At 47.6% G+C, this 141,971-nt stretch overlaps 9 protein-coding genes across 9 annotated transcripts; 5 read left to right on the top strand and 4 right to left on the bottom strand.

Moving 5' to 3' along the window:
• The first annotated feature begins 48,724 nt into the window (after positions 1-48,724).
• On the top strand, positions 48,725-57,882 carry LOC128731143 (disheveled-associated activator of morphogenesis 1). The gene is made up of 7 exons (XM_053824242.1): positions 48,725-48,784; positions 54,051-56,159; positions 56,229-56,365; positions 56,452-56,613; positions 56,678-57,238; positions 57,315-57,486; positions 57,553-57,882. The coding sequence occupies exons 1-7, from the start codon at positions 48,740-48,742 to the stop codon at positions 57,880-57,882; spliced, it is 3,516 nt and encodes a 1,171-aa protein (XP_053680217.1). The 5' UTR covers positions 48,725-48,739.
• A 2,256-nt stretch (positions 57,883-60,138) lies between these two features.
• Positions 60,139-62,276, bottom strand: LOC128722194 (poly(A) RNA polymerase, mitochondrial). Its single transcript, XM_053816040.1, has 2 exons — positions 62,141-62,276; positions 60,139-62,071 (listed from the first exon to the last, which is right to left on the bottom strand). The coding sequence occupies exons 1-2, from the start codon at positions 62,274-62,276 to the stop codon at positions 60,288-60,290; spliced, it is 1,920 nt and encodes a 639-aa protein (XP_053672015.1). The 3' UTR covers positions 60,139-60,287.
• A 538-nt stretch (positions 62,277-62,814) lies between these two features.
• On the top strand, positions 62,815-65,256 carry LOC128732206 (ESF1 homolog). Its single transcript, XM_053825377.1, has 2 exons — positions 62,815-63,544; positions 63,607-65,256. The coding sequence occupies exons 1-2, from the start codon at positions 62,843-62,845 to the stop codon at positions 65,185-65,187; spliced, it is 2,283 nt and encodes a 760-aa protein (XP_053681352.1). The 5' UTR covers positions 62,815-62,842; the 3' UTR covers positions 65,188-65,256.
• A 267-nt stretch (positions 65,257-65,523) lies between these two features.
• Positions 65,524-66,742, bottom strand: LOC128720563 (deoxyribonuclease-2-alpha). Its single transcript, XM_053814240.1, has 2 exons — positions 66,618-66,742; positions 65,524-66,544 (listed from the first exon to the last, which is right to left on the bottom strand). The coding sequence occupies exons 1-2, from the start codon at positions 66,740-66,742 to the stop codon at positions 65,524-65,526; spliced, it is 1,146 nt and encodes a 381-aa protein (XP_053670215.1).
• A 660-nt stretch (positions 66,743-67,402) lies between these two features.
• On the bottom strand, positions 67,403-75,001 carry LOC128730629 (mitochondrial proton/calcium exchanger protein). Its single transcript, XM_053823706.1, has 6 exons — positions 74,935-75,001; positions 69,506-71,358; positions 69,179-69,424; positions 69,009-69,113; positions 68,657-68,917; positions 67,403-68,205 (listed from the first exon to the last, which is right to left on the bottom strand). The coding sequence occupies exons 1-6, from the start codon at positions 74,999-75,001 to the stop codon at positions 68,020-68,022; spliced, it is 2,718 nt and encodes a 905-aa protein (XP_053679681.1). The 3' UTR covers positions 67,403-68,019.
• A 1,415-nt stretch (positions 75,002-76,416) lies between these two features.
• On the top strand, positions 76,417-76,999 carry LOC128732143 (U6 snRNA-associated Sm-like protein LSm1). The gene is made up of 3 exons (XM_053825312.1): positions 76,417-76,465; positions 76,534-76,718; positions 76,783-76,999. Exons 1-3 carry the CDS (start codon positions 76,417-76,419, stop codon positions 76,951-76,953), a joined length of 405 nt encoding a protein of 134 aa, XP_053681287.1. The 3' UTR covers positions 76,954-76,999.
• A 604-nt stretch (positions 77,000-77,603) lies between these two features.
• Positions 77,604-81,907, bottom strand: LOC128720551 (uncharacterized). The gene is made up of 6 exons (XM_053814229.1): positions 81,768-81,907; positions 81,531-81,706; positions 80,478-81,466; positions 78,969-80,255; positions 77,956-78,347; positions 77,604-77,865 (listed from the first exon to the last, which is right to left on the bottom strand). Exons 1-6 carry the CDS (start codon positions 81,905-81,907, stop codon positions 77,604-77,606), a joined length of 3,246 nt encoding a protein of 1,081 aa, XP_053670204.1.
• A 1,306-nt stretch (positions 81,908-83,213) lies between these two features.
• On the top strand, positions 83,214-86,762 carry LOC128720757 (exostosin-3). The gene is made up of 2 exons (XM_053814452.1): positions 83,214-85,994; positions 86,658-86,762. Exons 1-2 carry the CDS (start codon positions 83,214-83,216, stop codon positions 86,760-86,762), a joined length of 2,886 nt encoding a protein of 961 aa, XP_053670427.1.
• Positions 86,763-96,673: 9,911 nt separating this feature from the next.
• On the top strand, positions 96,674-135,095 carry LOC128731314 (regulating synaptic membrane exocytosis protein 2). The gene is made up of 21 exons (XM_053824424.1): positions 96,674-96,783; positions 97,714-97,918; positions 99,986-100,105; positions 100,195-100,656; positions 100,748-100,988; positions 113,936-114,744; positions 117,327-117,507; positions 118,028-118,296; positions 118,442-118,579; positions 118,680-118,817; positions 119,971-120,168; positions 122,095-122,229; positions 122,290-122,656; positions 122,732-122,936; positions 123,044-126,525; positions 126,635-126,793; positions 127,301-127,463; positions 131,759-131,945; positions 132,026-132,193; positions 132,269-132,508; positions 134,177-135,095. The coding sequence occupies exons 1-20, from the start codon at positions 96,674-96,676 to the stop codon at positions 132,473-132,475; spliced, it is 7,944 nt and encodes a 2,647-aa protein (XP_053680399.1). The 3' UTR covers positions 132,476-132,508; positions 134,177-135,095.
• The last annotated feature ends 6,876 nt before the right edge of the window (positions 135,096-141,971 follow it).

Below are 141,971 nucleotides of genomic sequence, written 5' to 3'. Positions count from 1 at the left end.
GTGTGGTGTTCCTGCTCCCGATAAGACCCGCTGCATGTTGCCCAGAGCGCATTAAAGCATGTCGGATTTATTTGCCACCATTGACACTGCCCCGAACAAACTGGAATTGTTTGCAACAATCTCAGCGGGATCGGAACATCGCGACTCCGCACTGAGCGTGGCTTGGCCGCAAGGGCAACATTGTCCGAGGGCCAACTTCGATCCTGGACCGGGACGATCCTCGAGGGCAATGTGCGCCCATAAAACCTACGACTTTACGGCAACGCCTACGTCATTCCGGAGGAAACGTTTGAGAACTTAATCCGCACGCGGTCGACGAGTCACGGCACCGGACCGTTGGATGGAAGATTGGTACTGCCTGGCGTTACTGCGCCCTCTGACTCATTTGCGGCCAGGAACTGTGATTGCTTGGTAGCTGATTTTATGAAACCGGGTGGACATTCTACACGCGCCTCTACATCGTCCTGTCTGCTGAACTTCGTCGCTCTACCGGAGGAACGCAGCTAACCGTGCTTGTACAGCGAGTTAACACGCAACAAGATCTTCTTTAAGGGTCTTCTTCGTTCTACGTACCGTTTTTCACCCGGCACGCGTCTCCCAGCAGCCTGGCGACTGGAAGATGCATGAATTTGAGCAGCAAAGAAGCGAAACAGCCCAACAAAATCGTAACGAATTTGAATCCCGTCACGGATCGATTAACGTCCAACGAAGCATGGTCCATGGGGGCTGCTGCTGGTCGGTTTATGGTTCCTCGTTGATTTCGCTGGGGCCGTGGCGGTTTGGCGCCTGCAGCATGAAACCTCAACAAACGAGCGTCTTGTCGACCCGCAACGATCGGTGGGAGCAATTGGTGCAATTTACGATTTATCATCCTAACCGGCAAGGCGGCAAATCGGGACTGGCTCTAATACGCGCTTCCTGCCTGTGCTGCCGGGCGTTGGGCCGATACCAATTGAATGGCTGAGGAAATGGAACAGTGTCGTAGGGGGAATAGATGCGCGATGATCGCCTGAAAGCAAAGCTAACCATGGTGGATTGGATTTTGGAAAACTCCGATTTGATCATAACCATAATTTACGGCCTCTTCTCGCATCCCCAGAAACAATCATCAGAAACACGGGCGGATGTGTGTTTGGGGGGAGAGTGCGAGTCCCTTACGCAACCAGTACACAGATCTATTGTCTTCCCTCCTGGGGTCCTCCCACGCACCGGACCAGCCCACCTACGTTTAATTTGTTTCACTTGCCCCATCGGCGATTAGGCGCGTCTCTCGCGTATAGTCCGTGGCCTGATGGCGCGATGTAACAAGCAGCAATCCGATGCACGATGTGTCGCTGCATTTGCATATTTATTCCTCATGACCCAGAGTGCACGGAGTAGGGTTGCAAGCGATGCACCACCGACGAAATGCAACCAACAACAATCAGCGCACGTCCCACCCTAACGGGCGAGAGATCCGCTTGCGCACTCGCGGGGGCCATTTTCATAAATCTTCATTTTTCAATACGCATTAGTCGGACGGTGGTATCGGGGTCGGTTTTATACCGCGACAACTCTGGGGAATGTTGGGATTGTATTTATACTTTTTTACGTTTTTTCAAGAGAAATAAAAAACGGAACATTTACTGGAAAAGTATTGGTTTTGATACTGAAAGCTGACTCAGCGGCTGATGGATTCGGCCGCCAAGGATACCAGCTGAGCAAATTCGCTCAAACGTCACACTAAGAAGACTGTTCGATCGGATCATTCGAGCGCGTGACGACATTTTTGTCTAATGCTAAACCCTTTATTGGGGCATCTTTAAAAAAGCAGTAAAAAATTAGAAGAATACAAACTGCTAAAAAATGCTAAGAAATAGCTCAGTCTCAGTATGTTTATCAACATTTCTAACCTCACGCTTGTCATCTTCCGTCGGCTAGAGCGGCTGGTTGTCATTCAAACCAGACACCGCAAACATTGTCCCATTTCATTACCACCGAACAACCGTTGAGCGTGTGCTTGAATTTTGTGTCAGATACTTTAATTTCATTGTTTTCTATTTTTTGTCCCCCCTCCCCCACCTTGGTTCCACATCCGTTCCATATCCCCGCGTGGCCCCTGGTGGCACCGATCCGAACACACTTTCGATTTGAGGGCCTCGAATTTGTCCCCGAAAATCGATGAGCTTCGGAGGGCGCGCGTGCGATACGCTTTGGCAAGTAAACACCGCAACCAAGCGGGCGAGAGAAAAGCCGGTGAAAATGGGAAACGGCGCGTCACCAGCGTTTTTGTGTGTCAAAGCAGCCGGAGAAATGTCAACGCAGGCGCACGTGCGCGTGCAAACAACACGTCGTCGGGGCGTCTTGCCCTTGTCTCGTGTCCGTTTACCGGTCTCGGACTACGCCACCGTTTGCGGTTTATTTTGGCTAAACCCACGGCTAATTTGTATGACATTCACGGTCACACGGGGCGCGGTGGAATAAATCAAACTTCGAATCGATCGAACAGACGATCGCCCGGTCCCAGGCCGGACACTTTCGCTGCGGCGGTAAGCCATTAATATTCCCCTTGTCTGCGGCCCTTGTTGGGTCAGACCCGCATACGGGGACTGGAGCTGTTCCGGGAACGGCAAAACCAATCAAACGATGATTTACATCGAGTCCCCGCAATCGATCGTGGCCCATAAGCGATCGTTTTATAGGCCCAAATGGCACGTGATTTTGTCTCTCTCTCTCTCTCACTCTCTCTCTCTCTCTTTCGCGCTCTTTGACTCTTCTGTTAGGGGATGGTTTTGATGGAGCGTAAACCGTGGTTACAAATTATTGCGTTGCTTAGTGTGCTTCCTCTGTTCACCATAAGTGAGGTTAGTGACACGGTGGCCCAGTGCCAGGGTCGTTCGATCGAACGGACCACACCCTTTGCCCATAAATCAGCCATCCTCCGGCCCCTTCCGCCCATTAATTGCTGGTAAAGAAATAAAACAAAAGGATGTCAACGATCGAGAGCGGTGCACGTGTCCATTTTGGGGCTAGCGATTAGCTGATCATGATTTATGTTGAGCGCGCGCCTGTGCACGTCTCTCAAGCCGTGTGCTGATCGTGGTGAAAAGTGGGTTCGATAGAAAATGCAGATCGCACACTTTCCACTTTCCGATGCGTTTTCGGAATCTATGGCTATCGGGTGAGCTATTTCGGCTTTTATGGGTTGCTTTGGGAATTGAGTGTCTTTTGTTTTTTTTTTGTGGGCGAGTTGCCTTTTTTCGTGCTCGAGACCGATTTAATCGATGCGCGATCGAATTCGGCCAATACGATGCCTGATGAATGAGTGGAACTCGAATCAGAAATGGCTCCAGAAATGTCAGGAAGCGAGAAAAAACACAATCTTTGCATAAAATAAATAGTTCATGCCTAAAACAGCACCGAGCGGATATGTTTTGATGTTCATTCCACCGTCAATGGTTATATGAGACCCCGAGCGAACAGAAGCTGACGCTCTCGGGTTTCGCATTTCCTTTTCTTTCGGCGAGCAATCATTAACAGCGCGTTCTGGAGCTAAATATAAGTCACCAGACCATCATAACGTGTCTTATGTTTCGATGACTTCACCAGAACCTAGACCGTAAATGACAAATGCGAGATGAGGGAGAAAACCGAAACCAACCGAGAGAAGGCGCGCAGCTCGACACTGAAAAATCGCGCTACATGAATGACATAAAATTGCGCCCAAACTCACCCTCGAAAAGCGCTCCAGAGCTCCAGCGCCTTCTGCGAGTTCCTCCGTTAGGTATGATTGTCTTTACCCTCAATCCGGACACCCGATCACATCCCTTCCTTGCGCTGGGACTGGCGCCTACGGTGGTCTATGTTTATGCTTCTTTTTACGTGCGGAGCATCAGCGAGTTTATCATATTACAGAGCTCCAAGATTTCCTTGTGCTTGATCTCTCTTTCTCGCTCTGTTCCATCAGACCCGGAGCAGAACACGGCGTGCTAGTTTTACACCATCCATTACCTCGTCTCTTCTGCCTTCGCAGAATGTAGAACGGGAAATCAAAAGTGCACGCTCGATGCGAGCATAATTCCGAAATGTCACGTTCCACTGCAGACCTAGCGGATTGCATCGTTGCACTCAATGCACCCTCTTGCGACCCTTTTCACACCGGAGCCGGTTATCAGCCGGGAAGAGTGCGGTTTGCTGCGATGCAACGCTGCTCACCGATATGATATGCGAATGCATGGGAGAAAGAAAGAATATCAAAAGAACGACCGCAATATGGGTGCATCACGCGCAAAACCCGGGCGGATGATCCCATTGGAACAGATGACGAAACGCTGGGGGTCTGTGGCATATATTTCATTCTTGTTGCGCTGGTTTTTTATCTTCTTTTTTTCCCCCCGTACGGAAAAGAGTTTTGCCCCACGGAAAGGTGAACCATAACGGGGCCGTTCCGGGGTGAAGCACTGTCGCTTTACGGGCAGAAAAATGTGTACCAGGGTCGAGTTTGTGGAGCAGTTTTTTTTAGTTTCTTAAATGAATATTATTCTTGTTACGCGTTTAAGGAAGTTGATATTGTAACTCTATGGTGATCAAGAAATGAAGACATCAAAAGATTGAAAATACCATAGTACAAAGCTTTCCACAAATATTGTCCTACGCTTTGATGCGAAGTAATCGTAATGCTAAAAGCAATTGTTTATGCCTCATTTTCGAGCCACACATTTCCATAAACGTATGCAACTTCAACCGTTCTGCTGCATTTCTTAACCTTCCTATTTCATTTCCTCTGTTTGCAGATAGCAACGATTGCATTGTGCATGAACTGCGCTTTGACCGAATGTCGACGTTTCGTGTAGTCACAAATCAACCGCCAGTTCAGTCGTTTCACAATAATCGCACAAATCAGTATGAGTACGAAGAGTATTTGCACAAAATAAATGTGTCACTGTTTAGTTCTTGCAAAGAAAACAACATCCATTGGTGTTATTTGTTCGTGGATATATCGCACAGTTATATTTTAAATGTTTGAGAAGCTTCTCGGCGATGTAATGTGAAACCTATAACTACTAAGTGAAAAATTTGCAAATTAGAAAATTATATTTAAAAAACATAGCTCTTTACGAAGTGAAACACACTAACGAAACTATAGCATTAAGTTAACCGTGCAGCGTTCGAGAGGATATTTTGACCGGATACCATCAAACACTAGGTAAGTGATGACCGCATGCCTATGAGATGTGATAAAAGAAAAGCAAAACATTGAACGCCGTTCCGCACATACGAATTGATTGATGAATAATTTAACATTCAATGAAACGTTTGAAAAAAAAACATGTGTTAGCTTGCAAAACGTCAGCTGAGAGACGTGTCTCGCAAAAGCCAGGACCGCTCCATCGTTGCGTAAGCAATATCCAATTTCATACTTGAGATTTCATCCTTCTCGATTAGCTATGCGTGTCCGGCATGATTACGAATGCAAGGAAGAGAAAAAGAGAGAGAGAGCGAGAGAAAGAAAGATAATCGTAGAAAATAAACATTATCAATGAATCCGTCCGGCATGCCGATGCTCGAAAGTGCCAAGCATCACGAAAGGCTTGCCGGTGCATATCTTGTCTTGCTTGCAGTATGTGTGTGTGTGTATTTTCACCTTTTCGATCGTGAACCGAGTCACAGGCTAAACAGCGTCTCATACTCTGGCAGTGTTATCTCCACAGCGGAAGGTCCTTGTAGCGAAATGTGTTAAATCATCATCCAGATGAGCGCGCGTGGAATACCCAGCCGACGCTAATGGGCTGGTCGTAAAATTTTGGCGAACACCTTTCCAATCCCACACCGGACATCCTGCTGGCATCGCGGCCGGAGCACCCGTGAGCGGAATGTAGCGTATTATTTATGATTTTCCAATGCCTATTTCGGCCGATGCTGCGGAAGACTGAGAGCGACAGCTCGTTCGTGGTTTTATCTCCTTTTCAACGGAGAGCATATAAATGAACTTTTGCTCTTATTTTAATCCCCCTTGTGCGTTGTTTTTCGGCGGTTCGCGCGTGGAACTGCGATCGGGAAAGGAAATTATTATAATGGCTCCCCAACCTGCCGAAGAAGATGTACGACGGGGAAAGCGATCGCAGATAAGCTTCTCGAGGAGAAATTCTCTCTTTTACTACGGCGATCCGTCTCCGATCGAATTCGAAACCGAAATGATCGTCTCTATCGCCACTTCCGATCGCGCATATATATTTTCTTTTTCTGGGCTGCAAAATATCGAAACAGGATGCTTTCAATTTAAAGCGTGATGGAGTTATTTATGATACAGATTGACAAAAAAAGGCCATTCCACTGCACGAACCAATCGAAGGGGGATTTTTTTCTCCCATTTATCTCTGTCTACTTTTTTCACTTGTCCCGACAGGTCCTTTGTTGGTACGCAAGCGTGTGCATTACATTTGGTTCGTTTGCGTACCGGCCAAGCGAAAGGACACGGACACGGCGAATTATCATAGAATGCATAGACACCGTCTGCCCGGCAAACGGCGCCTCGTATTTCCTGTCACCGCAAATCAAAAACCCAACGAAAGGAGAGACTCCCTACGGGTTGGCTGGATTTCGGACCAGCAACAGGCACAAAGGACTGACACCCTCGACGGCCGGAAAGGGATCGCGATGGGGGGGGGGGGGGGAGGGGGTTACCACGGAAAAGCGAGTGCGCGGAAAAGGGCGGCTACAGCATTCGTTTCGCGAACTGCCAAACGTCATCTTTACGTAATCTCGCAAATGAGAGAAAGTAGCCTGGACACATACCATTGGGACGTTTCGTACGCCTCATGTGCCACCCGTCCCTCTCCTTTCCTCCTCTTAACCCCACCTTCCACCCACTCCTAACCACCCTGCCAAAAATGTTGTTTCGCGCGGATCAACGCAACGAGCCGATATAAATTCCGAGGGCGCACGGGTTGCACTTAGCGGGCTCAAAAGGAAACCCCGAAAGAGCAAGTGAGAGAACGACTGGCGATGGCAACACCCGGTTGTAGTGGGCTGAGGTTCTCTAGACATTGGGGCAACGTGAAACTCGCCCCAAACCCAAACAGGACTGGACGAACTGGACCACAAACTCCGCAATCGCATCCAGAGAATCAATGCTCCATCGGCGGGCCGGGCCAGGGCTTGGACGGCCCCAATGACATCCATTTATCAAAATATTTACGCGAGAGGGCGCTCGTGCGCGCGCGCGAGCCAACCATTCGCGAAATTGAACCGCGTATCTAACACCCAACCAACGGGCGGATTGAGTCGGCACCCCGCGTGGCTCTCGGGAATGGAAGATCTTTTAAACGATCTGCCAGATTGGGCCCCATCACGAGGGGTTGACAATGACGGACTTGCGGCCAGCCCGCGAAAGAGTGAGAGTCATCGGAATTTGCCCACGCACGCCCAAATGTGAATGAAACAAAAAAAAAGGAGCGAACTAAACCGGCAGGTGGGTTTAGCAGGAACGTTGGGAAGGAATGAAAACAAAACAAAACGATTCCAGGAGGGAAGGGAAGGAGGCAGGAAAACCGGCCAAATGTGGACGAGACTCCCGCCTAACACACACACACAACGGCGCGCACGCAGTCGGTGAGATAACGAATCAGAAGAATTGATTTGAAGCTCGACGGAACGACGGCTCGGAACAGAAAGCGAAAGTCGTCCTCTTGAGGATCGCGATCGCGTAGCACGAGGGCGATGACGCAGCGTGTGAGTGTGCGCCCGTCCCTCGACCATTGCCCTGTGGAGGTGGACGGTTGAAGGGACAACAACAGAAAAATGGACAAGAATGTGTGACCGACGCCACACGGACCCGGGGCGGATGTCGTGATCTTGAGAAATTAAGCGTCTGGAACCGTAGGGATTTATATCCCGGTTGCCGGGTATGGGGGTATATCCTTGTGCTGGGTTGTTTTCGCAAGGAACACAGCATGTGATTGTTGGGCAGCAGGCGAAAGCATGGTTCGCAAAAGGGTCCGGATGCCATCGAAAGCGTTCCCCACGACAAGTGATTGCATTCCTACACTGCTCGCCGAGAGCAACTGTACAGTTCGTTTTGGGGGAATTTTAAATGGCGATATAATATGTAACAGTCAATAATATAATATCCTGCAGTGTATGAATAAATGACAACAATTTCAATCATTAACACTCATAATTGTTTTTATGGTTAATAACTCTTCAGATCGTGGAGAGACTAGAAAGATTTTTGGTATCTAAATTTTGTTGGCTACGTTTTGATGTAATTTACGTGAAAGGTTAGCACGCTGCAAATATAAAATACTATAAATTGGATGACTATTTCGACAATTATAGTTCATTATGTACATTCGCTAGTGGTGATAAATGATTATGCTCTTTCCTTAAAAAAAAACACATACAAAACCTCGGCCGTCTGCATCTTTCGAGAGAGCCTATAGTGTACGGAGGTGTCCCGACCGTCGCTGCACTTGACAGCAGAGAAAACAAAGCCACAAAACAACGGATAAAAACTGCACCCACCGTGGGGAGAAAGTTTTCACAAGTGTGCCCGGTCCGGTATCCAGTGGTCGAAAAATAAAAAACGGGAGAAACAAAACAAAACGAAAAACATGACCAACCAAACCTGACGTTTCGTCACGGTCGGCGGCCGGTGGCATTCCCGTTCCCGACCGGGTGAGTTTCGTTGGCTGCTGCGGGACGGTTCATTGGTTCAACCCTGCATCCCTTGCTGGAACAGGGTGCATCTCATGTGCACTTCGGCGGCCCCACCGGCCCAATCCATCTCGCGGGCGCAGGTGATTATTTGCAATGAGTGTTACGTTTGTTTCCGCTTCCAATTTCACGTCGTCGAACTCGGACGATGGGGAATGCACGAGAAATAATCGTTAAAAGGTGAATTTTTACTCGTGACCGTTGCCATTGTTGGCATTGCTTCGTGTAGTGTTTTTTTTTGTCGTTGTTACCTTGTGTGGGATATTTGTTTTCTTTTCGCTCGGTAGCCGCGTTTGGTCACATGAGAGAAGTCCTAGACATTCCGAGGAGAGCCTGTTTTCAGCGTTTCCTTCTGTACGATGGACATCTAGTGATGGAAGTAATACACGGAGAAGGAACGTAATCGTATTTTCTTCCCATTTGATGAGTTGTCGTGACATTCTCCAATTTATTGATGCCAATTGGAGCTAGTAGTACCCCGTTTATGTGTTTTGATCGTTCACTTTAAGGCTAACGAAAACACACATTCAAATATTAGTCCTTGCTTTCATTTAAGTTCGACAATTTCAATGAAAGTAAAATACATTCACTACAATAACAATTCGTTGGATCGTTAACACGGGTAAAGACAAGCTTCAAAACGAAACAAACTCGCTTACAAGGCCCAGCAACAAGCCAGCATGAGCTCAGTGTGGCAATTTCAACCCACGGGTTTTCTTATCCTACCCTTTACTTCCTCTTCCTGTTGGTAAGTGAATTTCTTCAAAAAATACCATCATCACGTAGTTGGTTTTATTTCTGTAAATTATTCATTTTTTATCACCGTTTCATTTGGCTGGAAAGTTACGGAAGAATATATATATATATATATTTCGTTTTCGCAGCTCGAGCTCGCTCCTGTTGCACCATCAGACGAGCCCGTTTTTGTATATCCCCAACGTGCTTTCCGAATTTGTGGCGAATTGGCTTATCATCCGCGTGAGTGGCGCAGAGAAATTCGCTCAGTTAAGAAAGGAAATTGTCGCTTCCTTTTTGCTAGATCGGAAAGGGCGCACGTTTTGTGATTTCTTCTTGCCGTAATTTTGGAGCAATGAAAAACACTTTCTACTCGTGTGGAGCGCGTTAATCTGCCCAAGATGGATGTGAGGTGATTCCGGATCACATTAAAAACCCTTCGCCTGGCGTGAGCTGATGGTGGTCGAAAGCGACACAAAAGGCTGTCTAAGGGTTGCGTCAAAAGATCCCGAAACCTCCCGACTGCAGCATCCGACAATAGGACGCCCAATAGCACAATGACGACGAGGAAATTGTGTACATCTTCGAATAGCTCAATAGGCTCCATGGCAATCGGCAGTGACACGATCTTAACTGACCGTTTGTTTGGCTGGCTAAGCGGTAAAAACCAAAGATCGGACCTGATAATAACATACCCAGGTGGGTGCTCATTTTGTTTTGCGGAACGAACACTTTAAAGTGCTCGTTTTTGAGGTTCGCTTAATTTAGCCCTTGGGAGACGGTCTATTGTTGCCAGTAGGGTGATTTTATTTTCATGTTGATAATCATCTAATTCGTGCTCGGACTTTTCTAGCATTAGTCAACATTGTTTTGGCGAAAGAAACCCTAGTTTATTATGCATGTGTACTTCACCGGAGGGATTCCCTACCGTCATCTTAAGTAAGTTACATTCCTGATCAGTCTTCTATATTGAGCTCTTTTACACAAATGATTATAGCAGAAGATGAAACGGTTCATACCGAGCCAACTTGAATCGATCGGTTGCATTCTAGATGGAGTTAATGTAACGGCCACATTGCGGCTTTCTCACTCAATTATTCCGAAACCATTTGTTGGCATTTGATCTTATCTTTCTCACGAAGCATGTGATGAAATTAATTATCCCCTGTTGAAAGCCTATGTCGCACCGAGTTCCTTGGCTCCTCACACTTTCCTTCACACCCGATCGTACTTTGACGCAATCGCACATTTGAAGCTCGCCGTGGATCGTAACATGCTGGCAGGGCTGGGAGTTAGCGGTGCATCTGAAGCCCCCGAACCCCAGGAGAAGCACTCAAGGCAAGTGCAGGCGTTAACGAGTTTGTCACCAGATTGTACGCTCGATTCAACCGATGGTGATGCTTATCAGGTCGCCTTCTGACTTCTTCCCGTTACCCTTAGTCATTTCTGCTTCCAGTCACATTTCTCCCTGGTGCGGCAATGTGGAAAGACTTTCCATTTTCTTGGTGTTATTCCATCGCCAGCGTTGCGGTGGGAAACGACATCGTTTCCGAAATATCGCCCGCCCGGTTGGAATATGCTTCTCACGGTCACCGAGTTTTGTTTGGTGCTCGCGAGGCCCTTGGCGGCGGCTGGAAGAAAAAGCCAGCTGCCAATTAGTACCTAGCACAAGCCCAACACGCCGTTCGTTCGATCATAATCAAATTGGTTCTGGTGCGGCGTTACGCGACGCACAGTTTGCGTTCGTTGATCGGGAAGGTGACAAAAGTCGCATGCACGAGATGGGCACGATGTGAGATGCAATCGAATGCACCAAGATCACCTTGAGTGATGGTGTGTGGGGAACAGGAGAATGGTTTATAAGGATTTTTCAATTCAATGCCGGATAACTTAAGTCGATTTATGATACACAAAAGCAAATTTCTTGTGTCACAAATTGAAAACAGAGTACTGAAGCAAGCAACCGAATTTCATTGCGGATTTAAATAGGATCTGCAATTGTTATGGGCAATGCATAATTTATTCGTCATTCAAAAATTAGGAGAAAAGAGTTAATGAAAAAAGTAATTAAGCATGAAATAAAAAAAGCGTTTTAAAAATGCTACTTTCTGCGAAAAAAGCAATTCATGGAAGTGCTTTCAGTGGAGAATCTCAAACAGCTTCTTGCTTTTATCATCTGCGAGTTCCAGCTGGATGTAAACAGCGCTTAAGCATCGCGATCGCTGCTTGAGTACTCTTACTGCTCCAGCACGGGTAACTCGCGATCATCGCGAGAGTGAGCGTCCGTGATCGCAGAGCGGGCCTGATCGCAAAACAACGGAACTCATGAGTGCACCTTGCACACGTGCGGCGTGGTGGTTTCGCGCGGAAACGGCACTTTGGCTTCGCGCGTATGCAACACGGTCCGTGGACAGCATTCGGTTGTTTTCCGTTGCGCTGATCGCACCGCGAGAAGCGCACAGTTCGTTCACAATCTGGTCGTCCTACTGGTCGGGAGTTTTCTATTCGATTTAACGTTTGGAAGGAAAAAACCCTCGAAGGAAAGTGTTGTGTGAAATAAATGTACAACTGTGGAAAGATGTGGAGCTGCGATAAAAATGGCATATTTGTTTACAATTCGTTTCAAATATTACGTGCACCGGCAGTGACGCAATAGCGTTAGAATAAACGAGTTTGAAATCGAGTGTCGAGTGAAAATTTCATACTGGGGAGCGAACTTGGCGTAGCCCGACATTTAGACGGTGCGCCAATAACGCTAAATTTCAAGCCGGCTGGACGGTTTGGCCAATATGGAAGCAAAAGTCAATCAGCACATTTCCGAACACAATTTGCATTGATTTGCGAACGAAGTCGCCCACAGGTAGCTGTCGCGTGTGCATTGGGGCTTCATGAAATTTGAGACGCGGGAAAGAAAGTTCGAACTAATAGCCTACTCACTGTTACGGTGCCCGTGCTATACCCTGTGTGTGCGAGTTCGCAACCGGCCATCGATAGCCACACGGCGAAGGAAAAATACTAAAAAACCTAAGAGAAAAAAAAACACGCTTACATCTACATACAAATCGTATTACACCGGATCGAAACGAAAGTAAAAGTCCGAACCGGAGCTAATCCTCCAGGCGCCTGTGCGTGGTTCGGCCCAAGATAGGACCGGACCTGAAGAGGCCAACCCAAGGACCGATAGGACCGAAAACCGCACCGAAAAAACCGGAATCTTGAGCCGGGCGCGACCGGCTGTTGGTGCGTCTTCGCCACGGCCAAGGAAACCCGTAGACGAACGAAAGCGAACAACAAATCTCAATAAAACACGCGGACCACACCACACGGATCGCGAGCTGTAGAGAATAGGGGCTCGATTTTTTGTGTGGATCCAATGTGTTGTTGTTATCGATAATCGATAGACTTGTCGTCGTCGTCGTCGTTTCAACCGTGAACGTGTTCCTGCCGTTGTTAAGTAACACAAACAGCCGGTCCGGTCTGACCGTGTATCCCGTGCGTGTGGGTTAGGTTTTCATTTTCCACTGTCTATCGCACGCGCCCAGTCTGGAACTGAGACGCTGAAGATCAGAGGGGCACTGTTTGGTCCTGCGCAACATCCAAACAAAAACTATAACCCAAAAAACTCGCTGATTCATGTAACGGTGTTGGGAGCTGGGGAGTGATTTAACAAACGTTAACAACGGCCAGCAAAGGGCTTGATCGCAAGTGCATCAGCCACCTCCTGTCATACGAACCGGAAGCTGTGGTGCGGTTGTGTTCATTAGACCGAGCTGGTTTGCTTGTTTTAATTTTTGATTTGTCTAAGTTGACCCAAGTGTGACGCGGTTGTGTTTAATAATAGCGTTTCGATTCATCCTCGTATCGCAGGAAGCCGTGTAAATGAATGAGACGGAGAGAGTTTTGTGATTAGTGAGCTAAATAATTTTTCGTGATCGTAAGCCCTTTGGTTTTAGGTTAATTCTCTAGAAGTATAAGAATTTGTTACTCGAGCAAAAGGTGTCGGAAACGCACCATCCGTTTCCCCGTTCGTCATGTGCAGCAAAAATAATTTCAACGTTATCATGGAGAAAATAAATACGGTACGTATTGATTGCTTGGGCGTGATTTAGTCATCATATTTACCACGTGTAAAGATCAATTTTTTCTGGTTTTCTATAATACAAAATGTTCAACAAATCAAATAGAACAAATTGATATCGACGTTGCCACATACCGTCACACTGCTTCCTAGGAAAATTAGTCACTTGAAATTGTACATACCTTAGCCGTAGTGTAATAGGCTTATTATTTTACGCTGACGTGTTTAACATCCCTCTTGTTAACGCGTCTGGCTTACCTCATTCCACAGGCAATTGGCAATAATTGCGAAACACACGCCTTTATATGTGAGGCAAGCGATCGGAGCGATCACTTTCCGATGCAGAACAATCCAAAAGTGCATCGATAAGGATCTCCACTGACCTTTGTCTAGTACTGCGAGGCCAAGCCCAGGATCCTGGGTGATCGACATTTAGCAGAGTAACTGTTTGTTTTTCGCTCCATCCTTGCAGCACCTTCTCAAGCACTTGCTCTCGCTAAGGGAGGTGAAAAAAAAAACAAAACCACAAAAAAAGAACAAATCGAACCGAACAAGCGGAAAAAAGGCTGTGGCGTGGTTTGCGATCGACGGATCAACAATCTCCTGTCGCAATTTCGAACCTCCATCACCAAAGGGAGAGGAGGACTCATTCGATTGCCAGCTCAAACCAATTGATGCTGAGTTGCATTGCGCTGCTGACGGATCGGCTCCACAACTGCACCACCATAAGGTCCCTCCAAAGGGTGCACGAGCTCACGTTCTGCGCCCAGCCTCGACTCCCGTAGCCCCAACAGGAGACGGAATTGAACTCGGAGAAAAAAGGGCTTGGCGGATTCAAACCCGTCCCAGAGCCAGCGGGATTCCGGTGGCCCGTTCGCGCCAGAGTGAAACGTCAGTTTGATTGCGTTTCGCGGTTCTATTGCGACTGAGGGTGAAAAGAAATGCCAGTGAATGGTGCTCGTGTTGGAAAGCGGGCGCTTGCGATAGAGCAACACAGGTTGAACACCGGTGGCACGCCAGAATAGGTCGTATTCCACCGCCCTGTGTCGTGGTGAGGGTTAGGTATTGCGCCAAATCGTTGGCCTGATCACCAGCCAAACACCTGTCAAGAGGATCGCGAAAGCCGGTCTAGCATGGCGTGGAAAGATCGTTGCGTTTGCCGCTATTTCAGGCAGCAACCCCCGTTCTGTGCGCGTGTTTTCATTTATTATTTCGCCGGTTCTGCTTGCTGTTAGCTCACGCTTGGTGCTTGGGCGAAAGCGAGAGAGAAAATAAATACCAATGTCTCTTGCTCTCTTTTCGCTCACCAAAAGCCGCAGCTGCCGCAGCTTGCAGATAAGAAATTCTGATATCCCAACCCAAACCTCAACCGGATCTTGTACGCCTCGTGACAGGGGTGGTTTTATGGTGGCTGAATAGCGCAGAGCTCGGATAGGAGGGCTCCCCAAAAACCCACCCCCAGGAGGCTGCTTTTCGGACACCCCGCGAGGGGTGAGTTACAGTTTTATATCGGAGTATTTTTCGGCGCAATTTTGTACCAATGTGTTTTCTTCCACTTGCACCCCAGCCCCAATGGTGGCACTCTAACGGGGAGCAGCGCGTTATTATACGCAACGAGAAAAAGATCCCGCAGGCGATGAAGAAGGCTGCCAAAAGAAGCTCGACCGCAGGAGTGCTGTGAATTAACACCGCGCAGCAGCACCGTTACTAATTTTCGGTTGCGTATTTGTCTTATCATCGGAAGGAGTTGAAAAAGGCACGGTAAGCTTCCATTTCTTTCTCTCTTTCTCACTTGTTTTATATTGAGAGGAGCGAGCCATTCTTCAACCAGTTTTTCCTACCTCATCATCTTGACCTATCTTGCTGCCGCACACCACCAAGAAGTGCCGATTTTCCGCTGCTCTGAACGGTTCGCTGACTCGCCCAGTAATGGAGCCATATTCGTTTACTCATTAGGCGTGAACTACGCGCTCGAGTGCCGCAAGTAGGTGCTTATCCCGCGAAAGGGCCTAAGCTGCCTTCCGTTTGCGACCTAAAGTAGACACATTTTAGGCGATTTCATATTCCTTTTTATGCGCCCCGAAAAACCCCCAGCTCGCTCGCGTAAATGAGCGCCATCATAAGGTGGTGTGGCGAATGAACAGTCAAACGGTACTAATACTCGTTTCTGGAACTGTGTACCTTTACGAATTAACGATTAAAATCAACCCCGCACCGTTCTAAGCCAGCTGGTCGGGGGGTTTGGCGTGAACGGGCGAAAAAGTAGGCCACCTTGAATGCACCTGCCGCATCGGATGGATGGCTCCGGCCATTCCGAATCGCACGCCATGTCGCCTAATAGACGAGACGTTTGCATTTTTGGTTTGCCTAATTTCCTGACCCGCGCGCCGTTCGTTAGCTGCCATCGGCTTAACCGCAAGTAGATATCGCGCTTTGACATGCGGCACTGCGCTTGGTCGCGGTTTCTGGTGGTGCTTCAAGAGAGAAGAAACAAAAATGGCTGCTGAAGCAGGAAGAACTGCTGGGTGCGATGTTGGAGCGTTCTTCCTGAACTAAGTTGCGTACACCCATGCGCGAGTGGTGGCAGAAAATTGTTATCGGAACCGATTCCGGCACCACTCGTAGCTTCACGTCGTGGCGACGGTGGTGGTGCAATTTCCGCAACATCAGCGAAAAAAAAAAACGCGGCAGAAATAATTTCGATTCCACCTCGTGAGGCGGAATTCGCGGTCCAGTAGCCACCGACCGGTGAGGACGACACCGAGCAAAAACCAAATCCAGCTGCGCCGACAAATGATGCCTATTAGTGTACAAGTAAGCGCCACAAATCGCGTTTCCATTTCTCGTACCGATCAGGAAATCAAACCGTTCTCCTCACTCCTGCTTGGGTTTTTTTCCCCCCGATGATCTGTCAACAACCACCAGTGAACAAGACACGCTTTCTTTGGGGTTGTTTTTTCTTTCGTCTGTCTGTACTACACGTTCTCGATGAACGGCCATCGCGCAAGGCTGCCGATTGGAGCGGAACGGCACGCAAAACATCGATCGAAACCCTCACAGGCAGTCCTCGATCGATCGATTGTACAACACGGGCGGAAGGTCGCACTGCAGGGCGGCCCATAAACCTGCAGCAGGTTCGTGATCGGCGGATCGATGGTTTCACGGGGAAATTCATCGGCCTCGCCAGGTGGGCTCGAAATGGAGAGAAATTTTTACGGGCTTTAATTAAAATTGTCAAATCTATTGACATTGAAAAGACGCGGCCGTGCTAATTAATGGCCAGCAGTTTGATTAAATTCGAGCGGTGAAACTGGGGTAGATTTTGAATACGATAACTTCGGGTTTCACGAACACAACACAAACACACACACGAACGATTATTTAAAAGGCAGATTCGAGAACTCTTTTTAGTTTGCTCGCTACTTAGCTAAACGAGCGGAATTATGTGCATCACCGAACCGCCACAAAACAAGATAATAGTTTTCAGATCATTTAAATTGCGCTCAACCTTGCGATTGAGGCTTGGTGAAAACACCTCAAGAAGGCCGCTGGGTGGCATTTTGAGAAACGCGTGACCCATCGTGTATCGGTCCTACCAATTATGCTTGCAGCCTTTGGTCAATCAGACACGCCACCATCGCCGTGGTCCGGTCTCCCGGCATTACCTTGTAATGAAAACGCAAAACAAGCATCATTACCAAGCGCCCAAACAGCCACCATCGATCGTCTCCTCTCACCCAAACAAATAGCGACGAGTAATAGTGGAACAATTACGGGCATTTAGCACCGGATGAGCTTGTTTCGGCGAGGAAAAGCGTTCCATCCATCATCGGAATCGTTTGTTGACGCGCTCGCCCGTTTAAGGGACGGTTGTCGCAGGCGACCCAGCTTGACCTCCCACCTAACCCTAACACCCTGCCAGACCACGATGAGGTTCCACATGCAAGATGGCCGACAAAATTGGTGGTCGCTTGCAATTAAGAGCTCGGTGCAGCGCGTGGCAGGCATCGGAGCGAACGAGAGAGGTCGGGGAGAACTTCCTTGAGAATTTCCTTGGAAGGAAGCGGGCACTCAATTGCGGTTCGAAATTACATCCGACAATTAGAGCGCAAACGGCTTACTTGTGATCGTAAGCCGCCGTGCAGCAAGCGATCGGAACGAGGACTTCCTTTTACTCGTGGAATTGCTATGGGCTCAAGAAGGGAATAAAAAACACAGCCAGCCAGTTGGATGCTTTGGTGGGTTTTGGATGCTGGTCCAGTGCCATTTGCCGTATTGGAATTCGATACCGAACCACCTGCCAAATGGTGATGTGGACAATTAAATTAATTAACAAATTACAAACCATTAGCCGATACCGGTATGGTAAGCTCTTTTGTCGAAATCGAACAAAAAAAAGTCGATCTACAAATTTCGAAACAAGTACATTCCAAAATAATATTCCAGCCCGTGTAAGGTCTGGTTTATTATTGAGTCTAGTATTTAAAATAAGTTTAAGAAATGATAGTAAACCCCGAAAATGAAACCAACCAACCAACGTTCACTTGTTCACGTTCACTTCGTTAAATTCGTCCATCCATGCGAAGGGAACAAACTCATAAAGCTTCTGGCAAACCAACCGAATGGAACTCTAGAATGTAAATTATTACACCGTTCGAGCAGGTTGAAACGTGCCACTTCACTTTCGCGACTCACGATCGTCTCGCGCGGCGATCCCACGGCGATCGGAGGTCAGCACAGAACCGGCGAAAAGCTGGCAAAAACCTCACAAGCGATCGGAATGTGACATTCGCAAAGTCGTTCACCTCGCAAACGTGCCCCAGCTAGACGTGTCAGCGAAATGCGAAGTGCGACAGGTGTGGCCAGCACCAAAATAACGCGAACAAAAAATACGCAAGGTGTCATTTGCACCGGCGGACTCCCAAATAGATGTCGACAGCAGCATCGATAAAAGTGGCTGCGTTCGCGTTTAAGTTTTTCTTTTAACTAGCGACTAGGGGTGTGCTATTACCAACCCCGACCCTGTGGCGCTTGTGGAACGTGAACAGTTCGGCTCATCGTTGCTATGCTGCGAGGCATTATGTTCTTTTTTTTTCGGCTACGATAACATTCACGCGTGTGGACCATGTGGGCCAGCGGGTTCGTCTCGAGCCCTCTGGTATCTGATTACCCCTACGTCAATCATCAACAGCTACCCCGTGACGATCGAGCCCGAGTTGGTCCCTTCACACGTACCACCTCTTTCGGAAAGAGAGCGCCCAACCTCGAGAAGCTGCCCGAAAACATAAATCTAATTACATTACCCAAAACCCAAACGTCGGCTTTCACCTGCCAGAGCGCGGAAAGCATGCCTACAGGCGCAAGAATAATGAGTGGCATCGAAAACAGCCCCCCCAGCTGCCTTCCCAATGCATATAGGGAAATGGAACAAAATCCGTGGCCCCAGTGGCAGCGCGAGGGAGAAGGTTAAAGCCTCATTTTATCCTGCCCGTCGGAAAAGCGAATCGAAATTTTGCGTGAACAAAAGAAAAACTTCAAAATAGATCGGCACACTAATTCCGGTTCCGGGTCGAGCGAGAGGATCAAGGGAGGGTGAGAAAGAGAGAGAGAGAGAGATAGAAAGGGAGGGAGATGAAGAAAAATTAAATAAAACAGGGGCACTAGAGGCGGGTTATTTACGTGCTTCTTTTTTTTTAATTCGCTTTTTGCCCGTACTATTCATGCCTTCAAGGCACCGTTTGGGGGCTCGATTTAACGCACCAGCGGGAGCAGTAGGAGGCGCTCGACCTACCATTCTCGCCTGAAGCATACGGCTGAAGTAGCAAAGCCAAGCAGAAGGAGGATAAGCCCCCGACCGGGAGAAAAACACTGGTGACCCAATTCATTTGTGCTACCGTGGATAAAGATCATTATTTGTAATAATTCCCCGCCTCGAGATGGTTGGGATTTTGCTGGGGCGCGCGCGCGCGTCAGCATGCGTGTTGGGATGAAAAATAGCTCCCGCCGCAAAGAGCCTTAACCGATAGTGGGCCACTTGAACGGTGATAGTGAACCCAAACGAAATTTTGTTGCCAGAGTTCAGGTCAGGTGCGTGTCAGATGCGAGAGGCTATTGACGCAGCGTTCCCGCTAGTTATTTTGCTGGTGGTGTAACGCAATGAAGGTAAAAAGCCCCGAATTGAAGCAGATGCGAGATAGGGCGAGGTTTAAGAAGCCTTGCGTAATTGAATCACATCCACCGTAGTGCGCGCGCGCACGTCGATACGAATCAGACGGCAACGCCCAATCCTTACCCCACAATTAAGCTGGAATCTCGGAGCTCTTCTTCTGCACACGAGCACGTGTTACGAGATGGACATAGACGCAATCCAACTCGTGCACTGGCGTGGTTCTGCATCACACTTTGCCCTGTAATTCTGTTGTTCTTTGGCGCGGGAATTCAGCTGGAACGAGGTGCCAGGAAGCATCAGTAACTCACCTCGATGGGCGAGAGATAAGCAACAGATAGCAGGCGGCGTTGAAGGCACCTTTCAACACCACACATTGTATGCAAAACTGCACGTCTCTAACGGCTGGCTCTCGCATGGTGAAAGAGTGTCTGGTGAAATCCAACCCAAGCGGTGAGTCGTTCTGCCATGACCAGCGGTACGCCTGCGAAACCGATTCTAGACGATCGATAGACTGCAACACGTCTTTGCCAGACGCAGCCTAAGCCCAGCAGGTTCCGAAAGCCCAACCGTGACTTCCTACGCAAGGAGTGTCTCAGGGAGAACCACTTCTATCCAACATCGGTGACTTCAGTACAGACCCGGCGGCTAGACCCGGACGTCATAAATCATAGACGATAACCGCCACCGCAAGGTGAGGAGATCTGGGCAAACATTCTCCCCACGAACTGCACGAGATGCATCCCCATGCAAACTAAACCGCCTTCGTTCATTAGCCACGGCCAAACGGGAACTCCTGCTGGAAGGCTAGCACACAGTGCAACAAATTGAGTCGTTCGTCTCAACCCACGTGCCTGAAACGTGGCCCTTTTTTCCAAACACTTCGCCCACAGCGCCTCTTAACGCACCGGGAAGTGGGCTTGGGTCGAGTGGATAGGTGTTTCTTTTTTCCGCCGCAAGGTGGCGCAATACGCACCAACGTTCACGCGCATTTGTGGGCAAGTTTTATCGGTTTATCGCCTACGAGAAATGGTCATTCGCTTCTGAGCTCGGAACCAGGCAGCATTTATTCTAGCATTACTCTAGTTGATGTATTGGCTAGTGCATCACCCCAGCTGAAATCAAGCTTATAACCTCCGGGTTAACCTTCCCAACGGCTCAAATGTAGCTTTCATCGCATCGTCGCTTCGCTAAAATTAGTGTGCTAAACATTCGGCAAGCGCCAGCCCGTTTATGGCCAAAACCACCAGCGGGTGATTTATATTTAACCGTCAACCGACCCACCAAACCGGGTGAAACCCACCGTCACACCGCAAACAGGGGTTCGACCACGAAGCCTCCGGATAGAAAACGGGGCGCCCACTTTGGGGCGTTTCTAAAACCTTCCGCGAAAGCGAACCGGTGGCTCGTTCGGGTGCTTGAGAGGAAATGTACTTACGATCGTCACATCAATCAAACCGTCGCTCTCTCAGGGTGCGCGTGCGGGCGCGCGACACCACGGAAATCTGCGCCCGCTTTCCACGACATGGTGACAACTGTGAACCTTCATCGCGCCATCTGCGCAGACAGGCAGCGAGAGGAGGCGTTCGAATGCGCTCGTGGGAAGCGCAATTAAAATCGCTAAATTTGACCACCGCTTCTTCGACTTGCCAGACTCCCAGAAGCGGGTGAGTACGCCGAGGCAGCATGAGTAATGAAGTGAAAACTCCGCCCGGTGCGCACCTGTAATAGATGTACTTCTCTACAGCACGTTTCACACCGTTTTTTCGGCGCAGGGTCATCCGTTGTTGTTGTGAGGGCTTTTGCTTGAACACTAATCACCTTCACCTCGAGGGCTCTACAGCCGAAAGAGATCTCGGTAGAGGGGAATGGAGGATCGTTTCCGTTTAATTTCACCTTTTTACAGCATCAGCATCCCTAGCAAACACCGTTGCTTACTTTCTATCTGTTCTCCTGGGGGTTTCTTTTGCAGGTAAGCAAACAAAACACGCTTTTGAAGCTTCACGATGCGTCTGCCTATCGGAATGTAAGTAAATCCTAACCGCTAGATCCGACAGTTCGATGCCTAAATCATCACGATCATCGATCATCTAACGAGGCCCTTATCGGAATGATTTTAAAATGGAGAAAAAAGTGCAAGTTTACTAAATCAACCCAACCAAAAAGTACTACAAAAGCTTCGAACTGGATCGAGGTCATCGGGTTGTTCTCGTTTTCCCGCTTCTATTGATTCCTTGCTGACCTTGTTTGGTGTGGCGGCGGCTTTCTTCGTCAGCCCCCCTTTCGGGAAGGTGGCGGTACCTTTTTCCGACGACGGGAAACCATCGTCCACAGCAAGGTACCGTCTGCATACACAATTTTGAACGCAAATGCAAAAAAAAAACTAATGTCTGATGGATCCCCCAAAAACACCTCACGTTAACAGGGAGACTAAAGTACGAGTGAAACCACAAGCTTCAACGCGAGATCCCGCTAATAACAAACCGATCAATCACCGATCGGGACCCCTTTTTGTGGCCAAAATTTGTGCCGACAAATCGCACGTGTCACACGCACGCGCCTTGGGGAAGTCATCGACGAGTCAGAGATAGAGTAGCGAACACGCGCGAACAAGGAACAATAGAAAAAGTCCGCTTATTTGCTCGATCGCAAGTACGCAATGTTTGCCAACACCATCAGGGCAGGTGTTGATTGTCCCGTTGCTGTGTGTGTGTACCTGTTTCGCCTCCACGTTTACTGAGCTGCGTCCCACGACCGACTCTTGGTAGCAGGCAATTTCGCGGCATGTCACAAAGTCGGACGTAAATTTCCAATTTCCCGTCTCTCCAACGGGGTGACTTCATCCACAACGGTGTTTCTCCTTCAAGCGGCCTGATCGGTTGATCTGCACACGTGGGAAAGTATTGGCGATGGTTCCAGCGCCAAAACTGAGCCCGCGAGCGAAGTCATCGTTTGTAAATTCACCACACGAACGCGAACGTTCGCGGCAACGTGCACATGCTGAGAAAGGGCACAATATTGGGACCATTTCGAACCGGCGAACCGATCTGTGATCTTCATTAGGACGGCACATTTGTGGGTCAAATAGGACGTGCGAAGGCTCACATTGTCGACGGTCATCTTTGTTTAGATCCCGCACAATGTCATCAGACACTATTCAACTCCATCTTGCGGCCCAGTCAGAGGTTTTCTAACAATTCGAAAGTTTGGATGTTGTCAGTCACTTCAGGGTCTAAGCAATTTCTTAAACTTACGCTAGTTTCGAGAGGTAAGAATATGTCACACCCGGCGTCGACGTGTCGCAAATTACTCTCCATGGACAACCTAAAACAAAAGCCACCTTTCGAGAAAGCTACCATTTCGAAAGTCCAATTTTGAGCGCTACGGTTTGCGACAGTAGAACAATAATTGCCTAATTTCGCTGCCGACACAGTCGCCTGATGGTGAATCTAATAAAGGCCGCCATCCGATCAGCTTTGGGCAGTCGTGTTTTGTGTTTCATCATTTCATCACCGACAGGTATTGGTGGCATTGTTTTGTTTCTCCGAACTCCACATTATGTACGACGTGGTGCGGAGAGTGCGATCACTCTTTTCTAATTAAATTTCTATCCACCAACTCCATAAGAGACTCCCAAAATTTGGGCTCTTGAATCGAACATCTCCGCACACACGAACAGGAACAATGGACCTGACGGACTCCTCGGTTCGATGGATTCCGATCCCAGGGACATGCAGATACACGAGATCACAAGATCGGCGGCAGGCGAAAAACCTCCCCGCAGGCAAACGACTGCTGGTGGTCAGTGTGAAGGCCCTGGTTCAAGTCCAAATCCATCGATCGACTCCGGGGGCTTCTTCCGAAAGGAAACCACTGCAATATAGACTGCGTGCAGCGTCTGAAGCGGCTGAATTCCTCGACCACTCGGGGAAGTTGGGACCGATGGTGGATTAATAATTGAACATCACTTCGCGGCTTGGCCGTGAATTTGCTGCGCCACTTCCGAATGCGCACCGGTTCCGTCCGCTTGGGAGGTTAAAAACAATCGGACAAAATGGCGTCACGTACGGAGGTCCCGCGTACTCGGAACTCGTGAGATCGCGATTTGCATTAAGATCGCTCCCATCGGACGCTTTTAGCATCAAGCGATCGCGGGTCGTGCGTGTATGTTTTTTTTGTCGTTGTTGTTGTTTCTACTTTAGTTCGTGTTGAAATGGCTTAAGTGGTCCCTAAAGTGTAGCCATCTCGCCGAACGGTCGGTGTCATTTTGATGGTCACATAAAGCCCACCCCGTGGAGAAGATCTTTTTTTTCGCTGGAGAGGATATGTTTCAGTATTAGCTGCGTGCTTTATTTTTTTTTTTGCCCGTCTGTCAGCTTAAACTTGAGTGCTGCAGTCCTGCTGGGGGGTATGTTTTTACTTTTTGCTCGTTTCCGTTCGTTTAGAGCACGTCACCGGTTACATGTCTTTGCTCGATTACCCAATAAAGCTGTTAGGCCAACCTCAAGAGCGCCGTTGTACAAAGAGATGTATTTGGAATGAGAACATACCTTCAACTCCCCAACTTCTCTCGCCGAGTCACATCTGCCTGACCTCGCCGGGAAAGCTCCGGTGCTGTGTTCATCCGAACATCCACCGACCGGTTAAGGGTGAACTTTCGAAACGTTTAGATTTTGCCCCGCCAGTCGTTGACCTTCTCCGGTGGAATTTCTCCCTCACCGAGATCACCACGGGATGGACCGGCATGTCCCGTTCAACAACTCGGACCACAAACAACCGTGAATGGGCGCCATCTGTGCGCAAATATTTGGCGCCTAGTGCCCCGATCGAAGGCAAGTGGCTTTCCCGGTAGCAGTAGAGATGGACGCAAGACCCTACGAAACCCTGGCACCACACCTACTGTCGCCAACGAAAGCGAAACCGAATGGGGTGAACTGGACCCGGACAACGGCAACGCGCTTGTACCGGAGGTCCGCTACCTTCAACGGTTGCGTTGATTTGCGTGTTCGCACGCGTGTGTGTTTGTGTTGGTTTTGGGATTTTATTTTTAGTTTCCCCCGCAACACGAGGGAACCAGTTTTCCAGAGGGCACAAACCCCCATCGACAACTTCCCGGGGCCGCGCGTGCCGTACGGAAATGTACGGGCGCCTTGTCGCGGCGATCGGAATCGATATCGCGTGTGTTGATTTCCCTCCCCGAACGGCGGCTCTTGTTCGCCGCTGGTATGTTTACCCAGCTTTTTCTGCATCGAATGGCATTCGATAACGGGTAGCTGGGTTGGGATTATGCATCTCGCTTCCATGTACCCTGAGCCTGAGGTTGGTGAACACAACCTTTCAACTTTTTATCGCGCCTAATTGCGATATATTCGCATCTCGCGAAACCAAACCGGGCGAGTTCGCGCGCCGGATAAGCAGCACACGAATGAGGTGCTTTTTTTTCTTTCACTTTCACCCTTCGTACGGGGTCGAGAAAATGTCCATTCCAGTGAACCGCGCTTTGGAAGGTGTCAATTTACCCCCTGACCGGGAGCGCTTTCGGGAACGCTCTTGCTCTGTGGAATGACGCGTCATAAATCGAATTGACACTTGCGTGAAATATTTAATTCGATCGCAGACATCGCACGCGGTAAGTTATCCAATCTGTCTGTTGGTTGGTGAACATCGGTTGAAGGAGTGATATACCGCACGGGGTCAGCCTTTAACTCCAGGTTTTCTAAGCACAGCTGCACCGCTTCCGTTTGCGAGCGCATTTCGAAGATCGAGCCTTCTCTGCGATGCTCTCGACGATGCACAACGGATGGTCTCATCTCAAAAATATCAAAAAAAAAAAAAAGAAACATTTTAGGCCTTCCATCTACTGACACACGTTCCTGGGCACCCGCAGGCAACGAAAGTGAAAGGGTGACTTTTTTTCATTTTCGGGAGTTCCGTGTTTCCTGCAGAGGTGAGCATCTTTTCAAGCGAGCTGGTTTATTTTTCATCTCGTCGTCTTTTGGGCGGCTGATCGGAAACCGAGCGTTCGCTTAATCATGTGGGAACCAGACGCAACAACGCTGATTACCTTGCGCGAAAGGGAACCTTTATCCGGCGGTGATCCGGACCCGTAGGATTTCTCTAATTTAATTAGTGACTCGCGCCTCGCAGTGAACCGCACGCACACGTTCCGCGCGCATTCCCGACCGAAGGGTGTTTTGGAAGATTAATAAAAGGTTACACGCGGCATCGGGCGACGATGGATGAAGGTCATTTGGTGGTTGGTGAGCGCGATCGGGCTGACATTCCTCCGAGGTTCCCAGTGAATGATATCGCCCTACACGAGCCCTTAGCTACGGGACGGACAAACCCTACCGTGAATCACGACCAACGCGGTTTCGATGGAACGAAGCACAACGAGATCCGCCGCTGAAACGGCATCATGCCAGTGCGGTGGTTTCTTTCAATGCTAATCAACACGCCCCTTTGATAGGGAGCCACCAGCCGGGGAAAGTGACCACCGGATGAGAACGGCACCAGAGGATCGTTTAGGTGCTTGAGTTGCTGAGAAATTGGCATTGGGACACCCGCCCGGTGTATCAATTCCGAGCCCGCTCAATGATGGCCAATGTGAGCAGCAGCAGCAGCAGCAACAGTTGTAGAAAGGTGATTGAGTGACCGTGTGCACAATTTTCTCCCGCCAGTGCAACATTGTGCCATGGATACGGCGGCGTGCGCCATATTTCAGTGACGCCGCCAGTGACGGGAGTCCGGCGAAATGGCGAACCTAACGACCTGTGTGATTTGATTGAGTGATACACTTTTCATAATGACCGAGCTGCAAGGGCCCGCTTTGGACGTGAACGGGTGGCCTTTGTCCGCCGCAAGGCGCAGGTGAAAGCCTCTCTCGATCCCGACCCGAAGAAACGCGGGCGTGTGCCTTTCGAAAGGACGTGGATGGGTGCAAAAGTTTCGCGGGTTCGCGAGCAGTTCGCAAGGGCAGCAACATTGTAGCGGACTTTTCGCCGCCTTTCGCGCGTGTGGAAGGCACACGAGTCGAGCTAAATGGCCCTTTTAATTGGTCCGTTTACATCCGGTTTCGTTACGCGATCGCACGCGGGAGATTTTGTGGTCTCGATTGAATTAAATGCACACCGCAGGATAAAAGGCAAGCGAAGGCGGCTTTATTGTGGCAGACAGGGGGTCTATGGGCGTGTAATGAGAGCTAGCCCAATCGTGGGCATCTGTGCCAATAAGGCGAATTTGTTTGACAGAAAAAAAAGTGCATGAGCTGGAAACCTAGAGCTCGCCCCAAAACGGTTCGAATGTTCAATTCAATCTACATGTAAGCGATTTAATTCCGAAGGATGTCGAAGTCGATGGTTTCCCTCCCGAAGGTTCACGCTGAAATGCCACCAAAACAACGTCATTCCAAGTGATTCCTGTTCCCCTTGAATACTGCTGCTGTTCTTCCTTATACAGGCAAAATAGCACACGCGACGAATGCCTCCTTGAGCTCCAACTGGGCTTCATCAACTCCAGCTCCATCGACTCAATGCCGTCAACATTTCGCACCGCACCATTCAGCCGTCCGTCTCGTGGACGAATCCATTTCGCGAATGAACAGCTGCAGTATCTCGCATCTAAAGACGCGGACTACCTGCTGACGGCCAGCGACTCATTACGTGGTGGAGTCGTGCGTTAATTTCTTCCGATCGCGCTCGATCCAACCCTCCGCGCTCTTTGAACCTTCAATCGGGCTGATCTTAATGCGCACTTACTTTCAATTTCACCTGACACCGGCCACAAGGGTCGCTTGTGTAAGATCCGCAAACCGAACCCTGAGAAGACGAGAAAATTCCACAAAGTCTAAAAATCATAGAAAACCATTCTCGAAGGGAGACTTCGCGCGTGATCACTTTCGTGTGCCTGCTCCGGGTTGCTATCGAGAGCTGGAAATTGCGTCAATGGTGGGTCTGATATTGAAGGGATTCATGATTTCCTGAACCGAATCGAATGAGGTTGGTTGGGCGACCCTTTCCAGTCCTCGACGACCTTCAACTCCTACTGCACTGTACGCCTTCGAAGTGGTTTCCTCCGGCTAGCCGCTCAGATTAGCATAGAGAGGTAATTAAACAAATTGCCCACTAACGGGGTGTGTGAAGTAGATCGGTAGATCTACTTCACGCCTGCTCGGGACGAGATCGATCGATGTAGGAAGTATATCGCGCGTGGAATCGATCGCGCACCTCCGTGGGCACTTCTATCGCTCCGTAGACCCATTACGAACGGACCGTTATCGAACGTTTTGATCGACTGCGTGGACGGCTCGGTCCTGTCAGCACGACTCACTACCGGTTGAAGAGAAACCAAAAAAAAAGGTATCACTTTCGGTTTCGACGGCATAGCATCTCCAGAGAGGTGTTCGTCCAAGCGTCCTTGCAGCGATTTGTGTCGACCATGCCATGAAGGATCGTGCTGCAGATCGATGAAAAATTTTGGGATCGTCCCAAAGTCAAAGCCAGCCAGTTTTTTTATGTCAAATTCCGTAGTTTTTTTTCTCGTGTTTCGTGTCTCGTGTGTTTGCCGGCGACATTCGAAGGACTATCGATGTTCTGAATGCCACTGAGATATGTGCAAACGTTTAGCTGGTCATTTAAATAATAATATCACTTTTACCACGCCACGATCCCCACACAGCTTAAGTCATTTTCATGCTAATGAAACAGCAGGTTTACAATTTTTTTTCTCGCACATCATCACCTGCATAATGATAACGATCTCTGCTCAAATGGAGCAACATCGGATTTGGGTTACTAATGGGATCGTATTCTGCAACAATAACGGTTAGTCGCAGCAGCATGTTCAAAGCGGCATGGGCTAAGCTAGCAGAAGAAATGCCTCCAGCTTTTGCAACCTTTTTTTTGGCAGGCGAGTAAGCTGCTCGGAAAAGAAAATCCCCCATGGATTCCTTAAGCCTCCGGTGACGAAAGCCACACATTTCGACAAGCTCAATCTTCCACTCGAGATCTCGGAACGCGAGAAAAGTAGAGCTAGGCAAGCCGCCAGTAATCCGTTTTGTCACGATTTCGCGCCCCTAAAGACGTACACGCTACTCCTGCGCAGGCTTAGCTGAACGAGCCTTAGCTCGCAGTCACGAAACAAGGTGCCGCCACAAGCTCTCACGCCCTGCCCGAGTCTAGCGCCTCCTCCGCATTATAGGATGAATTATGTTCGTCTCGGCACGGAGCAATATTCGACACATTAGCAAGTGCTTCGCTCGCGGAAGGTACTTAGCCCCTTGCGAATGGGACCGAATGGGTTGAAATAATGCCGCACAGATTACGGACGCACCCGAGCTGCTGTAAAGTTCACCGACTGCAGAAAGGGATTTAAAAGTGCAGCAGATCTGCGAACGTTCTCGTCTGTTTGCAATTGCCTTTCGGCGCCTTTCGCTCGATAGTCTCGCTCTTCGCCTGGGCGCGGTAGTAAAAAATAACACCCTTTCTTACACGAGCTTCTGAACATCGGCATCGGATTATTTCACGACCATACACCGACATAACCGGCCCGCGGAGATCATCACTTTCTTCACGAGCATAACGCGTTTTACAACGCGGACCCAAGAGCTCATTAGCGAACTCGACCGCTTCATTATACGCGCATCGGATTCAATAAAAGTGCGAGCCCCCCCCTGTGAGGCCCAATTTTGTCCGTGCTCGCCTAAAGGCGTGTGAGCGAAAAGATAATACCGTCCAAGCGAAATGAGGTCAACCCGGTGGCGCTTTTTTTGTTGATAATAAAATTATGGTCCTCGCACGTGTTTCGGAGGGCTGCATTAGAGTGAAGAGACCCATACGAAGCTCAGCCTCAGATGGCATCAAAAAGACGTCGGGAAAGCAACCATCTGGAATATCACGAACGAAATCGATCATTAATCTGATCACGCTAGCATCGAAGATACCGCGAACGGTTGCCTGTTGTGCAATGGCCGTAAATTATTGCTGAGGGCTTCTCCACAGGCTGCCGGCTCCCGTTCGTCGCAGCGAGTGACATCAATTAACCACAAGCGACGAACCTCCCGCACTGGCGTGAAAGTGTCAGAAGATTCGGCACCCCCGGGTACTACCACCACGAGGGTGATTATCATGGGGTGTCGATTGCGCGAAAATGTACCCCCTGCAAGCCGTACCACCCTCAAACGCGAGCCCTAATCGCGAAATTATCTAATCGAAACGCCCGTAAAACCGGTGGCGCGCGATCGTTGCGCAACGGAAGGTGCCCATCGGGTTACGGGCGAAATTCGGAATTCCTTTACGGGGGTGGGAATGATCGCGATTCTCGGTATTGCGAAATCGGCTCACTGCTTTTAAGCTTGGCAAAACAGTCAAACTTTTTCACACCCGGACCACTAAATGCACCCAAAGTGGTCAGCAATTAGCATTCGTGCCACTGAACTACACGTACGATCGCAATCAACACCTACTCGTCCGTGAGTTGATCGATCACAGTGGCTCACGGCTGCGCTGTGTGGTTGCAAAACACAAAATGGGAGCGCCAAACGGTGCACAGTGAGAAGAACAAGGCTTCTGATCGTGGTAAAACCTTCCCCCCTATCGCCCCAGAAAAGCGTGAGTCTTGCGCGCTCATGCGCTCCCCCGAGAATGCGATCGTCACTTGTCAAAGATCGAACGATGCTTGATCTCTTCTACCGTGCGTCACCCTGCGAACGTTTGAAGGGTGTGGTGCCGCACCTCGACCAAACCGTCAGTGAACAACCTGACGGTCTGTACCTAACCTCGCTCAGGGTCAGCGACGTGTGCGCCTGATTGTGGCGGTAGGAGAAGCAATAACGTAGCGCCACTGTTTATCGACGGGGTGGAGCAACAGTTCAACCCCTTGTATCACCAAACATCACACACCCCTATTGTCGGGTTTTTATCGATTGCGGTAGCTGGGTGGTGCATGAACAAAGCACAAGAAGGTGAGACAGAGTGAGACCCAATCGTGCTCCGAGCGAAAAAGCGAAATGAAGCACAACAACACAACAACAAAAAATCGTAACACCATACAGCGCGCAATTTACACACACCGTTTGTCACGCGGTATGTGCGACTAGGCGGCTCCACCGCCAACTACTCACCCTTTATTTGAGCGTTTGCCGGTGGACGATCGAGCGGCTTTGGAGCTTCCGAGTAATATGAGGTTTCGGGGCAATTAATGCGGAACGATTATGAATCCGTAATCGGCGGAGACAACGCTCGAAGAGTTGAGTGTTCGAGCGGTTCGCGCGTAGGTATTCAGCGCGCTTGGCGTGGAGCATTAGACGGAGAACGTGGTTCGAACTCATTAAGTCGATCGGTTATTTGTTGGTTGGTATATCGATCTAATGGTACGGGGTTTATAACCCGCTATTAGGGAACTGCACCGGCGCGATCTGGTTGCTAATGAATGGTGCGCGTTATTGTTGGCTGCTGACGAACGACGGACGTCATGTTTGGAATTTTAAATGACACACAACGGTTTAACCGGAGAAGTAGAGTATGCAATTACAGGTCGAGAAAAAAACAATCCTTTTCACTTTTGTTCAGTTATTTAGGAAAAGGTTTAAAGTGTCCTGTTACATTAACACTTGATACATTTGTAAGCTTCAGTTTAAACACCTGTAAAATAATAACAATTTGAATTGTTTTGCAGCATATGTGGTTAAAGATTCATAATGGAATTATGGGATCGTTTTCCGATGTACGAAAACTCATCAATACCCCATGAAATTCCCAAGCTGGTATAAAACGCACATAAACATAAATCAATAAATAAACCCAAGCCCACGAAACCGCAATTTCTTTTTGTACCATAAATCTTGCTAAAGCATATTTGTTGATGGTTAAATGCACCTTTCACGGCTGGCAGCATTGTGGGAAAATAAGGTACTGACAAACTAATGATTTTGAGGGCAGTAAATGTCTCGTTTACCGTGAATGGGAACATTCAAAAAACTAAAAACGAACCCGAACAACACATATTCTGGATGCTGAAGCACGTTGTTAGTAACCGCTGAGATGAAATGATGCCGTGTGGTTTGTGAGCTCGTTATGTAAAAGTAGCACCCGATTTACCCATTGGTTACGGTGTGCTGGCCTGCTGGAACTCGTCCCACAGCAACCCATTACTGCCTGACGGGTGATGCAACGAGAGTAATTCGATCCCTAAACCAAACCTCACAGCTACCGGGAGGTACAGGTTATATGAGCCGAGCGTTTCGTTCTCCTTCAAGCAAGCCCTCGTTGAGGGTGCGTTCTACGTAGCTTTAGCTTTTAGCACATTCTAGCGAGCCATTATACAGCTTTGGGGCTTTCCGACAAAGTAAAACAAAACCCCAACAACGTCCGGCGAGTGACTCGTCATCGCGACCGCTCAAGGACGGCCAAGCAACGCAACCGCGACTTCGGAAATCGTTCGCGGACGAGAATCGCGCTTTTTCTCGCATTGTTGTGTGGCCAAAAAATCACTCAAGTGCGAAATGACCCACCAAAAAAGGCGAAAGGAACTCGATGGAGTGTGTGCAATGGAAGTCAGCTGAGCGTGGAAGCTCTCCTCTAGTGGAGCTTAGCTTTTGCGAACCGTTCTACCGTTCTGGAACGAATATAGGTGCCCTACGGTTCCCTTTCATTGTGGGCCAATCGCCATTAGAATAGCGTCATTAGACACACTGCTAGGGTGCATCGGGCAACAGCTGCCGGTGAAGGCGAATGTAGCCGGCCCTGGTGAGGCTTCGTTCTAGTTAAAGGACGGCGTTTGAAGGCCGGCAAAATGCACCAAACCACCTGTTCGAGTTAAATCTGCTCGATCTTCAGTGAGCTAGTGCGATTAATGCCGCATTCTTGAATGGTTTCAGCTTTGCAATTATTTGTAAAATAATGTAACTTGATATATTATGTATCGTAGTATTATATTGCTTTGTATATTTTACGATTGATAATTTTACGTATAATAGTATTATTTATTCAGGCCTGGCCTGGCCGTATTGAGAATTATATAATTGATTCTGGACTGAAAGGCATTTCCTCCCAACAGCCGCTGTTAGCCTTATCCCGGGCTGACTCGGTTAACTTTAAGTATGATAAAAAACGAAATTAAATTCATATTTTAGATTCATTTTTATCGGAATTGCAAATTGATATTCAGTACGTTTATTTCAGTTACAAAATATATATATATGCTTTGATATTAAATAGTCATAATCATACGCTTCAATACGTAATGAAACCACTAGTAGTAGCATAAAAAAAGAAATACGAATATTAAATGATCGGAAAAAGTGTTGCAGAAAGGACGTATTATAGAGCCATTAGCTCTCCTATCTATCCTCTCCCAGCCTCTACAGCAGAAAAAGTAATGCGAGCTTCATTCCTTGCACTTCGCTTCCATCCGGGAACGGAACAAACTTCAGCGATACCGCATTCGATCAGTAAACTGACCGGCAGCCCTCTTTAATGCTTCATTAAAAGCAAATCATTGAATCAAATGATCTCTTCAACACCATTGCCGTGACACGCGATGGCACTGCCAGCCCGGGAGGGAAAATGCCTGAAGGAACAGGCACTCCACCCCTCGATCAAGGAACGGGAGTCATGGAGTGGCTTTTCCTGGCCGCAAGGGAAGTGCACGGGTTCATCCTAAGCGGTCGATTTCTCCCTGCGGTTATACGCGATCCACTCTCTCAACCCCTAGATCGACTGACCACCTGCTGCAAAACGATCGTCAGCTGTGCTAGGGCAGTGATCGATTAAAAGTCGATTTACTACGAAGGGAAGCCGATGAAAATAGGCGCCAGCCATCGATAGAGCCGCCGGGGTTGATGGTCCGAAGGCGTTTTCTTAACGCTTTCCTTCACTTTGATTTCCTCGTTTTATTGCGAGGCCGCGGTTGCGATTATCAAGTGACGTTTCCTTGCAGGAACTACAACGAGGCAGGTATGTAGGAACAGCGCGTTCGGTTTACATGCACGGTTTTTCCTGAGTTGTATAACGTCGGAGTCGGGGTTTATTTTCCCTGTTCGTGTGGATGGTTTTGCGGTTTGGTGAAGTAGTATGAAGCTATAGGCAGCAACTCGAAACAACCTCCGAAGGGACAGGATGATATGATTTTTTTTTGAAAGCATCACACATATTTCACCCCAAGGAGACTCCTTCTCAAACACACAAACTAATAGTTTGTTTATAATTTCTTATTTAACACCGGCTACCCAATGGAAGCTTTCGCCCTGTCTCTCTCTCTCTCTCCTTCCATGGTATTGTGGATAATATCTTATCCGCTAGGCGAATAAATGGAGGCTGTTTCACAATCGTCCTTTCTTTTGGGCCGTACGATTTCTACCGGATGACACTCGAGACGCATCCCATCCTCCCGGGAGGCGTACCAATGGATGGTGATAAATTCCATGCCAGTTTCCCTGCCCAAACATAGCATAACAACACCATTCGCTGATTAGCCGTGAAGACCCCGTCGAGGGAGATCGGGAACAAAACAAAACACGAAACAACGTGCTTTCGTCCAAAGTCTCCCCGAAAAGGGCCGCATAGGGATTCGGGCTTCGAGGGCAGAGAGCGTCCATGCGTGTGCCGCCAGTGTGAAGTAATAAAGTGCGATAAATTATTATCCTTCCACATGGTGACACCTCAGACCGGGGAGATTTTCTTCGGGATCCACTCGAACCCCGTGCTCCGAGATGATCCCTTCACGGTGGTTTCGGATAGTTTCCGCGGAATGGGGAGGGATTTATCTTTCCCTTCCACACACAATCCGACTCACTGGCGCTGAGGAATGTTAAGCTTTACACCACTTGTGACACACTTTTCGCGGGATCTTCCGCGCATTTTTTTTGCGGTTGTTTCCCTCGCGGGACTGGTTTATCGCGCGTTGGACTTGACGGTGCATCTCAGGGAACGCACGCGCGCGCGAATGCTTACGCGAACGCGTTTAGCCGCGTGATCTTGTGCCCGAAACATGATGAAATTAATAGAGCCCCGGCGCTCACACGCAGCAATTACGGCATCGTGCGCGCATCGGCACGCAAGCACGTAGTAGGCGAACGCGCTCACACACACCCACACACACATTGAACGGGGTGGAAAACAAATAGCTGCATCGGATGATTGCCACCTCGCGGGAAAAATCTTCCAACAAAACGCACGCGAGCGATATGCTCGCAAGTGGATTGAAATCAATTCGTTCCCAAACACCTTGCTCTTGCCTGAAAAACGCGCGAGGTTCGCGATGACGATGGTGGCGAGTTTTAGCGTGCCAGTGGCATAATTCAAGCAATTTTTCAAATTTTCAAAGCTTCTGATAATGGCTCCACGACTAATGCAAACCGTGTTAGTGGGCCTAGCTTCGACGCGATCATTCGAGCACGGTCGTTTATAAGCAATGATAGCATCTCATGGTTTCGATGCTTAGCCCAAAACGAGTCTCGGAGAATATCCAGATTTAGGCGGGTGATATTAAATAATCACCACCAAACCTGCCCAGCAACATGTGTCATTTGTCGCGCCGACACCGTCATCGCCCGCAAGCGCCAGGTTGATTCTACAACGACGATGCGCACCATCGATCGTTAGGCGGCGTGACTGAATGACAAATTGAATTGATTGACAAATCGGTTGACCATCGATGTATGCAGTTTGTTGCGTCGTTTGAGATGCGGTTTCGTTTTACGCGTTGTGAATCTTTCTCTTCTTTTTCTCTTGTAATCGCTTAGACGAAAAATGATGCTCCATTGCCCTTAATAATGTGCCCATCGACGCGATTACGGAAGGGTCAGAGTTTGCGTGAAATGAAGCAACGGTATTACGAAAGACTCGAGTGCCACCGAGTAAGCAACGAACCCCGATTTTCTATAATTTTATATGTTTGCTCAACAATTTCATGCATTGTTCCAAATATTACGATGATTCTTACCATACAGTGTGCTTTAATGTTTATTTTCTGGTTCTTTTCATTCCAGGTGAGTTGGTGCATTGCTGTTATTGATAGTTGATATGGATTGAGAGATGAGTATGGGTGACAAAGCTAAGCAGTTTTTGCAACAGCAATATGTCCTGAAGCAATGTTCGTTAACAAAAAAAAAACATCAACATTTTCTAGAGGCTATTAATTGTTATATTAGTACTGCTAGATCATATGGATTGAGAGATGAGTATGGGTGACAAAGCTAAGCAGTTTGTGCAACAGCAATATGTCCTGAAGCAATGTTCGTAAGCAAAAAAAACATCAACATTTTCTAAAGGCTATTAATTGTTATATTAGTACTGCTAGATCTTGTTTGGGGATCAACAAACTAAGCATCAATAGGAGATCCAAAATAGACTCAGCTAAACAGCTCACTTGCTGCTGTGCTAGATGAAAAGTCTTTTCCAAACAAACCCTAAGAGCATTCGGGCTTAGAGAAAGTAAAAGTTCAACCAACCGCTTCCCATGTGCGATCGAACGGCTGCAGGTGAAACGCAGCCTCTCTCGCAAGAAGGAGGATCTTGAAACGGCTCACGCAGAGATTAGGTAAATTAATTACTGCTTTAATTAATTGGTATGTTAAAAATTTATGACATGCCACTCTAAACTCTCGAAGGGCGGGGCGCCAGCCATGATTAGTTTCCACGCATGCATGCGTCGCTGGAGGGACGAATGGACATGTTTCATTTTGTGCGTAGAAGTGGTTTATAGCCTGCTACGAGCGTTCAAACCATGGCGAATTCTGACATTTTTCTCTACGCGTTAGTTCCTCAATAGGCTTCAGTGTTGCAAGCAGTGCCTTTGCTCTCTATTTTGACCATAATTCCATCGCTCGCAACTACACCAGAAACAGTCTCGTCCTGAAGCAAGAAAAAAAGCCCAGCTAAGCAGTGAAGCCGAAGCTCGGTCAACATTTTACCGCCAAAGGGGCACAAACGACACAGAGTGACGCCGTGTAAAGCTTCAAGGGGGCTTTCTTTTGCCAAGTGCCGACAGCCAGAAGGGAAACCAAGCCATTCATCACTTCCATTAGGAAATAGGGGAGAAAAACGATTCGCAATTCCTATTCCGTTGCGCTATCTTTCTGGCGGATGGTTTGCATTTCTCTCGCCCCACGGAAGATTCGATATGCCGAGGCCCCACAAAACCGGATACAGAAATGGAGAGGCAAAAGATCGACGAAAAAAATCCTATCCATCTACACCGCACCGCTAGAGGTCATCATCATCATCATTTCCCTCTCGATGGCTCAGCCTTCGGTGATTGATGGTTCGTTTTTTTTTTGCTCGTCCAAGCCATAATACTCCTTCTTCATCGAACTGGTGATGTACTAAAGAGGCGCGCTCCACCATCGGTGCATTTGCATCTGTGCATCGCAAAGTTTTAGTAACAGATTTAGCCGCTCCAAGGCGTGCAATAAAAAGCACCCAATCTCCAGCCCCGTTGGTGCTTGAAGTAAATGCAATTATCGCGATGCAATGCTTACCAACCCAAGCCTTGTGCATTGTCATCATGGCCAACGGATCGAAAGTTCGTTCAACCGATCCGAGCCGGTACTGGCACTATTCGATTAACATGACGATGTACGATATGCGCCTGCGAGAAGCGCATCGTCCGGAGGCTTTCCACCGAAGAATCTCCCTTCGCACGATGGAACCTGACAGCTGAAGGTGATCGGAACGCAAATTCGATACGATCGCACCGGATCGGGGTAAAAGAGATGCAATCCATGGGGGTGGCAGGATTGACGGATTTAGTGCCACATCCATAAAATCCAATTCCCCCCGGGAGGCAGGGTCGTTAGATGGCATTGATTCGATGTCGTTCTTCATTTTTCAACACTGTTATCTTGCCCGATCAGCCGATCGACAAACGATTGAGAAGTTTCATTGCAACAGGCCGCCAATTCATGTCTTGAGTTGAGAAACTCGTTGTGTTAAGAAAAAAACACGTTACGAAACCTGATAGGAAGTCATGAGTTTATAAAATATATGTATAAAAACATGAAGAAAAGAGCTCGCAAGGAAATGGTCTTACAACCCCAATACAACATGTTTTGAAAGGCTTTTAACAGCTCAATCAGAAAAGGGGAAAAAACTTTTTTCTACGAAGCTTTCGAACCATTCCACCACTAGATTCCATACACTAATGGGCCTTCGAATCGCCATCGGAATCAATGCAAAAATCGCCTCTCGATGTCAAAGGTTTTTTTCGCGTGCAGTTGAGTTTTTGCTGCCATACAAAGTAAAAAGCTGCAAATTGATCAGCGACCGTGCACGCGCCCGCGCCGCTCAGTCCGTTCGGGAAACATGGCGAACAAATGTTTGCAATTTTTCGTTCATCTAATTACTACCCAGTGCACTTGCAGCAGTGGCAAATGCAATGCCCGACCCGGTAACGAGCCGAATGTTTCTATCAGTGTTTCGCTAAAATGTTCAGCGGCGTAATGGGTCTTGGTTGCGCCGAATCAACGACCGACCAACGACAAGCAGAGTAGGCACTGAATGTGGCTATTGTCGGTGAGAGTTTTCTGTAGGGTTAGGCGTACATATTCAAATTATGACACCGCATTATGAGCAGCGCTTACCTTAAACGCCCCGCTCGCCAAGCACTGGCACATGTTTGGGATGTTTTCGAAAACATTTTCCGCCAGCTTTTGCTCGCAACGACAACAGGTGCCATTGCTTGGCATTCCCTAGTGGCTGGTTGTTGGCATTATATCACGAGATTCCCGCAAACCCGCTAATGAAGTCTCCCGAGCGAGCAGCCCACATAATACGCACCCGGCGGTAATAGGTCAAAAATTGCCCATCGTTTAAGCGAACGCGTCGAGTGCCGCCATGTGGAGAAAAAATGCCGAAAAATATTGCAATTCCAAACGGCAAACAAGCGCGCATGTTTCCTGCTTTCTGCCACCCGGTTTCTTGGGTTGGTGAGCTCAATCAGACATAAGTGGGGTGAAAGAGTAACACATCGAACTCCGGTTAGCGGTGCGCACTTGTAACAAACGACTTCAACGGGCGGCCAGCGACGAACCTTACCGCCTTCCGAGAGAGTCAAGCCAGATTAGCCGGCCATGGTTTCGCGGTTGTGAAGCGCGACGCGCATGGACAGTCGATTGCCGCATCGCCACTCGAATGCCACCGAAAATTAATGGCCAGTCAGTTTTGGACCGACCACCGAAACTCGCCATTCTTGTCGCTCAATTAGCGTGCACACGTGTGCGCGTCCATGTGACGATATGATCACACGCGGGCTGGTTCGGTTGCGTATTCTTGCGGCCTAAACCCCGGGGCCGGTAATGAACGGTTAAGATGCGTCCCACCACCTTAAGCTCCCAACTTCTGGTGTCGATTTGTTTGTGGAGAAGGAAGCCACCGTACGTTACGCAAAATGCGTTCAATAGCTGTCTTGAGGCATAATTCTAGCTCGCCGAAGTGCCGAAGGTGATTTTGTCCTCTCACAAATACCCGTCTGTGTGGAACCTCCCCACTGTGGAAGGGTACGCGGCAAAGGACCGATCTATACGCTCGGACGCGGTGATTTATGAACCATTCCTTGGCGAGCGTACTATGGTTCATTTGTTTTTTGTATTAACAAGCAGACAGGGCTGCGGTGGGTTGTGTTTCGTCATATTATTCAACAAAAAACACAAGCAATCAATCCTTCAGCAATATTCATTTTTTTATCTAGCATCGCACGATCGACGATATGTGCTCGATTGTTCAGCTTCGAGAGTAGGAAAAACTAATACAAAAACAGTATATTTTTCATTTTTACAACAGACAACAAAGCCATAAACAAAACCAACTACTGGGAACCTTCTTATTTAGCTTCTTAGTAAGGCCGTAAAAAGTAACGCGCAATGAAGTAGTTTTATTTTGAAACAATCGAAATCATCACCAGCGATTATGAATTCTAATCAGTCTTGCGAGCTGCGAGCTCGTTGTTGTTGTTTACGGCTTTACGAAACCGTCCCCGCCCCGGCATATGCAAACGGGCAAGCTAAAATAGAAAGCTTTCATGGAGGGCCCTCCCACTGCCACAAGCGAAGGGCCGAGAGCCATTGCAATTAATCACTAATCACTACATGGCGCGCTAGAGAGCCTGAGCGAGCGCCAACGAGCGTCTTAATTACTGCATTCATCTTCATTACACTCTCGCCGCTCGGCTGAGCCATTGAGCCTTGGTTGAGCCCCCAAAATCTCCGAGCCCACGTAAAGCACCATACGCCCTCACATCGGCTGAGGAAAATACTTCACGAGGTGCTGCTTTTCTCCCAATGTCTGCGCCTATTGTCTGTGATCGATTTTATTACTACTGACCCAGAATACCTACGCGATGCCGTTGACACGTTCATCGTCCACAAACATACTGGATCCGGTTGCGCTAGCGCATAAATGGGGATGCGCCCGATTTGCGCACACAGAACACGTACTAAGTGCGCCTATTTACATACGGAAAGGTGCGCGGCATCCGTTCGGACCAATTCGTACCAACATTCCACCGGAGCCATTGCGCTTTCGTCGCCCACTTAGTCCGATGATTCAGATCAGAAAGCCAAGCTGGTCCAACACATTTGTGTACGTGCCTGGACGAAGAGTGAAAGTAATTATTCTCGGACCATGCTGCCGGAGAGAAAACGGAAGCCCGACCAACGCCCGATACCACCGAGAGCTAGTCGGTAAAAGTGATGGTGACTTTCGCCCAAAAACGGAATCGCACGTATCAGGATCGATCGTGGAGTGAACCCCCTTTTTTGGGAACGCTTTTAGGCTTCCCGTTCTACTTACGAGCCCTTTTACGATGTAAAAGTTGCCCAAAAGGCAGGATATGGTTTTACGCGTGAAAGGATTAAAGTAGAGCAGGTCACGTGCACCTTTACGCGTATGTTTCAGGTGCAGTTTCGTTCGCCATTGTTGAAGAGAGTAATCATGCTAAACAGGCACTTAACAGGGGATAATATATTGCGATCGTTTTTCTCAATGACGAACAATTTCATCATCTATTGAAAGAAGAAATCAAACCTCGGGTGGTATCCTTCTGCTGACTCTTACGGGCGTTCGACCGAAACAAATAAAGGGACCACCCTTGGTCTGGCTCCAAGAGACAGCGCAAATGATATATAAATCAAACTACCATCCCACCATGCGACCCACGATCTGTACAAGTGCGTTGCAGTGCATCAGTTAAATAGAGGCGTCTGCCCCAAGCACACAGTTGGTGGCGAAACAAATTAAACTTCAGTATCCCGTGGTACTTATAGCCCATTTCCCTAGCGGAGGACCCTCGAGAAGCCAACATCTTTTACTGGCACGTAGCAAAGGGAGGGGTGCGCCAACCCAACGCGAACTCTTAATTACGCCATATTTATGAGTGGTTTCGCTGTCACGAGGATTTAATGCAACGATTTATTGCAATATTGACGCGGAACAGAGTTACGCCGGGGAGTTTGCTAACTTTCTCAATACTGAGACGGGAGAACGTGAATGCACATCTCGCCGGATTGACCATGTCCTAGGAATGATGAATGAAGGCATCATAATTGTGAAGCTAAATGTCATAAATCAAAATAAAAACTAGCGGCATCTATTCACCAAGAATCAACATAACAAATGAAGGTGCAGTGTCTGAACAATTTAACCCGATGAGAACGATCCAATCGAAACGGTGTCCTACAGAAATGTTTATCCTCAGTTTAAATCTTGTAACGTGACTCTGCGGCAACTCAAAGGAGTTGTTAAAAGACATCAAAAACAACCATTGCCGTTCTGTCAGTTTGTTTGTTCCATTGTCAGCCTTATTGTTTCGTTTTGTAGGCCACGACGGAGGCTTCTAATTGAGCCGGCTACAGAGTAGTACGTTACACAGTTCAAATTTGGATTAATTTAATTTCCAATACCTCCCCCGTGAAACGCCACTTTTGCTTTCCCACGCCCTCGGTGCACGGAGCGTCTTCTGCACCATTGGCCTCCCCTATTATGTGCAGATTGGCAAAGCCACATTTTCATCACCACCGGTCTTCATTGCACTTGTTGGGTGTTTTTCCGGCGCTTCTCGAACAAAACGATTGCCACCCAAAAAAAAAGCCGATTCGATTAGCGCATCGACGTTTCGCCACCGTCACATCGCTTGCGTAGACCGGCAGCAGGAAAGGACTAAACGTTTTGGTTTAGGATGGCAGCAAATAAATAAATACGAAACGCATCATTGCCACGGTCTCCCCCTGAAAGATTCAACGGTACGCTCCGAAATCGTAGTCGCGTTCGAGTGTTTACGATTAATTTCACCGTTCGATGGGGTCTTAATTGGGTGGCATCGTGTTCGCACCAAGCGCATCCCCCAGCTGGTCTTTCCTTCCTATTTGTTGTGCCATCTTGTTCACGGTTTCGCAGGTTGGTGAGAATTGAGACGAGCCGCAACGCAAACACTTGCGATGCCGATGGCGAAAGAATTCATCGACGGATCGATCCGAGGCGAATGCGAGCGATCGAGTGTTCCCACCCCTAATGAGGAAGGTGTGCAAATTGCAATTCTTTCTCCGGCTCGCTCGACTGCTGGGAGACACGGAACAGAAAGTTCAACACTGGACCATTTAACGTTGGCTAATACTTTTCTTGGTGTGAACTGAAAGCCAAATGGAATCACACTCGATAGGTCCATTCACAACATCACACGGCCTATTTAAGGCGTAGTACTCGAGATAATTAAATAAAGCATCGAGAAAGTTTGGGCGCGATGCAAAAATGAAAATAATCGCATATTTTGCACACAGAGCATGTACGGCAAGGTGGTTTCTTAGCGGAACACGGCCAAGGTACCGCATTCCGAACGGTAGCAAAAGTGAGGGAGCGCAAAAAAAGCGGGAAATACCAGCCCCTGCTGACGATTGTTTACGTAACGGAAAGAATAATCGTACCGTTTGGCGGGGTTTCTTCGAGCGTTGCAAAAAAACACCTCCCCACTAGTTGAGATATCGCGAAACGAACGGCAATCAGTAGGAAATGTCAAAAAATTAATTTCACACGTCGAGTGAAATGCGAAAGCCTGCCCAATGGGTCAGCTCTCTTGCTGAAGGACCTCAAACCGTGCGCTTTCCGAAGTAATCAAAACATACACCGTAATTTAACGCAAAGAAACGGTTATAGAGGAGCTCGGCCATCATCTAGTTACCATTGCATTAGCTTAGAAACCGGTAGCAGGAGGCAGGTTGGGAAACAAAAAAAGTGCATTTATATCTAATTTATATTTATTAAACAACCATTCAGTTGACACGTGATATGCTAAACGTGGCTTAAATCAACCCTTACATATTCTGCTCACCAGCAATTGGGAATAAAGTAGCGCAAAAACTATGTATTGTGCAACAAGCTTAAGTAAAAATTATAAGAAATTATTAAAAACACTTTTACAAGACATCAAACATTTTCCCAACAGGGTCAGATAAATTACAGCTCTAATAATAGATTATCTATTCCTCAACGAAAGCATTTATCTAAGCTCTAAGTGTGCCCCTACCGCTACACGTCATGCACGCCCACCCGTCTAATAGCAGCAGCCCCTGAGTTGGGCTGACTGGAGAAACCGAATGGCCAGGAAAATGCCAACGTCCAGGTGCGAGTGGCATTTCATGGTTCCGGAAGCCAGTGCCGCGTTCACACCGTGTCTAATTGAATCAAACAGCTCGCTACCCGTTCGCATTCTCGTCGCTTTTTTTTGCGTCATCGGTCGTTTCTCGCGCAAATCGATTTGAATGGAATCAAAACACCCGCCCCACGAGCGCTCATGAAAGCGAGAGAGAAAAAGGTACGCGTCCTTAGGGTGCGTATATAAATTAAATAAAATATCATAACTCGCCGCTCGGCCTACGGTAAATGATGGTGTTACATAAGCGACCTTTCCAGAACCGACACCGCCAGAGGATGGCCAAGCACTTTCCGTTCAATCGAGGAAAGCAAACGCCGCGAATCTTAACGCGCAACACACTTTAACGTGTTCGCTGAGAGTGCTGCCCAAAGCATGGTGTATTGATCGTGTCGAGCAGCTTCATAGAGCAACGAAAAGGAACCACAGCTTCCGGCGCCTCCGGGCATTTGCATGCCCACCGACCGTTGGGATAGGTTTGATACTATTTTTACTCCCGTCGTCGTTGCTTGCTGACACACCAAAACCAGCATGCACTTGCCGGGTGATGCATTTAATTGGCGCCATTACGATACGGCGCAGCGAATCGAGCGAAGGTTTGTGGCCCGTTGCGCCACCCTTTTCGACTACGAAGGAGACTTCAACGACACAGGCGGGAAACCTCGAACGGGCCTGCCAGTTGGGGCGATTAATCGATTACACGCCACGCTCGCGATAACCGGCGCAAAGCAGGTACCCATGGTGGGTGAAAACGCACCCACACCCACCGGCTGGGCCGCTCGCCCCGGGACCGATAATAGGAAAATTACTTCCTGCATCACCGGAGCCACGAGTGCCTAACCGGGTGACCGTTGGAAATGAATTACCGCACCCTTGCGCGAACGGGTTGCGTTGCGTAAACATTTAAATCGAGCTCGAGCTGGTTTCCGTTGATAGGTTCGGTGGCAACCGAGCGCCCTTCTTTGGGTTGCTTATTTGGCAATCGTGTGTAAATTGGATGGGACAAAAAAACAATAACTCACTTTTTCTAACGTTGTATAAACCTATTGGACGGTGCCGAATGTTTCGCTCATTAGCAACGCGTCATCCTTCAAGGCTAGCGATGTTCAATTACGTTTCAAGAAATGCATGTTCTTTCTTTCAATTTCATCTACCGAGTGAGCGCAATTCACGGCCAAGGTTGCAAAATTAGGGGCAGCATCATAATTGCCGCTGAAGCTTTCACTCGCCCCCGCGAACTCGAGAGTGACGGAAATTCGGCCCCACACGAAAGGTCGACGAGAACGTCACGCGCGTGCCATACACAAGGCCCATGTATGCTCATGTGGCAGCAATCGACCGCGAACGGTGGTTTCGTTTCGTTCAAACAAATGAACGAAGCGACAAAACGATACCCCCATCGGCTTCATTGGGACTTTCTACGAGAAGCGAAAGGTTAAACCAACTGCCAACGAATCCAACAAAAATCCCCAGACCCGGGGAGAGATCGGTACGGACCGGGTGACTTTCGCTTTCGACAACCTGCCTGCCCAGAACGCGAACACCCTTCGTGGAAAGAGCCGCGGGAACCGCGAACCTGCAATCGTCGATGGGCGAAACGCGAAACAACATAACAAAAAATAAACAACACACCGGGACGCGTTTGGCGTTCGAAATGGAAAGTGCTAATTTTTGCCGCAGCTTTTGCGTACGAGACAACAGAAAATCCGCACACTCATCGCAAGGGGGTGTGGCATAATTTGTGTGAGTGTGCATGTGTTTTTGTGTGCCTTTTGCGCCCTGCAGGGACGAAGCGAGCCAAAGCGACAAGTGTGCGGCACATTACCTCATGCGGAGGCTGAAGCGATCGCCGAGGAGGTCAACCAGGCCCGGTTAAACTGCCTATGATTAACGGTTTAACGCTGGTGCCCGTCCGTCAATATGCTGGACGCGGAAGGCGCAGATAGGGAGGCAGGATCCTTACGAAGGCATGATTGAATTTATTGGTTTTAATCACAGGTTTGCCGGTGGACCAAACCGGCCTAATGAACAGGCGTTTTGCAAACAAATGGTGAAAGTTTTGGACTCCTCTTACGTTGGGTACGTAGCGTAGAAGCGATGGTATTAACATTTCACCCGAAAAGAGTCCCTTGTAATCATCACAATGCTGTCTAATAAATGAGCTAGACAGAAGACGGCGTGTTCAGAAGAAATCCATGAAGCATTCTATCGAAAACAACTCCATTCCACATGCAATCTCACTGTTATGGCGCTTCGCTAAACTTGAACTTGTTTGTCCAACGTCTCTCAGCGACTTTACAACGCAACAGATACCTTATCTAAATGATACCGCATTCACGGAGTACTTGTCCAGATAACAGCGTCTCATCGTTCAAACAATTCACCTGCTCTATAATGCTCTTCGCTGGCGTACCTCTTCTATTTTTCATCCCGTGAGATCTCGACGGTCGGAGGTGTTTGCTCTATCCACCGACATGCCTGCACAACGGAACACAGTCCGGAAAGGTGCTTTTGTCTTATGAAAACCACCAACTTGACTTTGGGAGCGAGAAAGCTCCCTCGCCGGGTTCGGAAGCTGCCAAGTGGCTCATTTTCCCCGACTTTCCCCAATCAAAGGCGCTGTTTGCACAGTGTACCTCCGTGAACACCTACGTGACGTTTATGTAGGCAATCGGGTCAACCTCGGGGTGCTCTTTGTGGTTGACAAACGGCGTTGCATTCCACGCCATTCGATGCAGCTTGTCGTGCAGGGTCGAATGTGCCCGTGACCAGCGTACGGTACCGGTACGTGTTCGAGGACTCACGAGTCAACCTGTGTGAAGGTCAATGACGATCATCACCGGCGGACTTGCAAGGGGTGCGCCGTCAGGATCCACCGCAAAGGACACCGACTGTGGCTGCTGTAGTTGCGGACCTTGTCCAGTCGAGAACACACATCATGTTAGAGTGGTCGAATGATTAATGAAGGCATTCCCGCTCGAACATAGGCTGCACAATCTATTCTTCGACAACTACTACCGCGTTAATCGCCACTCCGCGATCGATCATATCTGCATCGCTAATGGGCTCCTTATTCAGCGCGTGCGCTCCGGGTTCTGAAACAAACCGCCGCCCTGCATTCGATCGGTGAACAATGTCCTGCGGCGACGGCAGCGGTCTGATATTTTTTACATGCAAATTCCCCTCCGGAAGAGCTTCGGTGAGGACGAGGGCACTTAGTCACTACACGATCTAGCTCTGGGAGGCTGGAAGACTAACGAGCACAACCAATTAGGGAACTATGTCCATTTACCGCTGACAGGTGTGTTTTCATTCATCCATTACGGCACGATTACGCGACAGTCGGTGTTGGAGTTTGGTGAAGAGTTTGTTTAAATTGAGTTCGAACAGGAGCGAGCATCGTGTATAAACGATTATATTCACTCCCTCTGTTCTTAGGGCGGCACAAATAAACTTGAAATTAACCACAGGAATTCGCGTGAACTAGAACCAGATTTCAATTTCCGTCCGCTGCCGAGAACGCTCCTCTGGAGTGATTTCTCGCATTCCAACGATTACTGCGAACGCCGAATTTGCGTTCGTTTTCGGACGCTTCCACTTAACTTCCCACCCCAATGTTGGGCGTTCGTTACATCACCGCAACCCCTCGACATAGCGCCGTAAAAGAGTACACGCGCGTAATCCTGCGCGCACATAAAAACCTAGGTTGATGGGAGAAAGAGCAAACACACACGCCTGCACACATGAAATCATCCCAAACGAACCTCTCCGAGGGCTGGTGGCTGGGACTGGGCTGAAGAAAATCGACGAAAATAAAACAATGATGTGATTTCCGAACGTGGTTCCGCCGATTCAGCGACAGTCAATACTTTTCGACACTTGACCAGACAGAGATGGCACTAAAAAGCGACTCAAAATTCCCACCGATCGTTCGACAATGTGTGCTTTCTTCGCGGGGTGCGCTTTTGTGCATGTGGGGTTCCACGCGTGTGCAGAAAAAAAAATCACAAAGATGTCGAAGAGCAACACAAACAAAACGTTACGCGACAGGTCCCGCGGTCCCGGGCGGAGGTCAACGCCGGTGACCTGCCAACGCAAGAGAGAGAGAGAGCCCTTTTGTTCACACCCGCGTGCCCCATCGATGTCATTTTGTTCACATCTCCGTTTTGTTTTCTTTTTGTATTTTGTTTTTTTTTTCGCGATCCTATTACCAGGACTCCGCCCGCCAACCTCATCGACCCTACGGCACACACCTTTACATCACTCAAATTACTGTCAAACGATTGATTTTGAGCAGCGAAAGTGGTCACCAGGCTTGGGCGCAGCAAATGAATTTCCTCTCAACTAGCCGCAGCGACAAAGCCTAAAAAAATGCTTTTTAATAAAAATTTTAGACACGAAATACACACACTCGCACGCACGCAACGTGCACAGTGTGCCCGGCGGGCTTACAGCGATCGCCTGTTGCCACTAGCGATCGCGAGGGCAAGCATACACATAATTAATGGGCCATTTGACCGCAGGCTAAGATTCGCACGATGCGATTCCCGTCAGCGATGGGGAATGTGAATTTTCTCCCGTAGCCAGCTGAGACGGAAGTAGCGGATTTGACATCCATTTGAGCATGTCCAACCGCACCGAGGAGTCAGCCAGTGCGGTTGGGGCCAAACGCCTCCTCGGTATGCTGCTTGCTTCTATTTTTTTATGCTCATATTTCATCTCGACTCTTTTGGCGCACCGCACCGATGTGGCGCGGTCAAATTGAGCTTAGAAAGGTGGAGATAATTCGCGGTTCCAAAAAAGAAAGAAAAAAAAACAAGCCAAAGAAAGCGAGGTGGGGCAGACTAAAGGATTACCAAGGATTATGCAAACACATGTCTCACAAATCGTTAAGTGTTCCTTTTCGGCGTGACAGCCCGACACACGCCGCTTAAAGTGGCGTCTTTTCGTTTTCGGAGGGTCGTTGCAGTCGATTCGTTTTCATATTTTTCAAACATTTTTGACCCACCGCTTCTGCCCATACTCTCTTTCTCGTTCTCTTCCTCTCAATCAACATCCACTGATCCATTGATTTATTCACTCGTGCGCACTCACCGCAACTAATCGGCGTGTTATCTGCTTGCCTCTTCCAGGGTATACCGACGTGCCCGATTAACTTGGCCACGCTGCGAACGCGGCTGCCCGATCTCGGCAACTGGAGCCTGCCCCACATATGCAAGGAAGCGGTCACGAACAGCGGCACGACACCGGAGGGCGCCTCCGGTAACTACAGCAGCAACATCACCGCCTCAGCCGACGCTTTCTATCAGCCGGCTGCACCGGGTTCACTGCACACGGGATCGGCCAACGGAACGGCCGTCACCGTACAGCCGACGGCCCAGCAACACTACCACCAGACGAATCTGCACAAGCACTACAAAGCGCACAAGAAGATGCCGGCCTTTCGCGGGCGCCGGGGCTGGTGCGGGTGTCTACAGGTAAGCAAGGGCCAGGGACCCTTATCAAACGCTCCATCGGAGGTGATTTTTTTTCCAACGAAGCGACGATTATATGGGTGTTATTTTCCTGTGAGGGCTTTTTTGTTTGCTATGCACCGTGCAACGCGATAAATAATGTTGCTTTGTTGGTGCAGTAACAAGCGCACACAAATGTCGCATATCTTGTATCGGTTAATGGGCGTTTAACGGTGGCGATTCTTACGCCAATCAAATAAATTCCTGTCCCGATCTCGTGGGCTACGGATCGAGCTGTTTACTTGCCAGACCGTGCCACTACTTTGCTTACAATGTTTGCCTACAGCAGTTATAGGATTCACTTTTTCATCCTATCGCCCTTGTTTGTTTTTACCCATTAAAGTAAAGACAAACTATTTACAAGCCGATTGGAAGAAAAAATCACTTTCGATCGTGGGGTTCGTCGCTTAATGCCGCACGAGGGCGCGCAGTCTTTTGTATCGATTTCGGGTGATGATTTATTCGCTCGCTGCGTGTTCCCATACAACTACATTCAGAGGTCCGTATCGTGGTGAAAATAATGTTACGTTACCCCTTCCGGCACCACCGGGTGGCAGAAATCGAATCTAATTCGATTACGCTTCCAAACCACCAATTGTATCGACACTCGTAGCCGCAACCCACCGCGACTGATCGGTTAAATCATCGATCGGATTGAATAAAATGCTTCCAATTTATCGCCGGACATATGGCCCTCTCCTTCCTTCGGTCCATTTCACTCGGCCGAAGCCGGACCTGGAACCGTGGCTCCTGTGGCGATCGCGCGACTCAGCCCTGAGCTTTGGAAATTCGATCACTCGATCAAGTTGCCGTTCCGTAATCGCGGGGTTGCTTCGTCGGTTCGATGCGTCGTGCCGGTTGTCCCTCGTCGGGAGAAGTCCTGCGTGCTGCTACCTGTCGATTCCTTAACCGATCATTTATCAACGCTACACGCCGCTCGCCACGAATCCGCGCGGATGTAAACGCGTCCGGTGAGCGTTGGCTTCCCGCAAGCCGAATTCCGCGGGCACTTCCGTATCGTAGCAGGGGCAATAGGAACGGGATCATGGGCGTTGGAAATATGGGGAAAATTTTGAATTTCGATACGATCTGACCGGTTTGTGTGCGCTCGTTCACATTTCGCGTTCGGTTTCACTCTCGATTTATCATCGATCGATAGGGGCAATTTATCATGATACTGCGGCTCGCGATATGTGAGTGCTCTGGCTCGATCGGTGACTTATCATACGCTAGCTAGTGGTACGCGTAAATGTGACCAGTCGCTCGTAGTTCGACACTTCCTCGTTCGGTTTAGGTCACTTGTTGCTTCCCGCATAGGGTGCGTTTCGAAAATAACCTAGCTACGAGCTCGTGCGTTAGGAAAGTTCCGTCCTACGAAAATCTCTCACCACTCCAGCGGCGCTGCGAATGATTTATGAAACGATTTTAATCGCGCTGGAACGCAATGTTACTTTCTTCGTAAGGCTAGCGCAGGGACGAACACTTTCAGCGTATGGCGATAGACCATACGGGATGATAAGATAAACGGGTGTTTATTGGCAATTAAATGGCCCGCACGTACGTACTCACATCCGGCCATACCGTGCAGAGCGTCCCTCAGGAGGCAACCGAAAGTATAAAAAGTGCCGTTTGATTTAATCTAAGCTATGCTGAGCTCGCCGGTCATAAAACAAGAGCTTAATGTAATGGCATGATAAATGGGTACGCACGCCGTGTACGATAAGTAGTGAGCGATTTTGATGATCGAATGAATGTACTGCCACAACGGCTTCCTGCGTGATCGTAATCGCTACCGATATGCTGAACTAAATGCCTAAGGACACGCGCTAATGTCAAGTTTATTATGTTTCCTTGAGCTTCCGGTGAGAGCGAAAAATAAAAATCACACTCTTTTGCGTACATAAATTACGCTCTTTCACGGGGTGGCCATAATGTACAACGAGCCGGCAATTCAAAGGAAAGTTACCTCAACCTTGACGGTTCCATAATCGAAACACGGCTCGCCAACCGCCGACAGCATCGCAAGATATTTTGTAATGTAATTACCATGGCCATTACCATGGCAGCGATCCTTGATCGAGTCCTTGCCTGATAAAGTATGCCAAGAGCGGGCAATTTTATTTTTACCAGCCGCGTACGCAAATTACGTCCAGCATCCCGGTCACCCCGAGTGGCTCATAAATTCCATACATGGTGTAAATCGATCCACCCCGATTCACGGATGACGAAAGGGAAAAGAAAAGCCACCCCTTTTGAGGGATGCTCTCAGGGAGCATTACCGTACCGGGGCGATCAGTTCGACGTCTCTTTGACACTGACATTCGTCACGGTGGGTAATCGGTGTCGTCGACGGTCACGGCCACGCTTGAGTGGGCAATATTTTTGACGAGCTTTATTTTGCAATGCATTCCCGAACAATAAGGAAACCCATCCGCCACGCGATCTCTGACCCATAATTCATCCGACCGAAGGTGTTAAAATCCACATGCCCACATTTAACCGGAGACTTCCGCGCGGGCGAATGAAACGCTCAAGGTTTCAGTACAGCTTAAATCCCTTAGCGTAATTGTTCTTTCCACTTCTAGAGCCCTGTTGTGCCGGGTGAAAGGGTCGATCGTTTCAAAGCCCCATTTGGCTCGGCGTTGGGGAATTATTGACACCATTAAATTGCTATCCGCGAGTGTAGACCATTCCGCGGGCAAAACATTGTGTAATGAGACCTCGATAACGAGCTCAAACCCAGCGGTTTGATTATGCACATGGGTTTAATTTACCTAACGCACCGCAAACCTCAGCATATTAGCGCGCCGATACGTGCTAATGGTAATGAGCTCTTCTCAGCGTCTTGCAACGCTTACCGTCCTGGTGACATAATTCCACCAGGCCACCGGAGTGCCTCGATCGGATTTAATCGGATGCGGTTGAATCGGGCGCGCAAATGCGGTGACGATTCGAGCAAGATAACACCCTTTTGAGACGGCCATCGCTTTACGGATGTTATGCGTGAGTGGAGCGACTTTATTCATGTGTTTATTGCGCGGTGGACCGATAATTGCGCCTCGCAGTAGGAAACATTATCCAGCGCGATCGGTCGGTCGAAAAATGAAGTAGAATATCTGATTAATCGATTATTACCCCGCTCCGATACGGTTGGTTACGATTGTTTCCGCTCGTTTCTAAACATGGCTGGCGCTTTTTGTGGAAGTTTAATGCTGAGAGACTTTGACAGTTATTTGGTTTTTTGGACAGTTATTTGGTTATTAGTGAGGGATATGTTTGGCGTGAAAGGACAGAATAATGCATTGCAAGCATTGTCTTTGCGATTCGGCGAATTCTAAATTCTCTACCTTGACCGAGTTTCATAATACAAATCACCCTTTTTCTTCACCACAGTTTGCCCCATTGTCAATGGTACGGAATAATAAAATGAAAACTAATTCTCGACTCGAATTCAACCCCATCGTGGCCGTAAAGGCGCTAGTCTTTTCGAGGTGCCTAGTAGCCATTTGTTTCAATCACAGTAGCCATCTTTCCTCACTTGTTTCTTTTTTAATCGCTGCAAATCGGTGTCAATGGCGATATCAACGAACGGGGTCTCCCATCTTTCTCCCATCACTGCCCCCCTGCGGTGGCGGCTTGCAAATACGCTAAATCATTTCGCAACGACTCCATCGTGCAGTTTGCGATTGCGTGGGAAGCAAACTATCTCGACCGAAAATCGCAGAGACCCTGATATCGGTCCCTAGCTAATCCGCTTATTCCCACGCCACTCATCGACCTTCGGTGGCCGTCTGGGAGGAGCAGTTCACTTTGATAGCGGAGTTCGGTGATACAGATTTTTGCTCTCACTTAACGGGGCTGCACTTGGCATGCACACTGATCCGATCGCGATAGTATCGCCAACGAACGAAATAGTGGCAACGGATCAATTTCCTGCACTTTTACCCAAGGGGTAAATAAATCTCGACCGAAATTGCGAAAGTACGTAATCATGTCCATAATCTTCACACCGCATTCGGTCAGCAGGGGAAAACCTCGCGTTAATCGATTCGTACATAATTTCATTCGACCTTCCGTTGAACGGCACGAAGCTCAAAGTTCAGTGGCACCGAATATCGAATAATCTCTCTTCGATCGATCTCGACCTTTCCATTTCCCATCCCACAGGAATAGAATTTCACCCCACCCAACCGAGGGAAACGTGCCAACGCTTTCATCAATGCGCCGTTTTCCCTCTTTCTTTTTGCCTCCCTAATCAAGGGGTTCTTTCGATCCGGCCCAATTTCGCGGATCTCTCCCGGATCGCAGCCGGTTGGGGCGAACTAAATTGCTCGTATTGAATAATACCAATCATCGCGAGCGTAGCTGATGGGAAGCGGCTTAAGTGGGAAGCGCGCGTGGTCTATTTGCTTCTTTGGGGCTGAAGCAAGGCTACAACAACAACAACAATAACAAAAACCCTCGCTAATAAATAAGGCTAACAACACATTACGGTTAGGAGAATCAATCGCACGCTGTTTCGCTGCTAGTTGTTACCTAATTTGCATGGTTCGCATTTGCAAAGTACAATGGGGGGGGGGGGGATCAGAGGCCGCTCGAGGGATAGAAAATTGATTAGGAACTAACACCATTGCTAAGCTGCCTAACCCAAATGTTGAATGGAAAATGACTTACCATAATCCGCGTGGGTGGTGTTTTTTCCCGGTGAACTTTGCTCGGCTCCAGGTGTAACATCCATGGCGTTGCTGGTGCACGAATCTTTCGGGATATCTTCGATTGAGTTTTGTTCACATTTGTACACACTCACTCGTAATTTCGTCAATGTTTTAACGAATTATCTTTAACCAGAATAGCTCCTGCGCGATGGCCGTTCTGTTCTTTCCAAGCGATGGATTTAAATCCCCCCTTCGGTGTCAACATTCAGCTGTCAGAAAGCCAGGGGTGCTAAACTAATAAATGCGCTCCATGCACAGATGGCTATGCCGTTTATCCATAACACGAGGAGTTGTGTAGTTTTGATCAAGTTCACTATGTAAAGTACACTTTTGCTAGCTGAAACTGTGGGTCCTATCCGAGCTCGCTGAGCAGGATGAGCATTTTGGAAAAAATCATCAGTTTCGTCGAAAAACTCATCTTTTACATGTTCTTCAAGAACGTTCGTTACGTCAATTTTATGTCCACGGAAACGTTTGCTGTATCCTAACGCACTCCCGATCTGTTCCTCTTCTAGGATGACGAACCACCCGAAATCTGCGTGGTCGAGGGGGTGTTCTCGCTGCAAACACTCACGCCCACCCAACCGATGCCGGCCATCGACGAGCTGGACAGCAAGTTCGCCGAGCTCGTCGAGGAGCTGGACCTAAGCGCACCAAACAAAGCGGCCATGATGGGTCTACCGCCGCAGAAGAAGTGGCAAATCTACTGCTCACGCAAGAGTCCGCTAGACAGTGGTCCCAACGGAGCTGCTCTGCAGACGGTACCGCCATCACCCGAGCACTACATCGAGCGGCTGAAGGACATGGCGGTACAGCTGAAGGCGGCCGCCCCGGATGAATCCCCGATCCACGAGTATGGTCCCAAAATCGAGTCTCAAACGGCGTTGTTCGACGCACTCAAGACGGCCCTGCGTACGTCCGCGCACAGCTTCGTGATCCGGTTCATCGAGCTGCAGGGTCTTCCGGCACTGCTCGAGCTATTGCAGGCCCTCGATATCCGGGTCGCTAATAGTCCGCTCCACACGAGCCTGATAGGATGCATCAAGGCGCTGATGAACAACTCGACAGGCCGGTCACACGTGCTGGCGCATCCAACTGGCATCGATACGATCGCACGCTCACTGGCCGCGGACAACCTGCGAACAAAGATCGCCGCCCTCGAGATCCTGGGCGCGGTTTGTCTTGTGCCGGGTGGCCACAAGAAGGTACTGACCGCGATGCTGCGCTATCAGGAGTACGCGGCCGAGCGAGCCCGATTCCAGGGCATCGTGAATGATCTCGACCGATCGACGGGCGCTTATCGGGATGATGTCAACCTTAAGACGGCAATCATGTCGTTTGTGAACGCCGTACTCAACTACGGCCCCGGTCAGGAGAATCTCGAGTTCCGGTTGCACCTGCGCTACGAGTTCCTGATGCTTGGCATACAGCCCGTCATCGACAAGCTGCGTAAGCATGAGAACGAGACGTTAAACCGCCATCTTGACTTCTTCGAGATGGTACGCAACGAGGACGAGAAGGAGCTGGCACGTAAGTTCGACCACGAACACGTTGATACCAAGAGCGCGTCGGCCATGTTTGATCTGTTGCGGCGTAAATTGAGCCACTCGCCGGCTTATCCACATCTGCTCTCGTTGCTGCAGCACATGCTGCTGTTGCCGCCCCCAACAACGGGTCCGAACGCACAGCACTGGTTGCTGTTCGACCGGGTTGTGCAGCAACTCGTACTGCAGCACGAGGAACGTCCGGCCAGTGATTGTCTCGATCCTGATACTACTTCCGGAGCCGATAAGCGGTCTGAGGACGGTGGCTCATGTGCGTCGGCTTCCCTCAAACGCCAGGATCCTGACGTACAGCCACTCGCAATCGACGTACGGAAGATCGTAAAGCTGCTGGTGAAGGAGGAAGAACTAGTAGCGGCCAGGACGCGGGCGGATGAGCTCGAGCGCGACAACGCAGAGATTGGCGCTCGGTTGGCCAAAAAGGAGCAGGATCTGGACCACCGGACGCAGGAGAAGGAAGACCTCGAAACGTCGTTGGCGCGGATGCGTGAGCGGCTTGAGAAGGAAAGCGCCAACCACTCGCAGGCGGTCCAGCGAGCACTTAGCGCAGAAATGCGTGCCGAAGACCTACAGCATCGGTTCGTCAGTGAGCAGCAAGAACGGCTACGACTCGAGCGGCTCGTCACCGAAGGTAGCATTCCGGATGATCAGAAAGTGGCCGGATTACAGGGTACCACTGGCTGCAATGGACAAACGACAACATCTCCACCACCGCCTCCACCTGCGCCGGGTAAGCTGTTGCCACCACCTCCACCACCCCCGATGATGGGAGGACCTGCAGCACCACCACCACCACCGGCTCCCGGTGGTTTGCCAAAGCTGCCATCGGGCGCGCCCGGTGGAGGTCCACAGGCTCCAGTGGCCCCGAAGGCACCGGAAGCCCCGAAGAAGAACGTACCCCAACCGGCAAACCCGCTCAAGAGCTTCAACTGGTCCAAGTTGCCCGATAGCAAGCTTCAGGGCACGGTGTGGGGCGAGCTAGACGACACCAAGTGGTACAACAGCATCGAGCTCGAATCCATCGATAAGCTGTTCTCAGCCTACCAGAAGAATGGAGTTGCGGTAAGTTAAATGTCACGCATCCCACAGGAAAGGAGGTCGTGTTTCAAAAATCCCGTTTATACTCCCCAGAACGACGGTTCGATCGAGGATCTGAGGCTGATTGGCAAGAATAAGGCGAAGATTTTGTCGGTGATTGATGGGCGCCGGGCGCAGAACTGCACGATCCTGCTGAGCAAGCTCAAGATGACTGACGAGGAGATCTGCAAGTGAGCATCGAAGGTCTAAGGATTCTCTCGGGCGATTGCGTTTCGTACTAACGGCCGCTGGTCTCGTGCTCTCTCCTATTCCACAGAGCGATCCTGTCGATGGACTCGAACGAGCAGCTGCCGATCGATATGGTGGAGCAACTGCTAAAGTTCACGCCCTCAGCCGAAGAACGTGCCCTGCTGGATGAGCACTCCGAGGATATCGATTCTTTGGCCCGTGCCGACCGTTTCCTGTATGAAATCTCGAAGTAAGTATGCTCAATCCCCGACGTTGATGGCTTCGTGCGATTACAAATGTCCTTTTGTTTGCAGGATACCTCACTACGAGCAGCGGTTGCGTAGCCTTCACTACAAGAAGCGGTTCCAGGTGACGGTAAATGATCTGGCGCCACGAATTGCAAGCGTCATGGAGGCCTCTCGTGAAGTGGCGCGATCGCGCAAACTACGCAAACTGCTAGAACTTGTGCTCGCCCTGGGCAACTACATGAACCGGGGCGCACGCGGAAACGCGTCCGGGTTCCGGTTGGCTTCATTGAACCGGCTGGCGGACACAAAATCGAGTGCGGCCAAGGGTACGACGCTGCTGCACTATCTGGTGCAGATCATCGAGAAGAAGTTCAAGGATATCCTGACGCTTGAGGAGGATCTACCGCACGTGAAGGAAGCGTCAAAGGTGTCGCTCGGCGAGATGGACAAGGACATCACGATGCTGCGGGCGGGTTTAGCTGAGGTGAACCGGGAAATCGAGTTCCACCGGAGCAGCGGAGCGGCCCAACCGGGCGACCGGTTCCTGCCGGTGATGCGCGAGTTCCACGCCCAGGCATCCGTGCGCTTCGCCGAGCTGGAGGATCAGTTCCAGGACATGAAAACTAGGTACGTTTTCATGCTTTGTTGCAGCCCACGTTTCGGGAGTCGACTTCTAAACGACGCTCATTAATTTCTGACTCAGGTTCGATCGTGCCATCCGGTTGTTTGGTGAGGACGGATCGGTGGTTCAGCCGGAGGAGTTCTTCGGTATCTTCGACGGGTTTTTGTCAGCACTGATGGAGGCAAAGCAGGATAACGAAAATTTCCGCCGACGTCAGGAAGAGGAAGAAAAGCGTGCCAAGCAAGAGGCCGAGGTAAGCTTCCGACCGTCGCCATTATTCTCGCCATTTTTCATTGAGCTCATTTGCTTCCCGTTGCAGCTGAAAAAACGCACCATCGAGCGTAAGTCCAAGGAGGGTCTGCTCAACTCGGTGGCCGGTAAGCTGGGCCTGAAGTCGAAGCACACGAACGGTAGCAATGGTGGTCCCGTGATGGCTACCGACACCAACAACAAGGGTGAGTTCGACGACCTCATTTCGGCGCTCCGAACGGGTGACGTGTTCGGCGAGGACATGGCCAAGTTCAAGCGGTCGCGCAAGACGCGCCTGGGACCGAATGGTACCAACAACACGTCGCCTCCGCGCAGTCGCAACAGCATCGGGCGCGAGGATAGCCGCGAACGGACCGGTGTAGTCAACCGGCGGCAATAGGTAGCATCTATATCAACCCACCACCCGACGACGATAACGTACAGTTCCCAGCTCCCTTACTTCTCTCCTTACAGGAGATCCTTACACTCCCAGACGTAATACCCAAATTCCAGCATCCCTAAAGTGATCCCTTCCGCTGGTGCGATGCAAAAAATGCAACGCTCCTCCCCGGAACGGCCAGTAGATAAATCAATCTCACGTGACCCTCTTGCGTTCGCCGTAGCGTGTATATTCCTTGTAGTACTATTGTATCGCTTTTGCGAGCGTTGTGTAGCACACTGTAGCACAGGAAGGAAAATTATTCCGCGTTTGATTTAGACACATTTGTGTGGCCAAATTTAAATACGTACCACTAGCGAAGAAACGTTATCATACGAATACGTACTTTTCCTGGGTTTCTTTTCCCACTGATACCCCCTTTCAGGCATGAAAAGTGGTTCAGGTTTTTTCCTTTCCCTCCTCGACGTTCCTTCCGGAGTTTGCTTTCACCCGCACCCGTCCCTTGTTCGGTTGTACAGCGCGTTTAGTTTTAAGTGTAGCTTCGGGTGGCATCGAAGCTAAAAGTCAGGAATAATCAACCCTCAAAGGTCTTCCTTCTTATAGATAGCATATAGCGCTTACGTCTCCTCCCAACAGTCACCGCCTCCAGTTACCCGCCTCGGTTTATCTGAACTAATTTATTTCCAATACTCACACATGCATTCCGCGCTCGCATGATGGTTTTGTGGTCTCAAAAGGCCAATGAACGAAAAATCGCACGCTTCTGTGTGCAGCGTGAGGAGCGTTTAGAGATCAGAACTATTGCACGATGTTTGCGAGTATCACGAGCCTGTACTGATGGTTATGACGGGGGAGTGCAAGAATGCACGCCAAATACAGGATATTACTGTGAAAGCACGGAATTTTGCCACACATTTGAGCTCACCTCTGTGGGGTTTCATTTTTAAGATGTTTTGTACTCTGTAAGGGCAGATGCGAGTCGTCGGATTTCACCGCAAGGCACAAGTAGAAGATTTACAACAACAACAAAAAAAGAAAAGTAGATGGTACATTTTTTGCAATTTTTACATCTTATCCCCAAATTAAAAAAAAAAACACGCGCACCATTTGCATCGTGTAACAATCATTCATTCGATGGTGGCATTCGCCAAGGGGAACAAAAAAAGTCATACAGTAAAGTACTATAATATATAACAAACGGATTTCCGGTGCTCTTCATACGGTAAGATGAATCCTTTCCCACGTTTAAAATGATAGTCCCGTGCTTGTGGCGATCGTGCACGGTTCGGTTTTAAGAAACATGTTTTAATGCGTTGGTAGGCATACTCGCAAGCAAATGCGCGATCTTTAGCAAGTTATGATAGCAATAGCATATATCGGCGAGGATGATAGGCTGATGCAGGACAGTGGAGAGAATACACACATATACATATAGTTCATAGACACATGGCAATGCTGTGGCTCCCGTAGTGTAGCATGCCCGACCATGGGCAGCCGAATGTTTGTTAGGACGAGTTAGGAATAGGCTCCTTGATTTGTTGTTCATCGGTTAGTTTTCATTTTAACTTAGCTTAACGTGGAGGAGCCATCGGCTGGATGTCGCGGTATTGCCCGATAACCGTTCGATCTGCACAAAAGCATGTACATATACCCTAATATCGGTTGATCAGAGTGAATTTAGAGCGTTTAGAGCGGCGGTATATGCGAACACCGACACCCACCAACCGACTTCCGACAACCTAAGTCACCTCAGTCACGTCGTCACTGGGCACTGTTTTGCACGGCAACAATACGAGAAAAAAAAAACAAAATTAGCGCTCTAGATGGCACGGTTCTATTTCCGTTTTGCGCGTGTCTGTGTGTATATCTGTGTTTTAGGTTGCTTGACCATTCAGGCGCGTGTGGCAATGATCTCCTCAAAGCTGGAAAGTAGCTTTACTGAGCGAACCGGGACGGACCTTTGCTGGTCATCAGCATCGCTCGTTCAGCAACCGGAAGCCGCAGTCAAACCAGCCAAAGCCGTTGGCTTTGCGCCCGAACCTGTCGTAATGGAACGTTAGGAGATCGGAAAGATCCGGTGGGCATCAAACCACAAAGCGGAAATAAAGGATCGATGTTGTGAAGCGAACCGGAGGCCCCCATTTGGCGCAGAAGGCCTCTGGGTGTCTCAGCTGCATGTAGTTGACGTTCTTTTTCTAGTGATTTTACGGTGGATCGATCGATGTGCACGTGACACGTTTTCTCGGGACGAAAAATTGTATCGAAATAAAGAAATCAAATATAAACCCAACCGATCGCGTTTGGATTTCCGTTCGTTTGCGGATGTGGACGTCAGGACAGCTACGCCATGATTTTGCTACTCCTCTGTGGAACTTTTTTATTCTTCAGCCGCAAAATAACCCTAATCACCGTCGCTTCGTGTTGCGCTTTAGCTTCACGCCCGTTCCTTCGATAGTGGAGGGTGTCCTTGCGTCCATGCTTCCGCTACGAGCGTCGACGCTGGTCAGCTTGTGTATCTCCGCCTTGGTATCACGCTGTATCGCGGCAATTTGGTTTTTAACGGCCGAATTTCGATATTGGCGTTGATTCAAGGGCGGCTCGTCAGACGGCACCTCATCGAAGATGTCCTTTACGTTCAACATTCGCTTCGTGAAAAACATCTGCGGCGTAATACGCTCGTGCTGTTTCGGACCAAACAGGCTCCCGAGTCCCCAAAGCTCGACTGGGGTCGAAGCTTTAGTGCCGGTTGTGTCCTTCCCGTGCGTTTCCAGCAACCACAGGGCGTTGCGCACCTGCATCCGAAAGAGCTCCGTCTCTTCGAGATTAACGTTCTTGCTCACGTTCAGCATCGTCTCTAGCGGGTTGACGATGTATATCGGACTGTGGTCAGGTTTCAGAATGGTTGACCCAATGTTGAGACTGATCGCACGGTTATTGAAATCGAATTGCGAATAGAACTCGAAAAATTGCACCAACAGTTGCTCCAGCGTAGACTGGTTTTCGCTACGAAACGAGCCGTAGATAAGCGGGTTTTTAAGAAACGCACAGACCCACTCGGGTCCGCCTTCGCCAAAGGCAGCTGTTACGGGAGATGAACCAGTCGGCTGGGAAGCTGCACTTAACTGGATTAGCTTATTGATCGATGGCAGAACTGGGCTGGGTAGTTGCTGTAGGAAATACATGACCAGCATGGTAAGTGAAAAGTTAGTGATCCAGTATCCCGGCGCTTGGTTCGTCAACCCAACTGCCTGTGCCCAACGGCGAATGCAGAAGGTAAGCGGACGAACACGCGCATCCAGCTGTCCAAACAGAAACAAGAGTTCCGACATGTAAACCCCGGCCGTGTTGTTCATCGTAAGGTCAATCTCGAGATCAAGGTGCTCGTGGTGGTACTTTACTATAGGTACGCGTGCCTTAAGTATCCGCCGTACGCTGTTAACACCCGGCAGGAACAATTGCAGAACGTCACCGATCGATTCTAGCTGTCGCTGTACTTGTGTGCGTTCGTTGGGATTCGTTGCTTTCGTGTGGTAAACGAGACGAGAGTTCCGATCTGACGGATCATTCGAGCGAGAATCCAGATCCAGTATAACATCAAGGTCGCATCCCATTCGACCGTATCCGTTAACGGACGAGCCAAACGGATGGGCTACAGCCTGCGGGAACATTCCCTGCAAAGAAGATTCCAACTGACGGACGGCCAGAAATCGTAATCGCTTCCCAAGGTCGTTTAGTTTCGTGGCGCGATGCATTATCGTCACTTGGTCGTCTATGCTTTCTGCTGCGAAAAGCAACCCATTCAGTTCTGCGTCATCGATCGGTTGCGTTCCGTTCACTAGAGCGAGTGAACGCTTTGGTTGATCCTGTGCCACAAGCTTTGGTTTCGGTCCAGTGCGAAACCATAGAAAGATCGATCTCGCACGGACACCGGGTCGCTCGGAACTAAACACCCCGGATTGCATGGCTGCATCCGCCTGATCTGAGCTAGCAAACTCCAGCAGAATATAGTGGCAGTCGTCATCACCGTCCCCGTCCACCCGGTAGTGGTAGGATCTTTCGATTTCACCGAACTGTGAGCAGTACTGGAACAACTCGTTATACGATCGCTCGGAGCTCACTTGGACTAGGATGCTGCGTCTCGCTTCCGCCCGCCTAGCGGAAAGCATCGTGTCAAAAGTTTGTACATTGGCTACAACAAAAAGGAATACAATGCAGTTACTTAGGGGTGCATTTATTACTCACGTTTCTGTTGCTTTACCACTGCAATACCGAACCGGCAAGGATGTGTGTAGAAAACGTTGTCGACCGGAAGACGGCTGAAGCACCCGGTGCATGCGTTCGAGCCCTGCGATCACGCGTTTTACGTGTACCGTTGTGCGGTATATATGCAACATCGTGGAAGCGGTGCTTGTAGCAACCCGAGTCCACCGAGGGACAGACACCGGCGAATTTTTAGCTTATTTAAACCATATAATTACCGAAACAACACTGTTCTTTCTGTTACATGATGTGTGTTTGCTGTCAAAACTCTGTACCCACAAACGTCAACATGGTATAAAGGTTAGGCAGCTTTCGTGCCAAAAAATTGCATAAACTGTAAACGGAACATATGTTTTCAAGTGGTTGAACTTATGTTATATAAAATAAAACAATGATTTACAATTTTAAACAAATTAACAAATTATGCAGTTATTCAAAATGAATGAATCAAATTACAAATAACTTGTATACGACTATTTTCACAGGGTTTTATTTACAACTGCCCGTCTCTAGGCCTGCTGTCAAAAACACCGTACCATGCTGCATTGTTTATCGTAACAAAATCCACTCCGGCTGATACAGTGTTTGCCACATGCACCTAAGTTGTGAAGTGAAATAAACTATCTGTTAGCGATATTTGTGAGCAATGAAAGAAAAAAAGAAACTGAACGGCTCGGTGAGTAAACCGAATGGCGGCAACATGGCACCTGGTGCATCGAAACAATCCTCCGGGGAGCAATCCAGTAATGGCAAAACCCCGGCAATGTGGGACGACGATCGGTTTGCCCATCTCATCAACAACCCGCGCTATCATGGCATGCCAAAAGCGAAGAAGACGGTCAAAATTGATAGCCGATTCAAGGCAATGTTCGATGATGAACGGTTTAGCCAGAAAGCTTCGATGGATAAGTACGGCCGGAAGATCAAGAAATCGGACACGGATATGTTACGGAAGTTTTACCATCTCGATTCCGAAGAAGAAGACGAGGAAGCGGCGCAACGTGAGCGTGAACGGGAAGAACGTGCCCTGGAAGGACGAACCAGAAGTGTTTCCGATTCCGATAGCGACGTTGGGCTTGCGTTGACAGAGGAGGAAAAGAAAACGTCCATTTCGAGCACCGTGAAAAATCGGCTCAAGAACGCTGATGTCGATTTTGCACGTGGTGAGGGCTTGCTACAGTCCGACAGTTCCTCCGACGATGGTTCGGAAGACGACGAAGAGGAGGAAGATGTGTTCATCGAGCACGTCTGGGGGGAGTTGGACGCAGAAGCCGAAAGGACAGACGAATCTACGAAACGATTAGCTGTTTGCCATATGGACTGGGATCGAATACGTGCGGTCGATGTCATGGTTCTACTCAGCTCCTTTTTGCCACCAGGATCGGCCATAAAGAGCGTAACGGTGAGTAAAATCATCGCATGAACATACCTCCACGATATGTGCTAACTTTCGTTCTCTTACAGATCTATCCATCGGAGTATGGAAAGCAACGCATGAAGGAAGAAGAGGAACGTGGACCACAGGAGCTTACCTCACACACGGTCGAAGACTCCGAGGAGGAAGAAGAAGATGACGATGTGCAAAAAGAGCGATTGCGAGAATACCAGATGAACCGGTTGAAGTATTACTATGCGGTCGCGGAGTGTGATTCGGTGGCAACGGCAGACAAAATTTACAAGGAGTGCGACGGCATCGAGTACGAGAGTACGGCGAATAAGCTTGACCTACGGTTCATTCCGGACGACATGGAGTTTGACGAGGAGCCGAAAGACCACTGCACCGAGCTGCCGGAGGTGGGCAAGTACGTGCCTCGAATCTTTGCCACAACGGCACTCCACCAGGCTAAAGTTGAACTGACCTGGGACGAGAACGATCTGGATCGCAAAGAGTTCAACGAGAAGCTGCGAGACGGAAAATGGGCCGATCTTCCGGAATCCGAGCTGAAGAAGTACGTCGTGTGTTCGAGCAGCGACGAGGAAGGCGAAGACAGCGTCAGTCGGAAGTCCAAGCGACCGTTAGTGTTACTGCGGCCTCCCACGAGTAGCAACGAATCGGAGCCAGAAGAGGGAGACGATAGTGGGTCCGATGGGGAGTTAAAAGGTCCTCGCAAGGAGGATATGATTGCGAAGTATAGGGCACTGCTGAACGATATCAAGGAGCAGGAGCAGACGCAAGAGAACGATAACATCGGAATGGAGTTCACGTGGAAGGTTAACGGCAAGGACGACGAAGCACCCAATGGATCGGTGGAAAGTTCGGACGATGAGCGAACAGCGACCAAATCAGAAGATGTGAATCCCTTCGAAAAGATATTGCTTAAGAAAAAGGAGAAAAACAAACGCCGGAAGGAGTTGAAGAAGCGCCGCAAACGAGGGGAACTGGAAGGACCTGACGGAAAAGCCGAAGATGACAGCTCCGAGGATGATGTACCGTACGGGGTGGACCTGAACGATCCGTTCTTTGCCAGTGCGTTCAACGAGAAGGAGTTTGATGTAAGCGGTAAAAAGAAATCCAAGCAGAAGGACCGCGAGGCGATCAAAAAAGCCAAGGAGGAAGAGGAACGTGAAGCGGAAGAGAGTGCCCGCCGGCGGGCGGAGCTGGAACTGATGTTAGACGATGGGCAGGACAATCGTGCACACTTCAACCTCCGCGCTATACAGGAGCGTGAAATCGATCTAAGTACCGTGTCCAAATCGAAGAGACGTCACCTGCTCAAGAAGAGTCGAAAACAGATCGAGGAGGCGCGCTCCAGCAAAGCGGCAGCGGATGATTTCGAGGTCAACGTGGAGGATTCGCGTTTCAGTGCGATCTACTCGAAGGCGGACTATAACATCGATCCGACTAATCCGGCGTTCAAGAAAACGAAGGCGATGGATCGTTTGATCGAGCACAAACTTCGCAAACGGCAACTCGCAGAGAACGATGCACGAGAGGGTAGTGAAACGATACCTAGCGAGGGGCAGGACTCAAAGATGCGACGAAAGGACGTCTCAACGACCTTGCTGGTGAAAAGCATCAAGAGGAAAATTAAAAACAACGCCTAGAGCGAGTTTCAAGAACAAGATCGGTCGGATGCATTGTGATTTGTTAATAGAATAGCCGATTGCAGTGTTTTGCATAAGGCGTTTCAATAAAAGTGTAATAAAGTTGGTAAAACCCAGTATCACGTTTAGCGTTATGTTCTCGCAACCGTTTTGTACATGTTACCAGTAAAAAAGATACTCCTATGAGGTTCCTTATCTACGGGACATGCAAACAGCTCTCTGATGCTAGAAGCTATTTACGCGGGTGGCCGATACACTCAATGCTCTACTGTAGACAATACTTTTATAGATATACTGTAGATATTTGACTACATTTGGTCTTTTCGTTAATTTCCGTCATTTGGGATCGGCCGGTTCGACGCCTTGTTTCGGACAGGCTTCCATTTCATCGATCATACCTCTGTAAAGCGCGGCAAGTTTCTCGGATGCTCTGCAAACACTTCCGCCGCCACGCTGCTTCTGATGCTCCTGTCGGTTGATGTCTCCGACACAAATCCACCCACGGGTCCGTTCGTCATCAGACACTTCGTTAACGGCCCACTTCGAGTGATCCTTCAACGAGGAGAATCGATCCTGTGGACCAACCGTTACCTCGCGAACATTCAACACACTGTGTCTGCGGCCGGTACACTCACTCGGTAGATTGCCGGCTCCATGTTGCCAGGTTTCGACTAGCAAACCCACGTCTAACGAAGGCGCAATCCAATCGGCGTACAGTTCCTTACCGAAGCTGCGACTTTTGGCAAACGTTTCGAAATCGACGCCCGCACGTGATTTGATCGTTTTCTGACTGTAAAATGGTGGCGATTTATCTGCCGGTGCCATACGTGCCACTCGGTCCAGCGTCGGGAAGTGGCCAGCAAGGTCAGCGGGTACGTTGGACGAGTACACGGTCACTTCGTTCATCAGCAGCTGGTGGGCCACGGTTTCCATCTGCGAAGCGTCGAGTGAGACGCACAGGAAGCTTTGTCCGTATAGCATGCCGGTGTGTGGATAGCTATAATCGCTTCCGATAGGTGGAGGAAACTTTGGAACCGAGTGCACCAACCAGAAACCCGTAGTACCATCCGTACTGACCACCCCCTTAGTGTGGCCACGTTCGAAATCGACCGGCCCGTTTGCGGGTTCATCGTTGTACATGATCGTCAAAATGGCGCCCGAATGTTTTCCCGTTGCCAAAGCGATCGTTCTGCCGGGTGCACTGGAGGACTGATTCACGTCATAACGCGCGGAATGCCACTGCAACGGCACACCCGGTGCACCAGCTTCATCCTTGGATGTTACGTACGCGTATCGCAACCCGTTAGATGGGGAATCGCGCTGTGACGATTCCTTCGGAAGTTTATACAGATAGTACCTGCCATTGGAAGTACAAACTAATTAGCAACGAATGCAGTAAGGATGCAACAAATTGCCACCGTCGTGCTTACCAATCCACCGGTTCACCAGATTCTCCACGGCAGCTCAGGGTTTCGTCGCGAGACGGTATTTGTCCGATGGAGCATTTAGCGACAATCGACACGATTAGGAACGTTAAATGAACTTTGGAAATCATTCTACTGCAAGCGTCCATGTACCGATCCCTCCGTTATATATCTTCTTCTTTCTTCCTTTGTAGATAAACGTTTGTCCTTGAAAGCCTACTGTACCGACATTTCTAACGATGAAGGTACGAATGAGAACGAAAAGTTGAACGAAACTGTCTGCTCCGTGTGGAGATTGTTGTTGTTTACTGATAAAAATAATATTTGCAAACATAAAAAATCAGCAACTTTGCTTCATTCGTCTATTTTTTTGTTTTCGTTGATTGATTGTCTTCAAAATAATTAGATTGTTTTTTTTTATAAATCATTGGTCTACAGATATTTCAAGATTTATACAAAAGATTTGAGTATGAAACGATATACGAAGCTGTTGTTCTACAGACAACCCTCTGTCTGTTCTTTCTAGCTAATCTGTGGCATTCAGAATGTCTTCCTCGATGGTTGGCTTTCTGTGGTTGCGAATGCCAGCTCCGCTCTCTTTTATATGGACATTTCCATCAGCGCAATGATCTCCACGTACACGTTTGACTGCACAGATCGATTTACTCGATCGTTGTTTAAATCCTTGAACTATGTTCTAAAATCATACTTCCCATTACAGAGAGTTAGATAATTTTCCCTTCGGATATTTTGACTCGTGCAAATCTGCTCATTCAAATTAATCACATTAGTACATTTAACATTTCTAACGAATTATCCAGTATATTGTACAATAGGCTTATTTATGCGGTCGTTCGTTTATTACACATTAAAGTTGTCGGTTGCGCTTTGTATGCATCCTCTCATCCACAGCACCATTCGTAGTAGGAGATGGCAGCATCGCTACCACTGCACTCTACAGTATCTATTTTCCCATGAAGAATCGTGATTGAATGCACAGTGCGCTATCTATGTATAAAAAAAAGTTCCAACAAAACTAAGAGCGCCTGGAAAACTACACGACCCGATTCGGGCCGGAAATCACCACAACAGTGGACACAACGGGAAAAAAATGAAAGCGGCAGGGAACCATTATTGCAAGGTGTGCATGGAGTATGTTTCACCATTCAATTTTGCGTGTTTGTACAAGTTTGTAAAATCTCGTTCGTGCTCGTCCGTTGACTCGTGCCGTTCCGTATTTTCGCTACCCAGTTCGCTTCGCATCTAAGATAGCGTCGTTTTGAACTCTTCGAATTGGGATGTCACACATTTTTACAATCAAACATAAAGGCCACGTTTGCGCCTGGAGCAAACGCCACCACAGCCAGATGCGGACACGTGGCGTGACCAGCGGACAGAGCGTGCTCCCTTACATCGTTTTGTTCTTAAGTGCAGCAGTGCCCGATTTCGACGCTGTCGATGGAGATACCGCTTCCGTGGCCGTCGTTGCTGTTCCCTCTCCAGCTCCCGCACTGTTAATACTGGCATTTTTCTTACGTTCCTCCACCACCTTCTGCAGGGCGTCCGCATCGATAATGGTCGTACCGTCGGCGAGCTGTCGACGAAAGGGCGTGAAGCAAAGGCAAACGAATGAAAACAGACACTAGTATATCGCTAAAACATGCACAAAATTCACACGCATGCTGGTCAGTAGACGAGGAACGGCTTTGGCTTATGATAATTAATGAAACACAAACGTTGCTCGAAGCCCACGCTAAAGGGCTGCAAATCACATTCTCATGCGGAGAACTAACACGGGACGAGCTCCAAGAGCTTCGATTAGCCGAACGGAGTGTCTCCATGCAACCGACACCATTCGATCAGGGACAGAGGGTCATAGAAAACAGAGGTAGAAGCTATTCAGTTACATTTCATTTCGGAGGAGCTGCGTTGGATGACGAGGACGCTGATGAAGAGGAGGGAGGCCGCGGCGACGATGAAGGTGACGGCGGTGGCGGCGGCGTTGGTAGCTGAGGCATAGTATCAGAACTGACCTGATTGGATGCGACGGGCGATGGGGACGGTGGCGATAGTGGTGGCGGAGCCAGGGAACTCAGATCCGTGGCTTTATCTGTAAGCTCGAGCAACTTTTCCTTCTCTTTTTCCTTCTGCTCTTTTTGCTTTTCTTTGGCTTCCAGGCTCTTGGAAAGCGCCTTCTCGATCTTATCCTCCGCCTCGAGTTCTTCCTCTTTGTCGAGCAGCTCGATCAGCTCGTCCACCTGCTTCGCGTTTAGTTTCACGTTTTCCTTGCCGATTGTTTCGATGACCTAACCACACAAGATCAGCAAAATATTAGTATCAGCACTGAGGATATCTATCTGGCTAATCTCGCAACGATAGTACGCTACAATTGCTTACCTTCAACACATCCTCCACCTTGATCTGACCATCCTGATCGTCATCGATCTTTCCGAGAATTTTCGAAATCTGGTCTAACCGCGAATCGTCGGTAACATTTTTGATCTAGATATAAAAATTAGCACAAATCACATCCAGTTGTCTCAAGTCAGCGATGGCACTTTTCTTACCTTTTTGATGGCAGACATCAGTTCGTCTATCCGCACCAGTTCCTCGTCGGCAGCGGGTGAAATCGGCTGCTCTTCACTTTGTCCAGCCGCATGCACCTGCTCTTTCAGCCGCTTTTCTTTTCGCTCCAGATCGGTCAGTACCGTGTCCATTTTGTTGATCATCGAGTTGACCTTCTTGAACAGCAGCTTCGCAGCTCGCGATTCTTTCACCTGTACTTCCTGCTGATTGCTGGAGGCAGTGACGACCTATACGAGCACACATAGCACAGGAAAACGGTGTTTGAGTTTGTTATTCGTTTCGGGCTTACGAAGCACGTGCTGACTTACCTCATGTAGTTCCTGCACATCCTCCTGGTAATCCGCGATTTCTTCTTTCAGGTCCCGTATTTCTTCCTTCTCCACTAACAACGATTTCTTGGTTTTGCTTAGCGTTCCAAGAGCATCGCCCAGCACCTCCAGATCCTTGCTGGAAAGCTCCTCAACCGTGTGCGGCTGTGGTGGGATCTGATCGAGCACAATCGTCCTAGCAGGTGCAGGAGCAAAAATGACCTCGGGCTGTTCCACAGCTTCGGCTGGCTTGGCGCTGGCTTCCGCAGTCTTGCCATCGGCCATCAGTACGGGAGCTCCATCCACCAGCTCCTGTTGCTCTTTTTGCTCCTTCTGCTTTTCCTTTTCTTCCTCGCGCTCTTCCTTGATTTTGCGCTCCTCTTCCTTGATAACCTCTATCTTTGTCTTATTGTCGATCTTACCCTCACGCTCACCAATGGCCGCCTTCGTCACGGTAGCCACAGAATCGGGCAAGGACGAAATAGTTGCCTTAAGCTTGTCGCTCGTCGTAATGTTCTCGGGCAGCATAAGCGCCCGAGAAAGCAACAGCAACGACGGCGGGACCTTTTCGTTCAGGCTCAAATTGATCCACTCCTGCAGCTGCGTCTTAAGTCGCTCCTCGGAGGCACCGTAGGCTCGCATACCACGCGCCCTGCAAGCTGCCTGAAGCTCGGACAAATTTAACGACTGAATGCCCTCCTTCTGGATCGTGCGATCATCGGCCGCGAGATTGCGAAGCTTAAGTCGAAGCTGGAACCGCAGCAAATTGGACGTTCCGATCGGAGACACTTCGAGCACGCGACATAGCGCCTGCAGCTGTTGGCGGGTCAACGAGTCCAGCGTAATTTCATCCTCAAACAGTTTGGAAAACTTCAGAATCTCCTCGTTGGACATCGTGAAATTCTCCGTCGTTCGGACGCGGGTGAAAAACTCGCTGAAATCCTTGGCAGCCTGCGATCGGTGTTCCTTGTTCTGTACCGCCATGTCGTCGAGTGTCTTCTGCAGGAACTTGGCCATCTCGAGCTTCACCTTCAGGTTCTGTTTGATCTTGTCCTCTCGCTCGGTGGCAGTCTGGAAGGTAGACGGCAGCATGCCCGGGAACAGCTTGATCGCGAGCGGCAACAACAGCTCCATGAAGGGCACGATGATGAACACCGAAAACGGCACCAACCGGAACAGATCCGAGGTCGTCCGGATAAGCAACCGGTGCTCGCGGCGGGTTAGCGTTTTCCCGTTAAGTACGCGCCACAGCAGCTTCCGGCTGATATTGATGTCAATAAATAGCAATCGAAAACCGTGATAGTAGTGCACTAGCTCGGCCCAGATGCGTTGTTGGAGCGTTTTCTTCACCACCGGAGCGGTCGCAACGACGGCCGCCGGAGGAATCTGTGACTGTTGCTCTGCGCTAACCGACGAACTGGGTGGACTCGAAGCAGAGACACTGTCAGTTGGTAATTTCGCCGCAACCGTAGCAGCCGGTGCAGCTCCTCCGGGAACCGCAACATTCCCGGCACCATTGGCTAGCTGCTGCTGCTGTTGTTGTTGTTGCTCCTTTTCCTTCTTCTTCAACGTTTGTACCGTTACTTCTACCTTAGAGGATGGCTGGTCCCGAAGCCAGCTAGTCGTGGAAATGCATCGAATGGTTTGTGGCGTAGCGGTCCGGCTGCTACTCCCAAATCCAACGGCATCGAGCGAAGGCAAACCGCCAGTACGAGCCCCAACTGGTGTCCAGCATCTACTGTTGGGGCCGCTACTGAACATTGTGTGCGGTATAAACAAGCCATCGTACTGTGCACTTATCAGACCAATGGGATGTTTCGATCGGTAACTGGCGAATCTAACCCGGACGTTAGCTGTAACAAAGCAAGACGAAAAATACATCATTAAACATATGATCATCTAAACCGAAGAATCTATTGAGTTGACACCGATGCCGTCAATCATTTCTGCATCCTTAATGAAAAAATCCCCCTACCATCGTCTTACCAAGGTGCACTGGTACGGAAAAATGACCTAGTACGATCATTGCCATCATCGTACGGCTAGTGTTTATAGTACGTATTCGAGAAATCAATCGGCAATGACGAAATGATGCTGCAGCCAATCTTGCGGAACGTGTATAAGTGGCACCTTTGATAACAACCGTGCAATCCACACAAACGCGTACATCAATCTCCCGGGAGTTGTGGGGCCAACAGGTGAAAGTCCGTCTCCCGTTGTTCGCAGGTCGCGTTCGACTTTTGCTACACACAATTTAAAACGTGCCTGATCCTAGTGTTCGATCTTCGAATCAGCGAGCAACTCACACGCTCAATGGACAAATGCCAAAAATAAGGGTTGGACTAGTGGCCACTTTAGCGTGATTTTAGCTACACTTTTCGTTCCCGTCCAGGGACACCAAGCCGCCAAACAAAACAGGACACGACGCCGCGACACACGACGTTCGACTACTGACGGTGGACTTGAGAAACCGAGCGCCGGATACCCATCGGTTCGTCCGTTGCGGACGTGAACCTGGCTTTTAGCGTCGATGACTAGACAGTTGGACGACTGGCGGGCCCGTCTCGGATTCAGAGCGATGATTATATGCTGGTGGTGGTAAATCCTGTACCTAGCCGATCATCGTTTTTATTTATATTCTATTTCCGCGAGTCGGCCTCGCGAGTCGGATTTCTCCCTTTATCTTGGGAACAGTCCTAGCAGACAGGGTAGGGTGAGCTAAATGACATCTTTCATGACTGTTCTGCGACCGTGCACAATGTGATCACATTGATTGCCTTCGAAAGCCTAGCTACCCATTCTGGGAGCAACGTTCTGTACCGCTATGGAGACTAGCAACATCAGCCGCCTTTTAGAGGTGGGTTAAAATTAACCTTGACTATTACTGGGCCGTTATCAACGGTCATTATCAACACACGCTGTGATATCTCCCCGACCGTGTGTCTGGTTTCCATTGCGTGAAATGGTTCGATAACAATGTTCACCTCTCGCAGAAATCCATTTGTTGATCGGTTCACTTCTCCGTCGTCTATCTCAACAGGCGGAAGATGTGACTCACAGAAACAAAAGTGGTTCGATTAGGCGTGTGCGATCGATTATCATATGTCCGGTGTGAATGTATAAAGTAAGCTTTTTTTATATTTGAAAAAAAAAACAATTTTAAACAAACGGTTCCAATTTGCGTCACAACCGGTTGCGGCGGCTACTTCATTCGACTTTGCGGTTACTTTTACCGGCCCATTTCGCTCCACTCGTCGCAGACTTAACGTCGTCGTATACGTCGTTGTCGTGTGAGTATTTAAAAGTACGCATGCGAGCGACGGCCGATTTAAAAAACCAACCACTTAGTATGGAACGTGGCCCACGATGTTCTTTCAACGACATTCTGGGTCACAAGTTCAACGTTCTCCCGTGCCGGGCAGCAGAACGACTGTACCACGATGGGTAGTTTCAACAAGCCAACTCGATCGTACGACGTACAGATAGCAGGAACAACGTGCATCATGCATTAAAAGCCTCCAACGAAGGTCATGGATGATAGTTAGCCAGCACGCTTGCATGGTGCTTGTCTGTTTTTCACCGTGATAAAGGTACGTTCAGAGCCAGTGTACGATGGGATCAACTCAAACTCGATCAGTAGGAACCATCTGGCGATCGTGTGGGGCGACAGAGATGGGACAAACATGCGCTAACAGCGTGCTAGGGGGGAAAACATCCGCTCTCATCCACTTTCGCTTCGAAAACGCTAACAGCTGATCGTGGGCCAACACCGAATGCGAATGTGGTGGTGACGCTTCCGAGCGGCATTTTCCTACGATCGCTTTTGCCGCGATGCTTGTACAAAGGCACGATCGCGAAATCCCCTATTGACCGCGAATGAGGCTAAACATCACGATACCGATGATGGGTGGAAACTGCCTGCGATTGTCTGTGTATGAATGCTGTCCCTTCCTCTCGTTGCTTGATCAATCCCGCAAAGGGCTTGATCGTCCGATGTTTCCGTCGCACACGCGCAGCTACATAGGGGAACAGGTAGTGAAGAAAGTAAAACAAACGCGGGTTTGCTGTAAAGTGGCGAAAATGGAACAAAAACATCAAGCATCATCAGCATTGATGATCGCGACATGAACCCTCGGGATGACGTTTAAAATTTATCGCTATCACGTTTAAATTTTCGAAAGGCGCTGTATTGGTGGCGATGATTGATGCGAAAGGTTTGCTAACATCGATCGTACCATTTTTGGCATATGATCAAGCATTTGTTTCTATTTTGCATATGAACATCAATAAAGATTTGTTTCCGTAATACGAAAATATTATTTAGTTCGAACACGCAGAACGGTAAACCGCACTGAACACGTTGTTGTTATATGATGTTTTGTACATTTTTGTGTTGATTTTTCAGTAACATGTGTTGAACACTCATCCTTCCTAATTTATCGTATAAGCTGAATCGAATCAGAATCGTGTAAGCTGAAGTTTAATAACTATTTAGAAGACATGTCCTGCTATTTACCAACAGACCTGTATAGTCAAAAAACATGGTGTTCTCGTTTTTTATGCTTTCTGTACATGTTTTGCTGGTTTGAGGCAACTTTGCGAATACGGCTATCATTCTATTCGCGCAACATCCACCCCCAGTCCATCTGTTCCGGGTCGAAAACCGGTTTTGGTGCAAATCAATTTTCACCGAGTTTTGTTTTGCGAGAGATTACCTGCTGCTGGTTTTGCTCTCTATCGCCGCATGAATAATCTCGTGCACGAATTTGCCCGTGACGATGGCGCATTACATCATCCTTAGGGGGGAATTGACAAGGAGATTTTTGGTACCACTCAATATGTTCATACGATCCACTGCATATGATGAAACATGTCGATCACGAACATAATTCCGCGATCACACGCGGATTCCCCAACGAAGCAACACGTCTGTTCTAAGCAGTTTGTCTGTTAGAATGATACACGGACTGTGGCGGCACGTGTTAGGAGGACAAAGTTCAGCGCCGTCCCTCTCCCTTGTACGAACGGTAAACTGCTTCGCTAGCTCGAAAAAGGGCCTACGCCAAGAAAAAACGAAATCGAACCTGGCCCCATATGAACTTGACCGACTCTAGCGTCCGGCCCTATCCGTCGCGTGTTGCGTGCGTGTGCAAACTCGAACCCAGTGCCGGTTATTTTCGGTAGCGTCACCCTACACGGTTGATAGAGAAGTATTTCATCAACCACTTGGCGCCCATGATTCGGTCCCAGGCGAGACAGGGCCACCCGAAACCAAAGGGCGCACTTCATGCGCGAAACGTCCACTTTCGATGCGTTGTTTACGTAATAAAACTACGCGAATAAGACTCGGAATGACCATCGCTTCCGAAATGTATTTCTATCTACGTGACGTACCGTTGGCCCGCATAACCCTGGCTATTGGTACTTACAGTGTACGTTCCGGTAGCACCGGTTCATGCTTAACAGCTGACTTTGGTTTCTTAACAGCAGACTCATGATTCACTGTGATTCGTTCAACTTGCCACAGATTTTAAGACGTATTGCACTTCACTTCACGTGTTAGTTTACTATTTGCGCGCGCAATCACCACGATTGCACTACAAAAGCCCCGCGACCGACAAACACGATGTAAATTTAATCTCCGATACGTCGTCGGCACGAATTTTGCAGTGAAGAAAAGATGACTTCACACTGAAGTAATTTTGTTTTCCGAAACGTAATCGAACGTTGCTGCACTGGACGCTCAGTGGAGGCGTTGCCTGTTCGCGACGCCGGTGTTCGCGATCCGTATTTCTGATGATGAAATGTTTTTTCGGGAGACAACGAAGGAAATGCTTTCCATTTCCTCTAAAATAAATAGGGAAAATCTTGCAGACGGGGTAATCTAAAGATTTTGCGTAAATGACAGGTCACTTTTATTGGTGTCAAATATGAGGTTGGCTCGTCGGGTGCTGTCATTTTACGCGTGCGTTGAGAAGAAGATGGGAGCGCGTAAATTTTCTGGCAGTTAAACTAAAGGTTTGAAATTGAATTATGATAACAGTATTGTGTTAATATAAGTTAGTATTAAAATAAAGTAATCTTTTTGAAGTCTGTATCTGACATCATGTAACAGAATCGAACAAAAACGCAAATTTTCTTGTTTGTTTTGCTTAGCAAGTACTGAATGAAAATACGGTCATTTTTAGAAATGGTCAACTCATTAAATTAATGCCGGTAAACGTATATATTTTTAGTTGCGATATTTGTGTATCACTAATTTCGGCTGTTTGACCAACGCATCATTGCTATAAATACTTCCCAGTTTTTGGTCTTTCATGCTTCCTTTGACCACGTGGACGTCTTAAAAATACTCAGTGGTGCCGATAATCCCGGTTGTCCCGATAAGCTGTTGTTCCATCATCCTTTCAGGGATCCGTAACACCATTGTATATCCTTAATTACTGCACCATCCCTTGTTGAATATAGGATAGACCAATTTTTGACTCCGTTTTAAATTGAAAATCTAGTAAATGCCATCTGTATTAAAAAGTTTAATAAGTATACGCATGTTTAATTGTTTGAGTACGATGCAAATAAAGCAATAATAATGATTATAATAATTGCTTATAACATCGGCTTATAAAAAGAGCACTAGTTTTTAAATGGTTCTAATTCGTTTCCAATGATAATATGTAAAAAATATTTCGAATGGAGGAAACTTAAAAGCTCAAACGTCATAACCCAATAATGTTCTTAAACGAGCTAACCTGCTATCCACCAACGATGAAGATAAGTTTGTTTACATCAATCTTCCGGCTATTAAACAACGTTTCTCTTGTTATTTGTATAATAAATCACTCATTTTAAATATTTAAAAACCATATTCTGCACATAAGTGGCGTCGGTGACGATTGCCGAAGTGTCCTACGATGGATAACCCTTTGTTTGGCACCGCGCACATGCTGTATGAGGTAGATAGTAAGTAAACCGGCTATGCCTATGTTGTTCACTATCATCGTATTCTGATTGATGTATTTTGGCTACAGAAAAACTTATGGTACTTCTACACGACGGTAGGACGCTGATCGGTTATCTGCGAAGTGTGGATCAGTTCGCCAACCTGGTGCTTCACCGCACCATCGAGCGGATACACGTTGGGAACGAGTATGGCGACATTCAGCGAGGTGTAGTAATTATCCGCGGCGAAAACGTGGTGCTATTGGGGGAAATTGTAAGCATGCAAGTAACGTACTGGTAGAGATGGCTTATGTAGTTAAGTATTGTGCTCGTTTCAGGACCGTGAAAAGGAAAGCAGTCTTCCTCTGAGGGAAGTCTCCGTCGACGACATCCTAGATGCGCAGCGACGTGAGCAGGAGGCTAGACAGGAAAAGCATCGGCTGGTCGCAAAGGCACTGAAGGAGCGGGGGCTCAACATGAATTCCGAGATGGCTCAGGATGAGTTTTAGTGATGTCTTTTTTGTCAAAATTGACTGCCGAAATGATGATATACTATACTACATGTGGACTTACTTTTTTAATTTTTAAATATCATCTTAAATTGACTTCGCGAGTACGTTGTTTTATTGAAGGTGAATATTGAAACGGTAACACTTTACATTTAACGTAGATAGTCTGTTTTATTTCCGCCCAAGGGATTCTACCTTTAGTTGCTTCAATTGATGCTATGATTAAAAGTCCTTTTATAGTTAGACTTTTTTTTTGCCTGACAACATATACCGCGTCGGCTAGTCTTCGTTGAAGTTTCTGCTGTTATAGTTGCTGGAAACCTATTTGAGTATCATGTCCAAAGTAAAATATGCACTTTGCATACGTGTCCTTATTCATCAAATATAGTATATATCCTTATCTATGTGCCTGCTACCATCAACAGGTGTGTAATACAATTAGTAAGCATAGAGCCTCACTATTTGCTCTGCTGTTGTCCTTATTTAATGCATTCCCTTCATCTAAAAAGATCAGCATTCGGCACATGTACAACGTACGAGAAAAATGAATAAATTTTGATTGACTGTAAATGTTGGTAGAGTAGCCGTTCGTTGCCATTGTACGGCATCAGTGAAAGCGAATCTAGATGTCGAGGAAATCAAATTCCCTCTTACAGTGCCGTCTCGTCTAGCTCTGAGTCTCCACTGGGAAAGTGTTCAACTTTGGTTCCCTTGGCCTTTCGCAGGCTATCCTTGGCAGTTTCTTTGTCTTTCGGTTCGTTGCCGTCCATACAGTACAGCAAACTCTCGCTCATCTTCGATTCGCTGAACCGATCTAATATTTCAGTCGACGATTCAAAATCATCCGACTGGCTTGCGAAAGATAAATCCGCAGGGCTTTCCGGCTTCACACCACGACTGAGCAGGTAATCCCTGTGAGCATGAAAATGATTGACAGAGTAAGAGACAAATAGTGAATTAGTTAAATGATTTTTAGTGTTGTCAGTAAGCATAAACCCTTACCGAAAGGGACTGGCCAATGTGCTGCATTCATGCTCTCCTCCGGTGACACCGGAGCCATCACCGCAACCACCACCTTCACCCAGCGCCATGGAACTGGCGTTAATGTTACCTGCAGCATGGCTTGGAACGGGTGGCAGACCTACTTCATTGCTGATTGGTGGCAGTCCAGTGTCATTGATTAGCTGGGTCAAATTCCGTCCAAACTGCGACGTTGATGGCGTACAGCCGCTAGCGGCCGCGACTCCCACCATTGGTTCGAGTTCCGCCTCTTCGTCTTCTTCCTTCAGGCTGGAAAAACTTGCGCACGTTGTCGACAGTTGCTGTTGGTCGTTCGCGTTCATGGCGGCAAGTAACATAACGGGTTTGCGCGAGCGAGGAGTCATTATCGATTCCTGTAATAACAAAACATGAGTACACCCACCTTCACTGCAAACTATTCTAATTTATGTTTGATAATTATTTTACCGAACGCAATGTGGTGCGTTTCAGAATAATGCTGATTTTAGATGAGATCATTTTTAGACAAAATTTCAAACATAAATATTTAGATGTAATAACGAAATTCTAATTAACAAATGTCCTCATTAGATAACACATTTTAAGCAACCCGTTAACCTTTTTAAAAATAGCACATCACTTTTTTTAAAAGGTTTGATTGTTAGCTCTTTTTTTTCGTTATACAATCGAATTTAAATTTTATTTGATGTTAAACTTAAATTTTATTCGATGTTAAATAGAATTTCGATGATGACTAAATGAAAGCAAATTAGGACATTTAAAAGAAAGAAATTGGATATCCTTAACGATCAATAACCCTCCACCACTATAATAAGCTCATTTCATGCAAGTAATAAGCGACAAACGGTAAGCAACGACGTATTAGAAGCAGAAAAGAGAGGAAATTATAACATTGGACTTCGGACAATGCTTAATGATCATATGACTCAAGCGGTGAACGGCAACTGCATCGGTTCTACTGAGGGCTTGGGAAAATTGGACAACATAAAGCTTACCTGCATTGATTTGGGCATCCTTTGAGTGCTTTTCGTAATGGGAGACATTGAATTGCGGCCATTGATAAGAGCCGATGGTCCAGGCGTGCTTGTCTGATAGCTGGATGTCCAGCACTGGCCAATTGCAGTTGTTACGGGCGGTTCGCTTAACACGTTTTCGAGCGACGACGAAATGGATGATCGCAACGAAGGCAGTCCGTAATCGGTAAAGGCGCTACGTGAAGGATCCCCATTAGTCTTTTTAGCACCTAGACGATTTAACGCCTCACCGGAACGGCTATTTCTTTTGCTCGTTTTGCTGCTGTCGTTACCAAATGGAAAGCGCAAGTTACCCATCGACACACCCTTGATGAGCTTGCTCTTAAAAAAGTTTATATTCATCCTTTGCTTCGTCGAGTTTCCGTTTCCCCCGGATATAGTGGTTTGGGAGCGCTTCTCGGTAGCAGTATCGCTTTTGGTCAATACTTCCCTCAAACGAGGAATAGCATGCTCTGTGAGATGGTGCATATGTTTCCTCAATTGGCCATGCTGCTGGTATCCGATGGCACTGAGATTCGGTTCCGATCGATAACGAGAGCGGGCATCCCCAAGTGATGTACCGTACCGGTCCTCCTCACTATCGCTGAGTATCCTTTCGTCTTCCTCATCATCCACGTCATCTCTAGCACCTGCGACAAGCAACATGCCATCATTTGAAAGCTCCTCGTCGTCGTTCTCGCTCTCACTATCACCGATATCATCATCATCCTGCTCGACAAAGTCCTCATCATCCACTGGTGGCGGTGGCTCGTCGTCTTCCGCAACCACATTGGAGCCAAAGCGCACTACTAGCGCAGGTTTTGTTCGATTTGACTGCTCCATATCGGGGCGTTCATCCAGCCTGCTTCGTTTTCGATCCGAAACGGAATCCATGTCCACTGCTGTGGGACAATGTTGTCCGACAGGCGTTGGGGTTAGATCTCCGGCTGGATCACCAGATGATCTGCGTTTTAATGGTTCCTTTTTCGCAACCTCTAGCCGTTGGGAAGTGTTTCCCTGTTCGCTGGCACTGCACGCACTGCTGCTACTTTCAGTGCTGTTTGTGCGCGATAAGATACCAGCGAGCGGGACTCCACCCGACGAATGGGACGACAGTGAGGATAACGAAGACGCAGACGACGAAACGGAAGAGCAACGCTTCAGAAGCGCCGGTGAACCGGTGCTAGACGGCGAATCGGACGACGAGATGGGACTCTGAAAGAGAACGCGTTGTCTTGGACCGCTACCATAGCTCGTCCCGTTAGGCGTCTGTTAGGAATCGGTTAGAGTCAGTGTAACGTTCGGTTAGCAAGATTAATGGGGATGCAGTAATGTGAGAGAGTGTATACGAAAACGGTGGATGGGTGAATTTTGCACAGGGAAGACACACAGATTTACAGCCAACAAAACAATGCGGTTAGGAAATAGACGGATGGAGGATAAGTAATTTTTTCTACGACTGAACTTCCCACGAAGACGTTCGTTTCCTACCTGACACGCCGTTGGTGTATGGTTGCCACCGTCTGCCACTCGTTTCGGCGTCCGGGACATGATCGATTTGTGGAAAATGTGTCGCTTGATCGAATCGCTTATCGATCGTGGATATTTCATTCCACCACCGCTTCCTACTCCGCCCGAATTTGTGCCGTTTTTCTCGCGCAGCATTAAAACTTGCAGCGGGGTCCCGTAGCCATTTTGGCGGTTGAACTTGCTCACCAGCTTTTTCTTCTTGGAAGATTCTGGCAAACTTTGAATGTGAGCGTACAGCTGCGCCAGGGCCGTGTCCGTGGAGTTCATGATATGCGCTTCGGCGGTTTTCTCTCGATCAACGAACGTGTACACCGTGTTCGCCACCGAGTCCGATGTAGTCGACTCGTTCAGGATGTGCTCAGGTGACATAGTTTTGCGGCGCTTTTGCTCCACAAAGTACGCCCGTATGTCAGTGACGAGCTTCGGCGGAATGTGAAACAGCCGTAGGCCGATTTTGATCATAAAACCAACAATACCGGACATATGCTGGGCGGTCGTGTGCAGTGCCTCCGGTGATTGCTTTCGAGGGCAAATGAGATGGGGCGTAAACAGCGTGGCCAGATTTACCGCCGACATCTTATTCGTCGCTTCATGTTGGATTGTGCGATGCAGCAGATCGATGATGTACCGAAGCAACGTGTTGTTTTCCTCCGGTAAAAGTAGAAACAATAGCTGCAAAACGTTTAATAATCGATCCTCGCCACGAGATGCTTGGGCGTTATCTTTGGGTTGGAAGAGGTCCGCCACCTGGCAATATGCGGGGTAGTACAGTTCAGTCAGGAGTGGTTCCGGGAGATCGGCCAAGAAACTTTTAAGCACACTAGCACAATCATGCGCTGTATATCCGGCCTCATCCAGCGGTAGAACGTTGCCTTGCAGGATCAGATTTTTGAGCTCATTTTGGCGCGAAAGAGACCCGGTTTTGCGAAATATTCCCTCCTGAGAGATGTCTACAATTTAAAGCACCAGTATTAGTGTCACCAATCAACAAAAGGTAGAGCTTATGATACTCACTTTCTTCCTGTTCCAAAAAAGCGATCAATTTTTTTAGGTCCTCGATGTTTGCTTTTGTTAACGCCGCTTTGGCCGTTTCTGGGGATGTCACTTTGGCCGACGTGCAGCCCTTCGCTTTTTTGTGAAACCCTTTCCATTTCTTTACTTTTTGTTTATCTAAACCGGCTGGTTCGTTTCTAAATTGAAGATAGTACAACACTTACATGACGCCCTGCATTTAAATGATGCCCTACTTACTCAGTATCCGTGTTGAGGTCCAACTCGAACGACAGGTGCATCCGTACCAACGTATTGAACTGTTCCGGATGTTCATTTTGTAATCTATTTGCAATATCCTGATCAAGCCGTACCTTTACCGATTCCTCCGCATCGGTCATGGTAGGAATGCATATAATACAGAACCTTTGTAGATTCTAATGAAATCGTTCACTTGCGTTATTTCTTCCCCCTATTCCTAGCCTACTGCCTCTTTCACTATGGTTTGAGGGATTTGAGCTTCACTCGTCACTGAGGCTTATAGGCTTCGCTAGTACGACTGGAATTTACACGAACGCCAAACATTTTCAGCTGGAGTTTTGCAGCTTATGTTTGCGAAATATAAACATGAAACAAGAATTATCGAAAACGGCTGAAAATTGGGCAGGGTTTCAAACGCAAACGACGAAAAAGTGCGGTTTATTTTGAAGCTGATGCTGTCAAAAATTTGATTTTGAATTAACATCAACTGTGAAAAGGCCTTTTTGGGTCATTAAAAAGAGCCTCAAATGCATCGTACCAAATGATTGTAAAAAAACGGTACCCTGGAAGACAAGTAATTTGAAATTTCTGTAAATATAAAAAAACAGTCGATTTATACAAATAAAAACAATTATTTGAATTATGATTCGGTACACTATCAATTTGTACAAACAATTATGTGTGGCATCTTATCAGAGTTCTACAATTCGTTTTTCCATGTTCTTTGATTAGTGAGAAGATCAAGAACATCACAGATGATCTTCGATGCAGCAAATTAGCAGCATTTTTGTAAATAAGAACTGCCCTCACTTCAATTAGTTTTTTCACTTACGATTCCTTTTGGACGGTTTCCCCAGCTTTGAAATTGATTGTCGATCTACTGAAACCTTTTTATAGTTAAAGGAATTATGCTCAGTACAAGTTGCTATCTTTTACGAAGTATTGTTGATAAGTAAAGGGATTTTAAATGTTCATAAAATACTAAAATAGTTGAGCCACTTCTTTTACAGCTTCTTGAGAATTTCGCTGTTTAAAATCATATTCAAACCCCATATTCTTTTGAATAAACGTCAGCATATTGCGAGACCAGAGGTCCTTTCGGTTGACAGTTGTCTAGATGGTGCTGGTTATTTATAAACATTACCCGAGTTGTCAGGAAAGTAAAACAAAAATTATTCGTCAGTTTTTTGAGTGTACGAATCATTCCGAGAAAATTTTATAGTATGTTGATTTAATAAAATAAAAGTTACCGACGAAAGCGATATAATCGATCGAGAGTGCTAGATGCAATCACAATCCGTACATATCATTCTTCCCATCGATCGAGTGCGTGCGAGCAGCAGTGTGGCGGTAATAGTTTCGTTTTCAGGGGTTTGACTTTTATCTCACTAGTTTGCAAGGCGAAAATGCGATAAAATCACACCACAACACAAAAGCTGCATCGAAATGGCCAGCTATGACGGACTTGGTAGTAGCGGTACCGGATACGGTGCCGTTTGTCACTGGCTAAAACACATGAAACTCTACCGGATCGTCCTGGTCGTGGTGGTCTGCCTTCTGGTACTAACCTTCACCTTGTACAGTGTGCTCGTACACGAGGAACTAAATGTGCAGCGCAATGATATTCACCGGACGCGATCACAGCTGTTCACGTTCGAGGACGTCAGCCCTCTAAAAGCTGCCGATTTAAAGCTACGCATTGATGAAATGCTCCGCATGAAAGGCACCGTATCGCTTGAGCTGCGCGATCTCGAGTCCCGTCGTCAGAAGATGCAGTCGGATATTGGGCTTTACAATCAGAAGATTGACGAGTTGAAGCAGGAACTCGCACGTCAGCAGACCGAGCTGGATCGGTTGAAAATTTCCGTGGAACAAGCCCAGGTCGCACAACGTGAAGCGGTGCTTCGTAATACACCAGAATTAGCACTACCGCGGGCACTTTTCTCCGACTCGCTTCCCCCCAAGGCCAGGTCAATCGGCGCAGATCAAAGCCGGGCGTGCAAGATGAGCGCATGCTTCGATCATTCGCGTTGCAGCCTCACGTCCGGATTTCCGGTATTCCTGTATGATCCGGACACGACGTCGGTGGTGAGCGAGGGATACGATATCGACGGGTTCCTGAAAACAACTATTAAGCAGACACTCGGCTACAACGCCCATTTAACGACGGACCCAAAAAAGGCATGTGTTTTTCTTGTGCTCGTTGGAGAAGCGCTTCCGGAGCATGAAGTTCTGAAAAACAATCGCTATAACACGCCACAGGGCGGGGCAGAAAGAATACAGCCGGGTGTTCCAAGTTCGATCCCATTGTCCAGTCTCAATGCCACGCGGCTCCGAATGTTACCGTACTGGGGTGGCGATGGACGCAACCATGTGTTGCTAAATTTCGCTCGCCGCGAAATTGGACCTGGAGCCGGCAATATGTTGCATGGCCAAAGCATGGATACCGGGCGGGCCATGCTGGTGCAATCGAGCTTCGAGGAAACCCAATTCCGACTAGGTTTCGATCTGATTGCGCCGCCCATCCTCGGACCGCCTGGTGGTGACGTGTGGCAGGAGTGCGCCCCTATGCTGCCAGCTCGGAGGAAATATTTGCTTAGCTTTCAGGGCGAGCTGCACGGGCAGAACGGATCGGTCACCACGGTTGCCGGTCCGCACGGAACGGATGACACCGAAAGCGACATGGTGGACGACTTTATCATCGAACATTTGAAGGAAATGTCAACCGGCCGGACGCAGGACCACTTCATGCTGCAGTTCGAGTGCATACCGGCCACAGAACAGCGTAGTCCGTCGAACCTGCGCGACTGGTCGCTTTGTGGAACGGATAATTCACGGAAATCCGTTCTGAAGGAATCAACCTTTGCGCTTTTGCTCGCCCCAGGCAGTGGAAGTGTCAGCTCAACTCTGTTACAAGCGCGTTTGTACGAGGCATTGCGTGCCGGTGCAATTCCGCTCATTCTCGGGGGCGATCAGGTCCAGCTCCCGTACGCCGAGACGATCGACTGGAGGCGTGTGGCTATATCACTACCTAAAGCCCGAATCACCGAGCTGCATTTTCTGTTGCGCGCCATTCCCGACGCTGACCTACTGACGATGCGACGTCAGGGCCGCCTGGTGTGGGAGCGGTATCTCAGCTCAGTGCAGTCCACCGTTGATACAATCGTGGCTAGTCTGCGGAGCCGTCTGGGCATTCCGCCAAAACCGGTTCCCTCGGTGGTGGCACACAGTGTGTTTAATTCCTCCTTCGTTCCACTCAAATCCGATCCGGTGATCGATACGGAACCGGAAGAATCGCTTGGTCCCATTGAACCACCGTATCCGAGTCCGGCGTACAGGCGGAACTACACCGCAACGTTGGTACAGTCCCGCGAGATATGGAACGACTGGGCCGACCCATTCGCGCTTTACCCGCAGCTGCCGTTCGACCCCGTGCTGCCATCGGATGCAAAATTCGTTGGCTCGCATATGGGCTTCAGACCGATTGGGAAGGGAGCCGGTGGAACGGGCAAGGAGTTCGGTGAATCCCTAGGCGGTAACTACCCACGAGAACAGTTCACGATCGTGATGCTGACGTATGAGCGCGAACAGGTGCTGATGGATTCCTTGAGTCGGTTGTACGGTTTGCCCTATCTGCACAAAGTAATCGTCGTGTGGAACTCACCCAAACCTCCGCTTGAGGATCTGCGCTGGCCTGACATCGGTGTATCAGTGCACGTCGTACGGGCACCGCGAAACTCGCTCAACAATCGGTTCCTTCCGTTCGATGCGATCGAAACGGAGGCGGTCCTGTCGGTGGACGACGATGCGCATCTGCGACATGACGAGATCCTGTTCGGATTCCGCGTTTGGCGAGAGCACCGGGACCGTGTGGTCGGTTTTCCCGGCCGGTTTCACGCGTGGGATGTTAACACGCTCGACTCGTGGAACTACAACTCGAACTACAGCTGCGAGCTGAGCATGGTGCTAACTGGGGCTGCCTTCATCCACAAGTACTACACGTATCTGTACACGTACACGCTGCCACAGGCGATACGGGACAAGGTGGACGAGTACATGAATTGTGAGGATATTGCGATGAATTTCCTGGTATCGCACGTGACACGGAAACCACCCGTCAAGGTGACATCCCGTTGGACGTTCCGCTGTCCCGTTTGTTCAGTTTCTCTGAGCGAGGACGATACGCACTTTCAGGAGCGCCACAAGTGCATCAATTTCTTTTCAAAGGTAAGAAATTCAAAGGTGTACGAGATTAATTTCAGGGTTTATTGGAGGCTACCGCAGAACGCCATAATAAAGAAGCGTTTACGAGTAGAAATCATAATAGACTTTTTCGGAACTTTGCAGACCTCGTGATGTTGACGGTTGGCAATCGTTCATTAGCAATGAAATAGGTTTCTCCTGGTTGATGTTGCGTTCTTTGATAGTTTCTTGTGTCGAAGGTGTTGTTGTTTCCTGTGGCTGTAGCGATTGTTGCTCAGCGTTTTTTCCTTCCATTTCCTGTTGATCTGTGTCGGTTGGGATGTTTTCCGGTAAACTCCCGTTTGATGCGGGGTTTCTGATAGATATGTCCATCTTCGGGTACAACTGCACAGAATTACGATCGAAGACACCAACAAATATCAAATCTTCCCCTTCGTTCTGGAAACGTCGCTTGCCATTCTTAGTTTTCTTTCGCGATTTCTTTTTTGAATCTTTAGAATTCACGTTCAATTTGCTAGCACATGAAGGTTCCATATTCAGATGTATTTTATGTTTATGGCCATTGGTGGTCGTATTGTTTTGTGGTTGTCTATTCCCCAGTGCACACTTGATTCGAGTTAAACACGTAAAAAGGATGCTGTTTGAAAATTTGATAGTACATGTATTTTTGAACATTTCTCGTTACAGGTTTTTGGCTACACACCATTGCTTAACACCCAGTACCGAGCGGATTCTATTTTGTTTAAAACACGGATACCACACGATAAACAGAAATGCTTTAAATTCATCTAAGTCGGGAAAAGCCGCGTGAGGAATCATTCAACTGTATCACTCCGCCCATCGTCCGTTGTTAAACTTGCAACTGAACATGAAGAGATGATGTGACAAACAAAACAAAGATATCGCCAACGACTGCAAATGCTTCTTCATACTCTAGCACAGGAGCTGCTTAACTTATCGTTTTATGCCGCGGGATCACTTTGTTCGATGAGAACGAAAACGTGTTGCTGAAATTTTTTACCCAACTATGCCATACACCCTATTATGTTTATACTACTTGACTGCAAATGATGCCATGTATAGATGTACCGTCGCTTGAGCAAGTCACATTTGAGACAGTTCGCTAGATAACAAAGTACCAATATTCAGTTGAGCTCAAAAAAAAACAGAACTTAGAGCTTTACCACAAGACGTGACTGTTCGATGGGCGTTTGATACAATCGTGGTACCCATTTATTGGTACTGAAAAAAGAAAAGAGAGATATTCAATGATCCTTAATCAGCGATCAACTCCTATCAATTCCACCAACGATGAAAACCATTCGGATAGATTCTAAGTCATACACTTTAGCGTAAATCGTGAAAAACGCCACCTTAAATAGGTTAGACGATCGAAAGCATTAAACGATATTTGTTATCACCTGGTTGTATTTGCAATCTGTTTTATCGGAGTAACGGAAGATGGTTGAAAAGCAATCCAGTATGGGATAAGATATTTGATACAAAGTAAGTTGTGTGGAAGCAGTTGAAATAGTGAAAAAAATAGTTAAATGAAGCATTCGATATTGCACGTCACCTACGATACGACGTTCGATAGACGACGATAGAGGGAAAATGTTCGCGTACTCATATTTTGTTGGTCAAAAATTCGATACCGTACATTAGCTAGTCGTAAGTTAAGAGTGATTCGTTTCGTGCACATGGTCGCTTGCGTTAGAATTACACGAATTAATTTACCGTTGGCTAAGCGTTCCTGGCAGAACCCATCTGTTTGCACAGCTCAGATTCCTTTTGACGTTCAAGGATGTTTAACTGATTAGAATTAGGGAAGCGGGCAGCTTTTTAAAAGGAGATGATTTTATTTCTCTACTCATTAATTACGAGCATGTTCTGTAATGAGAAAAGACTTATAATAAACTGAATAAATTGTACACCGTAACATGTTTGATTATGTTTGTTGTTTGATGATGACTCGAGCGATACAGGTTTACGGATTGTTATGTCTATTCTGAGTTGCCTTGATTGCTAGCGCACAGCTCGTGTGCAATCCACTTGCGAGAAAATTTCGCTCCAAAAAAAAGGGGGAAAAAGATTTTCCACGATTAAAAAAATGGAGGTTCCTGTTGGTTGCATGCAACATTGCGTACAAGACATACCACAGTGGTGACACGTTTTGATTTCGAAGAAACGGAAAACTCTGGCTGCATCCCTTTCAACGCGCAACGGACACGATCGCGTTGGCCAGTTCACTCTCTCGCATGTTTTGGCGTAGAAAATCGTGTGGGCTGAACGTGTACCGCACAAAAAAGGAGCTCAAAAAGAGAGCTAGAGAGAGAGAGAGAGAGAGAGAGAGAGAACACGGGAGTGGGAGAGATAACTGATTGAAAATCGATACGGTCGAATATGCAAACTTTCACCAGGTTGACAGTAAGCCAGGTTGGGGAAGCACGAGAGTTGAGCATCCCGCATAGCAATCCGTGGAAACGAACGAAAGGTACAGGTTACGGAGAAAGCGTCAACGAGAGCAAGAGAGAGCAAGAGATGGCGAGCTGCCGTGCAGGAGCACAGATGCAGGGGAAAACCCGGGGTGGCCGCGAAAAGTTCGTTGGAGATGATAAACTGAACGTTTGCTCTCGCGAGGGCCGCTCGAAAATTCGCTCGCTCGTTCCCACTTCTGGCCAGGCGAGGACATTGCCGTCTCGCTTGCACCCCACCAGGATCCCGCTCCGGATCCCCAGCAGCGGCTGCCAGAGAGTCTCTTGCGCGAGAGAGCATCGTGGGAAGGAATTTTTGGGCGATTTGGGCGAGGAAGGAAAAATCGCTTACCCTCAGCGCTGGGCTCTCGGTGCTGCCACGGCACAGCGATTTTCCACTCACTCGTCACAGCCGTAACGGGACGGGAAGAAAAGCGTTTTTGGTCTCGCGTTTGCCAGTTTCAGTGTTCCTTGTTCCTTGTTGGTTCTGCTTTTCCTTCCGTTTTCGGGGTTCCTTCGTTCCCGGTCGATTCCGTCACTGGTACGCGTGGTACGGTGTTCGTGCGTGTTTTCCGCAGGAACATCCTTCTTTTTCCTAACCGTTTCGGTTTGTGGCGGAGCTTTCTGCCGTGACTCCGTGACCGTGCTGCCGAGCAGTGGTGCGAACCAGCAGGTGGAAGCCATTGCTGTTTTCCCCGTTTGCTCCCTGTTGGCGTGATGCTTCGTGATAAAATCTTTTTGCCGTGAAAAAAGGGGGGGCGGGCGTTTCGTGCGAAGCTAAGCGCTGGAAAAAGGGTACACGGGAGTGTGACAGTGTGTGCGAGCGTATGTGTGTGTGTGTGGCTGTGTGCTTAGAGCATTATTCGAGAAGCGAATGTGCAAAAGAGAGAGGAAAAGCGAGTGCAATAGATAACAGCAGAAGCGCGAGCAGGAGAAAACGATATTAAGGTGAGGTGAAAAAAAAGGGCGAAGCAGTTACCCCAGCGTACCGTGCCGTGTTGTTTCCTGGCCTGCTATGGAATTTGGAGCAATTTTACAAACACACACGCGCACACAACGTTACCTCAACCTAGCACACACATCCCTCGTCGCCACCCTCTAAGGACGTATCCTGCAGGACGATTCTGCAGGCGCGGACAAGAGATAAGAACCAAACATTGCGTCCCAAAAGAGTAGAAAAGGAGGACCACTGCCAAAATGGGGGTTTCCTTGCGAAGGGGCAGCGCAAAAAGTGCACCCCAGTGTGTTGGACCTGTGCGGAGGCTAAAGAGTCCAACAGATTGCTCCTACCGCACGGGTACGGGCGCACAGTAGGCCATCAAACGTCACGCAACAGTACCCGCAGCCTGCTTGGTCGAGTGAGAGACGGCGCCGACGTTTAGCCCACGAAAGTCCGCAGAAGGAAAGCGCGCTGCGTTGGAAAACTTGAATGCTGTACCGAGACGGTGAGGGAGCGCTGGTGAGAGCTGGGAAAAGCCTGCTCTAGCACCGCCAGGCATGCGAGCGTGGATCTAAAGCCCTCGACGCACCGACCTGGTTGGTGTCCTGGTCGAAGGATGGCAGCTCCGTTCCCTCGATTTGCTTGTGTGCTGTATGTGTGTGTCTTATTTTTTTTCTTCGTTGATTTGATTCGCCTATCTACAAACTCTGCGCGCGTCCGCATGCATGTGTGTGTGTTTGTGATACAGAGAGAGAGAGAGAGAGTGAGAGAAAAATAGAGCAAAACGAGAGTGAATGAGAGAGAAGGAGAGCAAAAGGGACCTTGTAGAGTGTGTTAGCAAGCAACCCGCAAGTGGTGCGTTGGCGAAGTGGCCCGGAGAGAGGAAGGTTTCTTTCCATTGTTGCAATTTCCCCCTGCTACGCTGATTTCGTCCTGCCAAGGAGTCCTTGCGGGGGTGGAAGGCGGACCGGATGTGCCAGCCCTCTCGCGGCCTCTCGTGTCTTCGGTGGCTTCGTTAGCGCAGGATACTCGCAGCGCTGCAGCGCCAGGACTCGCCATCGATGCACGCCATTGGGGTCCTTCATCCTGGCGTAAGCTGTGGAGCTGTGGTCTACCATTCGTTTTTGTGCGTACGTGCGTGTGTGTGTTGTACGCTTTGTGTGTTTTTGTGTATGCGTATGTGTGTGTGTGTAGACGAAGGAGAATTCACTTAGTGATGGAATTAGTGTCACGTTAGGCATCCTCTCTCACTCTCGCATATATACGTTCCCACAATCGCCGCTCTCGTTTGCCCTCTGCATCTTATCCGCATGCGAGTAACACGTTAATGGATCGGGAGGCTGTCGACAACCCGTTCGCTGTAACGTAGCCATCGTGCGGGTGGAAAGTGGCCCATCGAGACACACAAAAAAAGTGACGAAGGGAGAACGAGAAACGAACGCGATGGAAGAAAGAAGGTTACTAGACTCAAGGTGAGCTGCACGGATCAACCCCTATCACCATTTCCCATCGCTTTGACATCCTTCGCACGCTTACGGTGTTCGTCTTTTTTTTTTTACTGCTCTCATTTTCTTCCACCCATGATTGCATTGACTCATCGGTGGACGACCGAGCTGTGCAACGGACCCGACCGACCATATTGTTGCCCCCACGTGGGAGCGTATAGATCCAACAAAATTAAATCATATCGCACCGAGTGCGAGCGCGACCTGGCCCGGGGTTACCACCATCTGGCCTTACGGCTTTGGTGACGGTTTTCCCCGGGAAAACCAATCCGAACTAGGGGGTGAACGCGACGAGCGCACGTCGTACGTTATCAGATTTGGTGCCACCGTGCGCTTGGTTGTTTGGTTCCCGGGATCGATATCATGTCATCGAGCGCTCATATCTCCGGTTCCGATGACGCTACCCCTCCTCCAAGGGGGGCTTAGCAGTTGAGGTTGGGAGGGCGAGTGTTGAAATGATGGCCAATAAAAATCCGACTCAGGGGTGCCACAGGTCGGGCAGGTTTGGTGCTTTTTGTGAACTTTTTTGTTCGGTGCCTGTCCAGAATAGCCACATGGTGTGCGTGGGGTACCGGTGGTGGAATTAGTTTGCGATTTTTACGGTGCGTCCGTGTTGCAGGCTGGGGGTTTGCAAGCATAATCCGCTCCCCGTTGGACGGGGTTTTCGTCGGTGAAGTGAGCCCCTAAGGCAAACTAAAACGGCACCACACGCACGTACGCACGGATGCGCGAGTGACGCAACGTGCTTGAGCACGTGTAGTGGAAAATGGCGTGGGGGAGTTCATTATTTAAGCCATCGGTTTGTGAGAATCCACGAAAAAGTGCAACCGACTGTTACATGTTGCATTATGATAGGAATGCACGTTCAACATCCGTTGGAGGTTTCCGTTTTGTGGAGCATTAGAGTTGCAGCGTTTTTAAAAAGCACTTGCAAGTCGACTTATTAGTCAAAAAGTATAGTCTGTGGGTTCATTTTATTCGAGCTATTTTGACCTACATTTGTCACGCCACTAGCCCACCGTGCCACCGAAAACAACGTTGGAAGCAAGATAAAGGAAAGCCCTCCTTTGGCCTTTGAGCGATGGTCCAACTGGTACGAACGACATCAGCGCGTTGGTGTTGGTGTTCCTATGCTACTTATCATTACTTATGTTGCTTCGCCCCGTACAAGAGCAACCCGCAGTCAAAAGTTCTCCCGAACATCCTCGGTGGGATGGAAAAAAAAATTGAAGCAAGTTTTTCCTCACGTTACTCATACTTATCATCGTCATTTTTTTTCGTAAATGCCTAGGTATCTAACGTCTGTGTTCTTTTTGTCACATTTTTTCCATTTGCAGCTTTGGTCGAACATTCGGGCGTTCGCGGAATCCTTATCACTGGCCACTCACCACCGATCTGTTAACAGTTCCTCGCACATACACAGCCAAGCAGCGGCAGGGTGGAAGTTTCTCGCTCTCTTTCTTCATTCGCCCGTCTACAAACGTCATCTCGACACCGGGAGATGCTGGCCGAAGACTGGCGGCTCCATTTCACGCATTTATACGTTTTCCCAAGGCGTGATGAAGCACATGAGCTTGCGTGTCGTCTCATGACTCTATCGCACATCTTGCCATACAACTGCAACCATTTGAATATATTCATTCAAATGCCCAACGTCACCACGTCACAGCTTCTTCAATCAGCGTCTCAGATAAAGGATGCATGGATGGAAGAAAAAGGAGTCAATGATGGAGTAGATAGTGTGTGTGTGTGTCAGTGTGTGGTGTAAAATTGGCAACTTAAGGTCTTGGTAAAGTCGACACAAATGCAATGCTGTTTGAAGCGATCGGAGGCTGCAAGAAGTGTGCTTGTGTGCGAGTGTGATGTAGTTGGAAAATTCGTTCACTTCCGAACCAGCTCATCGTGAGCGTGAGTCTCAATCTTTTTCACTCGAGTGAGCGAATGAGCAGTGAACGAGTGAGCCGTGAGCGCTGATCGCATGTGCGTGAGACGGTGAATCGTAGACGGGATGAGTCAGTGGGAATTATCAGTTGGAGCCGTTGACAGGGCACGGATAGTGCGTTTATCGATGTGCTGTTTGAGTAGAGGTTGAAACCTTGCGTGAAGAGGGACTTCATTGAGTGCATTTTTTATAGTTTACTGTGTTAGCTGTTCTCTGAAGTGTAGCGTGTGAAAATGAACAATAGAGAATGAGGGTGGTGTGCGCTTGAAACAGTTTTAGTAAGGACGAAGAATGAAAGAAGTTCTTTTTGAAAGCGAAACTGACATTAAGATGCGATCCGTAACATTGCGACAATGCATCTGTCCATATGTTTAGTTCATTGTTTAACCGGATGATGCTTTCAGACGTCACTAACAAACGTGCAGTTTTTGATCAGACTGTAAAGCATTTCTGGAAACTGTGTATACGTGCACGTATATCGATACTGTTACACAGTGGTTGATGTTAAAATAAAACTTTCCTTTGTTTTAGGTATCATATAGAAAAATCATCGACCTGCCATTGTCCATCATCCAGTAACGCCAATATATTTCATAGCACGATTCACAGCAACTAGGCACACCACTTCGCACAAAAGATGGTGAAAAGCTTGTGGAAAATGAATCATGCTGGTACGCTGGACGGTTAAATCATCGATAAGGAGAAAAAGTGCACGGTATCGGCTTTCGGTTGCAAAAGTCTCAAACAAAGAAGCGCCAGCTGGTGAAGTTTAGCCTGCGACATTGCGATGGTGTTGGTGGTGCATTGGTTCATTCCTGGTGGTGGTGGTAGTGCCTACTAATCGGAAAAGTGAGTGCGAATGCATGATGGCTGACGAAATGTGTTTACAGGAGTGTCACGAACTGCTGCAATGTCCATGTGCGCGAGTATGCTTGTGAATCGAACGAAATTAGTGAATTTCGCTGGATACACTAAAACCCCGGAAACCAGTTGCACCACAGGGGATGGAGACGAGTGCGAAGGGCATTAGTGTTGTGTTTATCCACTGCATATGGCATTGCTCATTAGAAAAAGCGATGTTGGATGTGATGTTGGTGTAGTGAACGATAGCGTAAGAAAATAAGTGAACAAAGGTACGCGAGCAGCCCCGGTTCGTTACAACGAATTTTTAACCCACATCGGTGTCTGCAAGCTAACGAAACAATGCAAGTCGATTGCATAGGCTGGTATTGAGCGTTTGCTGCTGTACGATGTTGCCGAGCATGAACCATCGAAGTGACGTTCCAAAGCGTACGAGAGTTAGCATACGATGGAGCCCATCTCAAAGCTTTATCCTCCGTAATGCGCTGTGGAGCGAAGAAAATCGGCCGAGGTAAGGTACTTAAAAGTCATAAGTGAATTATTTGCAGAACGATATGACCAGTTCAAGTTAAAAAATAAATGGAAAAATCAAAATGCAATTCAACCAATTTTAAAAAGAACCGTTTCAACATTCTTCTGTTTACACACCCATAGTGAAGCATCGAAATTAATCGTACTTCTCACGTGTTTTTTTTGCCACCATTCGTATGTCGACTGAGTGCCACGAGTGTGGCCGACACAAATTCGCCGACATAATTCGATGAGAGAAGATTTTCGCTCAATTTCATCCGCCCTTCTCTTCGCGACCAGCGCTCCGGTGGCACCGATAAACGACACGCGGACGGGCACACTTACAGTGGGCTCTCTCGCACTCTTTCACATTTTTCACAGTTCATCGGAGCATGCGCCGATAATGAAAATTGACTTTCCATTTACTAGCCAGCCTAAGGATCTGGTCCAGCTGTCGGCCGGGGCTCGGGTTCGCGGGAAGGGCAGCAAATTGTCAGTGCGGCAAGCGATGAGCGATGTGCTGGCAGGGCAAGCTTTTCGTTCGTGCACATCGTGTACCGCTGCTTGTGGTGCTCACTAATAAAACCACTGTCAATGTATGTATGATATCAGTCCAGAGCAGCGTTGTCAATGCCATCATTCCCACACTACCGTTTTAGTAACCCACGCATACTTTCTCCCTCGCGGGCACACGAAAGTTCGCGGGCGAACGTTAGTATATGTGTGCACCGTTACGTGAATGTCGCCGGAAGAGCAGCCCGTGACGTAGAGCGCGAGTAACGGGGGTGAGCTGAGATCAATGGAGTTTTGCAAGTGAGCAAAAGTTATTTGAGAATGATTCTGGAGTGTCGCACCGCAGGCTGGCAAAAAAAGGAAAGAGAAAAAGAAACAGCCCAGTTTAATTGCGATCTGTTTGTAAACGAACATGGCACGTCACGCATTCGACTGAAGTGCTTCGGACGGAGACCATTCGTCGTCGGTGAGCTTTTTTTTCTATCACTTGACTGCTGAGCCACTTTTGATTTATTCGTTTTTTCAACGGTTTCATATCGGAAATGTTAATTTAAATACGAATTGATTTACTATTTCCGGCTTACAGTACTTGAATGTTTTTTTATTGAAACAAAAAACAAAGAACAACAATAAAATAGAAGAACAGAAGATTCAGTTTGGATTAAATCCTACTTTTGTGATCGATTTCGTTAATGGGTCACATGGTGGAGGCGCCTGGTGTTTCATGATACATTGATGGAGACTGTATAGAGATTATTCAAAATGTGTCTTGACCAGTATGCCTAATCTTTATTACCAATTTATTTTTGTCCTTTCTCCAACATTGTAACTTTAAGCCATACATAGCCTTAGTCTAAAAAGGTTAAAATGCTAAACAAATTGTCACCCGCAGCGCCGTTCTAATCGACAGAACATAATTTCCTTCCCACGCCTAGAAACTCGTGGTCCTTTTTCACCATGCAAGAGCACTCGGCCCATTCATAATGCAGAGCACCAAGTAACGACGCCACAACGAGCCATCTTTCGTCGAGCGTCGTCCGTCCTGATGCGGTGGCGAGGTGGTTCGAGAGGCATAGCAACTCGCAGCAGCCTCCCACAGCTCGTTTCTTCGCCAATCACCGGAGAGTGGGCATACTCGGTAGGCGGGTGCATCACCAGCGACAATCCACACGGACCGAGCTGGGCGCTGGGAAGATGTTCACCCAAACCAACCGCGACATTCGATTCTCCAGTGTAGCCAACGGTGACGACAACGACGACGGCAGTTCCAGGCGTCATACCGTGGTAGGGCACCGCGCTTGGGCTGCCGAGGAACTGTGTCACCGGGCAGTAGTGATCGCGATTCGCCACGGGCCGCGCAATAGTGAACTCGATGCCAGTGCCGGGGGGAAAGTGACGAACCGAGATCAAGCCAAACCGAACGGTAAAGGTTGTGTCGGGGGCGAACCGTCGGTTGCGGATTTATACCGCAAGAAGAAAAAGTGTTGACGTGTCTCTGCACGTCGTGTGGAAATGCTGGTAGCGTAATGGCGGCTTGGTGACGATCATGGTCTTGTGGCTGACCGAACGTATTGAGCCACAACAATGGCGCAGCAAAAAATATGAAGCAAGCCCGCGTGGTCTTACTTTTGCGAGTGAAGCGAACTGTGTGGTGCAGTGAAAAACACGTGGTAAACAAATAACCCTTACGTATAGTGACTAAAATTATTATTGTGAAAGAGTTAAGGTACCCTAGGACGTAAGATGCAAGTGAGATAGCAAAATACTGATCGATCTTTGTGCCATTGATGATGATATCTCAGATTTGAATGCGCACCCCTGAGCGAGGGTTGACGAGCGGTGTTTCGGTGATTAAATACCCACGGGTGCTGCATGACACTGAGTGTGCCAGCTATAGAACTATAGATAGTTCAACAGTTCACTAAGTGTAAGTGAAATAATTGCAAAGAGACAGCAAAATGGACGACATGCCCGATCTATCGCACCTGACGCAGGAGGAACGGGCCATCATCGAGGGTGTGATGATGCGCCAGAAACAGGAGGAAGAACGAGAAAATGAAATTATGCGGTAAGTAACAATGAAACAACTTTTGCCCATGTTACAAACGGATTATTTTAATTTGAAAGTATAATTGTTAATGGAGAGCATAAAAAATTTGTGACAAATTAAATCAAGTTTTTTAGAAATTTCGTGCTTAAGTAGCTCACATGGTGGAGACGCCTGATTTTTAATGAGGCATCGATGGAGACGCCTGGTGCCGCCTATTAAATCACCCAAAGTATATTATGAAAAATTTGTACAGCTCTTCTAAGCGTTCAAAACATCTTAACGTACGTTGTAAAAAACAAATTATCTTCTGACATAGGTATGCCACGATTATAAGGCTAGGATACACGAAACGATAGACAAATTGAAACTATGATCGGTACATTGTTTATTTTCAATGGTCTAGTAAGCTCATTTGTTCTACTTTCAATAAAGTGCAGCTCGTAGTTTATCCTTGGATATTTTTTTATGGTATCAAAATAAAAAAACGCGTTCAAATGCACTGCTTAAAAACCACAGTTATTGTACGCTCGGATGCATCTGGCTGTGGCCATCGAATGCGTAATCAATATACAATCATGGGAAATAAAAACACCCAATATTAAATCCGTGACACGCCAATTGGTGCAAGCGGATCGCAAAAATGGCAATCATTTTAAAATAAATTTAAAACTCAATTATTCATGCAGGGTGCTCGTTGGTGCCAACTATGGCATAAATGATTTTAATTACTTTGGAGGCATTGCAAAAAATAGGCTTCGAAGGCAAAACATGGTGCGCAGTGAATGCGTGTGCAGCAAAAGCATCGAATGAAAAGAACTTTTCGCTAATGCAGAAAAATATGGTTGACAAATCTGACCGCACGTTCGAATGATTTTGGCTACATAATATAGTACGAGTTACGGTGTTCACAATGATTTAAGTTTACTCCATATCTTATATTCTATACAGGCGCAAGCAAGACGAGGTGGAAACACTCGTCGACTCGATCCGCCAGAAATCGGAGCAACAAAAGAAGGCCGGCGTTGAGCTGGAGGCCACGTGTCACATCTGCCTCAAGACAAAGTTCGCGGACGGTATCGGCCACATCTGTCACTACTGCAACATTCGCTGCTGTGCCAAATGTGGTGGCAAAGTAACGCTACGCAACAACAAGGTAAGAAACGGTAGAATTTGTGAAATGATCCATTCCGAAGGTCAGTTAGCTCTAAAGCTCGGGGTTGTAAAAATTAAAACCAACCGCACAACAAGCGCCGTTGCCTGCCTGCCGTTGCCTGCCGTATTGATCGAGCATTTCTCAGAAGCGTTTTTCGCTGACACGTGAAAAACCGATGCAACGCTTCAGTGGAACAACAAGAACAGCAACAAACATTTCCAAGGCGAGTGAACGAGAGGGCACGTGAGCGAAAGATAAAAAGAAGTGAGCACGCGCGTACGAGGAGCCAGCGTCGTTACATCGCCACCCCATCGCAGTGGAAAGTCATCGAAGATGAAAATTCGCCCAGCACCCTCGTGATCTTCCCCTCATGAGGCACTTTCCCCACCCATGGAGTTGTTCTTGGAACGCTTGGCACTGAGGAAAAGTGAATGAATGAAATGACGTCATTCCAGTGCACGTAGCGAGCAGGCCGTTGTTTCTCGCCACTTTAGCAGCTACTTTCAAGCGAACGTTTGTCATGTGCCACGAATTCCGCCTTTTTATCCACCCACCCACGCCTGTGCCGGTCCGGAGTGCTATTGATTTTTGATTTATGAACGAACCAAACGGCCAGTGGTCCATGGTTTGCGGAATGTTTGTCCAATTCCAGGCATAGGAGGTGCTAAGCGCCCGCAAAACATTGCGTTGTGACGTCGTGCAGCCCGTGAAAGGCGGCTCTTTTACATGGGCACGCGTTTGATGGCTCCGGAAAACCCCTTACATTTTGGCAAACCAGTTGGCTTTGGGTGGAGTGAAAGGGATGCTTGGAAAACGCCCGATTGCATTGTCCGGGAGCGCATAAAGGGCTATAATTTTAAGTACCATCGCTGCGCTTCGTCCACCCGGTTCGATGTGCCGATTTGTCTTGGAGTCGGGTAGCCATTTTGGGGTGTGGGCCCATTTTTTGGGGTGCCTTATTACGATCGTTCCGGTTAGCGCCACCGCCGCCGGTTTTGGCTCATCAGCATAGGCGCCCAGAATGCTGGTGCCATCGTTGCTCTCCGAATTCCAATCCGTCCGTTCTGAGCTGCGAGAACGTCGTTAGCAGTCGACTAGGTTTCGGTCCCCATCCCTATGTACCCATCCGTGCCAGCAGTCTCGACTGTGTATTAACGCCACAACCCTATGTTAAGGGTTGCTGGCGGCTCGGGCTTTTTTTTTTCTTGACTTCATCTCTCAAGCGACGTCCGGATGGCGTCTTTGGCAGTGCCGGTTTCGATGAAATATGACGAAAATCTGAAGTGGTTCTCGGACGGATCCACAGCGGTCTGGGACTTAATTTCACCCATCCCGAATGGGGCTGGGTGGTAAGTAATAATTATTATTTTGGCTTCGGCGTCGCCTTCGCCGGAGATCGGAACCATGCACCCGTCAGTGTCTCTCGGCCGGGCGCCGGAAGGACTTGCGGGAATTTTCATTCATTTACGATCGAATCGTGCCACGGTCTGCTTTGCTGTTGTTATGTGCCCCCACGAGGGAGCTTGGTTGACCCAGATGGCCAGCCACCATTGGGGGCTGAGAAGAACCCTTCCAGGAGCCCTTCCGGGAATTGCGCGAGTGTCGCGCGCTTTAGCGTATGGTAAATATTTCATGATTTCGCAGCGCGTTTAAATGCTTGGCATCGAAGCAACGCACGTTGCAGTGATGCAGGGTTATGGTGCTGGCAACCCTTCGGGGCCGGCACAAAAGGGCGGCCTTCCAACAGGACGATCGTTGAGGCGTGTGAAATCAAATTTAAAAATTTATACTCATTCTGTGCGTCTAGATGCATACCATTCCAGCACAGGGAAAAATTATCACTTTTATTACGTCGCGAAAATGTAGAGGGACACTCTGGGATTTGCATGATTTTCCAACAAGCGGTGGATTTAGCGGAGGCTTACTCATGAAATCAAAAACAAAAATTTAATGAAAAATCCAATCCGACTGGTGCAGAGACTAAAACCGATTCAATTTCACCCAACTTACAACGCGCTCATCACTTTATTCCATCGCCCATTTAACCGCTCGCCCTCTTTTTTCCAGGTCATATGGGTGTGCATAGTGTGCCGGAAAAAGCAAGAGCTGCTCTCGAAAACGGGCCAGTGGATGAACAAAAGCACCAGCCCGGACGGTGTGATACGCAGACAGGAGGGTGACCCAAGGGTACGTGGCACTTAGCCGCCCTGAATTTCGGCAGCGTCGACTCATTTGGATCGCATTTTCCACTTTTCTCCATTTCGTCGCTTAAACAGACCCTTCCACAGACGATGCTCGACCCGCTCGATCCCTCCGACAAGCGACCGAAGCTGGAGCGGGCTCGCAGCGCCGCCGAGAAGGAGAACAATCCGATGCAACGGGCCAACAGCCAGCTGCGCCGCCAGTACAGCCAGCAGGACCCACCGACGCGTCGGCTCTCGCAATCAGATGGCGTCGATATGATGATGTCGCCCGGTCACCATCACGGCCAGTCGATGGGTCGCATGCAGATGCAACCGGGCATGTACGGTGGAGGCAGTCGTCAGGGAGTGGGGCAAGCGGGTGTTGGGTACGGGACCGGTGGGTATGGGCAACACTCGCAGTTGCCTCAGCCTCCGATGCAGCACGGAATGGGTGCTGGCTCGTACGGAACCGGTCCGCATTCGATGACGCCTCAGGTGCACATTACGCACGCTGGCGGAGGTGGATATGGCCACGATGACCCGAGTTACTACCAGGTGGGTGTGCGTGTATATATATATATATGTGTGTGTGTGTGTCCGCATGTGTAATGCCTACCCGGCCTAACGCGAACCGTTGCCTTTACAGAGCGAAATCGAGGATCTAATGCGAACGCATCCACATCTAGTGCATCCGCGCCAGCAACAACACTACGCCGAAACGATGCAATCCGGGTCGGGGCATGGGAGTGGTGGCATGGTAGGGGGTGTCCATCTTCCACCCGAACCGACGAAATCTCACAAGCGGCCATTGGGGGGCCCTTACCTACCACAGCAGCGGTCCTTCAGCAGCTCCGACGAGGACATTCGCTCCACGCCCGAGTTCGAAGGTAAGTGCGGCGTGTCGGTGTATGAGCGTGTGTGTGTGTGTGTGTTGGTGTGTGGCTTTAATTTACTTGGCAAGCAAGAAAGGAAAGGGATAAGGGAGATGGGGGTCTATAAGAGAAAAAAGCACCCTTCTCCTTTCACCTTAACCAACACCACAAAGCGCCACCATTGCGAGCGCCATTTTGTGTGTGACGCCTTAAGCCAAGTTCCGAGTCTAGACGAGTCGTTTCTTTTCGATTATTATTATTATCTCGTAGCTGTAGCAATTGGTGTGTGTGTGTTGTGAGTGAGTGTGTGTGCTGTTGTTTTTTTTTTTCAGAAGCTCTTTCGTTTCCTGTGTTCCCGTTGCGCTATGATTTCGATACAAAATTGTGGGCGAAAATCGTTACGCATATCCGCCAGTCCTCCGTTCATTGTGTGCCTTTCCTACTTTTCCACCTCCTCGACCTCACGTTCGTGTGCCTAATGACGCGGTATGTCCTGTGCTGGGCATTCCGTGTACGTCATCGGCGCGTTGCCATGCTGTCTTAACGTTGGCCGTTTACCCCTCGTTGAGTCCATTATTGTCGATTATTTTCGAAATTTCGCCTTCTCCCAATCAGGATTTCTCTCTTTTCCGTCGTTTTGTGGTGTAGTGGCTGAAAGCCAGCTTGAGGTTTTTGCTTTCGCGGAGGTCCACATTTTGCTAACGTAGCTTATTCATCGCTTTCAACCCAGGCAGCTCGATCGTTGTTGTTTAAAATTGTCAAATCAATCCCCTCATTGCCGTGAAGCTGCTGCATGTTAATTGTACGGGCGAGAGAAAACTGAGCTCCGACACTCGAGACAGTTTGTTCTCATTTGATCTTGAAACGATCTCACTCACGAGCTGATAGCATGATATGCTTCGCGTTCGTTCGACAATCGATCGCCATTGAACGGAACCGCTTACAACCGTACTCGGTGCCCTTTTATTTGTCTTGCTTACCCATCGTGGAGTGTCGCAAGCACGTATGGTTTGCGGGAGCTTCAGCTTGCGTTTTTTTTTAACAGCCGCTTCACCGGCTTCTAGATACCACGCAGCCCTACAAGATCCGTACGTGCGACAGTGCCACCCGGTCGTCTTTAATTCGTTCCCTTAATTCGCTTTGTTCTCCAAGGATTTTGTAGGTCAGGACCGCGCCCCCGTTTCTTCTGGCCATCCACAGCTTGCACGTTTTTGCAGCGGCACCGGGGAAAGCCAAGAAGAGCAAACAAGTCCCAGGCATCGGGTACACATGCACGGCAGAATGGAGGCGCCTGGTGGTTGTCTGGCGGTCGGTTACTTTGTTCGCCGACATCCTTGGCCGCTGCGTCGGTTGGTTTTGTAATGGCGCTGGTGCTCTTTTTTCTTCTGAACTCTTCTGCTTCGCATTTCGTTCCTCTTCGTCACTTCTGTCGGTGACTAAGTGGCTCCACGAGCCGAGACGCCCTTCCACGTACGATGCACGTTTCATTGCACTGTCAATTGGCTTTCTTTGCGCTTTCTTACACACGTGTCACCGAAGAAACAGAGAGTAAAGGAGTGCTCCCACCCTACTCGTCAGGGTAGCGCTAGTGGTTGGTTTGGTTGGAGGAACGACAGAAATAAGAGATTGGAAAGCAACTGTCAACTACCATTTGCCACGGCGGCATGGAAAACGGGGGCACCGCTTTGGATGGCTCGTGTCCTTACATTTAGTTGCAATTTTTCACCCTTCCTGCTTGGTTCCCCAGCACCCGGTGCTCGAGGATCAATTGTTCGTTTGCTTGTATGCACCGTGGCTTGCGAAAGGCCGCCTATCAGCAACTGACATCGGCAGTATCTGTGCTACTGCAGTATCACTAGCTGCGTCGTTTTTTGGTCGATCTATCTCTCTCTCACTTACGTTCCCTTTCGCTCGATCGCTCGCTTGCGATCTCCACCCGGTTGGATGGTGCTCTCCGTCCGTTGGTCCTTTCCCTTTCCGATGGCCTACCTTATTCGGGCATGTTGCAATGCGCCCTTCAACAGTGTGGTCGTAAATTATTAGCCCTGTTATAAATTGCATTATTGACGACGGGGATGTGCAATAACAGTAATAACGTGAATCCGGGACCGACACTTTGCCTTCACCGACACGGAGCGGTTCCCGGGGGTTCACGATACGGAAAATTATGCCTCCGGGGCGTACACAATGCATGCGCCTGTTTGGTGGGGTGCTTATTGATTGTGACCAGATTTTTGTGCCCATTTTCAATGCCATTTCTCCCATGCATCCTTGCAGCAATTTGGGACAATAGATAAGAATGCTGCACCCATATGTGGTATGGTGCTGAGCGCTATCAGGGATGCCCTTGCACGACCGTTTGGTCGTGGCCAAGTGTGGCCGCTAATTTGTAGGGCTTCTTCCCGTGCTCGGCATGGGATCGTGCTGCATTTGATGTATGCCAGGCGGTGATACGGATGCCTGACCGGCAGGCACATAATGACCCAGGGGTCCTCGGGTTCCAACGTGGCCGAACGGGTTACATTGTGCTGCGGCACTTATGCAGTCCTTTGGCCTTGTGCAGGCTCGTTATTTGTTTGTTACTTTCATGCAGCACAGGAGAGAAAATTATATTTTGAAAAAATTAGCAAACGCTAGAAAAACAAAAAGCTGCCGCTATTAAGTATAATTATTCATTTTCCATTAACTCCGTTCGATGGAGGCGCCCGGTGGTTTTCTCTGACGAAATGATTGCACCTTCATCGGTACGTTTCCTGAACTCATGAGGCTTCTAACAACTCAAGCAGCATTGTTAAAATCGCATAAGCGTTGTTAAAATACTCTATGTTCCAAGTGTGAGCATGGTGAGTATTTCATTAAAATCTCCTCAACGAGCTCGCGTGTGGGTGCGAAGCTTACGATTAAGATTGTACGGGATAGGGATTCCTGACGTCAGCTCCGTAGCCTATCGGTGAGGTTATTTTTTACATCATTTATCCCTCTCTCTCTTTCTCTCTCTCTCTCTCTCTCTATTTCATTTTTGAATTTGTTCTCCTTCTCAGCTCATTTTGTCCCACTCGATGTAAACCAGTGTGCGTATGTAAATTTGTGACGTATTGGGAGTTTTTTGGTTGGAAGTTCTTCCCATTGACAAAACAGCAGGTCTGTTGGACCTTGAATCAAGCTGGTGATGTCGCTGCATCGAGCTCCACCAACGCACCAAGTACCAATTACTGCCCACTACGTTAGCGTGTGTGTGCGCGTGGCTAGTGACCGGGCTCATTCCAGGCGTTTTCCGTGCACTCTCAAATAACTACGGGTAACTTAGAAACGAGCAGCAAGCTCGAGGAGTGGAGCAGCAATAGAGACACATTCCGACGTGGAAAACCAATCCCACTCAGCAAGAAGAAGTGAGTCAAACAAAACAACAGCCCCACATTGGCGGGGAGTGTTTGTGTAGGTTTACGGTGCGGGATTGGTCCGAAAGCAGATATCCAATTAATAAATTCATATCAATGACCTTGGAGCAGGATGCTGAGTGGGGTCCTTTCGCTCGGGTGGTCACTCGCGCCGGTGGCCGCCCGGTGGCTCTGAAACCGAATAAACAATTCGCTCACGGGATTCGACCGTTCCCGGCGTGAGTGCCCGGTCCCGAACATGGTCGGGAAAATTCGGGCATTCTGGTTTGGTTCGTGCGCTTGTTGACGTTACCCGCCCGCCGTTTACTGGCTGCTGACGTAGATTTGGATTCGAGTTTGATCATTGCGTTGCCTGCCGCGAGGGCTATCGATTTTTTGTGGCTCAAACGTGGCTCCTAGTGGTGCGGGGCGGGGTATCACCAAAACAAGAAAGGACACGGGCATCGGAGATCGTTTACGTTTCGGCACTATCCGGGGTTTGTCGCAACGGTGTCGCCAGGAGAGGGACGTGCGATGAGCGATGAGTGAGCCCACGCCAGCGAAGAGAGCAATCGATGAGGCGGTCCATTTGCAAAACAAAACGAGCCTGGCATTGGTTTTCCGGGGTCACTAATTTTTGGAAAAAAAAAACACATCCAGCGCTTTGCTTAGTCCAGAACTAACGTAATTTTCTTGCTCACTTTTGATGCCATTTTGCAAAAGGAAACGGCCGCATCGCGAAAAGTCGTTAACACACGCCAACCGTGGCGTTTCTGGCCAATTTTCCGTGCACAGAAAGAAGCCAACATCGCTCTCTCGCAACCCTCTCATTAGCTCTCGCGCCATTGTCGCTGGCAGCACTATACGCGCCCCGGGGTAACTCACCAGCACGGTAATTGATGAGTGCCGGTGCGTATAAGTTTTGTTCTTCTCGCCATGGCGGAAAATCGAAGCTCAACGGCAAGTGTGTGAGACGACCAGGACGGACGATCGGATGCAGTGTATGTAAATTTTCCTTCCCGACCAGTTCGTGTTCAGCCGCCGTGCGCGCCAGTGCCTTGGTGATCCGGTGGTCAACCAGTAGGGCGAAAAACGCGCTAGCCGAGTGGCAGGCCAAGGCGGCCTTCGTACATATAGACCGCAATTGGAAAACGCTAAAGCTGGCTGAAGTGGTGGCTAGTTTTTCGTTTCTTCACTTCTCGCATAGGCCACTGACCGTTATTGGGCTACTTACGTGAAGCTTTGATAGTGGCGCCCGGGTGTGCCCGTTCGTTTGGGTGCTGGTCACGCTGGGCTGGGCGTTTTAGTTTTTTTTTTCTCTCGCAAAGCTTCGGTTCGTTGTGGGGCGTACAAGTTTGTACCAATCAAGCGATAGTGGCATGCTATTTGGTGTTTCTTTGCATCGTTGGTACAACTTTGGTGACTGAACACGAGCATGGATAGCTATCAGTGACTAGCATCAGATGTTCGTGCAATGCCTTAGAGCACCAATAGATATTTATATCAAAAAGAGCAACTCAAACTCCATCCTCCCTAACATGTTAGAATGCGATAAGTTTTCTCACGGCTTGAAGCAGGGATTTCAAAATCTCGGCCTTGTTCGCAAACCTCGGGCAGCTAATCGGAAGATTTGGAACGTTTGTCACAGCGAGTGCATCTCCCGATTGCATCCAGATGCATGTGGGTTGCGTTGGTACATACCACAGAAAACGTGTATGTGTGGGCACGCGCGTGAAGAATAGTGGTGGCTTGACACTCAGTGTGAAGGAAAACAGCTTTGCACCGGAAATTATCGATTGCCGGAAGAATTGACCATTCACGCCGTTCCGCATCGTGCAAGTGGAGGGAAAAGCGCGCGTGAGAAAAAGATAGAGCGTGTGAACTAGAAGCAAAGGAAAAAAAAATACTCGAACACATACACACGCTCTGCTACATACAAAGGTTTACGGAGGACCAAGCGAGAGAAAGAGAGTGAGCGAGTCTCTCGAGTGAGTTTGATTATCGCCAAGAGCGTGAGAGCGGGACAAATTTGGATGGAACGAAGCGTTAAAATGGATCCTCCAGTATGCGTGCGTATCAGTTAGAACTGATGACTCCTGTTTTGTGATGTACCCAAATTCTGGTGCCCTCTAACGTCAGGATGAACAAGGTTGGCGAGTAAGGCTTCCTATTGATGAGAACGACCAGAAGGGCTCGATCGGTGCGAGTTTTTCTTGCGTGTGACGAACCGATGTTAACGGGTCCCATACCCGTCACATGATGCCATCTGTAATCGCTAGTATACAATTTGAAGCATAAAAACAGAAACAAAGCATTTCACGTCCTGTGAATCGCTCAAATGGCTGCAATTGAAGGGAGCTTAGTTGCTCGAGGCATTCTACAGCGTGAAAGTACTGGTGTGCATCTGATAGTTTACTGTGGACGAAGAATGGCGTCCTTAATCCGTGCACCATCGCTCCCTGGACGTGTTTGTGAGTAAATAACAATAGTGACAGTTGAACGGGGATGAAGCTATTTTTAGACTACTTCCCACGCAATCAAAGATACACTCCGCACGTTCCGGAAAGATTTAATCCCGGCAAAATCTGTGTGCAAAATCTTGATGTGACGTTGTGTACGTTTGTGTTGGATTTGTTTTACTGTCTCAGGCTGGTTCCAAGCGAATTGATAACATTCAATGACACTGCTGTCGTCAGTGTGAAGGTGGCTGCTTGTGATCCGATTTGTAGAACAGTGGTACAAAAATCAATACCCCATTAACAATACACTGCACTACTGTGAACGAAATACGCAACGGAAAGTGGTGGAGAAATAATTCCAAAATGACAGAAAGAGAGCGATGGAGCTAAAATAACAGTGCTGAGCACGACAGGGTAAAGGAATCCCGTGGTAGTGAAAGAGAGAAAGAGTGAGGAATACAGAATGTGTTTCTAACCAGCTAGAGGGTCCAAGAAGGGAAAACAAGACAAATACGCACGATCCGTGGAGCCGCCACCACTGCCGACGGAAAAGGCGAGATCAAGGAGCAAGCGTTCCTGCCGGCTCAGGATGGGAAAGAAATAGAAAACACTGCGACAAACGAAGAGGCCCAGCTCGAGGAGTGCGCGGGGCAGCGAACCGTATGTGCGTGAAACCGCCGTCAGCGAATCTGTGATAACGCAGCGCTGGTGTACGCATTCGTTGGGCTGATTGGGTGTGCGTTCGGTGTGAACCTGTACCTGTCGTGGTAATGCATTTGGTCATCGAAAGGATGCCTAAACTTCGCTGGTCGGTGAGTGCCGAGTGAACTCAGTTTTATCGGGGCGACATTGGCCACGATTTGGTTCGGTTTCTAAAAATAAATTCCTCCCTTTCCGGGGTCGAGGTTCTACAGACACGCTGACGGGTGCAGACGCCTTTGGAAATAAAACGAACGCTGGATAGAGTGAGACGGAAAGGGAGAGAAAGAAGGAGAAAGTGACAGATAAAAAGAACGAGAGAGAAAGGACACATTCTTCGAAGTCCTGTTCCACTCTCGAGTTGAACGTATAACAACGACTCAACGGCTCACAAATTCTGCGAAGTGTCGAGTTGCAAATGAACGCATTTTCGTGCAAGTGTCCGAAGCGTTGTTGAGGATTTACGTGGGATTATTTGTATCGTGAAACTCAGCTTACACAGCGGAAAAATAAACAAGAGCTTTCTATAAAAAGAAAAGACGAATTCCAGCATTTTTGCGAAAGTCTTGTAGTTATGATGGTAAATTAAGCAAGTCACACTCGCTCAATACCTATTCGCAATATCCATCTACAATGCAAAATTGAGGGAGCCCGCTGAATTTATTCTCAACTACTGGAGTCTTGGATATCCGTTGGAATAATACGCTACGCGGAAAAATGTGAGTGTTAATGCAGAATATTTGAGGAAATTTATATCGAAGAATATGTATTCATAAAATTTCACTTACAATATCAGTCAAACATAAATCGAAACGCTGCCCATTTGATCACGTAGTACAACTGCTCTGTTCATATTTGCGCTTGTCTCGTTTAGTTTTGAGCACTGCATAGATCCTCTAGAGAAACAAGTTAAGCTGAGCAGAAAAAAAAGCTAAATAAATGCCATCGTTTAAGTTTTCTATTTGGTAATGTTTTAATTACAATTGTTATTGAATTAATTACTATTGTTATGTTAAATGCTTAATGCATTTATTTGTTAATTTTCCATCAGGTGTTACTCCTGTAAAACATTTCTTGTTGCAAAAAGGATTTCTAGTTCGGTTTTTATAGACACTTAATAACCATAAATCATAAATTCACCGTTGAAGCAAGTCGTTAGCAAGATATGACAGTTGTAGAATCATGCGTTCAAAGGACAAATACCTAGAATGATGAGTATCATTTGAATGGTTATATTGATTTAATTTATGCAATACCATTAAAAATACCCATAGACAACTGATTTCGTGCCCTTTATGTTCATACCATATCGCTTTTAAAATGACGATTTCAAAGACCGATTGCAAATGGTTGCACTGGTTATCATCCCAGCGTTGTTGGGTTACAGATTATTGAAGAAAATTGGATTGTCGTTATGTGATCACTGCCGTACGGTTCGAGGCCGCGCACTGCGGTTCGAATGAGGGGATGTGTAGATAAGAAAAAGACTGCATACGAAAGGCAAAAAGGCTCATTCTGAAACGAACAACGTGCACTCTGCTGTTATGTAAGTGGCCGTATACAAGCATCGTATTCTAGATGGATGAAATCGAAGCATGAAAACAGAACCAAGATGTGGGTTGGTCTGTTTTACTGTACCATTATATGTTATTTTTAAACATTAGCCCCTTAACATTGTCTTGAAGATAGAGTTTTTGCTGCTCTTGATTAGCTGTTGTATGTCGGTCATGTCATTTTTCCTTTTGAGATTCGTGCTTATCTGACCCAAATCGCTATGATTCTAGAGACTGTAACGAAAGCAGCCAGAATTTGGCTCACAACACCCATAACAATGAGTCCGTTTGGATATATTGGCTCCCAGATGATTTGATGTATTTCCGTTATGCATGCTTCTCGGCCATTATGAAGAAGACCATATATGCAATTAGTGGGCTATTTTCCATTGGAGATGTCAGATTTGGTTCCAAGTTCGCTCATGCACACCAATACCGGGAAAATAATGAGCCCAACATTCAAATAATCTCAAATTGATCGATTAGCGTTACATTTTTTGCAATATTAGAAACAATTCTCAAGGGAAATCGGAACAGTAGATGCAAGTGTGCGTTTGAATAAGATACCAGGCGTCTCCATCAGAGCATATCCGATTAGTTCAGACTTTTTTTATTTCATTCAAATAGTCATAACAAATTATATTCAAAAAATCTCAAATCGATCGATTAGCGTTATATTTTTTTTGCATTATTCGAAAAACAGAAGCAGGGGACATTGCAACTGTAGATGCAAGTGTTTGTAATGTTCGTTTGTACAAGGTACCAGGCGTCTCCATTAGAGCATATGCGATTAGTTCAGATTATACTTTTATTTCATCCTATTTGGTTTGGACGAAAGTCTCATACTAAAACTGGGCCATTCAGTTTATTTTCTTCCTTTTAGCAAGTCCATGTCTCAATTGAGCATATGCGAGTGTGGAGCGTGTCTACTTCGCAAACGTATAGCGCAAATGGTACGCGAGGCATCCAAATCGCTTCAATACCGACGGCCAATTGTGTTTATAAATGCATATTCAATTTCACGGTACGTTCGACAGTTCGCTGCCAAATTAATGGTTTTCTGCCAATATCCATTACCAAAGCTGCTTGTCTGGCTTCGGTCCCAAGCTGTTGCCCCCTTTCGGTCCGACAATCGTGTATGTTGTGTTGCATTGGGCGCATGGGGTGGTTGTTTTTGGTGCAGCACACATTCTTCGTTTAAATATGCGATTTTAAGGAGACATAGAAAACGAAAGTAGAAAAGGAATCGAAATAAAATCGAATTTTGCAAATGATTAGAGAGGGTTTGGAAAATGATAAACAAATGATCGCAATAATTTGGAATAGAAAACTCTTTTAAGCGAGCGTGTGATAAAGTAAGGATTTCAAATGCGGTTGCGTTAACTATGTGAAACCGTAAGTAATACGATGCTATTTAAGGACATATTAGGTGATAATTAGGGCCAGCTAATGCTATCGACCACTGTGCGCAAAGACTCGCTTCTGTTCGCCGGACACTGGAAATATCGGCACTTGATGGCACTTCTCATAAACGGATATTATTGGCGTTCATTTGCGTTCATGCATACGCTACGCAACAACCTGCCGGTCGTTGCTAATTTTATTTATATTCCTCCACAACTAGTTTTATTGCGTTTAAGCACTACAGTTCCGCAGCACTTCTACCACCACGAACGACGGGGCCACGCTTGTCCAAAGCAAGTGGTAGAATTATTTTTACATTTGATGTGCTAAACTATTTTTACACACGTTCCACCAACTTTCGCGCACCCGTCTTAGAGGGCAGAAGCTCGGCTCGAAGCTGTTCGGGGTTTCTGCACGGGTAAATGCGTGCTGTATTTTTATTCCTTCGGCCAGGTTCAGCAATAGGGCTTCCTCCCTTCTTTCCAGGGCTTGAGAATACCGCTCGTGACTTGCGACGTTTACTAGACTAAATATAGCTCGACCTTCCGTAGGGTTGATATTGGAAAAATTGCACACCAAACAACGAACCATTTATCGATGACCCAATTGTCGCTTTTCATTATCACACGGTAGTGGTGGTGGTGGTAGCTTTTTTTCGCCTTTGCAACTATCGCTCCCTCAGCACACAGCTCCGGTTGGCATCTGTCAGATGGGGTAGGGAACAGAACGGCAACGTGTTGGAGAGCAAACTTTTGCCCCGTTGGCAACGGCACGCCCGAGGAAGGATAACTTGTAATCCGGATCATCTGTGCCATACCGGGTGGCTAGGATTTTTTCTGCCTACACTTGGCCAAAGTTTTCTCCATCCTTCGTGGTTTTTGCTTCACGGTAGCTGATGCCCTATTCCCGCCCAGCAACAGCGAACGATGAAGCATCGATTGAAGAGCGGTGCCGGTGAACTGTTTGTAATTATACGAGCGGCCTCCCGTGCTCTTCATCGAAGCGTTAGTATCGTTCGATCACCGGAGACACCGAGCGTTGTGATGAATAGCGCACCACACGCCAGCTGGCTACTAGTGTGCGCCAGTAGTTTCGAAGTGTCCTTAAATCGAGGCTTTCCAAGCGACCTTTTTTTCCACCTTCTGCTAGCACGCAACTATAGAGTGTATCCAAGGTCCAGGGCGATACCAATGTTATGGCCGGTGTGGTTCTTGCGCGATAGGTTTGTCTCCTTGACGGTTTATGCCTGCTACCCTTCGGTGTAAAGTCCCATACAATGCCTTGGATGATGTACGTCACACTACACTTAACGGATGTCAAGAGCCTGCTGGGTATAGGTTTCGTTCCGTAGGCAGTAACGTTTTCGAGAGAGAGGGTAGTTTGGGTGGGTAGGTGGTTGCTTCCGTGCCCATTTCTGTGAAGTCAGGCTTTCATTGGGATGCTTCGAAGGTGTTTTAATTATATCAATGTACATAATGTCAATTCGAAATAATTGACACGACGAAGGCAGTAATTTGGTCTTGTGTGATGCACATACAGTGATGTATCTTTAACCATGCGGCTCCGTTGGATACAAAATAACGATGTTGTATAAAATAAAATCAATGTTAAATATGCATCTTGCAGATACTTTGTGTTGTAGGAAGGGTGTTGTTGATTTCGTGTAATTTGGTAATGTTCGTGATGTTGTATGTAAGATAAATTATCCAAAATCAGGTGTTCATTGGAAAAAAATAATTTCGGGTTAGATTTGGTAAATTGATTTTCGCTCGGATTAATAAGGCATCGTTTTTTAAGGCATTCATAGGGCTTCGATTGTAACAAAAATTTCGTTGTTTGTTTACGGATTAGTGTGCGGTGTAAGGGTTTGGAGTAAAAGATAAGGAATTACAATATTATTAGCCAGCCGTGAGTGTATTATTGTTGTCAGAATATTGGCTGAACTGGTTTAAATTATCTGTCCTTTTCGTTCCACTTTCCATACATTCATACATTTTCCGCAATTCTATACTAACTTTTCTGAAGTATTTCGTGCATACCTGTTCTGCTTTCCTCGTACACGTGTTGTTGTGGATGTGCCGTATCCCTCATTTTTCCCAATTTAGGAGTCTCCATTTTTGGCTATCGTATGGAATGTTCTGTGCCTGTGTCTATCATTCTTTCTCTGTCTGCATAATAGTATTTTCTCGCACTTTCTCCCTTACTCTTTTCCCTTTCTCTATCTTTCTCTCTCTCTCTCTCTCTATCATCTACTAATGCCTCTGTCATGTCAAACAATTGTCTAAATTATATTGAATGTTCTGTTACATGGACTTACCCTGTCATCGCTTCCTTTATGAGTATATGTACTGCAAACATAGTGACGATGAAACTTATATAAATTATCCTCATCATCTGAATTAATTTTTCGGTCAAGCTGTGAATCGGTTTATCTAACAAATCTGCAATTTATACATTGTTGAAAATGAGATAAGGTTCTCTAGCGCTTAACACAGAAAGGACAGGTGAAGCAGAAGTAAATCATAGATATATTTTGTCCTATTTTTGCACTTAAATAGGTTTTAGTGTGTGTAGCATAAGATCATCATTGCGCTGCCAACTCATGAGCGAATAAAGTTAAGTTAATGTTTGGTTTGCGTCATGGTTACCGTTAATTTTGCTCATGATTTTTAAAAATTCTCTATGGTAGATACTTTCGGCTGTAGTTATCAGAAAACCGTCCATCGCACTTACCACATGTTTGGTTTGTTGTCGTATTTTGTTTGTTATAATGATATGCACAAGAAAGCAAGAAACATTAGTAAATTGAGGAAAACCGAGGAAAAACTCTCGATATCTTTTGCGTCAATTTTATTTCATGTTGTTCCACCTGTTCGTCATAGTTCATCCTCAATTTGATTGATCAGGCTAAACACTGTAGAATTAAAAAGTATATCTGGTACGTTCCAGAAGCATTTTGAAGATTGGAATGATATGTTGAATATTTTCTAATTGGAATAATTTTGTTAACAATATTTATGTTACCTGCAAATCATATTTTGATCTTTATTATTTGAATTATTGATTAAAGTTTTTTATTGCTTGATTATTTGTATTTAAGTCAGTTAGGCCGTATGATGACCTGCTGGGTATTTTTGGGATTGATCTTTAATTCGACTGCCATATGTGATTCTATGCGTTTTAACTTTACTCCAAGTGTGGTTCGAGAATCGTTGGCATCCTTAATGGCGTGATCAGGATGTGTTTGTTTTCTGGATCGTAGCGACCATTCTGTTGTTTTTCGTTGTTGTATCGCTTAAGTTGTCTTTAGTTGTTATTTATTGGTTAGAGATTGATGCCCGAGCGGTGATTCGTGCAGTTGCGAGTGATGAAGAGAGAAAGAAAGAGTTAGAGAACTCTCGCAAGTAGATGCAAACAAGCAAGCAGTGTTGCTGAGGCGTTGTTCCGCTTTCGAACCGTTTCTCTTCCAGCCGGTCACCAAAGACAGTATTTCGATAATCACACACGACTGAACGCTAACCTTTCCGACTATCGAGCAACAAAGCTGGACGTGCAGCAACGCAACAGTTACAATCGTACCAATCACAACCGATATCAATCACCGTCCCAGCAGCAGCAGCAGCATTCATCCCATCCCTACCACTACCAGCAGCAGGATCCGCTGGGACGGGACTACCATCAGACGCAGCCACTGCCGCAGGTGGTGGTAGGTGACGGCATTATTGCATCCACGGCCTACGATAGCATTAACCATCATCACCACTCGGTCCACCATCCATCGCTCCATCATCAATCGTCGGGCGCACACTTGGGGACGACCGCCGGCAGCCCGGCCACCATTCCACAGGGCCACGGTGGTAGCAGTGGTAGCAGCAGCAGCAGTCAGCACCATCCGTTTCCACCGTACGGTCAGCAGCAGGCGCACCATCCTCAACAGACGCAGCAACAGCAGCAGCAGTGCAACAGCAGCAGTAGCGGTGGTTCGAGTCACAGCACGACGGGACACCATCCGGTGGCGCACAACTCGCACACGCGCTACGGCACCAGTCCGGCCGCCACCGAGCAGCCGGATCCGTACTGGGACGAACCGGCCGACAGCCGGCGGTTCACCGAGCGGAGAAAGAAGACGGTGCGGTTCGATGGGCAGGACTCGGACGATTGGTCCCGGTGGGAATCGGAACGCCAGGGCAGCCAGGACTCGGCCACCAAAGACTCTGGTATCGACACCAGTAGCACGTTCACCAGCAGCGAAGACTCGAACCGAGGCGATGGCCCAAAGGTATAGTGCGACACTCACGCCCACATCCACCTCACTCGAATACACACACATCTCCCTACCACACACACACACATCCACACATACACCAAAACGGACACGTACGCCACGGACGGACGGACGAGGACTAGAACACGCTCACGATACCACGGTACGAGTTGCACTTGGGTCACTAGACACTGCAGCTGTGACCTTCCAACAACGTCCTAGTTCCGACACTAGGTCTACACGTAGTTCAAACACCCGACACTGACTGTGACGCACGGAATGGGTGGGACGATTTCTTCGACGTGCGGGACGAATCACGCCACCGGCTGCCAGTGGGCGTTCAACTCCAAGGTACAGGTCCAGGTCATGCGAACGAGGATGGCCGGTTAGCGCCCGAATGTATGCAACAAGCGTTCGACTTCGTCAGTTGCGCAGAGGAGCAGCACATGGCGATCGCGGTGTGATGTTTCAGGATCCTACACAGCTGGTAGAAGAAGTTGTGGAGAATGTCGTTGCTAGCCTAACCGAAATAACCATTCATTAATAGCACTTAGTGCAGTGCGTTCTATTTCAATTGTTTCGGTTCCCGTTTACTAGCTAACTTTCTCGTTTTCGTATCTATAACCGCATCTTAAATACCGCTTCTCACGTGTGCTTTCATTCTATTTTGTATTGCTTGGCTTGTGGCTTCTAATAGTTTACCGCATTACAGACGTTCTAGCTCTGCATGTTGACGTATGATATGCTTCGCTGCGGTTCATGTTTGTTCGGCGATTCTTATGCTGGCGCGAGTAGTGATGAACGAGCAAAGGTGTTAATTTTTTTAAACTATGCTGGCAGACTATTGTTGTAAGTAAAAATTTCTGGGCCATAAAATGATGCAAGGCATTACCGAGGAAACAAGCTGAAATTAACAAAAAATCAGCTTCTTTTCCTCACTCTTTACGTAATGTTGGAAACGATATACAATCGCGTTATTTGCATTTACTTCTGCCAAAAGGAAAAGCACAATCGATAATTGATGTGTTAGTTTACCAACCAGCAAATAACACACCGCTCGATCTGCTCGGTCAGCTCAAAATCGTCGGGCGAATTTTCACTACTCCTTTCCATTATGCTCATAACACCCATCGCTTATCAAACGTGTAAATACGGCTACCATTTCCATGCTTCCAGTGACTGCTGGCTATCCTGGCAGGATTCGCAATGTCCTGCCATTCTTCGTTTCAGCAAACGTGATCATCTGCGTCGTGTGTGTCATCTCTCTGTTTTGCACACAGTCATATACACATTTCCATTCACCCACACACAACCTGGCATTCTCTTTTTCGCAACCACAAAACGCATCCATCGAGCACGGAATGCATCCTTCGTGAGTTTGTGTGCGGGTGTTTGGTGTGTTTTGTTTTATCTCTATTTCTCTTTTCCTCCCAGCCAAACTGGTCTCCTGGTTTTGCTGTCTCTGCTCTGTGTGTGTGTATGTGTCTCTCTATTTATCTGCAGTTTCCATATCTACGGTCTAACCGATGCCTATTTATACTCCACTGTATGTGTGTACATGCTCGGTAGAGTACCGGTGTTGTTTGTGCCGCAGGGTAATGTAAAACTTCTCTATTCCTCTCGACTTAACGTTAAATCTTTCATCTCACGCTCCTTCAAAGTCTCAGTTTCATGCACTCATGCTGCACCATTGTGCTTTCCGTATCCGTCCATCGCACCTGCACGACGGTCTCGATCTGTGAATGTTGCGAATCGTTGGTGGCAAATGATGAAAGGCAAAATTACGTGTGAGCACAATGGGCATTTGGTATGGGGGAATCGTAATAATTACACTCCTTCGCCTCATCTAGCATCATGCAGTCGATTTCGGCTTGTAAATACACGTAAACGCCATTCTTCCATGATCGGTTTCCGTTGCACTCCAGCTATCATACCTGTCCGAGGGATGCTGCTCTCCAATGCAGCTCGACTCCGTACCAGTTCGATTCCTTCCCTCGACTTTTTCTCTGACGCTCACATTGAGTGTGTCATAAAAAAATGTGAACTAGTCCTTGCCTTCTGATTCGAGCAAGCAAGGACGAGAATACCGGAAATCGATTGCTTCTGAAAGCGTTTTTCATCACGTGTTTGTATTTGGTTCATTTGTTTCATGATTCTTTTGAGCTCGTCTGACCCATTGAATGATCGCATTGGTCGATCTATTCAGTTGTGATTGCACGCCGGTTAGTCAACCGTGGGGAAGTGATCGGGAAAATTGTGCCCCAGTGAAAGTTCTTTCAAGCTTTGGCTTCGAGACATAGAAATGTTGGTGCAAGATGGCCAGTATGAGACTGTATTCCGTTGAAGACGTGGACCGAAATGACTTAAAATAGCAGCAAATCAATTGTTTCTCCCGTTGACATACATACATCCATCAATCTAAACACGTTCCTGGCGATGCAAACCAGACAACCACACCTTCTAGCGTAGGCCGGGCGATGTACCGGGATCGTGGCTGAGCGCGGGTGGCCATAGCGAGCTTCCGGTGCATCGCCCGTGGAAGACGTATGTCGAAAACGTCCCGTATCCTTCACCAAACGTCATGTTCGTCCGCACAGAACCCGGTCAGCTGGCAAGTAGTGTCGTCGGCGGATGGCGGTCGCGCGACCGGTCGTATGGTGCAGCGGAGACAGTTCGACGGCGAAGACGTGCTGGGGTTGAAGGTGCGCGGTGGCCAGGTGCTGCCGAGCGATCCCCGTGCCGCCCTCATCGAGCTGGAAGGCGCACATATCAGGCCAGGTAATTATGCTCGTTCGCGGCCCGCTAGTGGCCCACGCGTGGGGTTGATGCAGGGCACACGTGCGAATGCTGTCGATTCGCCACAGGACGTGACCATTTTTGTGGTTGGATGGCAAATTTCGATCGCATTTCGCTGGTTGAGGGTTGCGCATGTTTCCGTTTCCGTCTAGCGCTTTCGAGCCGTTGCAAAATGCTCTCTTATGCTCTGCGAAAGCTTAGCGATCGCGCACGCTTCCGTGCGTTTATGCTATCGGGTCGAGTCGCTTGTTCGATCGAACGGCCGCAGCTTGCAGCTAACAACCGATTCGTTTTCTCTGCTGCTCATTTAATTTCTTTACTTACATATGTAATTGTTTCTATGTATGCGTGAGTGTGCATCGGTGTCAATTATGTTTTGTGTTACCGTTTTTGGTTCGATTCTGTTCCGTCATCTTCGATGTGTGTTGCGTTCTTGTTTGTCACTGTCGCGTTCTGGCTCCACGTTAATTGCCCGTTGAACTTCACCCCTCACCGCCTGCAGAGAGCTACGATCGTCGTGATAAGCCCAGCGTGCTGGTAACCTCGCCAGGTTCGCCAGATTTACACAGCGTCCGAAACTACTCGTCCAACCCGCGGTACAGCAACCGGCTGGCCCCGGCCGGGACGGTGTCGCAAGAGAACAGCGTCGGCGGGCGGGTTCAGCTCAAGCTCGGTTTCGAGCCAAGCTCGCTGCAGCTGATCGTGACCGTACTGTGCGCCAATGGCCTTGTCCCGCGGGGGAATGGTGCCGCTAGGAATCCGTACGTGAAGGTAAGTCACCTTATTTCAAGGTCCTGCTACCGCCGGAGCGAGCCCCCTTTTGACGGCAGTGCTTTCTATACCGCTTGCGGTTTCGTTGTCTTCAATATATTTTTTAAATTTACAATCGCCTACGCTCAACCCCCAAAAACCATAGATCTGCCTGTTGCCGGATCGAAGCGAAAAATCGAAGCGACGCACCAAAACGCTAGCCCTCACGAATGATCCTCGCTGGGGCCAAACGTTTGTGTATGAGGGCCTTCGGCGGGCGGATCTGAACAATCGCCTGTTCGAGGTAAGTGTTTATAAGCTTTCTTCCTTTTCTCTGCAATGGAAGGGATGCGCAAGGCACAGGATGCGAACCACTGAGTGTCTCGCTTGTCTCTCATTTCTAGGTTACGGTGTGGGATTACGTGCGGTACGGTGCGAACGATTTCCTTGGCGAAGTAATTATCGATCTGTCCACGCATCCGCTGGACGACGAGGCAGAATGGTACATTCTCCAGCCGCACCAGGACTCCTTGCGAGATACTGTACGTATTGGGGTGGAACAGGATGATCGTTCGTTCGTCGCTGCACCGTCCGATCCATCCACTATGAATATATTTCGCCTGTGTGCGCCAGTCTATTCGTTTCGTTATCGTATTTTTCGTTTTTGTTCTCCTACAACTGTTCCCACCTTGGTACGACTATTGCCTTTTACTATAAATCGGACAGGCAAATGGGCCTATCCAGTTTTATGCTCTTTTTCTTTTGAAATTTTGACGCAACCTTACATAAATACCAGTTTACACTGTTACACATCGTTTGTTTATGGGTTTTATTTATTCCTTTTTTCTTTAGTGGCAAATATTATAGTTCGTTTTTATATATCTTCAATTTGCAAGATACTTGCAGGTAACTTTTTGATAGTTTCGTTGCTTTTAACTATTGTTTGGCCGTGTTAAAGAGCTGAGTTTTAACCGTTAAATTACATCGTTAAAGTTTATTTGTAAAGTTGTTCTTTACTCTCCATAATAGGACAATTCAACTTTTTCCTATACTTTTTACGCTTTCTGCTAAATTCCATTTTCCCGTCATATTCGTAGACGCTTGGCAACATGGCTACACATTCGTTTCATTTTCGTTTGCCTTGGTTGATGATACTCTTTCACTCTTTCTCTGTCTATTTGAACCAGCCTACGATCACTATGCAGATTTCGTTTCATTTTCTCAACATTGTTATTCTGTGTTCATCATTTTGTTGAAAACCATTTACAACACCCGTCTTGAGTGATACTGTTAACGAAAATGCTAGAGAACAAAGTTTTCGCTCATGAGTCTTATTCCAACATTAGTTCCCTTTAAATTTGCCAAGTAAATCGTTTTTATCTTCTTCGTATATTGCCGCAACGTTTTACTCAAGAAGTGCAACGTTTGCACGATCACGAAATAACGATTTCGTCCGATGATAAATTTTAATTTCTATTTTCGTTTTTTTTAATGAATCTACAAATGAACCTTCCGTCGTTTAAACTATAAATCACACGAACAAATTGAATAGCCAATATTTTCTCGACTTTCGCCACCAACGAGCAATAACAATTTAATAAACTCCCTTTCCATTGTCAAGAAGAAACGTGTACGACATAGCGTGAAATGAAAGCAAAAAACAATCATTACATTTTTCACAATATCTATTCGTAGTTGCGTAGAGACGATAAAGAACCTGGCAACGAATTGGATATGATATTGACCCCGACCGATCATTTATCGCCGCCGAGTACGACCTCACGATTGAGTGACTCTGATACGACATCCGAATGCGATATAGATGGTTTGATGACCGGACGTGACGGCGCTAGTGTATCATCCTTAGGCAGCTCATCTAGTCCTCCGCCAGAGGTAAACGCATAATCCAACACAAAAAAAACGCCCCTCCACAACCCCTAAAACAAAAAAAAGAGAAAAAATACAGTCCTAGTAGTCGTAAAGCCAAGGACAGCGCGTCGCGAAAGCCGTGCACCTCAGGTTCCGTCAACATGATACTGAAACATAGAACGGTGTTTTCATTTTATCCGTTGACGGTTGCTTTTAATTAAGCAACCGCCAAAATCAGTTGCAGTGGAGAGATCACGAATTGGCAATATAGGTTAGCTGAGCGTTTTGTGCGCAACCGAAAATTGATTCTCCTGCCTATGTAAAGGCTTGTGATCAGTGTTGTCGCGGATTAGTTACAGCACCTTCAGCTGTACAAACGGATACACCGAGGGTCTTGTACAATTAGTCTACCATTTTCATCCACATTTACTCAGACCAATCATCCAGCATCGCGCAGCCTTCACGGTGTCTTGTACAAAGTTTGTTATTCACGTCGAAAACTTACTTCATTTCTTTGCAGTGTATATTTTCAGGCTTTTATTTTCAGTTCTATGTGTGGTTTTCAGTTTCACTCTTGTGTTAGAACGTGGGAAGCGATGCACACGGTTGTTGTGGATGGGATCATTGTTTGAAATGCATAGCCCTAGCTCTGATGTCCTCCATCGAAACGTAATTCCCTAATCTTGGTTCGTTTGGCTTCGATTTTCAGCAACCTTTTGGGGGTATAGTTTCATGCTACCACGGTTTTAGCTTTTGATGCAATTAAAATCTACCTGATTGTCGATGTAACTGCGCACCATGACAAAGATCAGCTTGTCAGGCAGTGCATCGCGAAAGAAATCTATGCAAAATAATCTCCATGATTGGTGTTGTACCTGAGTGCAAATAGAGTGAACGTACGCGTTCCTGTCACTCTCGTTAACAATGTTCATGAGATGAATACAGACAAACAACAAATGCAGTAAACAGAACTAGTTTTACGCTTGGCAATTTTATCGCTTCCTTTGTTCAATTTCCGTTGGAGGAATGAAAACCCATCCCCGTTAAACAAAAAAAAACTATCGCTTTGACTAAAATAGTTACCCTTTGGTTAGATCATTCCTGCCATCGTTTCTGTTTTTGTTTCGTTCCTATTACTCCAATTCAAACGCTGTATCACATTTCTCTTTCCGTACATTCTTCTCGTTCAGCTTTACTTACACTTTACACTTCTCTTACCTTCTGCTTTTTTCCTCTTTTGTCCTACCGTTCTAGTTCCGTACTCTCTTTACTATGTTGTTCGATTTTCTTGTTCTTTCTTCCTGAAATTAGTAAATCCGCAGCAGAATACGTTTGGCTTCGGATTGATTTTTTTATTTTATGTTTAGATTCGAAGGGACGACCGGTTTTTTGCTCGGTTTCGTGCCTATTAGCTAATTCATATTGACGCTTCGTGCTGACTTTGTTAGTTTCTCTTTCGTAACTAATGTTTTAGTAGTTTAGTAGATAAAAACGTGTAGGACGGTATCGTAAACTGTTCATATGAATCAAACGAGTCGGAATCACGCTCGGCCTGCGTGAAAACGTATATCACAACCAACCCCAACCGCACAGACATTACAATAACTCGAACATTGAACATTTACCAAAGACACTGAACTGGACACACCACACGCAGGTACTGCTTGAAAAAAAAAATACTAAAATGCCACCAGCACGGGGCAGCGGGCTAGTGACATACCTAGTATCATCCGTCACGAGCAGTCTCGTTCGCGGACTATCTCACATCAAGCATTACTCTCTATCTCTCTTGCAGTGTTGCTAAACTCAAATGCCCATCCTTGGCTACTAGAACAACCGGTACTAACATGTTTTTTCTCTTTATTTGTCTTTGTATTTTTCTGCGTTTCTTCTCCCATTGCAATGTTTCCTTCAACATGTACTTCTTGATGCACGCGGTTCGCATTGAAGGTCGATCTGCAGGATAGACGATCTAGACGGGATATGTCCCCTCAAGGCAGGAAACGAGCGGCTGGCATGGTAGCGAAGGACTATCGTACAGTTTCAGGCGTCGGACAGGGTTTTCACAACCAGATGAGTGCAGAGGTACGTGTTTGAAAGCAAAGAAGTTTCAAGTGGTAACCCACACGATCGGGCTTTTTCCAGGCATCGTCAGCCTACAGGCGCAACGGTACGATGGCGTTGAATCAGCGAAGCCAATCGGCGGCACCGAGCGACAACTATCGGGACGATCGGCGGGACTCGTTATCGCCGCAAGATGATAGATATACAGAATATCCAGTTCTTCCATTGCATCAGTATGCGCCACGATTTCAATCACGATCAGCGACAGCGACACCAACCGGTTCACCGAAGAAGCGACAATTACCACAAGTACCTCACATGTCACGGAATGCAGCAATACGGGAGCGTTTCATTCAGGACTTTGAGGAGCGCAGCGGTGGTCGATTCGCGCGGCACCGTGGCCGCCAGAGCCACCATCAGCCGACGTACCGTAGCACAGGAATGGGAGGTGAGTAGCCGACGAGCCAATGTGATCGTCTACTGTGACCCTTGGGCTAACCAAACGTTCGTCACACATTTTTAGGCTGGGAACGGCACTACTCCGGACTATCCGACAGTGACTTGACGACGCATTCGTTAGAGAGTAGAATTAGGCCAAGGCACTCGCTATCCCCGGACAAGGATTTCATGGGTGACTTTGGTGATTCCGATATGGAATCGGTAGTTAGTGTTACTTCAAGTGCTTTCTCAACCCAATCGGAGCGACCGCGTGGATCGAAGGGGATCAGGTGAGTTTTGGTAGACGGGATCGAGCATACCTGCGACGGGATATTCCGGGCCGACGGGAATTGCTGACGATCGCGCCCAATAAACGCCTCTTGCTTCGGGTTTGAAGGAACCACCAGACTCGCCGACTGCAGCACCGCAGCCTACCAACGGGTTGGGCCACGACATCTCTCTGCGCCCTGCCGAGTGAGTATTCGTTCGGACCGCAGCAGTTCGGCGACAAAGCAGCCGCCCTTCCGGTGCTTCCGGATGTGACGCAATCCGCGATCATTCCTCCCAAACCGGAGTTTGAACCGACACTTTCCGCTAGTAGTATTATTGCTCCTATTGCCAGTAGCGCTAGTGCTTGCGGTGGTCTCTCGGGACCGCCATTATCCGCGGCAATTCCTCTCGAGCTGCCAGAGTCGATTCCGATCTCACCGGCACCACCCGATCAAAGCGTTCCGCCAGCTCCACCAGCTATGGTCAGCAGTTACGGTTCTGCTTCCGGTGGTCTCGGTGGTTCGATGTCGGAGGGTTACTTTAACGAGCAGTGTATAACGCTGCAACCGGACTGCAGCACGATCCAGAGCTTCTCGATGAATCAGGGCAGTGACAACGTGATGACGGCTTCGTTGAATCTGCCCTCTGGTCAACTAGCGCAGCAGCTTCCCGGTGCTTCGTTCGAGTTCCAATCTGGGTCGCTTCCTACGGAGCATTACTTTGGACGAGCTAGAGCCCCCTCAGGATCACTGGATCCGATCATGAGCTCGTCGATGTACGCTGACGCACCGGCATCGATGGACTATCGGCAACCTTCCCAAACGAATGTGGGAATGCGCCGTCCATCGTATGCCATGCGGTCCAACACGTCTGAGCCGAACCTCAATTCGATGATCATGCGGCGGTTATCCAATCGACCTGGGGATCCACAACCCTCGTGTGGGTACGCGCAACCTCGCAATCAAATGATCTCGATCTCGAGCCGGTATCATCCCCCTGATCGACGTGCAGGTGGAGATGCGCTAGCACAGTACGCTACTCCACCATCGGCACCACCACCGGTGGGCACGAATCAGATCATTTTGAAGTCGTCCTTTTCGGACCAGAATCTCCACAACAGCATCGTGTATGAGCCGGCGGGGATGAGTGGACCGGGTGGGCAGAACATTTGCATCTCGAATAAGAATGTGTACGATCCGAACACTGGCTATCAGAATCAAACGATCACGTGTATTAGCAACAGTCGAGAGAATCTTGGTGAAAGTAACATCCGGTACACCAGCAACCCGGAAGGGACGGTGTGTGAGATTAGCTCGTCGGATGCGCCTTTTCGGCGATCGCGTCCGGTGAGTATGTACGCGGACACTCCGTTGACTGTGGATCACGTGATACCACCGTTGCGGGACGCGTTGATTACAAGTTCACTCGTCCTGCCGGGTACCGAGGACGACGAGCACGGATATGGCCAAGTGGATGATCTGCAGCTTCATCACAATGACCGGATCCTTGGCAAACCGCTCGAAGTGTTGAAGTCTCCCAGCGAGTATCGTTTTTCGGCCTACCAAAGGCAGGCTCGCGACGAACCGTACGTGGTGAGTGGCGTTGGTGCTGGCAAACCGGAAAAGATCGCTCGATCACACTCGTTGATTGCGCAGGATCAAATTATAGACATAGAGTACGACTCGGACACGGGCTGGAAGACGAAGAGCGTGCGTAAGAACGTGTTTGCGAGCAGTGTCGAGGAGAAGGTGTTCCGCAAACGCACTCGTTCACTCGGTGGTGGGGATGGCAGCGAAGAAGGGGGTGGGGAAACGCAGGAAAGCTGCGTCGAATCGAAAAAGGTGGGTTCGACTCCTCGTCAGGGGCGTAAAAGTCGCAGCGGTTCCAAGACCAGCTTGGATCGCAGTAATTTGACGTTGAATATTGTGAAAAACGTCGATGACGATACGGGTGGTGATAGAAAGCCTACTGCTGGATCAGGCTTAAAGGATGTACCGGTCACTGCTGGGAAACGTGCAGCAAAAGAAAAGTCCGCAAACGTTGCCAAGCTTGAGCAGGAGCCGGAGAAATCGGCCAAAGAAACGGCTAAAGTGAAGTCGACGAAACCGACAATGACAAAGTCGAAATCGAGCACGGGAGCCGGAGGTCAAAAGAAGGTCACGAAAAGCCCAGCTAAAACTAGTGGTGGGTCGTTGAAGAAGACCGGTTCACAGAAGGGTAAACCGACGAAAGCGGGCACGTCTTCGGGTTCCACTGCGCCCAAGGGAAAAGTGACAGAAAAGCCGAAATTTAAAGAAATCGATACAAAGAGCGACTCCAAGACCAAGCTTGCTAAGAACAAATCAGACAGCAAGGGTCGGGTGGATGAGATTAAATCAGAATCGACGGTGCTATACAGCAGCTCGGAGTCGATAAAGTCGATCATCGACGAGGTGCGGATGGAGCTGCTACAGAAACCGAAATCGACGGTTTACCTGAGTGACGAAAGTCCAACCGTACTGAATCGTAGCCACTCGTTTAGTGACGGTGAGCTGAACTACAGCAAGCGCGTCCAGGATTGCTACGATCGGTACGCGTTAGTCGACGATCGTCGTTCTAAAGAGGATCGTTCGAGACAGCGTCCTGCAGATCGATACAATCGCGAGCGTGCGGTGGGTTACGAGCGAGAGTACGATCGCAAGGGCTGTCGAATGGTTCCTGATGGGGAAGAGGACGATTCAGGACGACGTCCCGAGATGTTCCCCAAGTGCAAATCGCGCAGCTCCAGTCTGTACTCGAACGATGATGCGGGAGATGTGCCTGTGCGACGCCAGGTGTACCATAGCGATAGTGCTGAAGAAGACGACGATGAGGATGGGCTCGAAGAGGGCGACGATGAGGTGTTCGAGAGCTCGTTCTCGCGCGGTCGAAATGCGTCCTTCAATGGGAAGTCTTCGCTGAAGCGCAGGACACGTCAGGACATGCGGCGCACGAGCAGCCTCGAGGGGTTGGACCAGTTTTTGGCGAATTTGCAGAACAAAGATCGCCACGGGGGCAGCAGCAAGAGCGACAGCGTGCGTCACAGCTCCGTTAGCATCAACGACAAGCCGGAGTACTTCGAATACACGAAATCACCATCCTCACCGTACCGCGCCGGCAGCGGCCGTAGTGCTAGCAGTAGACATTCCGCTAACTATGCTTCCCATCTTTCCTCTAAATCCTCCAACGGCGTTGCGCTGCTGCAAACCGAACCGAAACGGCCCTCGATGAAAAAACCCTCCACGGTGGCGGTTGGCGATGCATCTGGATCACGTTCCCGATCGCACGATCGGCACGCCGCATCAAACCGTACCCGTTCGCCATCGTCCGGGATGTCTGAACGGCACCGGGATGGTCGGACGGCTCACAGTGACTACGATGTGCGCGGCCGCAGCCGTTACGGTGGCCACAACGGTGGACGGGATGCGTATCGACAGCGGGATCGTGAGCGGGACCGGGATCGAGATCGGAACAGCAGCGATCACGAACGGGACCGCGATCTGAGCGATCGCGAGCAACGGGAGTCGCGCGAGCGCGGCGAACTGGACCAAAGTCTTTCGAATACCGAGGGAACACCGGAGGATAAGATAGGTACGTTGCGTTGATGCTCGAGCGTCAAGTATCCTTGCGTGAGAGTCCAGAAAACACGCACGCTTTTCAATGACGCCGTCGGTTTGTTTTTCCTTCCATCCCTTCGCAGACGGTAGCCTAAGTGATACGGCAGTGATACAGAGCTTGGACGCACGACGTAAGTTGGACCAACGATCGCCGAAAAGCGAAACGCCGACCAGGGACCGGGATCGGTTCGGCACTGGTATGGGTATCAAGAGTAACTCGACGTCGCAACTGTCGGCAACAGGTAACTACCTCAGCATACGCGTTGCTATTCGTGTGAGTTTGAGTTTTTGTACAGTGAGTTGCTGTCGACGGATCGCGCGGGAACGTGCGTGCGCATCCCGCGTGTCCTGGTTGGCAACGCTTCACATGACGCGACGTGTAGACGGGCGAAAGGCCTAAACGAAATTTAGTGCCCATATTGGTCAGCGTTGCTGGCGGGCGTTTTTCGATTCGAACCGATGGTGAAATGGAAAATTTGGCCTATTAATGCAATCTAACTTTCAGCGAGAAAGAGGGAACTGCTTATGCGGCAGTGGAACACCAGCAACTTCGTGCTGCTGGGTGCATGAAATGTCCGGCCCTCAGCCATCCCCGTTATCCTTTATCCTGCCACACTCTCTCTCTCTCTCTCTTTCTCTCACTGTGTCTCTCTCTATGTGTGTGTGTAGCATCAATGTACAAAAAATACCATTCTCAGCCAACAGCGTACGGAACTGACACTGTTTTGATAATCAATTTCATTCAACATATGAAAAAGGTCGTAAGCGACGCATGGGGTTTGGTAAGCGAGGCAAGAATTCCTTTACCGTACATCGAAGCGAGGAGGTACTCCCGGGTGAGGTGCGCGGCGGAGGACTATCGCGGGGCTCTTCCGCCTCTAGCGATGGCGAAGGAAGTGTCGACGGTGACAGGTTCGCTGCTGATTTTTGTTTCCTTCGTTTGTTGCTCCTAGTTGCAAGTTATGGTTGCGGTTTACGTTAATTTAGTTATTTTGGTATGAGTTTGGCTTTTTCGTTTTCGTTTCGATTTGCGCCTTTATAGTCTGTTCCTGTTTGTCCTCAAACACTCCAAGATTTCCCACCCACGTTATAATTTATAGCCAAATAAACCTTACGAGTTCATTTCAAAAGATCTTATGAAACGTCTCGGTTCAATTTCATTGGACACTCCCGTTTAAGTTCATCACCTTCCATCCATTTTGTAGACGTGTAGTGTTCCAGTAGAGTATTCCAGTAGAGCGGCAAAAGAGTTTGGATGACATGATCTAGCGAGTTCCTTTTTTCATTACCATTCGTCAATTTTCTTTTGTTCAATTTTGCCCAACCCATTCTTACGTCCGTTCGTGGTTTTAATTTTTTTACATCAACCCTTAAAAAGCGCTTGTCAGAGGTAAAAAAAACAACGAGAAAACTATTCATACTCGATGGCCATTTAAGGGCAATGGAGTCGTTTTTGTAGTTTATCCGTTTCCGTGTCATGTGGATAAAAAAAAAACGTTAGCATGCGTTGCGAAAACGAATTACGGGGAGAGATGCATCCGGACACGACCAAGAGCAAATGATCTGAGCGATGCAGCCTGAAACGACACCGAAATGCTTGTATGCTAGAGCAACACCCCAGTATGTTATGAGATGGTCACGATTCACCCTTTTTCACACAATCACACACGATAGCAACAACGTTGACGTGCCGGTTAACGTACACCATAGGTTCAATCCAAAAGAGACACTTAAGACACATCACTGTAAACTACATTCGCTTTCTTAGATGCGCGAGTACGATTGCTCTTCGTTTCTTAGTGTAATGTTACTCATTTCATTTATTTTCGTTCCCTTGTTCACTAAGTATCGTTGCGATATCAGCGTCCATTTTGTTTTGTCGGCCGGCTCAAAAGGCAGGTTGATGGTGCGCAGGCATAGCGCCACACCGATTTACTCAGGCGCCGTTTCATATTGGATGGTAGAGTGTATAGTATACGTTGTTTAGTTGTCGTACTCGTACTCGGAGTGTTGGTGTCCCGCGGGAAGGTATGTGCTTGCAGTGAAGTCAATGCCGTCACAGGGAAGCAGTACGTTCGTGTTTTATACGATCTGCTCGATAGGTGTTTCTCATTGTTACTTGTGTTTCCGCCGGAAACACGCGCTTTTCTGTCTGGTCGTTCTGTTGTTGCGTTCCTAGCTTGGAAGTGTATTGAACGTTATGTTTTGGTTTTCTTTTCCGTTCGTACCCATTACATCATCGTCCATTCTGTCACGATTATGTCTCCTTTTTGTTTTCGAACATGTGGCGCGTTTTGCACGGACGATTTTCCGATCATGTGCCAACGAAGATTTGTGTTGTTGAAGATGGTATGCTTTGTTGGATTGGAGAAGCTTTTAAACGGATTGGCATCATGCCCATCGTGTCACTTAGTGTGATGGACACGCAAAGCATAAGTTTAGCGCTTATGAACAATTTGTGCCACCGATATGCATAGACGATGTCGACATTGATGCACCAGTACGGAGAATCAACACTTTAGGTTAGAGCAGCAGCAGCTCAGTCCGTTCGTCCCACCGTTCGAAGGGAGCCCACGGAAAACGTATCCAATGGCGTGTCCATGGACTACGGCTACCGTGGCTGCTACGACGTTGTTCCGGCGAGCCTTCTCGCTATATGTCACTCACTCGCGAACAGTTCTTTGGTCTCCCATCAATCTGTCATATCCATTCTTGCCCGTTCGATCTTGCTCGCAGACCAAGGAGTGTCGTCCTCATCCTCATCCTCGACGTCGCAGCGCAAACGAGCGTCAGCCGGATCGATCCAACGATCGGTCGAAGTAACACCGATTCCAGCACAGTCGGCAGCCTATCGGGCCGGAAGCTTACACTCGATCTCGAGCTCCGAAGGCTCCTCGTAAGTGTGTGTTTAGCCATCGTTCCCGGTTATGGTGGCGCGTTGCCGTATGCAAAACCGACTTCCGTTTCCGTTTTGTTCGTGTTTTATAATTCTCTCTTACTTTCTCATCTGTTTCTGTCGCCACTCGAATCTTCTTTCTCTGTCCCTCTATATCTTACACACACTCTCTCTGTGTCTCTCTCTCTCTCTCTTTCTCTTTCTCTCTCTTATCTCTTTGTGTCTCTGTGTAACTGTTTAAAACAATCGCATAATTGTGTGTGCTATTCGACTAATTGTTTGTTTAACTTGTGCATTTCTCTTCTCTGTCCGTTTGTGAGCTGCTGCCATTTTGGATTTCAATTTCGCTTGCTTTGATTCCTGCCATTGGCTGTGTTTAGCTGTCTGTTCGATGTGTTCCATTCTATCTGCTGTTGTTGTTTCATTTCGTTCGCATTTTCTAGCAGATGCGTGTCGTTATTGCTGTACATGTCAATTGCATCGTGGGCATGACTGCAATCGTTGGCTTTAATCTTGCACATTGCGCATTCAAATATGATACACTATATACTCGCTTGTATCAACGTTAGCTGCTAACTATTCCAAAGCATTTGATCATAAGCTGTATTTACGTATTGAAGCAAGACTTTGCATTTCTAGTCTTTTTTATACTTATGATTGAAATCTTTTATTTTTTTCATTTTAGCTTTGGGCTTTCAAATTTTTTTACGAAATGACTATAATTCATTTACTAAAATTATGTTCATCTTAGTGAAAACATCAAATACGCTGTGCGAGTTGCTGATACGAATGTGATCGACAACAAATGTTCCAATATTATACAGCGAAGTAGCAATTTGTTTTATTTTTAAATTATTATGTTTCATATGGTTCACTGACTAGAACAAACAAAGAAAAACTAATTGATACTGTTTTGGACGATAGTAGGCACGAGTGTGTCTATTCGATTTTTGGCGATCGATACAGATGATCATCAGTACCGAACGATTTGTAAATATGAATTCTATGTTCTGTTCTATTTTTACCGTGTAGAATGCATGATGGTAGATTGCACCAGTAGCTAGACGCTTCGTAGAATGCTCCACTACACGAAAAAGAAAAAAAATGAACACTACAAACTGTCTATCTCTCCCTGTAAAGCGTTTTTTTGCTGTGAGCTCTCTGTCGCAAGGACGAACGCATAAGCAAAACCCGGATGACACGCGAATGCTACCGAATGTGTTTGTTGTTAACCTTTTCCGCAGCGATATGCCACCTTCCGGGGCCTTTCGGTCATCCTCGACAGACCCCCGGCAAACGCTGAGCTGTACTGTGTCCACATGTTTTTCCAAACCGACTCTGTTTCCCTCCGACTGCGCGTGTCAAAAGCAAACCGCTGTTTACCGTTCTGTTACTTCGGTGGCGTTTGTTTTCACTTTCATCCGCAAGGCGCCGATGCTTTCGTTATGTTTTCGTTTTCGTTTTCTTTCCGTTCGGTCCATCCTGCCACGTGATTGCTTGTTTTCCTCTTGCTATTTCGTACCTCATTGCTAGGATGTTTTCCTTTGATATGCGATCTGTAGCTCGATTTTGTGTGCCCTTGCGGATCTTATCTTTCGTCCTGAACGAACTCGTATTGGCCATCTTTTTACTATCGTCTTCCGCGCGAGATTCATGCGCTTTCTGTGTGTTTACCATGCAACCTTTTGTTTAGCGATTGTTACGTTTTCAATTCAAATCGCAAACACTGTCCTGGTTAACCGGTAATCAACGTGTTCAGTTCGTTTTTCTTCCCATTATCGTCACTTCAGTTTGCTCATCCTTTTCCCTTAAATCAGCGGTTCATCCATTAGTTGATCTAGCGAAACCAATCTCTTTTCAGCTGGTTATGTTTTTTTTTACTCACCACGTACGTGTGCGTTTCGGTGTGCTTGATGTGCGTGTGTGTATGTGTGTTTGGTTGATGATTTTTTTATTCTTCCATTTCCACGAGTCGTCGGAGCTTTCCGATGGCGATTAATATAGAAGAAATGAGCGAGCACGTGCAACATGCGGGGGTTGTTCGCGGTGTTGCTAACCCAAAACTGCCGCATGCTGGCACGTCCGCTTGTCGTTATATTGATATTTTTGTTTCGTTATGTTTTCCATAAGTTTGAACAAGTGCCTCTAGATTTGCGTAGTCTCCGGTACACTAGGTGCCGGGATTCTTTCTTATCCCATCTTGGTTTCCAATTCGTTCCCTCCGGAGATTCGGGGCTGCCGATCCTTCCGAAGCTGACTAACGTTTGCGTTTGTTTTCGTTGGAATTGTACTGCACTGCGATCGCTGCCAGATGGTCACCATCGCTGCGAGTGGCGGGTGATACGGGACCTTTATCGGACTTCATCGATGGTTTGGGACCAGGACAGCTAGTTGGACGCCAAGTACTGGGTGCTCCGGCCTTAGGTGATATTCAACTGTCTATGTGCTATCAGAAGGGTTCCTTAGAGGTTGAAGTGATAAGAGCAAGAGGATTGCAGGTAAGCGCTCTGAAGGGATTCACTCTTGCCCTTCGCAGGGACTGACTCCAATGATCTTTTCCCGTTCGATCCCGTTACAGGCACGTCCTGGCTCAAAAGTACTTCCAGCGCCTTACGTTAAAGTGTATTTAGTTTCCGGTAAAAAATGTATAGAAAAAGCAAAAACAACGACTGCTAGGAAAACGTTAGACCCACTATATCAGCAACAACTAGTGTTTAGGGAGCCGTTCGCGGGCTGCATACTACAAGTAAGTATCATCGGTTCTGCTTCCGTGTTATTGCTCTGGGGCAGTTTTTCACGTTTTTATCTCATTCCGCTATAGGTTACGGTGTGGGGGGATTACGGTCGCATGGAGGGCAAGAAGGTATTCATGGGCGTAGCTCAGATAATGCTGGACAACCTCAACCTATCACACATAGTCATCGGCTGGTACAAACTGTTCGGAACGACGTCACTGGTCAGTGGGCCCCCCAGTTTGGGCCTATCTAGACGATCCTCGATCGCATCACTCGATTCACTCAAGCTGTAAAGCCTCTAGCGATCCATTGAGCATCACCTTCGTGTAACTACTTCTATCCTGCTCTCCACCTCCGACACCATCACGCTCTCTCTCTCTATCTCTCTCTCCTTCTATCTATTTCTTTCTATGACTATCCCTCACCATCTATCTATCCCTAATGTGAGCTGCAAACTTAGGCATAGACATCGTTAGTAGATACACGCACGCTGCTTCTACAACGTGCAATGCCAGAGTTAAAAAGTGTGTTCATTTTTTTGTCCAAAATTCTGTTGAACGATCACTTCCTCAACTCACTTCCGTCACTGTCCCATCGTAGACGGGTGTCGTGCTTTGGTTTGACGTTTTTAGTTTCGTCCTTTTCGTACCACATTAGCTCTCTCCCGCCATTCCATGTCCAAACCACGAGTTACGATTGCACAACGATCCTTCGCCATCGTGTTTGTGCAACATGCCTGGAGAGTCTGCTGAGCTTTGGTATGGTACCTTCGCGTATCCTGTTTACCTTACGTTCGCGTAGTTGCTCCCGATTGAATCTACTCCTTAGACTGACTTGTCGAGGTTTGGTTGATGCGTTATACTTAATTTGAGCGTGCACATCATCAAAGTATGATACCATCCGATAGATTGGGATACAGTTTCGCCGAGTGACTGATTGATAGTATGATCGTCATGGTCTGCGGAAGTAGACGGTGGGTGGAAGGTAGTTCGGCAACGCTGTCAAATAGGTTTGTTGAAAATTTACTTTTTGAAACAAGTTTTCTTTGCTACGTTTTTTGTGCCAGTTTTGTTTATTCTCATTTTTATTGGTACATTTATGATAATTCTGATTGTTTCCTCAACTAATCTACTGATTAAACTCAAATGTTAAGTCACTCCTTTCGATGTTAAATGAGCAAAGAATAAAAATTTTGCAAAAGGTCAGATCTAATGTACCATGTCAAATCTCCGTTATGCTATACAAAGATTTACAAAAAAAACCCAAACAGATCATCTGTATGCGTCCCTCTTTCCGTAAATCTCCTTGGCTTGATGATCCTGAATAATTATATCCTACACCTCCTCAAGAGTATGATCTCAAAATGTACAATACGCACGTTGCGTGGAACGGTTTGGTTGGTAAGCTCAGGCGCAAGTTAGCCTTTCGAATCGAATAGCGTAAACCATTAGTCCCTAGCTGCTCCGTCACTAGAAAATCCGCCATACCACAGCAAACAAGCAAGCAAACCTCATCTTGATTTCCCATATTCGGTATCTCTTCTCTAGGTACGTCTGATATCGTTAAGAAATCGTTTTCTTTTGCACGTTCACGTTCTACATATGAATGTATTATGGTACTGTCATGTTTAGTTGTGGGAGATTTTGTTTATTTTATATGCTATTATTATGTCATTACAATTTTTCTTAGTTATCCGAGTAGTTCATAAATAGGCTTTCGAAAAAGGATTCGTACTTTCACGTCTATTCGCATGGTAGATCGATATGTTTCCTCATCGCACGAGACACTCTTCTCTCGGCCCTTGCATTAGTTTCATGTTTCCTTTCATTTTCCACGAGAAGTTTGCGGACTCACAAACATACATAGCAAAGTCGATTAGCTAAACTAATCGTTGGAGCTAGGGTTGCTTATTCCTGCCGCTTACACCACTATCTCCGACTAATTTTAATTATCCTTCGACACTTTTTTTTTCGTGTATCCTTTTTGCTTCACAGTAAGACAAACTTAGTTTGAAACTCAAAATCCACACCGTTCAGTAGCGTCCTTCACCGATGGTGTGCTGCTTCCGACTTGGCTGCCTTCGAAAAGGGCGGAAGTAAACAAGACATCAAGGAGCTAGGGTCACTCCGGCGTATTTGTGCGATCGAAACCGTTACGGCCTTATGTTCGAGAGACGCCGTCGACTCTCTAGCAAACACTCCCACTTACCGCACGTGGAACGCTGCCAAGCGGCTCAACCGAGAACCAATCGACCGTGGTCGCGTGTGGTGACGAGTGTGGAGCTTGATATTAATTATTTTAATTATCCACTATCGTCCATACGTTATCCATTAGCCTGCTTGCCGGGTCAAAGGCGAGTACGAGAGGAGATGTGAAATGGAAATAGCAGATGGCGAGAGTACGAGAAGTAAACCACAAATCTAATATGCAACATATACATGAAAAAAAAGAAAAGAAAACGAAGATCATCTCACTAGCGATAACGAAAGGCGGAGGGTACTGTTGGGAGGGGGTAGGGAGAAAAAAAGAAACTCAAATCTGTGAATTTATTAAATTGTAATATTTGAAACCAAACCAAAACAAAAAAATGGGAAAAACTGAGAAGCTAGAGGGATGGGGAGATCCAAAACCATAAACATAAATTAAATAAATCGTAAATCTTATTATAGTAAGCATGCTTCAGACGTAAAGAACAAATGAAAAAAGGAGTAAATTGAGAGTGCGTAAATGCAAAGTGAACAGATAAAGAATATCCTAAACAAAAGAATTCATAGGGCGATGTGGCGAAATCAAATAAGAAGAGTGAAAAGAGAAATAGAAAGATTGGAAGAAAGGAAAAGAGAGAGAGAGAGAGAGAGAGTAAGAGAAAGCGTAAAAAATAGCTCTCCATCATTTTCATTGATAAAATGTGCGGAAAACGGAAACAGCAGCATCTACCAATATCATGAGAGAGGAATGTAAAACGAACAGTAGATGAACGTGAGATGGTAAGGATGAGCATAAATTGGCTTTATTTTTCTGGCTTGTTAACAAGTGCACATTCTGCAAGGATGTTTTGGAATTTGTAGCTTCGTATTGCATACAACGGGCAAAATTTGAATGTGTTCGAATCACTCGGAGCAAAGGTATAAAAGCAGCACTATGCTAATGCAAGAATGGAAGTACAAACAGGACAATGGAAAGACGTTGAGGCAGGATAGAACCATGGCATGTCTGTGGAAAGCAGTGGAAACAAATCATACCGGTAACGGAAGTGAAGCCAGTGATCAAACGAAAACACTCTACACACCGTGTCCTACACACATTTACACTCACAAACACCCAAACATACCGAACATATGAACGAAGTAACCAAACCAACTAAAATCAACATATTGTTTGCCTTAGCACTCTAATAGACGCTGTTTAAATAAAGTTATGCTTTCCAAATCAGCTATTAAGCCGAAGCGATGGGCGGTTTACGCATTAGAAGGGTGGCATTGCTGCTGCTTATTCGTTTGAGGGAGTTCACAACAGAATGGTATTTCAAGAAGAAGGCGACAAAAAGAAGCGGTAGGAATAGGTGAGCTAACATCATATGCATCTGCTAGCCAGTGGAATACGAGTAGGTAAATGGTAAGGCGTGATTTAACTGCTAAAGCATGCCTGCAAGCAGCGTACCGGAACAAAAAAGTAAGCATATTCATAAAGAAAAAAAAACAAAAAGAAGATGAGAAACGAGCCAAAAACCATATCTTTATCAGTAAGAAACTTCTTAGCAAATATTAACACAAAACAAAACTAAAGAAAAAGACAAAAGTAAACCAACAAAAAAAAAACTACAAACAAACAAGGAATAGGTACCAAACAACACATTATAGGATGCAGCATTTGTTTCGCTGAGTATGAGAAACGATAGGATTAGCTAGGGCATGAAATCAGAGCCACGTTTTCACGCGAATGGACGGCTTAGCGAATCGGGAGAGAAGGACTATGGCATAATGAAGCGTTACGTTTAAACATTTTTCCGCCAACGAGTCGCCTTCGAGCCAACCGTGTCGTTATGCTTTTGATCTGGTTTGGTTCATGGGCGGGAAAGCTTGGAAGGTCGATGGAAGGTCGTGCCGGGAAGCAATCGGCGCCAGGCGTATTGAAATTTGACACTTTCTGCATCGATGGATGGATTTTGTTGCGTACATTTTCTCAACTCCATCTATGTGAACGAGTTCGAAGTACGTCTGATGGACGGTACGTCCATCTTCAAACCGTAAACACCAAAATTAGCGAGCGATTGTATTTTAATTTATTCGTCTCTCGATAGCATGCGTGTTAAGAACTGCGTAAGATGCAGAGTGTGTTAAACATGTTTTCCTCTCGTTAAATGTTTGCTCCCCGGCATGGGCGCGTTCGAAATCACGCCAGCCTTTCGGTAGGTGTTGTACATAGAATGAACTGATGAACCATAAAAGGAAGAGGTTGGAGAGAAGGAACGAGTGAGAGAAGCAAAAGAAAAGTAAGTAAAATTTATCTGCTCCGGTCTGCGGGACCGTGCAAGGAAGTATACTCTTATCAGCAAGGCAACTTTGCGATTGGAGCAGGACCATTGAGAACCGTTTTTTCATTTCACTTTTCCTCTATAAGCTCATTTCTTCCCCCTTAACACGCCTCAGCATATATTAAAGTATTAGGAACGAAACGCAACGAGCATCAGCTGTCTTAACTTACAAACAAAATAAATTAAAACCACTATCAACTAAGCAAGCGGTAAAGTAACAAACAAGCAAACAAAAAAAGGCTTATTGACAAAAAACAGCGATGAACATACATACTAACAAAAGTAAACAAATGTAAATAAGATCAGGTTTCTACAGGGAACTTTGAGAAACATTTCATTATCATAGCCAATCAAAAACTAAACTCGTTTTGGGGAATGCGCAATGATAAAAGTCGGAACAGAAAGGATGAAAGTGAAACACTGACTATCGTGCACACACGGAAACAAGCCGCCATGCGTATGTGCAATCCATTGCTTGCTTCTGCGTTTAGATTGTGTTTTTCTTTGGACGGGTGTTGAATTTGAAAATTGGTTGGGCAGTTTTATTTGGCGGTTTGGTGAACACAACGAAACTGGCAGCATGGCCTTAGCCGCGCCTAACTGTTGGCATTTTTTCTTCGTTCGAGGCTCGGTTTATGTAGGAGGTGGGATGGCTTGAAAGGCGAGTTGATGCATTTAACTCACGTTCAGACTAGCTCCACGAGCTTGCTGCACGATTGATACGCATGTCCGATCCGTCCAGTGAATCAGATTCAGTTGTGCCAGTTGCTTTTGGTTAGCAAATCGGCGAGTGCCAGAACCAGAACCAGGACCAACTGATTTTTCCTTCTCCTACCATGCTATTTCATTGGTTTTCCGAATTCTAGAGAACCGAAGTTAAATTCACCATATCGGACTATGACTTGGTCGCTTTCAGGCAGCGAATGAGCTCAAGAAGCAGTGTTTGATTGCGATTATTAGTTTGTTTACGATGCAGATGTTACAAGCCCTGCAAAACGCTTCCCACGTAAAAGTTTCCGTTCTGGATTTTCATCTTGGTTTATTGAGTAACCGAAATACGCTTAGTAAGCTAAGAGGCAGTTGCTCGCGGTAGCTGCTCCCGAAGCTCCGGGGGTCCTCGCTGAGACCGGGGAGCGATCCAGAAGCAATGCGATTGCGTATGCGCAAACAAACAAACGTATCTGGCAAAGTAGAATGATAACTGTTGCTTTAAGTGCTTCAAAGTATACAAAACAAAAACAAAACGGAATGTGTAAATTAGTGGCAAAGTGCAGTATGCGACACGAAACATATAAACATTAATTTGACAACAGCAATTGAGGCCTACTGAATGACAAAAAAAAAAAGAAATATATATACATATGGATGAAAATAAAAACCGCATAGTTTAGGATGTACGATTCGGTTTTTGCTTTTGACATCGGTGAGGGTTTGTTTCGTTGTTGTAATAAACGTAAGTTACGCTTGCTTAATAACCGACCCCCATTTTGATTGGTGACGGGTGGGGCCTAGAGAAACATGTTCTTCGTGAGCAGAATCGATCGTGAAATATGATTAATTTGTACGGAAACGTGATATTAGAGAAAGAGAAAACTACGGCATAGCATCCCTGGTTCTGGGTGCTAAAGCCATTCAGCTTTACATTTGTTACCCATTTGCGATTATGCCACCATTATGTTGGATTCGATCATCGCCCGACAAACAGGAAGACAAATTTGGAGAAAAAGGAGAGAGAGAAAAGGAAAGAGAAAAAGAGAGCTGTATCGATTCAAAAAATATTCGCGTATTCTTAAGCCATAAAAGAATCACTCAACGATTTAGTGCCAGGTTAGCGCGAAGAGAACGCACGGTGTTTTTTCGGTGATCGTCTCTAAGGCGCGCCCGTTGTTAGAGGTGGGATTTAAATTCAGCTATAAAAATGGGAAATGAGCCGAGCCGAAAGGTGGTAGGTATTTGAACCTGCGCCATGAAATGTGCATGCATTGAGAAAATACGGGAATAGAAATGTTAGTAGATAATAAAAGGATGTTAAGCGAAGAGTGGGCTATATTAATTTACAACCAATTGAAAGGAATAGTGGAAAAGGAAATAAAAAAGGCAAACAGCAGACTTAAACAACACGGAACGGAAGATAAGCGCAACGTTTTCCTGTAAATGGGACAGGACGTTTGTACAAAAACTAGGCAAAACGCAAATGATGAGATCAACTAGTACCCGTAGCTAAGAACCAATGAAACATTACTAAGCAGACGGTTGAAATCGCAAATGAAAAGTAAATTTTAAAATTATTTTATATCAAACTAAGTATTAAAACACTCGACAAAAACACACAAAACACTCAAACTCATATACAATCTCTACTGGAACAATGCTGTAAGTAAATGCTAGCGTGAACAAAAAAAGCGAGTGAAAGTGGCTAAAGGCTAGATCATGGATTTATCACACTAGGAATTAATCAAGGGAGAAAAATCAATAACATAAACTATAAAACGGATGAAACATCAGTCAAATGCGCCAAATGGAGCCAAGGAAGGACGACACATTTGCACGGAGTCGTTAGGTAGCTAGGAGATTGATCGGTTATGATCGGGTGTAACGTCAGGTCGTTACCAAAATGCCAATGGGCGACATGGTATTTGGGAAAGAAACTCATTTGTTACACTCCAAAGTTGGCCATAATAATGTAATCCGTCAAGCATAATTCAAATCAATGGCAAACCAGACACTCTAGCAAGAAACGAATCAGTGGCCGCGTTCGATAAAAAAAAGGAACAAACGCGAAGTAACAAAGATGGGATAAAACAATATACATCATATAGTTAAAACGCATTATACTTACAGTGTCAACCGTATACAGTAACATTCACACTAGCTACGCGTATACATGAACTCATGAACATGGACACGGAAACAAACAAGAAACAATGAAGAACAAAATAAGAGAATAAACGACGTCGAGGAGCTGACGAGATAAATAACACCCAAGATGACAAAAGACACGAAGGGGCTCAGGTGTAAAGCGTAACCGGGCAAAAATGAACATAATTCAAGAGAATATTGTAAAATACAAACATTTCTATTATTATTACAAACATATATAAATATACTGAACAAAAAATATATATATATTAAAGAAAGGAAAATCTGTATCCCCTCTCGGCTAAGAAAATGTCGAGAAACGACAATAAAACTGTGAGAATGAAAAAGAATCATACTGTGTTTTAAAGATGTACGCCAATTAGAAACGGGTAGAAACGAAAGAAATTTCTGTAAATTGCTTTAAACAGCATTCATCACAACAAGCTTTTTCTGATTGCATAAGTTATTATAATGATACCACACGTGGTGATTTATTTCGTACATTCATCGTCAAGGACCTTCGCACACAATCAGTGGTACACGGTCAAGTGTGCAATGGTACGCAGCCAGCAGCACACGGCTCTGCAGACGTACGCAGCCAAAACTGTCTGTACCGTCAAACCCGCCGATGACAGTTGGCGGAAGAAAATTGTTCCAAATGCGTGGCGCGCCGGCGCGCCACTAATCGCAACCATTTTATCAGTCAATGCTTCATAATTTTGCATCACAGCTCGCAAAACGGCTGACAGCACAACGGGTTACAAGACTTTGCGTCAACAAATTTCACCACCAAACATATCAGCGAAGATTCGTTGTAGAAGAAAATACAACTAACACGCCGCTTGTGTACGGGTGTACGGAAGGCGGTTACGGATACTAAAACGAAATTCAACGGAGAACGGAAAACGTTTCCTTGGAGTATCCGACTGGGTAGTGAACTATCGTGAGCAGTTCCGGCGTACGTAGCGCGTGTGTGTGTTATATTGTCGTTTTCATCGAGAATCCTTCGTCGCTTACGTTTTGGATAGCAGTATCACTATTCCATTTTAACTCGCAGTGACACAGTGCATAAAAAATACGGCATTTACTGTGGAGCCATAGGAGTGTGGTTCACCACGATTGACGCTTTCGAGCCTCCCTGGACCAGTCGGGTTATAAAAAAAAGAAAAAAAAGGCATTCTTATAGGTAGGATGCGCTGAATGAACACACAAAGCTGTGTCTTGATGTAGTCAACTAATACAAAACATATCACAAATATCGCAAACATATCAAACCTAGCTGTAAGGCGATGAAAGCTCAAATGTGAGCAAGGGAAAGTGCTGTAGATCTATGTGCTGCATACCGATACATATCAACTGAGCAGCGACCGATGCTGTGTGGTAAATAATTATAATCATTCTAATTGTTAAATGTAAATGTAAGAAAACCGTGATGTAAAATCAACTTGATTGCAACAAAAGTGAAGTTCAAACGCAAACCCAATACATATCATAACAGGCCTTTGTACAACGATCGATGTCGGACGGGTAGCGGAATCGTAATAGCTGACGCGACATTTCATTGCATCACAGAACTAGAACAGCGAAACGAAACAAGCCATCAGAGACGTGTGCTCGATTAATAAAATCCTCGACTGGAGCGTCGTGGACTAACACGAAACTTTTGGAAGCCGAAAATAAAAGAAAAACGTCAATCGCACAAGAAGCTGGCCAGGGAGGGTGAGAACTGCTCCGTTGTTAAGGGTAGTGTATGTGTGTGCCTGTGTAAATGCCTGTGTGTGACGTAACGCAGCGTACGCCGGAAGGATATGCAACGATAGAAGCGATAGAAAGCTCCCGCTCGGTGTGTTAGTGCGAGGAGGTGTTTGATGCAAGCGTCCCGATTTGTAGCGAACCAACCCGTTGGATCCCTCGGAGTCCTTTGGCGGACTCGAAGAAGCAGAGCCGGAGTTTGTACAATTTTGGTAAGTGGCTACATAATCGCTCCCGTTTAACATCCACTCGATTGGTGGGAAATTTCATGATCCACGTTAGCCGGTCCGAAATTGATGCCATTTATTTGCACTCATTAGTGGTCGGATTCGGTAAGACTTCGGACGAGTCAGTCCTGCCCTATATGTATCGTGACACGTGGCTAACGAATCCCAACGCTTCGTTTCTGACACCTGACGCGGTTGTCGGTAGGTGTCAATTGCGATGGGAATTATTAATAGCAGCAATTAAACAGGGGCTCACCGTGTGATGGCAGTTTGTGCCCTGTAGAAGCTGTGATACCAGGTATGGTATGCATCGACCTATATTACGATGTTGGCGATGAAATTGAAATACTAATTACGAACCGTTCTGGATAGCTGTCTGGCAGCGAAAAAAGCTTTATAGCTGAAGGTGAAGCAATT

The sequence above is a fragment of the Anopheles nili genome, chromosome 2 (assembly GCF_943737925.1).
Source record: "Anopheles nili chromosome 2, idAnoNiliSN_F5_01, whole genome shotgun sequence".
NCBI classification, from domain to species: domain Eukaryota; kingdom Metazoa; phylum Arthropoda; class Insecta; order Diptera; family Culicidae; genus Anopheles; species Anopheles nili.
The sequence above is the reverse complement of the archived record's forward strand: the minus strand, read 5'-3'. Positions and strand labels throughout refer to the sequence as shown.

What these genes read in the sequence shown, in the direction of transcription:
- LOC128720563 (XM_053814240.1), bottom strand. Translation starts at nt 66,742, where the DNA reads ATGATTTCCAAAGTTCATTTAACGTTCCTAATCGTGTCGATTGTCGCT. An exon ending in TCTGGTGAACCGGTGGATTG is followed by an intron (nt 66,545 to 66,617) that starts GTAAGCACGACG and finishes TTCCAATGGCAG; the next exon opens with GTACTATCTGTATAAACTTC.
- LOC128720757 (XM_053814452.1), top strand. Translation starts at nt 83,214, where the DNA reads ATGGCCAGCTATGACGGACTTGGTAGTAGCGGTACCGGATACGGTGCC. An exon ending in GCATCAATTTCTTTTCAAAG is followed by an intron (nt 85,995 to 86,657) that starts GTAAGAAATTCA and finishes TTCTCGTTACAG; the next exon opens with GTTTTTGGCTACACACCATT.
- LOC128722194 (XM_053816040.1), bottom strand. Translation starts at nt 62,276, where the DNA reads ATGTTGCATATATACCGCACAACGGTACACGTAAAACGCGTGATCGCA. An exon ending in GCCGGTTCGGTATTGCAGTG is followed by an intron (nt 62,072 to 62,140) that starts GTAAAGCAACAG and finishes TTTTTGTTGTAG; the next exon opens with CCAATGTACAAACTTTTGAC.
- LOC128730629 (XM_053823706.1), bottom strand. Translation starts at nt 75,001, where the DNA reads ATGAGTCTGCTGTTAAGAAACCAAAGTCAGCTGTTAAGCATGAACCGG. An exon ending in GTGCTACCGGAACGTACACT is followed by an intron (nt 71,359 to 74,934) that starts GTAAGTACCAAT and finishes GCTTTGTTACAG; the next exon opens with CTAACGTCCGGGTTAGATTC. An exon ending in CACCGTCCCCATCGCCCGTC is followed by an intron (nt 68,206 to 68,656) that starts GCATCCAATCAG and finishes TTTCGTCGACAG; the next exon opens with CTCGCCGACGGTACGACCAT.
- LOC128732206 (XM_053825377.1), top strand. Translation starts at nt 62,843, where the DNA reads ATGGCACCTGGTGCATCGAAACAATCCTCCGGGGAGCAATCCAGTAAT. An exon ending in CGGCCATAAAGAGCGTAACG is followed by an intron (nt 63,545 to 63,606) that starts GTGAGTAAAATC and finishes GTTCTCTTACAG; the next exon opens with ATCTATCCATCGGAGTATGG.
- LOC128732143 (XM_053825312.1), top strand. Translation starts at nt 76,417, where the DNA reads ATGGATAACCCTTTGTTTGGCACCGCGCACATGCTGTATGAGGTAGAT. An exon ending in CATGCTGTATGAGGTAGATA is followed by an intron (nt 76,466 to 76,533) that starts GTAAGTAAACCG and finishes TTTTGGCTACAG; the next exon opens with AAAAACTTATGGTACTTCTA. An exon ending in TGGTGCTATTGGGGGAAATT is followed by an intron (nt 76,719 to 76,782) that starts GTAAGCATGCAA and finishes TGCTCGTTTCAG; the next exon opens with GACCGTGAAAAGGAAAGCAG.
- LOC128731314 (XM_053824424.1), top strand. Translation starts at nt 96,674, where the DNA reads ATGGACGACATGCCCGATCTATCGCACCTGACGCAGGAGGAACGGGCC. An exon ending in CTCCACGCCCGAGTTCGAAG is followed by an intron (nt 100,989 to 113,935) that starts GTAAGTGCGGCG and finishes TTTCTCTTCCAG; the next exon opens with CCGGTCACCAAAGACAGTAT. An exon ending in GTCGCAACTGTCGGCAACAG is followed by an intron (nt 126,794 to 127,300) that starts GTAACTACCTCA and finishes TTCATTCAACAT; the next exon opens with ATGAAAAAGGTCGTAAGCGA.
- LOC128720551 (XM_053814229.1), bottom strand. Translation starts at nt 81,907, where the DNA reads ATGACCGATGCGGAGGAATCGGTAAAGGTACGGCTTGATCAGGATATT. An exon ending in GACCTCAACACGGATACTGA is followed by an intron (nt 81,707 to 81,767) that starts GTAAGTAGGGCA and finishes TCTTCAATTTAG; the next exon opens with AAACGAACCAGCCGGTTTAG. An exon ending in ACATTGGCCAGTCCCTTTCG is followed by an intron (nt 77,866 to 77,955) that starts GTAAGGGTTTAT and finishes TCATGCTCACAG; the next exon opens with GGATTACCTGCTCAGTCGTG.
- LOC128731143 (XM_053824242.1), top strand. Translation starts at nt 48,740, where the DNA reads ATGCCGGCCTTTCGCGGGCGCCGGGGCTGGTGCGGGTGTCTACAG. An exon ending in GCTGGTGCGGGTGTCTACAG is followed by an intron (nt 48,785 to 54,050) that starts GTAAGCAAGGGC and finishes TTCCTCTTCTAG; the next exon opens with GATGACGAACCACCCGAAAT. An exon ending in ACCAGAAGAATGGAGTTGCG is followed by an intron (nt 56,160 to 56,228) that starts GTAAGTTAAATG and finishes TATACTCCCCAG; the next exon opens with AACGACGGTTCGATCGAGGA.